The following is a 122,548-nucleotide window of genomic DNA, read 5'->3' on the forward strand; positions in this document are numbered from 1 at the left end:
CTACATTCTCCTTATCTTTTCTATATTATTATGGATGCATTGTCTAATATTTTGGAGGATGTTCTCAAAATAATGGTTTTGAGGTGATTAAAGTTGGTGATAATACTATTTCTCATCTTTTTTATGTAGATGATGTTCTCATTTTTGGGAAAGCTACTTTGGAGAATGCTAGAAAGCCTAATAATAACTTGAATTATTTTGTGGCTGCCTCTGGCTTATTGATTAATCATGGTAAAAGCTATGTTATTATTTCTAAAGATTGCCTTTAAAATATACTATTATTTTAATTCTTGGCATTAGAACTTCTCATTATACTGTTAAATATTTAGGGTTTCCCCTTTCTAGTATGAAGTTGAAAGTTGCTGATTTTCAACTTTTATTTAGTAGGATTTATATTTTATTGGCTAGTTGGAAAGCTAAATTACTCTCTTTTGTTGGGAGAGTATTATTTTTAAATTTCACTATTTCCAATGTTATTTTGTATTGGATTAAGGCATTGCATTGCCTAAATATTATTTTAAATTTATTAGAAAAGTATGCTCTAATTTCCTTTTTCATGGTGATCCTACTAGTAGAAAAACCCATATCATTGCTTGAAATAAAGTTTGTAAGCCCAGAGATGTTGGGGATCTGAGCATTTTTTATCCCGATGCTCTCAGTTTTGCTCATAACTATTCTCTTATATGGAGAATCATTAATGACATTGGTCCTTTGACTATTTGGGTTAAGTTTAAGTATTTCTCATTTTGGAAGCCATGGTAGAAGTTGGTTTCCATGTTCTTGAAGAATATCTTTTTGATTGCCAGAAATATTAAAGGAAAGATTCAATTTAATATTTTCCCTAGCAACTCTCTTTCTTTATATTAGGATTCGTGGTGTTTGGGAAAGTTTGTTCAGGAAATTATTTCTTCTAATAGGATTATTATGGGTTCTGATTCTCTTAATTTGAAAATAGGAAATTGGATTTCTAATAAAAGCTAAAATTTGGCTTCTTGTTTAAGCCCAACCCTTAGTTCTATTTTATCTCAAGTTGCTATCAAGGATCCTCAAATTTTGAATATTTTTTGGAATGGAGTTTTACTTCCTTCCTTTAATATGTTTTATAGTGCTTATTTTGAAGCTTATAATAAAGTGGAGTGGTATAAAGTTATTTGGCATAAGAGATATGCTTTGAGATATTCTTGCTATGCTTGGATGGCTTTATTAAGGGGGCTTAAAACATCTGATGTCCTGGTTCAAAGAAATATTAATGTCTCTACTTCTTGTATCATTTATTTGAAAGCTAATGAAAATCACAATCATCTTTTTTTGAATGTTACTATTCATTTGGTATTATTTCTAACTTTTTGCCTCATATTAATTTTTTCCTGTTTAGACCGAATTTAGTACAATTACTAGACTTTATTTCCTCCTTTAACTTTAATTCTCATGTTAAGAATTTCTTTTATATGTCTGTTAGTTGTTCTATTTATTTTATTTGGAAAGAAAGAAATAATAGAAAGTTTGAGAATAATTTTCCTAACACTAATACTTTGAGTAGACTTATTTATTCTAATCTTATTGCTAAGGCTTCTCATTGGGAATCTTTTTATTCTATTATGTGTTTTAATGTGGTAGAATTGGCAACCATGTTTTTCTCTAAAACCTCAGATGACCAATTTTAGCTTTTATAGGTTTGTCCTTTTCCTTGGGTGTTGGTGTTTTTTCTATTAATACTCACTTGTTTTTTGTGGTTTGATAGGCTTCTTTTGAGGGAGGTTTTTCTGGATTAGATTGGTTATTTTGCTTCTTTCCAGTTATTGAGAATTCTGAACCTGCTGTTGAGTGACTCTGGATTTTTTTAAGTGGATGTTTGTTGCTAGTTGTTTTTAGGATATAATATGTTAATCTCACTTGTTTTATTATGGTTTGATAGGAACTTTTTGGTTGGGCTGGACTGACTATTTTGCTTATTTCTCATTTCAAGGAGTTTTGAACCTAATGATAAGACTTTGGAGCTTTTTCAGTGATTGTATGGCTGCTACTTGTTTTAGGGGAGAAAGTTCATTCTTCCTTCTTCAATGGATATGCGTGTGTTTGGGTTCCTTCTTCGGTTATGGAAGCATTTCTTCTTTCTGGATAATTTTTTGTTCTGGGACTTATTGTCCCTGGAGCTTTATTTTTTGTTGTTGTTTGTGATTTACTGGTTGTTTGTGGTTATTGGATAAGTGATGGCATCTTGGTGGTGTTTGCTCTTAGCTGGTGGCTTGGATAGGAGGCTTTTTAGTTTCCTTTTATGTATTTTGTGGTTCCTTTTTTTATAAGGATTTTTCTATGCTTTCTCCTTTTCAGGAGTTTTTTTATTTTCTCCCTTATGTTCTAGTTTGATATTGTAATTTTTTTTCCTTTGTTTTTCTTACTTATCATTTGTTATCTTTTGTAATATTTCATCTTTTGGAATGAAATTGGGCATGATTGTCCCTATTTTTTCAAAAAAAAAAAAAAAGTTATGTCATATGGCACATGTAAAGTTAACCTTTTTATGTAGATTCATTTTCTAATTATCTTAGTTGGATTTAAAATTCATTTGGTTGTTCATATTAGAATGGAAGCTCGTAATGCTCAGCTTGCAACATCATGTCATAATGTGTGCAAAAAAAATGATATTTATTGGAATCATTTCAGTGAAGTCGGAGGGGTTGGTGGGAATAAACAGTTCAAATGCTTACATTGTGATACTACATTTAAGAGATGTGGCATAAACAAAAAGAAGCAGCATTTAGCAAGAGTTAAAGGGAATATTGCTTTATCTAAGAAGGTGTCACACGATATTCAATGTCAAATGCAGAAAATATTTAAAGGACATATCAAAAATAAAAAAAGGTAAGAATAGGAGCTAGTGAGTTGACTTATTCATTTAGATAACATTGTAGAGGAAGAATTGATTCTTCTTCTCTACCCAAATTATAAACATCTGAAGTACAAACAACAGGAGTTGATTAAGGGAAAAGAAAATTTGATGAGATAGAGAATTTCCTTGCTCTCATATCTAAGCCTAGATCTCAACCCGCGCTTAAAAGCGTCTTAGTATCGAAAGAAACAATACATCATACAAATATGGTTATAGATAGGTGGTTCTTTGATTGTTGTATCCCATTTAATGTCTTGAATTCGATCTATGCACAGAAACTATTGATGCCATCACAACCATATGTCTAGGTTACAAAATTTTATCATATTATAGAATGCGAGTTAATCTGCTTAGAAATTGTAAAGAGGCGTACAAATTACTTATTGATTCATATAGACAATCTTTAAAGGAGATGGGTTGTACAATCATGGCTAATGATTGAACTAATAATAGAAGAAGAATGCTCATAAAATTTTTTATTTACAGTCTATAGAGTATGTATTTTTTTAACTTCAGTTGATGCATCTGCTCTAACAAAATATGTTACAACCTTGTGTGATCTATTCACTGAGGTAGTCAATTGTATATACTCGAAGAATATAGTGCAACTAATAATTGATAATGCTGCGAACTATAAAAAGATTGGAGAGATGTTACATGAGAGATTCATCAATATTTATTTGTCATCTCGTGAAACACACTATCTAATTTTGATATTGAAGGATATATGTAGCATGTCTTGCATAGAAGAGCTTGCTAGACAAATATTATAGGTGACCATTTTTATTTATAATCATGTATTTATACTTGCATGGATTAAAATAAGATTAGGTTGGAAGGAGATTGCACATCTAGGAGTTATAAGATTTGTTACTACATTCCTTACTTTAAAAGGTGTCTATGATCACAAGTAATAAATTGCAAGCTTTAGCCAATAGTAAATTCTACACATATTTAAAGATATCAAAATCCACCAACGGAAAAGCAGTTGTCGCTATTATTTTGGATATGAATTTTAAATGAGTGTCTTGTTATCTCAAAAGTGTATGGTCCATTGATTAAATTGCTTTGTATAGTTGATTCATATGAGAACCCCTCACTAGGGTATTTAGATGATGGTATGTAAAAGGCATGAAATACAATATAAGATTATCTTTAGAAATGTGAATAGATTGTATAAGGTAACATACCAAAACCATTAAGAGAAGATGAGATTATCAACTTATACAAGGCATCCACTCAGATGTATATTTTTTAATCCTAGTATGATAAAGAGAATTACTGTGATAAGCCATAAATCTTATAATGTATTTTTGAGTTAATTGAGAATAAAGACATTTTTCCAAAGCCTAAATTTATAATGGATGAGGTTAGACTTTTTCGGGACGCTGCCCTCGGAAATTACCCCCCTAAAAATTGTTATAATGTTATTTAGGTAATTTGTTCATCTTTAATTTATTTTTTTAGTCTTTATTATAAGGATTTTTTGGTAATTACCCCCCTAAAAATGTTAAAATGCTATGATTTTTGTCTTTAGGTAATTGCCCTCAATATAATTAAATACATTGTGTAGATGTGTTATTGTTAGGGAATGATAAACCAAATATAAAGAGAAATAGTAAAAATCAAAATTTATTTTGGGACGCTGCCGTCGGAAACCCCTGCAAGGGTGCTGCCCCTTGATCCCGTGACCTGACCGGGCAAATCGAACCCCTCCAGGGGACGCTGCTCCCTTGAACCTCTACATATATACCAATAGTTACTTATAAGTTTACCCTTCCTAAAAATTATGATTGATTATGCCCCTGAATGGAGATAATATAATATATTTAAGCTTCATATTCTGATTCGATTAATTTTTTTATTATATTTAAGATATTTATTAGATCATTAATATTTATTATGTTATTCGGTGTAATCCCAATTTTGCCTGATGAAACACGTCCGATTCGTTCTCCGGTCAATTTTTAGTATCTAGATTTTAAAAAGAGTACAGATTTATATCCAATAATATTATATTTATTTTTCTCCGCGACAATGACAAGAGGCGCCGCTGCGACGAGACTGGCTGGAGCAGTAGCAAGTAGACGGGACCAGCCAGCGAAGAAAGCAAGCAAGTGAAGAAGGCAACAACGGGACCACCGACGAGTTCATGAGACTTTTCCAATTTAAGAGATCCGTCAAATGGCGTCAATATTTTTTTTTGTTCTTTGCTGGGGTCTGGGGGGATTTAAGGTAAAACGGGGGAGTAACTTCAATTTCACGTGAACAAAGAATAAACAATACATTAGTGGTGTCAAGATTGGTTCTGCCTTGTCATGGAGTCCCTCGGTGTTCTCCTGATGCTGCCGCTGAACCCTTACCTCGAATCTGAGCTCGACCGTCGATGCAAGCTTTTCCGGCTCTGGCAAATTCCGAAAGCGAGCCGTAAGGATTTCCTCTACGCCAACTCGCCTTCAATCCGCGCATTGGTCGGCAACTCGGCGGTGGGGGCCGACGCCGACATTATTGACGCGCTTCCGCAGCTTGAGATTGTCGTCCTATACAGCGTCGGTTTTGACAAGGTCGATCTCGCCAAATGCCGGTCAAGAGGCATTCGCGTCACCAACACTCCTGATGTACTAACAGACGACGTTGCAGACCTAGCAATCGCCCTCTCCATTGCAACAATGCGGAAGATCTGCAGCGCCGACCGGTACTTAAGGAGCGCGGCATGGAAAACCAAGGGCCAGTACGTGTTCACTTCCAAGGTAATTTTGCGATTTTTGAAATTGTGCTTTTTTTATTAGTACTTAGGTAGTTGAGACCCAGAAAATCAGGTAACACCTGGGATTGGTAGAGATGCTTTCTAGGCTAGGGATTATAAAGGAGGTGAAGAAACTAGGGAGAGACAAGAGTAGGGTAGTGGAGAAGAATCAATGGAATAATCACAAAGTGGGGAAGACTCGTGCTTTGGGTGGTTTCTCTCCAATCACTAATCTCAGAGGCTGTTTGGTAATGAGATTTTTGCAGGATTTGAGCAGGACTCAGCATAAATCCTGCCAAATAGGATTTGAGAATTCTGTAAATCTCACAGCAAGATAAACCCGCTGTTACCCTATTTTTTGACGTAAATTCCGGATTTTTTAAATCATGGGGTTCGATGGATTTACGGGACTTAGACGAAGAAGCATATGAAAGGGGATGATAATCCTCGGATCGAGCCACAAAAGGTGGCTTGGTTGGCTCGAGTGAGTATTGCTTGTTGATCACTCTCCCTCTAAGCTTGAGGTAAGTGATTCCTCTCAGATCATTTGGTGAGATTTCTAGGTGGGCCCTTCTTGCTGGCGAATTCCTCCTCCATGACTTGCCAGTTACCTGCTAAACACCTATGAAGGCATAGACGAGTATACGGTGCCCAATAATACAAAAATGCTTTCTTCTAAGGAGGCTTCATCTCTTATATTTATAATTAGAAATTTTCAAGCTACAATAAGGCTAAGGTAAAAAAATGAAATAAAAATAGTGAATAAGTGCATCTTACATAGCTTATATCTCGGTAAAACACAGAGGAAAATATATTTTAAGCATTGACACTTTTGAGCTCAATAAATCTTCATAGAATGAACACTTAAGGTTGAAAGAGTTTTAGTATTTAGGAGCAAAGAACTTATTTCAATAACTAGTTTATCATGAGTGTTTATAAGAGAGGTGAGGGGCACAAAAATGATAAAAAGTTATTTACCCCCATTCTTAAAAATCATGCAATATGCAAGTCCCCATTTAAGCTACTAGTCATTATAGTGCATGTTGTCAACTCCACGAGATTTTGTCTACATCCAAATGAAGACTTGCAAAAATTTAAAAAAATCAATACAAAAAACATAGTCCGAAAAAGGTCCCATCAAGTGGCTCGTGGGGCTCCTCAACTAGAAGATAACCACAATAAAAGAGGTGGCTCATGGGGGCTTATCAACTTTGGCATAATGATGGTAATGGAAGGAAATTAATAATTTAATTTGAATGAACTTTAACATAACTTGTAAGTATTTTAAAATTTTGCAAAATATATTTTGGACATATTTAGGCTTTGTAAAGTGCTTTAAACTATGTTTTAAATGTATATAACAAAAAGTTGTGATTAGTATTAGCAAGAGTATCATGCTCATGATCTTTAATCCATTTTTAGCAACTCTACCAATATGTCATCCATAATATAGTAAATTATGTTATAGATTTGAGTACCTTGAAGTGTTATTTTTGGCAAACAAACTTGGCCAAAATACATATTTCACCTCTTCGCATATCAAATTTTATGTAGTTCATTAAAGTGCATCACTTACAAACATCTTACTTTAATTTAAGAGAATACATCAAGAGAGAACTATGAGACCCAATAGCAATAGGACATATGTAGTAAAAAAAGTAAAGCAATCCAATTTAGAGTGAAGGCCACCAAAAAAATGGATACCAATTCACCATCGAAAAGTAATAAATGAAGAGTGAGTGTAATAAAAGGTAAACAACATAGACAATGAGTAAACCAGCAAGTTATCATCTAATGTGGGCTTGTGGGTCATCAATCTCTTCGTTTGTTTATGATGAAAAACTTATTTTGGACACAATTATGGGTTAATGTTCAATTGAACCCTCTTAAAACACAACATAGTGAAATGAATGGCTTCCCTACATTTGTAAATTGAAAGATAAATGATCATAAATATGTAAGGCCGGTTCTCACTGAATTGGCCTAGTCGGCCCAAGGAGGGTCGGCTCTAGTATAGAGAAGGTGGACAACCCCGCCCCCCCTTCGATGTTGCCCAAGCCTAGTGGACCCGACTAGGAAGCAAATTAAGGAGAGAGAGAGAGGGGCAGCTAGGGTTGGAGGGAATTTTTGAATTAGGAGTTTGAATTAAGGGATTAAATAGTAAGAGTTTTTTAGGGTTAGGGTTATGCATGTTTTGTGGATGTTTTGGAGAGTTCTTGTCTTGGAGTCTTGGGCCCTAGATTTCATCTAGGGATTGGAAGAGAAGATTCTCATCTTGAATTGAGGATCAAATGTATCTTGTGTTGGTTTCTTCATTTATTTGAGTTCCTTAATTCCAAGGTATTGTTTTACTGAAATTTTCCATCTAATTCTTGTTCGTGGCTGTTTTTCTCCTCTATTGTTAGGGATTACTTGGATTTCTCAAAGTATTTTCTAACAAATTGGTATCAGAGCCGATTTTGGGACCAAGTGTGGGCTGAATTCGGAAAAAAAAAACAGGGGTGATTCTTGGTCGAAAGGAAGAATTTTTCGCTGCTTTTGATCAAAATCCAGATTTTGTTGAACCTACAAAAATTTTGGATGGCGGCCAAGAAGGTAGATGCATTGGAGGAATGCCTTGAAGGAGAGATGAGCCAAATCAAAGCAACAATGGAACATTGAGTTTCATCCGTAGAAGACAAGGTTTCATCTGTGTAAGACAGTTTCCAATTTTCATGCGATGGTGAAAAAGTTATTGGAAAGTCAAATTCAAATGGCGTCATCAGAGGCAAAGGGGCCCATGGGAAGAACTATGAATTTTGATTTTCGTGGGAGGGATGATGAAGTGGAAATCATGGAGGAAAGAGATGGAAGGTGTGGAGGGAGGCATGGGTATGAGGGGCATGAATCAAAGGGTGTTGGTTGGGGAAGAAAAGAAGCGGAATATGGGAGAAAGGCTGCTGATTTTGAAGAAAATATGGGAGAAAGCGAAGAAGGGTTTGTATATGAACGTAGGAGGGAAGATTGGGAGACTTGGGGAGGGCCAAGCATTTGGGAAAGGGGAAACTATAGATGAATAAGAGGAAATAGGGGAGATAAAAAAATGAGGAGGGGGAGGATGTATATGGGTGGATCTACAAGGTAGAGAGGTATTTCTCCGTCAACGGACTAATGGAGGAGGAAAAATTGACAACAGTAGGGCTATGTTTGGAGGAGAAGGCGCTATCGTGGTATCAGTCGAGGGACCAAAGGAGGCCCATATGAGATTAGAGAGAGTTCAAGGAGTGCTTACTAGAATGTTTCAGAGCTGGCAGGAGAGGGGACTTCTATGAGCAGTTCTTTGTACTAGTATATGATGGCTCAATAACAGACTACCGCGAGAGATTTGAGCACTTGGCCAGCAGGGTGGAATGACTATCAAAGACGGTACTGGAAGGAAACTTCATAAAAAGACTCAAATCTCAGATTAGAGCTGCAGTGAGGGTCAAGAGACCTCGTGACTTGGGGGAGGCGATGGAGTTGACACAGTTGGTGGAAGATCAGAGATATCTAGAGGGGGGAGCTAGGAGTAGCAATTCAGGAGGCTTTTACAGGATGACAACCATTCTTTTAGCACCAAAGGGGACAGTAGGAGGATTTCGTGAGACCACCAGGGAGAAGCCAGTAGGAGACGAAGTGGGGGAAATTTCAGGAGATTGATAAAGATGGAGATCTAGGAGAAGAGAACAAATGGGTTATATTTTAGGTGTGATCAGAGGTATACTCCGGGCCATAGGTGTAGGGATTGAACTCTTCAGGTTCTCACCGCCTGTGATGACAAGGAAACTGAAGAGGGAGGTGAGGGTGAGGTAGAGGAGAAGATGGAGGAGAAGTTGCACTTAGATGGGGTGGAGGTTGTCACGACCTGACCCGATCCGGGACGGATCCCGCTCGCACCGGGTCGCGACACGGAATGAACAGACTGACTAGGATCTGGTTATGGAATTTGGTTCGGAACTGAATCTTCCAAATAATTCAACTCAAACAGACACACAGACACAGAGCTACTATGAATCATCAAACACAGCGGAACAAAACATCTATCTTTTCTTTTTCCTCAAAACAATCATTTACAAATACAGTACATGGCTCAGACAGAAAGAAAAGACAGAACAGAAAAGCCATGACTGTAAAAAAAACAAAAGGTATGAAGCAATACCTATACTGATCAGACTCTGAAATCTATTTCTGGACTTCATTCCCTTTCCCAGAACCTGAAAACCACCAGAAAACAAGAGTGAGCTCAACAACTCAGCAAAGCAACAAACCTCCAATCAAAATTCTCAGAATCCAAAACCAAACATATCAGATAGAAATCCGTACCGAAATCAGAACTGAATCGGACAAATATCAAATCGGACAGATCAGAACGAAACAGATCAAATCAGGACAAATACGAACAGATCAAATCAGACAGAACTGAATAAAATCAAATCAAACAGAACTGTACGGAAACAGAAGTCGTCTCAAATCAGAAACAGAACAGATCAGACATATCAAATCACAAACGGAATCATACAGAAATCAGAAGTTCAAATCATATCGGAACAGAACAGAATCGTATCAGAATCAGATAGAAATCATATCATACAGATCAGATTGAATTGTACAGAAATCAGAATCAGATAATTTAATTCATAGCTAAATGCCCTGACACTGACGGAATCTCTACGGATTCCGGCCCCTTATGCCTCCCTTCCCAGACACTGACTGAATCTCATAGGATCCAGGCCCCTTATGCCTCCCTTTGTGCTCACGGCACCAGAACAGATGTGCTTATAACACCAGAATAGAATTCATCGGATCCGGAACAGAACATATATCAGATTTTCAGATTGAACTCATTTCAGATTTCTCATCTCGTCCTGGACGGTTCCCAGGACTATTTTCCGGCCGATATTTTCTACAGTGCCAATCGGCCTGGCCGAAGTCCTCGATCGGCCTGGACGATGCTTACAGAAAATCACCTGGAGCAAATCTGGGCAAATTCTGGAGCAAATTCTCAACTGATCGTCCCAGGACGATCCCAGATCGTCCTGGACGATCCTGTAGCAGATTTTGATATTACAGAGGTATCCTTGAACTCAGTGGTAGGATTTATACCAAATCATACCATAAAAGTGAAGGGAGAAATAACAGATATGGAGGTGGTAGTGATGATCAAAAGTAGAGCTATCCACAACTTCATCTCTAACCGAGTTCTGAAACACTTAGGGGTGAGATTGGTGGATACAGGATGTTATGGGGTAATGATGGGTTTTTGATATTACAGAGGTATCCTTGAACTCAGTGGTAGGATTTATACCAAATCATACCATAAAAGTGAAGGGAGAAATAACAGATATGGAGGTGGTAGTGATGATCAAAAGTAGAGCTATCCACAACTTCATCTCTAACCGAGTTCTGAAACACTTAGGGGTGAGATTGGTGGATACAGGATGTTATGGGGTAATGATGGGTACAAGAAAGGTGGAGATGGTCTAGGGGATTTGTAGGGAAATAGTGTTGACTATACAGGGGGTTCAGGTGAGGGAGGGTTTCCTACCATTGGAGCTAGGGAGTACCGATATCATCCCGGGGATAAAATGACTGTAGACTTTGGGAGACACTAAGGTCAACTGGGGGGCATTGAAGATGGAGCTGGTGGTGGAGGGGGAAAAAGTAGTGATAAAGGGAGATGCAGGGCTATCCAAGGTCATGGTGTCACTTAAAACAATGGTGAGGAGTATACAGGAGATGGGGGAAGGTTACCTGGTGGAACTACACATGTTAGAAGGGATTAGGCTAGAGGAAGGAGGCGAGGTTCCTCTTTCAGTACAATCACTGATTCAACAATTCAATGAGGTTTTTCAGCCACCTTAAGGATTGCATCAATCAAGAGAGCAATAGTATGTTATTACATTGAAGGAAGGTGTGTCAACCACTAGCATCAGGCCCTATTGATACACCAAATTTCAGAAGGATGAGATTAAGAGGGTTGATGAGAGAGATACTGGAAACAATGATCATTAGGCCTAGTTTTAGCCCTTTTTTAGTCCAATGCTACTAGTTATAAAAAATGATGGGAGTTGGTGGTTTTGTGTTGACTACAGGGCATTGAATAATGAAACATTTCCTGATAAGTTTCCTATACCTATGATAGATGAGTTGTTGGATGAGTTAAGTGGGGCAGTTATCTTCTCCAAGATAGACCTGAACTCAGGATAACACCATACTAGGATGAAGATAGAGGATTTGCCAAAGACTGCTTTTAGGACTCATTAAGGGCATTATGAGTTCCTAATAATGTCATTTGGCCTCACTAACGCCCCAACCACTTTTTAGTCCCTCATGAACCAAATTTTCAGGCCTTACCTCCGACAGTTTGTGTTGGTATTTTTTGATGACATCCTGATTTACAGCAGGAAAGAGGAGGATCACTGGGAGCACTTGAGGAGGGTGCTAGAGAAGTTACAGAAGTATCAGTTGAGGGAAAATATGAAGAAATGTTGCTTTGCCCAGGCCAGTGTGGAAAACTTAGGGCACATTGTCTCTAAAGAGGGGGTAGCGGCGGATCATGCTAAAATTGAGACTATGTTAAAGTGGTTAGTGCCCAAAAACCTTAAGGAGTTGAGGGGATTTCGGGGATTAACTGGATACTACAGGAGGTTTGTGAAGGGGTACAATGCTATAGCATGACCACTAACAGAATAGTTGAAGACTGATGGGATCTTATTGGGTAAGACAGTCACAGTTGCTTTTGAGAGCTTGAAGAAGGCCAAAACTGTTGAGTTAGTTGCAACTAAGTTTTTTGATTGTTAATATTCTTGCAACATGTATGTTTTTGATGATTTTCAAATATTATTGTTTTGATTATAATTTCACCTAACATTTTTTGGAAGTATTATTTTGTTGTGTGTGTACTAATATTTCAGAAAAATCATACTTTAGATTGTTGAAGACTTCAAATCAGATTAGATTAGGATTTATTGTAAATGAAGTTTGTATTTTTAATTTTATTGAGTCTGAGAGAGTGATTGTAATTGAATAACTGTGCACACACACACTAGGGGAGTGTTTAAAATTGTAATTTTTTAAACTAATTGTACTGTACGAACTCATTTTGTACGGAACGATATGTTTAATTATTTTTCCCTTCGAGTAGACAAACAAATTACAGGTATAAATTTTTTCTAAGTGCAGATCGTACTATACGAATCTTTCTTTGTATGTATGCCGTCCAGAGTACGAATTGGATGAGTCCCTTTTCGTCCAGACAAACTTGAAAATTTTTTGAATGGATCGTACCGTACGATGTCGTCATCGTACGTACGCCATCCAGAGTACGAATTGGACGGGTCCTTTTTCATCCAGTCGAACTCTTAATTTTCTGAACTGATCGTATCGTATGATGTCATCATCGTACGTATGTTGTACAGAGTACGAAAATGTGGGGTCTCTCTGCGTCCTAACGAATATGAAAAATTTTATAACTCTTCGTATAGTACGAATTGGATTCGTACTGGACGATCATCATGTATGAAGTCATTTCGTACAGATTCACAAAAGGTTCGTACGCAATAATTTTTGAACTGTTCGTACGCACGAACATACGATCGTACTGTACGATCATACACGCTCAAAATTGAAAATTTCAAATTTCTAAACAATTTTTCATGTCTTTCATATAAAAGGTCCTTTAAAACTGGTGTAAAAGGAGTCCTTCGTGAATTTTCAAGTGAGCGTGGGAGAGTGTTTGAGAGAGATTTCTTGTAAGTAGAGTGTGAAGGGTTCACAAGGTTACTCAAAGGTAAGGATCTCTTTGTGTTTTTCGTGATTACTCTTCCTTTCTTCTGTCTAGCTGCTCGTGAGAAGATCTTTGAACAAAATTTGGTACTTTGCCGACACTTGGAGGGTGTGAAAAGACGACGGTTCTCTGCCGACACTTGGAGGGTGTGAACTGACGACGGTACTCTGCCAACGCTTGGAGAGTGTGAACAGATGATAATTCTCTGCCAACACTTGGAGAGTGTGAAAGGACAATGGTTCTCTGCCGCATTGGAGATTGGTGGAAGAGAGGATTTGTAAAGGCTTCTCCGCCTTGCTATGGGGGAAAAAGGAGAGTCACTTTATTAATAGTGCAATACCTGAAGAGAGAGTCTTCAGGGACTAGATGTAGGTCTTGTTTGATCGAACCACTATAAATCTTTGTGTCTTTTATTTTCCATAATTTATTTTTTGTAATTTTGTTGTTGTGGTTGAAAAGCTTTTTAAAAAAGATAATCATTTTTAGAAATTAATCAAAATGGTTTTCTAATAAAAATCTAAGAGAATTTTTTAAATTACCAAATTATCCCCCTTCTTGGTTAGTCTTGGGACAATAGCTTAGGTTTAACAACCTATACAGAATCAATAATAACCACTATATCGGTTTTGGCCCTACCAGATTTCATCCAAGTTTTCATAGTGGAGATGGATGCCTCTGGATATGGATTAGAGCAGTACTCATACAGGACCGGAGACCCATTACTTATTTTAGCTAGGTATTGCTAGCTAGGGAAAGATTGAAATCTGTATATGAGAGGGAGATGATGGCTATTATGTTAGACATTCAAAAGTGGCGACCCTACTTGTTAGGTAGGCACTTCATCGTCAGGACAAATTAGTGGGATCTGAAATACTTGCTGGAGCAGCGGATGGTGATTGAGTAGCATCAGAGATGGTTGTCCAAGCTGCTGGGGTATGACTTTGAAATACAGTATAGACCAGCATGGAGAACAAGGCAGCAGATGCATTGTCCAGGTGCATGGGAGAGTTGCAGTCGATATCAATCTCGATTTTGTTGATTCTAGATTGGGAGGTCATCAAGGATGGTAGTGCACAGGATGAGGAGTTAGGAAATATTAGGGCAAATTTGTTAAAGGAAGGGAATAGCCACCTAGGGTATTCTCAGATAGGGAGAGGTTGCTGTATTAGAGGAGGTTTGTGCTGCCTAAAACATTTGTCCGCATCCCGCACCTACTCCAAGAATTCCATGGGAGTTTTATTGGAGGTCATTCAGGAGTGCAAAAGATATACATTAGACTTGCCTCAGAACTGTATTGGAAGGGAATTCATAAGGATGTGGAGGATATGGTAGCCAGGTCTGAGATTTGTCAGAGGAGCAAGTACATGGTCATGCCTTCAAGAGGATAGCTACAGCCGTTAGCTTTACCATGATGAGTGTGGGAGGAGGTATCCATGAACTTTATAGATGGACTATCCATATCAGAGGGATTTACAATTATCTTGGTGGTAGTAGATTGAGCAAGTATGCTTATTTTATTCCCCTACGACATTCCAACACCGCCGTAATAGTCGCATCAGCTTTTATCAGGGCGGTGGTTCGCTTGTATTAGATACCAGAGTTCATAGTATCAGATCAAGACAAGGTGTTTCTCAGCCATTTTTGGAAGAAGTTATTCAGGTTACATGGGACAATACTGAAAAGGAGCACGGCTTATCACTCATAGATAGATGGTCAGACAGAAGTGATCAATAGAAACTTGGAGACATACCTATGATGCTTTGTGTCGGAGACATTCAAGTAGTGGGCTAAGTGGTTGGCATGGGCGGAGTATTGATACAACACTTCATATTATTTTGTTTTTCAGATGACACCATTCAAGGTGTTGTATGGAAGAGATCCTCCTCACTTGATGCACTTTGAGCATAAAAAGCACCCCGGTTTCATCTGTAGAGAAGTATTTGGAGGAAAGGGATCGGGTGTTGGAAGAATTAAAGAGACGTTTATTGAGGGCCCAACAAATCATGAAGAAACAGGTTGATGGGCACAGGAAGGATATCCAATTCGAGGTGGGGGAAAGGGTATTCTTAAAACTTCGACTTTACAGGCATAAGATTGTCGCCAATAGAAGAAACAAGAAGCTGGCACCAAAGTATTTTGGCCCTTTTGAGGTACAGAAGAGGATTGGGGAGGTTGCATACAAGCTGAAATTGCCTTCAACATCAAACATACACCCTGTTTTCCATGTCTCACAAATGAGAAGAGCAATTGGGGAGCATGCAGTCAGTTCTGAGCTACCAGTGATGTTAACAGAGGACTTGGATGTGATGTTGGAACCCCTTGGGTTACAAGGAGTGCGCCAAGGAGGGGAAAGGGAAAAAGAGGTGTTGATCAAGTGGAAAGATCCTCCAGATTATGTGGCGACATGAGAGCCTTATGAGAGGGTGAAGTATCAGTTTCCCTCCTTTCACCTTGAGGACAAGGTGGTTCTTTGGGAAAACAGAAATAGTAAGAGTTGTTTAAGGTTAGTGTTATGCATGTTTTGTGGCTGTTTTGGAGAGTTCTTGTCTTGGAGTTTTGGGCTCTACATTTCATCTAGGGATTGGGAGAGAAGATCCTCCTCTCAAATTGAGGATCAATTATATCTTGTGTTGGTTTCTTCATTTATTTGAGTTCCTTAAATCCAAGGTGTTGTTTTTGCTGAAATTTTCCATCCGATTCTCATTTGTTGTTGTTTTTCTCCTCTATTGTTAGGGATTACTTGGATTTCTCAAAGTATTTCCTAACAAAATCTAATATCAATTCAATTAATCATACAACTAAATCATATACTTAATCAACATACACTTACTCTCTTTTGATTTATCATTAAATTGATCACAACACAAATATACCAAATGTAAATTTGTTCAATAATATCAGCAATTTCCTATTTTTTTAGCGGTTTGAGTTACCATTGCTGTTGAGCATGCTAATTTTTCTTTCTTTGTTCAACTCTTGTCAGTTGTGGAGCAACTTCTACTTATTCTTTTTCATCCACGTCCTACATCTCCTCAACTACATCATGAACACCTAATTTAAAGCTCTTAAAGTTTTTTTGGTGATGGTGGGATAATTGTGGATGGAGATTTACATTTGTTGATTTTGGTATGGAGAGTATGTGACGAGCACTTAATGAGGAATTCAAATTGGCTACAATGAAATGTAAAGAGAATAATTGATGTGGCAGAGATGCTAACTATGCTAGGGAATTATTTGGTAGGCTTGGGGTGATGGTGGGGCTTGGGTAAGGCTTTTTGGAGAGGAGGTCGAAAGGTGGGGATGGGTTCTTAGGGTTGGTGATGATTGCTAACCGATGAGGAGGGTTGTGGAAGATTAGGGTTAGTGAGGAAGGGGAAAAGCAAGAATTAAAATTAACTAGGTTTTTCTTTGCATGGGAGTTGGAGGAGGGATTCTAGGATTACTAGGAGGAGAGATGATGAGGTCTTGGACATGGGAAAGTAGCAGAGGGTGTGGTATCAAGCTAAAAAATGAAAGCTTGATAATTTGAAATTTGGAGGGGAAGGAAAACTAAGGAGCAATAACTTAAGGTTTTGATGGAAAAATGATGAAGATGGGGAATGATTTCGGAAGCTTGTGAGATATAATAAAGATGAAAATACAAAGAATTTAAATATAAAATAACATAAAACTCAACCCTTACGAAATGATTGAGGTGATCTTTAGCCAGCAAGTATCCAAACAAAGAATACAAGCACGAGCAAAAAGAAACCTAGTTCAAATTTTTAATTCGACTTAAGATTGTTCTTATAACAATTTTACACCATGTAAGCATGGAGAGGGGTTGATAGTTCCATCTAGTGGAGGAGGTGGCGCCTTGATTTGAGGAGGTTAGGCTAGTGGTTATGAATCTTTCTTGCATGTGGACTATCCTCCTTTGGACGTGCTTTGCATGTGTAGATCAGACATGAATGTCTTTTGCATGAAGAAATCAATTATATGTCATGCACAAGGTTTTAAAGTCATATCCATGCACATAGCTTATTCTTGGCTTTGACAAGGCTGATCATTTTTTGATGATCATCAACTCACATATTAATCAACTCTAACTACTATTAAAGTCCCGATATTACAATAATAATAGAAGTTACAATAATCACTCAGAAAGAACAAAATATCCTCATATTCTTGCAATCATTCTTGTTGTGCTGCATAACTCTTCCCCACTTGAAATACCTTTACTTTGTAGAGTTGAATTAATGTAGCTGAGCAATGAACCCATATGAAGAAGCTTCAATTCTGCATGAGTCTGCCGGGCTGGATTGTTTATAAGTGTAGGGCAGTAGGAAAATCTATATCTACAAGCATTTGCAAAAGTTCTTCTTCATTTCCTACAAATTTGTTAGTTTGCCACGTCTAATGCTTCATAATTCGTTCAGATGATAACAAATTAATTGCAATGAAAAGAGGATTATAAAATATGACAAAAAGCAAACTCAGATAATAACCATATATAATTCTATACTCCTATGCAATGTATGATAATTTGTTGTTTTATGGTTACGGACATGAATGCAATATAAAATATAGTTGCTAGTTGCAACACAACTCAAATGATAGTTAATGCAGTGTATATGAACTAAAGCTCTGCAAGTGATTTGTTAATTATAATGCAATAATGTATAAGTATGATAATTCAAATTAACAATATTTTATGGTCTAAAACATAATCCATTTAGGTACCATGTAAGTCCTAATAGTTAGTATGGCACATGAGATCAACCAATGGTAACATAATGGTATGGTCTATAGTTAGTTGTGGGTCATAGAAAAGGTATGTCAAAAAAAAATTCCCTATGGTATGCATCGAGTATAATATATTGGAGGCTGATAGGAAATAGTCACCTCTACTAGAAAATCTGCTGTTTTTTGAAGGCAAACAGCAATAGGACTGCAACAACTTGAGAAAAACTGTAGAAATTTAAGAGAAAAACGATGGATTCCACTAGCAAACGAAGAAAAACAGCAAATGGTACGAGTTTTTCAATTTGAGAGGAAGAAACGACTCTCCAAATCCCTAGCCAAGCGACTCGAGTCCAAGCACAATGAAGATCTCAAATTTTAAGATTTAGATTCAAATTCAAGATGAAACTCTAATTCTAGCTTTAGCAACTAATTAAAGCCAAAGGAGAAATACAAAATCCTTTAACAACCCCTAATTCAAATATTTCCCTCCAAAGCAATTTTTGATTAAGGCATGGGCCCATAGGAGCAGTCGCCCCCTTCTCTCTCCCTTACTTGGGCCGGCGGCTGTAGTAGAAAACTGGTCCACTAGGGACCGGTTTAATAGGAACAGCCGACCCCAATTGGGCCGGCCTAACATTACTCCCCTCCCAAAGACTCACCTTGTCCTCAAGGTGAAAAGAAGGAAACTAGAGCCTCACTCTCTCATATGGCTCCCAAGTGGTCTCGAAATCGGGAAGGTCCCTCCATCTGATAAGCAATTCCTTGTTTTCCCTTTTATCTGATATGACCCCTCTTAACTCTAGTGGTTCTAAGATCACTTTCAACTCTTCTATCTGTGTAGTTGGCAACTCCGCACTAACTACATGCTCCCCTAGAGCTCTTCTCAACTACAATATATGGAAGACTTGGTGTATGGTGGCAGATAGGGGTAACTTCAATCGATATGCCACTACTCCGATCTTGTCCACAGTCTAGTAGGGATCAAAGTACATTGGGGCCAATTTCTCGTTCCTCCTGTTAGTAATTGATCTCTGCCTATAGGGCCTTAGCTTCAAGAACACTTTCTCCCCCACTTCATACTATATGTCTCTTGTATGTGTATCTGCCTTCTTCTTCATGATTTATTGTGCCCTCAACAGATGTTTCTTTAACTCATCCAACACTTTGTCCCTCTTCTCTAAGTACTGCTCAACTAAAGAGAATGGTGTGCTTCCTCTCCCAAAATACACTAAGTGTGGGGGTATCTTCCGTATAACACCTGAAAAGGAGTCATCTAAGAAGCAGAATGGTACGAAGTATTGTATTAATACTCGGCCTATGGTAGCTATTTTGCCCACATTCATGGTGTTTCAGAAGAAAAACACCTCAAATAAGTCTCCAAACTTCGGTTGATCACCTCCGTTTGCCCGTCTGTCTGTGGATGGTAGGTGGTGCTTCTCCAAAGAACAATGCCCTACAATCTGAACAACTCCCTCCAAAATTGGCTGAGGAACACTTTGTCTCGATCAGACACAATCGATTCAGGAATCCCATGTAGTCTAACCACCTCCCTGATAAATGTTGTCGCCACTGATACTGCGGTGTAGGAATGTCGTAAGAGGATAATATGGGCATACTTACTAAGTCTGTCAACCACCACCATGATGACTGTGAATCCCTCTGATCGTGATAGACCATCTATGAAATCCATGGACACTTTCTCCCATACTCAGTTTGGAACTGCTAAGGGTTGTAGTAGTCCTCATGGAGCCATGGTCATATATTTGTTTCTTTGACACACTTTATCCCTCGCCACCATCTCCTCAACATCTTTATACATCCCATTCCAGTAAAGCTCAGATGACAGTCTTCTATAGGTCTTTTGTACTCTTGAATGACCTCCAACTGCACTGCCATGGAACTCCTGTAACAAGTGAAGAATATGTATAGAATTTCGTGGCATCATAAATCTCCCTTGATGAAACAACCTTTCCCCCTCAATAGTAATCGGGATGGCTACTATTATCTTTCATTAAATCTTTCCTGATATTTCTCAACTCTTCATTCTGCATGCTTTCTTCCTTAATGGTCTCTCAGTCTACCATCAGTGGTACTGGAACCGCCAAATCCTAAAGTTCTCCAACACATCTAAATAAGGCATTGGCCGCTTTATTTTTCAAACCAGGCCTGTATTGGATCTCAAAGTTATAGCATAATAGTATGGACAACCATCTCTTATGCTCTTCGATCACTATGCTTTGCTTCAATAGGTATTTCAAGCTCCTCTGATCCATCTGAACAATGAAATGCTTACCCAAAAGGTAAGGGCACCACTTATGAATAGCAAAGACAACGGCCATCTGCTCTCTCTCATATACCGATCTCAATTTAGCCCTGGTTGATAGCACTCGACTAAGTATGTTATAGGTCTATGATTTTGCATTAGCATTGCTCCCAACCCATATCTGGCCGCATCGGTCTCTACTTCAAAGATCTGGCTGAAGTCTGGAAGAGCTAAAATTGGAATTGTAGTCATGGCTTTCTCCAATTTCTCAAAATCCTGAGTTGCTACCTCTCCCCATTAAAAGTTATCGATCATCAGTTGCTCGGTCAAGGGTCAAGCTATGGTATTGTACCCCCTCACAAATCTTTTGTAGTAACCGGTCAGTCCTAGGAAACACCTCAACTTCCTTATATTCCTAGGCATAGTCCATTTTTGCATTGCCTCAAATTATTTTTGATTGGCCGCCACTCCCTCCTGGGACACTACATGTCCCAAGTACTTCACACTAGACTGGGTGAAGTTGCACTTCTTTAGGTTGGCCCTCAGCTGATGCTCTTGTAAATCTCCCAAAACCATCTTCAAGTGCTCAAGATACTCCTCAGTCTTGATGTATGCTAGAATGTCGTAAAAAAATACTAGAACAAACTTCTTGAGGTACTACTAGAATACCCTATTCATCAAAGACTGGAAAGTAGTAGGGGCGTTAGTAAGCCCAAACGACATTACCAGAAACTCATAGTGCCTCTCATGTGTCCTGAAAGTTGTCTTTGAAATATCTCTCTCCCTTATTCTTATCTGATGGTACCCAATTTCAGATCCAACTTGAAAAGCATCAGTGCCTCATACAATTCATCCAAGAGCTCATGAATCATAGGAATAGGGAACTTATCTAGCACTGTCCCCTTGTTCAAAGCTCTATAGTCCACACAGAACTGTCAGCTCCCATCATTCTTCTTGACCAATTGGACTGGACTAGAGAAATGATTCACACTCGGCCTGATAATCCCAGCCTCCAGCATCTCTTGGATCAACTTCTCAATCTTATTTTTTTTTGGATCTGAGGATACTGGTAAGGACGAACACTGATCGGCATCACCCCTTCCTTCAAAGTAATGGCATGCTCTAACTCCCTCTATAGTGGTAGGCCCTGCGGAGGTTGAAAAACCTCGCTGAAATGTTGTATGAGTGGATGCACTGAAGAGGGGATGTCTCCCTCCTCGTCTAGTCTGACCCCCTCCAAGCGATGCAACTCAACCAAAAATTCTTCGCCCACTTCCTTTATTTTCCTGATCAAAGACTTGAGAGATATCTTAGTTTTAGATAGCCCTACATCACCCTGAATCACCATTCTCTTTCCCCCAACCACCAGTTCCATGCTCAGTGTTCCCCAATTGGTTTTAGTATCCCATAAGGTCTATAGCCACTTCGTCCTCAGGATGACAACATTGCTTTCCAACTCCAAGGAAAGAAAATCCTCCTCACTTAGATCCCCTGTATGGTCAACATCACTCCCCTGCAAACTACTCTACCAATCTCCACCTTTCCCGTGCTCATTATCACCCATAGCCCCTGTATCCACTAATTTTACCCCCAACAGATCAACAATCTGGGTGGAGATGAAATTGTGGGTTGCCCCACTGTCTATCAGCACCACCACCTCTCTATCTGCTATCCCTTTATTTTCATGGTATGATTTGGGTGAATCCCACCACTGAGTTTAAGGAGACTTCTGCTACATCCAAGTGCAACTTCTTCTCTTCCTCCACTTCTAACCCACTCTTACCCCCCTCTTCAGCTTCCTCGTTATCACAAATGATGAGAACCTGAAGAGTTCGGTCCTTATACCTACGCCCTGGCATATATTTCTCATCACATCTAAAACACAACCCCTTTTTTCCTCTTTTCCTGTATCTCCTTTCCCAGCAGCCTTTTGAAATTTCCCTCATTTCCCCTTCCTCCAGCTCTCTCTTTGGGCTTCCCTCAGCCTCCCTGGTGTAAGTCCCTTGGGAGCTGAGAAGGTAATGGTCATTATGTATGATCCTCCTGAGTTGATCCCCTTAGTCCCCCTCTCTATATTCTTATGGTCCTCCACCAATTGTGTTAGCTCAATAGCCTCTCCCAGATCTTGTGGCCTCATCACCAACTGCCCGGATCTCCGCTTTAAGCCCTTTCATAAAGTTTATCTCTAGTATTGTCCTGAGAGCCAGTCAAGTTTGTTGGCCAGATAATCGAACCTATCACGATAATCTGCCACGGTCCCTTCCTATGTCAGGGCAAATAATTGCTCATAGAAGTCTCCTCCCCTACCAATTCAGAAATGTTATAAAAAACAATCTTTGAACTCCCTCCAGCTTCGAATGGGTTGTCTCATGTCTCGCCATTGGTACTATGCCAGTGCCTTACCCTCCAAACACAGTCCTGCCATCATCAGCTTTTCTTCCTCTGTCAATTCGTTGACAACAAAGTAATGTTCCACTTTGTAGATCCAGCTATGGTCATCCTCGCCCTCAAAGATGAGCATCTTCAGCTTTCTCACATTCGGTTCACCTCCGTTTCCTCTGAATCATCCATAACCTCCCATTCCACGAAGAGGTGCTCCCCAGTTGTAATGATCATCCCTCCGATGATCATAACCAAACCCTTCATCATATTCCCCTCTTCTTCTTTCAAAATCAGCACCTTGGTGGTAGAAATCCTCAATTCTCTCCACAAAATTAGCACCCCTCCTTTCGTAGCCCATACTCATCTCCTCCCTATAAAGTGGTTCTAGATGAGTCATTCCATCATCTCCCTTAAGGATCTCCACTTCTGGATTCTCCCTCTCCCTAAACGAGTTCAGATTTTCTCCTCTCCCATCGCTGTCGGTGGTCTCCTTTGCTTTCGATGTTGCCGGATTTTGTTTGTCTTCAAGCATCTTCTTCATCATGTCTTCCAAGGTGGCAAACCTTCTATCCATCTTTTTATGGATATATGCAAACTATTTTTGAAAACAAGTCTTTAATTGTCTTAGTTCTCCCTCCAAGATTTTAACCTTTCTTCTGGCCATTGATAACCCTTGGATCGACGTGCTCTGATACCAATTTGATAGGAAGTGGATGCATTTTTCCTCAAAATTAGCGAACGACAATACAAAATTAGGAAGAAAAACACACCAAAACTATTTTTATTACAAGTTATATGAAAGAAAATAACAAAATACATTTGGATCTTCAATTCGACAGGAAAATCCGGTTCTCCCAAATCCCTAGCTTCCGTCTAGAGCCCAAATAATCTAGGAAATGCAGGTCTTCTAGTGTTATCTGCAAGTGTGACTTCCGTACTTGCTAAAAGTTCATACACTTCGTCATTGTACTACTACTTTAAGATGTGGGCGAGCTGTTGTGTGCACAACAAATCTCCTACAGTGGCTCATAGGCCCTTGCATTTGTTGTGTATTGATCGCCTCTGCTTGCATGGGATCAGTGCATTTGTTAGATGGTTGCTTATTATTTCTTGCAGGAATAATCTAGCATCTAGTACATGTTATTCGTCGTCGGCATTCGCCACTGATTTCTTTGTGCCTGTTGACAAACGAGTCACTAAATGAATCCCTTATTGACCTTCAGTGTTCGCGGGGAACGATACACCCGTTGAGCTACATTCATTACTGGTTTCCCTATCCACACTGATTAGTGAGTTGCATTCATCATTAATTTCTTTCTGTATATGTTGGCTGACAAGTTGTTTTTCAGTGCATGGTTTAAAATTGCGCAATATGAGGCTCGCCTTGAGGCCCGCCTTTGCACAATTCCAGTAAAAAACGCCTTGATGCTTATGCATCGAGTTTTTTTAATGAGGCTTGCGCTTCAACTTGGTTGAGGCCCGCCTCGCCTCACTAGCATGAGGCTTACGCCTCACGCTATATATATTAAAACTTACATAAATCTTGAAGTAAATGCCGGACATTGGACTCTATAGGAGAGGAGGAAGGGGAGAGAGCAGTTCATCATAATGATGATTCAAATGAAGAACCCCTTAGTGATAACAGTGCTGATGACTTATGAGTTCTTATGTGATATGTCATTGCTATTTATTTTTGGAAATTGAAATTATATTTTAATGAAAAGAATACTGAGATTTGGGAAAGATAGAATTTTGAGTTGAACTATATTTCATGTTGTCTTATTATTGGGATATTTTGATTTCACTTCATATCTTATGCTTTTTTATATTTTATATTATTCATTCATTAGTATATAAAATATTTATCATTTTATGTTTACGCAATCTTTTGATTTTGAGGCTTACGCCTCAAAACGCCTTGAGGCTTACGCCTCGCCTCACGAATGAAAAACACCTCAATACCCGAATACGCAATTTTAAACATTGGTTCAGTGCACACCTGTCCCTCTTGCTTGCAGGATACTATATGATGTGAATGTTGTGCATTGATTACTTGATCTTTGTTTGTATACAATCAATGCTCAAAATCTCATCTGTCATAAGTTCCCTACTTTTTTATTCATGTTTATTTGAGTGACTTGAACTGTTATTTAGTGTTTGCATTTTTCATTTGGTTGTGCATTTTAAAGTATAAGGATCAGTTCCTTATGGTCCAGTTCAAGTTCTGTTCCTTGCTATTGTTCAAATTTAGTCCCCTGGTATTGTTCAAATTTGCTCCCCTGTTATTCATGTGAACCCTGTGCATTTCAGTTTGAATTTCGGCAGCCTCCCAGCTTCTTCCCCCGTTTAAGAGAAGTTTTGGAAGCTGGGCCTTGAATAACTAATATTAAGATATCGAGAATCGGGCGTGAATGTCATCATGTAGCTAGAGGGGAGATGATAATGCGGTCAAGAGTCGAGCATCGATATTTTGCAATGGGCATCATGCATTGATATTGACACAGTGTTGGGCCTTGATGTCCAGACGATGCCAATTGTCGATGTTGAGATGCCGTTGAACAAAGATGAGATGTCGAGACGGCACAAGGGCGTGATTGTGGGTGTAAAAATTGTTGGCATTTGAGCGTCCATGTCAAAATAGCATTAGACTTCAATGTTGAGATGATTTTAAAATATTGATGTTGTGATGACATTGGAGAGATGGCATCGTGCATTGTTGTGAAACCCTTATCATTAACTGCTAAAGAGAAATGAAAATTAAAATATTCGGGGAATGAGATATTGAGTATGGGCAATTAATTTGGGGCTATGGAAAGCAATTAAGAAATTTTATTTTTATTTTTATAAAAAATAACAATTTAAAGTACAAAAAATTATATTTAAAAAAATCATAAAATATTAAGGCAAGTGTGTCGGACACGCATGTTCAATTAGTTTTTAATAATTTTTTAATTGGAAACGTCTTTAGCATGTCCAACACATGTGAGAGGCATGTCGGATGCCTGTCATGTCCCATACGTATCGGACATTGCATATCTATTTAAGGAGAAAGTGTAGGTGCGTCATAGGAGGATGGAGAGCCCTTTGCTTATCAAGCCTGTGCTCAAGGAGGGTGGTATTACTGAACTCCCATATAGTCTTTTGGAAGGGTATTCTTTATATTCGTTAGCATGCACTGTTCCATTCCTGTTCCTTATATCTGTTCAGAATATAGGGCGAGTGGAAGTAGATGAAGAGGAGTACTAGTCTTTTTGTGAACTCAACAGTTTCTAGAAGTTTGCCATTGTCTCATATAGATTTTTAATGATGATAAACATGAATATGCTATCCCTCATCACCTCGATTAGGGATACCTTTCAGATTTAGGTATCAAGGTCATAAAAATTTCAACATCTTTAGGATGAATCTAGGGCTTAAACTTTCGACAAGGTATTGAAAAAATATGTGAATATTTCCTGTTTGAACTGTTTGAAAGCGTGATTCTTCTATTGGGAGCTTGAAAAGCCAAAACAGTGACATCTTTCAAAGTGGTAAGAAGGATATGGCATTGAACGATATAAAAAAATGCATCATATGCTCAAATTAAATAACATGCTTCACCAAGCTGGTGATCCTTTAGTTTGTTCTAAGTTGAGAAAAAATAAGCTTCTATAAAAGGGGCTCCTTTAATGATATCCCCATAAAGATAGAGAAAGGTACTACAATCCTTGTTGTCTTTACTCTCTCGAACGAGTCTTCATTAGGGATCTCTGTTAGTCCCTTCTTTATCCCTAGTCCAGCTGCTTTTTCTAGCGTTCTCATCTCTCCCTTTGTGATAGAAGATTGATGAAGGGAAGGGAGGGGCTTCTTCAAAATTTCCCTTGCATGAGTAGAGCAATTAGGTTATAATATATGATTATTATACAACAATTAATCAAGTTGCCAATTTTTTTCAACATCACATAGATTGCATCTCCTATCATTTTTGGGACATGTAGAGATCCACAAATGAATTTGTTTCTTTGGGGTTCTTGGCATTATTTTTCCTTCCACAAGCCATATCATAATGAAAGCACAAAATGTTGATAAGATTAGCGCCTTAGATCTCTACACAAAACTTTTGACTAATAAAAAACTTAGGAGGCTAATTAGTAAAGTATGGACTAATTATAGATTTGGGTTTTGATGTGCAGTTTAGCGGTAAAACGGTAGGCATCATTGGTCTTGGCAGGATTGGATCAGCTATTGCGAAGAGAGCTGAAGCATTTGGATGTTTCATCTGCTATCATTCAAGAACAGAGAAAGCAAATACAACGTACAAATACTATCCTGACATAATTTCGCTGGCAAAGGAGTGCGATGTGCTGGTGGTGGCGTGCCCACTGATTGCAGAAACTCAACACATTGTTGACCGTAAGGTGATTGATGCTTTGGGTTCGAATGGTGTGCTCATAAACATTGGTAGGGGATCTCATGTGGATGAAGCTGAGCTCATTTCGGCATTGGTCGAGGGTAGGCTTGGCGGGGCCGGGCTAGATGTGTTTGAGTACGAGCCTCATGTGCCCGGGATTCTATTTTCGCTCGACAATGTCGTGCTAACACCTCACGTGGGGAGTGCAACTGTCGAGACACGGCGAGCCATGGCCGACTTGGTTCTTCGAAACCTCGAGGCACATGTCATGAACAACCCTTTGCTCACTCCAGTCTTATGATTCAATTCAATTGGAACTCTATATTCTCTTCATTCAAAGGGTCTTGACATTTTATTTATATATTTATTTTCTGCTTCTGCTGTAAGAAACATAATATGATCATTAAGCACTTCTTTGAGCTATGTTTCATAGCTGCCCTATAGGCCATAGGGAACGAGGAAATATCATTATGAAAATATGACTGCAATTACTATATAACCTTATTTTTTATATATTATTGCTATAATTTCTTGCACATCACATGGAAATAAAGAGCAAGAGACAGAGGCATAAAATATGCTTATAAGAAAAACAAAAAAGACCTTTTTAAGGAGTTGCAGAGATCCAGAGATCGGTAGACTGCTAAGTGCTGACATAGTCTGCATCTGCTCTCCAATGGATGTTTGTGTTCTCCCACCTTTGCTATCCCTTATCTCTCTCTCTCTCTCCATTCTCAGATATTTTCATATTTCTTTTTGTGAAGTGATGTGTGCCATTCACTACTTGTCTGTGCTCATCAGGATGATGATAGAGATATGAGAGTGGAGAAATATCAATCAAAATAAGAATTTTTTTTTTTGAATATTATATCTCTCACAGCTCCTTAAGAAAATAATTATGCTTTTGGTGTGTAAAATATCATTTTAATTTTTGACAACTCATATAAAATGGAGTATTCCATTTTTAAGGAGAGTGCATTCTCATTTAATTAACGTTAAAATATGTAAAGCTCAAAAGGTTTGAATTTTCCTGCAAAATTTCAATGGTAACCATCGATGCCACATCCACACTCAAAAATCACCAATCACCATAGGCTAGAGAATATTCAAACTCTTTCTATTAAGTGGAGATTGAGTTTGGTGTATCTCTTATGAATAAGAATTAAAAATACATTGATGTAGAGCTGAATTTGAACTAGGAATTTTCGGGTGTCAATTCAAATTAACAGATTAGATTTGCGCTGGCTCAAAGTTGACTTGACTCAAATATGCTTGAGCTAAACACAACTCATTTAACGGGCTAGTCAAAATTTTAAGACTCTTAAAACAGTTCCAATTAATTTAACAATCATAATTTCAACATGCTAACTTTGTTTCATGGCTTTAAAAAAATATAGTTTGTTTGTAAGGTAGAGAACAATCAATCTCTTTCCAATAAGTGGAGATTAAGAATATTCGGTGCATTGTTATTGATAAGAAATAAAAATACTTTAATTTAATGCTGAATATGAACTATAATCTAGGGGTGTCATTTGAATTAGAAAAATATTTTCAAAAATATTTTGATTCAAACCAAAATTAGATTTTACTATGGAAGCATTTTTATAAATGAAATCACAACTCACAATAACAACTCCAAACAAATACTAATCTTTTGTGTTTTTGATTTTGTAGAAAAAACAAATAACAAATTTTTTCTCTTTTTTATCTTTCTGATTTTTTGTTTCTTTTTAAAACAAATATCAATCTTAATCAAATATAGTAATTTTTGTATAACAATGATAATCAAACTCAACTCAGATTGTAGACAAATAAATATGCATGAAAGTAAAACTGCATAAAGTGAATACGAAAAGAAAAAGAACACAAATCAATTTTTATAGTGATTCGGTTAACTTGACATACGTCTACTCCCCGAAGTTCCATTCTTTTAATATTGCACTGATCAATAGTGACTCTCATTCAGCCTACGGTTAGACGGAGAAGCCTGTATAGACTCTTCTCTCAAAGAATATCTCCTTTCACCTCCTTGGTTTAGTGGATATGTTGAAATTTCTTTCAATTCCTCGGTGTGTCGAAGTAACGGAATCCCTTTCACCTCCTCAATGCAGTAGAGTAGCCAAAATTGCTTACTTCTTTAATGATGTAGAGTAGTCGAAATCCCTTTCACCTCCTTGGTGCAGCGTAGTAGTCGAAACCCCTTTCACCTCCTCAGTGCGGCGAAGTAGCCAATGACCTTTGACACCAAAGACTTTTTCATAAAGCTAATCTTAAGACAAATATTGACACACCTAGAGGAACTTAGGTGCAAGTTGGCAGGAGAAATCATATAAAAATCCCTCTTACACTCCCTTAAATCCACATAAGGTTCTTCCCTTTCACACAATCTCACCCTTTCTCTCATGTACTCAATGCTCTCTCTTCACTCTCATAGAAGAAATAGACCTTTGATTGCCAAAAGACCCTTGCTAAGGTTATAAGAAGACTATATGTCGACAACTTAAAAAAAACCAAACTATTTCAATTCCATTGATTCATATCGTACAATATGATTTTTAGATCGTACAATATGATTGGTTCATTTGGTACAACTTAAAACCTACACACATTTTACATCATGTGTAATATAGTAAACATATGATACCATACACAATGTTCATCTCATTGTATCATTTTAATTACAAATAAAATGTACATGTTCATAAGAAATAATGAAATTTATAAGATAATTCAATATGCTCATTTCCACGTATATAGCTACAACAATGAATTATAACATATATGAATGCCGTCTTGTATAAACTTGATGCAATAAATATTTATTAATTTTTTAATTTATTTATCTTACTCAATTTAGAAAATAAGACTCAAAATATAAAAATAATAATTGAAAATTTAATATGATGATGTCAGCATATGCAGAATGAGAATAATTATAACATATTAAGTTACATAGTGAAAGTTTTCTAAATATCAATATATCATAACTTTTATAAGGTCTGACTAAATTAAAATATAAAAAATACAAAATAAGTAAAATTATTAAAATTAGAGGTAGGATAACAATAGCCTATCTTGAGATAAACAACTTTCTCAATTGACCTAATGAAAGAAATTAACTCTAAGAGCTCTAAAACCTCTTTCCCACTTATCTTCCTTCTCTTCTCCAACCAAAGTAACGAGTAAAATGAGTATATATATAAATTCCTAGCACACAATGCTTGATATTCAATGTTGTAGTGCTCCCAATAGATGATGTTCTTAACCTAAAAAAGAAAAAACTTAGTGTTACGATACCATTTTGATAGCACTGCAAAGCCCACAAGGAATGCCAACTTACAACAAAGAGAAGAACATTATGGCAATGCCATAGCACCAGGAAATGGAGAGCTCAACATCGCATCACTGACAATGTCTATACACATACATGTCTCCTTGAAGCTTCTCACATGCACAACATTTGCATGCATCCATGCGAAGAATAGTCGTATATCTTTGCAAACACCATAAGTGACTCCACATAAGCTCCCAGACATGCCTCTCTAGCAATCCCCACGTTTGAATATCATTTGCATGCCTCTATGGATTGCATGCACATACATACACATGGCCTCTCTACAACTCTTCATATACATAATAGTTACACACATCCACAATAAGGCAGTCATTGTATATCATGGAAACCGTAATAGTACGCACCTTACACATGTCACAAGTGATCGCACATATGAGCCCACATCATCATCATCATCGCATGTCATTTGCACACATCTCTATGTGATGTTCACCATCATTGCACACATGCATGCCTCTATGTAGCCACTCTAGCGCACAACATTTGCATGCATCGACATTAAAGATCATCATTGGAGCACGCATACACAGCTGGGCACCATGAATATATGCATGCACGCATTCACACACGCACATAAATAAACATTTGTAAGCATACACTAGCATGTAAACAACTATCACATGCGCATACAACATAATGCCTTGCATAATGCCTAAGCCCCAACCCACGAGCCTCATGTTATAAAATTGGCCATCAACGCATACTCATTTGCATCAAAAGTATCAATAAGCCCACCTTGCATGCCAGAGATTACTGCTTATGGATAAGTTCCGACCAAAATAATACAACAACAACAGCAGAGAAGTGTTTTTAAATGACTACCACTGATCAAGAGCAGAAATACATTTAGATAAGCCAAACAACTTAAAGGTCCAAACGAAACTACAGCTACCCATCAAAACACTTACTATAAATAAGAACAAAAAATGAACATCTTACAAAATAAGCTGTGTCGTGGAAAAGCTCTTTCTCAGTTAATAACAGACTGATTGATTGACAATAGAACAAATCCTAGAAAATATAATATACAACAGCTAAGAATGGAAACATTGGAAAAGCCGGAGAACATCAGAATCGATTAGTTTCTCCATGGTGCTGGCCATCATGCTTCGTCAATTGCATCAAAAGTGTGAATGTGCAATTAACGAGAATCCCTTCATATAAATGCTTGCTCACTTTTAATCTGCGAAACCTGTAGTGTAGCATCTATGTTCCAGCTAGGTGCAGATTAGGAGGGAAACCAGACTGTCGCCTCACATGTTCCGGGATCAATTTGTTAATCAGCTCAGGTGATGCGCCGGCCAACTGTAAATCAATTTGTTTAATTTTCATTGACATAAATGGAATTTACATGCTTTTCAAAGAAAAAAGAATTTTGGCGTAGGATGCCTATTGACATGATATCCTGATTTCCAACAAAGAAACCCTTCCATGAGTTCAAAGCAAGGTTCAAAGTTTCAAACATTACCATGACTAGTTTTTACACATGGTTTAAAAAGGCATATGCCTCGAGGCACACCTTGATTCGAGGCGCATCTTAGGCACCTCGAGGCTTAAACTTAACTAGTTCGAATGAGGATTGCAATTTTTTCACTGAGGCACACGCCACGAGACAGTTTGAGGAGATGCCTCATTTTAATTTTTTTTTTTATAAAGTTCTGTTGAGTCGCGCGTATTAGATTTTGAGCTGCTTAGTCTTGCCAGTTTCGAAACAGTCATTCAAGATGTTCCATCGCCTCCTTCGGCAGCTCGCAGAGAAGTTGATAATCTCTCACTGCTTCGAGTAAATTTCTTCGGCTTCGCTTCTTAGAATTTTGAAAGTTTTGTTCTGACGGGAGCTTGCATGACAACTAATATTGAGTTCATATCTAATGAGTTTTGAGCAGTAAGAATTATTCTTGGCCCTAACGACATGTTACCAACAGGTCAAGTTTATATAAGGTTAAGAGGATAATTGTGCTTCATTTGGTAGTGAAAAGACATGAAGATTGGGCTCAAATAAAGAAAATTTACAACATTTAAAAAAGAAAGACATGTCTAGTTTTGCTTTTCTAGGTCCAAAAAATAAGCCTGACAATTTACATCACTTCACTATTTATTCTTGTTTAGAGTTTCTGGCTGAAAGTAATGAAGAAGTCAACATCTTTAGTCACGAATGGAGTCATTGCTAGTTACTAGCTCTTTTGATATTGCATTTTTAATTAAATGGCAAATGACAAATAATCTATTACCAAGTAAAGTTTCCAAGCTTATTATTGATTGTTTATTTATTTGATTTATTAGAATAACTGGTGGCGCAAGAGGAAAACTATTATACCCAAAAATGTTTAAAATATAAGTAAGTATAAGCTTCCTCTAAATGAATTCATTAATTCTCATTTTTTTTTCTTTCCATCATTTTGAATTATAGATGTATAATCGTATTAATTACAATTATTTAACTATTAGGTATTAGTTAAATTAATTTAATAGAAGTGTACTTAATCTGTAAAAGGTAATGATTTTTTTAATTATTGTAGCCGGCAGCAATTTCCACTTATCTATGCATGCAAGCCTTGATGGAAAATCATGTGGCTGTAGAGTTAGTGGAAAGGACAGTGGAATAAAGAGTGGGAATAAAATAATAGTTAATTAAGTAGATAAGAAGCTAGAGCACTACTCCACTTTATTTCCTCATTAGCTTGCTCTGGCATTCAAGGAGGCGGACTGTGCCGTGACTTGCAGGTGGAAGGAGGCGAGCTCAAACATGCAAATGCAGTCTTTACTTGTTGATTTCTGAATTTCAGGTTAGTAGATTTCTGAGGTTTAGGAAAGAAGTGTAGTAATGGTAGGAATGAATTGTAAAACAACATAATTTAGTGATTTTGCTTTGAAACGAGATGTGGTTTACTGGAATTAGGTAATAATGCTAATGTAGGATGCTGCAGTTGCTGAAAAACAGTTGAAAACTATTTGTAAGGCTGCCATATTTGCTGAAAATAGCAAGTTTGGAGCAGTAGACTGCTGTAGTTGTTGAACTGCTGAAAACAACAAGTTTGCAAGGGTGAAAATTGTATGCAAGACTACTGTAGTTGCTGAAAACAGCAAGTTGAAGCTGTATCTTATTGAATTTTATCAAGAGAATGTTGTAGATGGTGTTGTGAATCTCTACTCTCAGCTATTATTAACTATAAAACTGAAATTAGGTAGAACGGCTTAAGAAGGAAAAGGGATTTTGAATGGAATGAAGGATAGTACGATTGAGGTGGTGTATAAACGGAGAAGAAAACAGAACCTAGAAGAACAAATTCCAAGTGAGCTGAGATACCCAATGATGCATAAGAAATAATAACAATGTTATAAAATTGCAAATTGATATTTATCATATTTACGATAGCATTTTTTTTTTGTTCACATGATATCATGTATTTTAATTCATTACAATTGATTCATATGTGGATTACACATGTAGTTGATTAAATTGTTGCTATGAAATGAAAGAAAGTATAAAGTGATCTAAGCCATATGCTGGGGGATAAGCCCACACAAGTAAAGACAAAAGACTTGACGAGGTAAGCCTATACTCTCAAGTCTAGAAGTTGAGAATTTAGACCCAACCCTGAATTGAGAGAACAACTTCAATTTTAAAAGTTGGGAAGCTAGACCCAACTTTGAATTGAAAAGCTGAAAGGGTGCAAAAGCTTATAGCCATCATATGACTTGTTAAAAAGGGTGTTGAACGATTAGTAATATGGAAAGTACTGCTATGTTTTCTTGTGACCCATATGGAAAGTGCTCTAACCATGTTATTATTTAGTCACTAATGTTATGTATTTCTTAATGGTTAAAATATTATTATTAATTTTTATGCATTGCTTGTGTATTTCATTGAGCCATAGCTCATTTGCAGTGGTTATACTGCAGGTAAGGGAAAGGAGCCCGTAGGGCACTAGGCGAGAAAGAGGTGACCGTTCTTTTTTTGGAGTAAATATGTTTTGATGTACAAAGAGATCTTAGAGGAGATATGAAGGATAGCTGTATAAACCTTTTGGTATGTAAGTAAATTTCAAAAGATTATGTTCGATGTTCAGTAAAGTACAGAGTCGATAGGTTGACATGTTAAGAGAGCCTAAATAGATTTCTTTCCTTCTCTGTTATACTCCAGTTTGTATGTTAGAGGGTAAGTAAAACTGGGGTGTGACAAAAACATTCCGCTTGAAGTGCAATGTGAAGTGTGAAGAAGGGCTATGTTTACATGAAATATGATAGGTTTGTATTGAATATTAATGAAGAGCAGAATATGAACACTCAAATTATTCCTCCTTAAATTGCTACGAAGAAACTCAAGAATAAAGTTTATTTAGATATTACCATGTGCTTTTATGAAAATGGCATTCAGTTCAATATTGCTAGGGGTCTAACATTGATCAGAATGCTTAGATTTGTTGGGAGTTATGTTCAGGGCCTAGAGCTTCCTAGTATGTATGAGTTTAGAACCTACATGTTAGATGAAAAGATCAGGACAACAACAAAACTGGTAGATAAAGTTAAAAGACCTGGGTTGAGACAAGAGTGACCATAATGTTATATGGTTGGTCAGATATTCGACATAGGAGTATCATCAACTTCCTTAATTAGCAATCCATATGGACCTATACTTCTGAAATTTGTTGATGCTTCAATTTTTATAAAAGATGCACAACTGTTATTTCAAATGATGGATGATATAGTGTAGGAAGCAAGAGAGGCATTATTGGTTCAAGTTGTTATAGATAATTTAAGTTCAAGTTGTTACAGATAATTCAAGTGCATATAAAGCTGCGAGGGATTATTAATAAAAAAGATGAAGCATCTCTATTAGACTCCATGTGTTGCGCACTACATTGATTTAATGCTTGAGAGAATGGGACATAAACAGAAGATTGGTGACAATGAATTAAATTATTTATTTGTTAATAATTTACAATATGATGATAGATAAATTACTCCTAAAATTGTTGATGTTCTTAAAATTGAAGTTGAAGGAGAAACTTATGTCAATGAGAATGAAACAATCAATGTTGACATTGAAAGATATATATTAAATTAGGATCAACTTCTACTACACAAGTATATTTAAAAAAAAAAAAAGGGACTGGAGCTTTAAAAAATTCAAAGGTAATCTTAAATATAATGGATTATTTTTTATGTTATTAATTTATTATTTTATTTTATATTACAACAAATAAAATATTAACTATTATAAGGAATAAGGAAAAAAATATAATAGCTAAAGAAGATTTTGAAGATGACTTTGACATAAACAATGAGGATTCTTCTGAACACTATTGAAATGATAGAGACTGTCTTGGGTCTTGATTCTTAACGGTGTGTTTAAGTTTTAAGTGAGTATTTAATTAAAATCATGTGTTCCTTGCAGTAACATTTACTTTCAAACAAGTTATTATGTTCATAATTTACTTAATTATTTATAATTTTTTAATACTTTATTTTCCCATTTTGAGGCTTACATCTCAATCCACCTCAAGACTTATGCCTCGCTTAGACAAAATGCCTCAATTCTCAAGTCACCTTTTCAAACCTTGGTTGTTTGTATTGTGCTAGAAAAAATTGGCATGACAATAAGGTAAAAAGAAGCTACATAATTTTATTTTCAGGCACTTGGGAATGTACTTATGCTCGAACTTTTGACAGCTTTTAATGAACCAGGCAAAGTCAAATTAGCAGGCATTACTTAAATTTGCTTGAATAACCTTCCAATTCGACTTTAAATCAATAGATAAAAATGACGCTCAGCCAAATCATACTTCAGCAGCTTCTAGAGTTTTGTGCTTTGCAGGCATTCAAAATAAACAAGCTTACATGTAGTTTTGCCTGAATAGATGCCTTATAATTTAGACTACTCTTTAAAAGTATGAAAATTTAATGCTTTATACATGCAAAAAAGTATATTCAATGAAAAGATTATTGTTCAAATACAAATACCTCTTGCTTGAAATTAAAAAGAGGAGGGAAAGGGCGACCATTTGGCAGTCGGGCACTGGGTTCTCGTAGCTCATCGAAGAAGGGATGAGCGCAAGCTTCCAGCTGAATAAAGAAGAACAGAATAAGCAACCTCAAAGTGCAAATAATCAAATGTCTATTTAACCACGTTATTTACAACTAGGTCCAGGTAAGTAAAAGAACAAACATCATTTACTGGGATAAACAAGTCATTTGAAACTGAGACCACTGATTATTCCAGACCATAAAAAAAGATCATGATTTCAACAGCATTAAATACTAAACTATATTTAATAGGTCAGTAAACCTATGAAAAGATAATTACGTACCCAATTGAATAGGTTGATAACTCAAAATATTATGCACTGTATATTAAATGGCTAGAATATAACTATATCTATTGTAAGTTGATAACTTATATACAATATTATCTATTTTGAAAAAAACAAATATTCATAAGTAATTCCATTGAGTTAACTCTTTCAATGTCAAAACTCATCGCCAAGTTTACTGCAGGAAATATGAGCAACTTACTCGGTCCTTAATTATTTTTCTCATTAGTTTTGAAACATAATGAACATGCATCAAATGCACTGATGGAAACCTACAAACTGCATGTGGTCGAGTCAAGAAAATATATAATATAAAAAGTTAAAATGAACAACAAAGAAACCTGGGACCTCAGGAAAAGGATACTTTTATTTAGGTGTTAAACAATCTAGGAGTTTGGTCAGAATGCTAATTATTCGTTGCATAATAATTAAACTAGGTCTCTTAAAGCTTTTTGTTCGTTTTGCTTTTGAAATATCTAGCAGTTACAATTTTGAATTAGGTGTAAAATTTGCAATTGAAAAAATCCTACATTGAGCATCAAATTCCTCCATAGCTTCAGGATTATGGCAACGCGCTTAACAAGGCTCAGGATCACACACAAAACAGTCAAAATTTACACAGTTGTTAAGATAATAAGAGATAGCTACCACAGAATTCAATGCCTATGAGGAAAATTATTCAATAACAATGTTTGATTATTTTACCAATCGGTCCATTATTATCAAAAAGGACGCTATAATATCTTACAGCAGTGTAACGTAGAATTGGTGAGTATTGCAGAAGTCGAGAAGTAAGATCCATTGCTTCTGAGGGCATTCTCTTGTGAAACACCTGATTTCAAAAACATTTTTGGTTTAGCCAAAAACAAGAAAAGATGAGAAGTTTAATAAATTACAAACCATCAGCTCAGGCTTCGCTCATGTAACATCATCCTTAATTAATAAATAATAGTAAATTAGTTCAGTATTCATCTAAGTTAATATTTCTGCTCTAGCATATAAAGATTTCTTTTGAATATGCATAGCCGATCACAAGCATACAATTAGTGGATACAGCTGTTTATGAATAAGGAAGAAGATATAGTCAAGGTTTAAAACTAAAACTTTTGGCGGTTGATATGATCATGAGTCATTTTAATTAATCTTAACTGCATGAGCATGCACCATGCTCAGGTAAACTTTTAACAATTTAATATTTGTATATTCAACAATAGAATATATTTAAGAGCTAGATAGCTTTCCCTAATATTTTATAAATAAAAGCATAAAATTAAACACAATTTAGCAGAACAGCATTGCATAACAAGTTGTTTTGAGGATGAGAAATATGCATGTTTTTTTCAGATCCTAGTCATTATATGATTTTTACCGAGCTATTGAATGCAAAAAGAGTAACAAATCTAACAATTACATATATGCCTTATAAGTAAAGCCAATAAGCTCACTTATATTTGCATAGGTGGAAGGAGAAATGGAGCAGTTGAAACTCTCATGGCAATCTACCTTTTCCTCTGTTTTGAAGTAAAAAGAGGATGGCCGTCAAGTAAGAAATCAAACCCCTAATCACCGAGGGCAACAAGTAAAAAATCAAGCCCTAATCAACAATTTCCTTTTCCCAACTCTGCCCATCCACACAATTGTCATGTGGTTCATCAAAAAGAATTTTCCATGTCTACAAAAAAGTGGGTTTCACAAGATTGACGAAATCACAGCAGCAAAACAAACAAAACAGGCCAGTAATACGACAAAACTTAGAATTCCGACATGATTTCATTCTTGTGATTATCTAATCAATCCAAGGAAAAAATCTAAATGTGTACGGAGTCTGATACATTAAGCAGACATAAGTCATCTTTATGAGCTACTCTTGAGTTCATTAATAAAAATCTGATGCAGGACATATATGAAAATTTGATTTAAATAAAGGAATTTGCACGCTTAATGAGTAGGAGCGAATTAATTAAAGCTGTGTGATGACTCAAACAAAGAAATAAAACCAAAGAACGGTAAACACAAGATTAGGCCAAGTTATTTGCGAAAAAGTAAAAACCACGTAATAATCAATTGCTCTAGACGTTGCAAATGAAATGGGTTTCAACAAGAAATCCCTAATCTAACAATAAGAGTAGTGCTATGAAAGATCTCTCACACAACTCCTAATAAATGCTAGGTTTTAGCTGGAAGAATTAACACAACTTTCCATCAGTCAATTAGAACTACAATTGAGAATGACTAAAAGATAAAAGAGTAGGAAGAGAGATCACCCAAGTAAACAAGACAAACGAAGCTCCAGTGTGGGGTTTATGTGCTTGTGAGGAAGTAGACAGCAACTAGTGGCTTCTGGGGCGGGGCTGTTCAGCGACAAATTCCTGTTGGAGTCTTTGGACAGCAGGTTAGAAGCCGGAGATGGAATATGGACAACACCCTACTAGGTTCGGCAAGCCTTGGACTGCTCTTCAATGCTACCGGAGGCTTCGGACAGCAGATTATGGCCTTTTAGGCTGCTGGACAGCAGTTCTCCTGAGTCTGAAATTCAAGACAGCAACTAGATCTCGGCCAAAATCCTAAAATTATTCTGGACAGCGGCTGGTCTTCTCTTGGACAGCAGGAGAATCAAGTGTTGGGACTAGGGTTGAAGTGGGTGGCGGGTAGAGAGAGGGAGGAAGGAAGGAGGAATTAGGGAATTAATTCATTTGATTGGAGCTTAGTGTTTTGGAAAGAAATCAATTGGGAGAGGGACCATATGGCCGGCGGCATCAAGAGAGTGGAGGGGATTGGGGAGAGGGTTTAATGCTTGCCTCTTTGAGAATTCCAATTAAGGAGGGAAGAATTAACTCCAATCCAATTCAAAGTTGATTTGGATTTGATTGGGTAAGTTTCCTAAAATATAATCTTATTTTAGGAAACAATTTGAATTTGGGGAGAGGAGGTTTGAATTATTTCCAAGATGAGAGATTGGGTTTAGAAAATAAATCCAAGGACTTAAAGGTGGGGCCGGCGGCTTAATGGGGCTAGGGAGATTTGAGAAGAAATTTAACACCTTCCAAAAATAGGGAACTTCAAATAAGGGAAAGGGATCTAATCAAATTTAATTCAAATTTGATTTGGATTAGATTTGATGACTTTCAAAAATTCAAATTTGAGATTTTAGGAAAGGATTTGAATTCGAAATCTGCCCCAAATTTTGTTCAAACCCAAATTAGGAAATAAGGAAATGTAGGGGAAAGAGGCTAGGGAGGCCGGCGGCTTGGGTGGGGGAAAAACTTGGAGCCATGGTTTGGGGGAAACGGGATTGGGGTGATTTGTGGATTGGCGATTTGGAGGGGAAAGTGAGGGGGACGGTGAAGAGGATGGTGGGGCCGATGGCAAGAGGGGTAAGGGGTTTGAGTTGAATGGCTTGGTGGTGGGAGACGTTGGCCGGTGGCAAGGTGGGGGTGGCTAGGAAACTCGGCGGCTAGGAGGAAAAGAGATTGAAAGAAAAAGAACGATAAAACAAACCACAAACCCGGCCGTCTCCAAAGTTGGTGGGTGCTCCGTTTCTCCTCTTTAGGGATCTCTCCAAAGCTCTCTCCTAGAACTCTCACAACTCAAAGAACACACGTGCAGGAATTTTCTTATAATTCATTCATTAATCCTCAAAAAAGAAGAGGGAGGCTTTAAATAACCCATACAATGAGAAAATGCAAAGTACTAAAATGTCCCTTGGGCTTACACATACCTAAGCCCTTAAGGGCAAAAAATGGAAAAGCATAATAAAACTTCACAAAATAAAAATAATACACCAATGATAAATATGAAAATCAAAAGTAAGGCGATGCAATCGTGGCCGTAGATCGACGACCACGCCTCTAGTAAATTTTCCATGTCTTGTTGTCCTCATCAAAACCCTTTAATGAAGCTAAACTCTTTAAACAATAAGGTGTCTTTTGGTGTAATAAATGCAATATTTTTGCAAACACAACAGTTAAATGTGCTCCTATGTAGAATTTATGGGATGAGTGCCCACAAATAAAGTTATATAAAAAAGGATAAAACTGTGAGGTTCAATATGATATGGGAAGAGCCAGGTCAAAGTAAAAAAATACCTTAAATAGTGTACCAACGAGAACTTTATTTTAGGAACTCCGCCATTAAAAATTATCATAATGAAGAATTCCTAAGATATGTGACCTCCTGGAAAATTGTACCAAGAAGGATAAATAGTAGGGTTCAACTTGATATTGGATAGGCTAAGCCAAAGCATAAAATACTTCGCATAATGTGGGCTAGGTCATCACAATAATATTTTGATTGATAAGAATTCGATTTATTGCAAATATATCAAAGCAATATACTAATAAGAAAATGGGAACTAAAGAGTCATATAAGATAGATTTTTATATGGAAACAACAACCTCTTTAACCTCTAGAGGCACCTCTAAAATCTTATTTGCACGCTATCTAAGGATCTCATGATAATGTTATTTACTTAGAAGGGGGGTATACAATAGGTGATTTATTTTTTTATTTTTTGGAAACTCCATAATTAAGCGTACTCATAATGGAGCCTTCCTAGGAAGAATTGCCTCATAAGAAGTTACACAAATAAGGATAAAGTTGTGAGGTTCAGTCCATTATGGGATGAACTTAGGCCAATGAGGACAATATTATATATAATGTATGTGGATTATTAACAATTCATTGAAGAATATTTGGTAACATAAACTTCTCAAATCTTTTACGGTACTCTACAAGTAACAATTGTGAGCCATTTGAAGCATTAGATTGTATGTGGGCAAAACAAACATTTCACCATAAAATTGATGAACCTCCATAATTTTTTACTACTCGAAATTTAGATTGAAAACTTCCTCAAATTGTTGTGACACTTGCAAGTCTCCTCTAAAACCACTTAAGTTGAATGAAAATAATCTCTTTAATATTGAGGCGCTTTTGGTATAGCAAGTGGAATTTATTTAGGAACCCCACAATTGAGAGAGCCTATAATGGAGTATCCTAGGATGAGTAACCTTCTAATAAGAATACAACAACAAGAACAAAAACAAGCATTTATCCCATTACGTGGGGTCGACTACATGAATTATTTTTCTCCATTGTGTTATATTAAGAGACGCATTCTCAATTAAATCTAATAAAAAAAGGTCATTTCAAATACTTTCCAACCAAATCCTTTCAGGACTACCTCTACTTTTCTTAACATAGGTCAAATCTAATACATTTACTCTCCTAACCGAGTCATTGGAAGGCCTACATTTTATATGAACAAACCATCTAAGACGACTCTTATCTATCACTAGAGCTACTCCAACCTTTTCACACAACTCTTTTTGCATTGTCTCTATGAGTAAAGCCACTCATCCAGCGGAGCACCCTCATCTCTACAACACTTGACAATTTTATGCTTCACTTTTAATGGCCAACATTCTATACCATAAAGCATTGCAAGTCTCACTACCATCTTATAGAAATTTCCCCTTAAGTTTTAGGGGTAGTTTTCTATTACACAATAGGCCCAAAGCATTCCTCCACTTCAACTATCCAACTTGATTTATACTAATAACATCTCCATTTATTTCACCATTACTTTGAATAATAGACCTGAGATATTTAAAATGTGTACTCTTTTTAATGATTTGATCACCCAAAGTCATAATCTCCTCACTAGATCTATTACTACTAAAATTATACTTCATGTATTCGAAAAACATGAGATTTAATATGATAGGTTGGATCGAAGAAAATAATATATCGTATAAGCCTAGCTATCATTATAGTTTTTTTTTCTCTATCATTATAGTTGATATAAGGGCTAGGCCACCTTGAATACGATATGTGAGTCTAGCATGAACAAAATGGAAGTTAGTAATCATGTAACCATACTTGTCAATATTGAATGGTGCACCATGGTGCAAAGTTCCCCGTAGAGCCATAGTGCATTGTGCACAATGTGACCAGCATCATTTTAAACATGGCGCATAATATAAAATAATTAAAAATATATAATATATTAATATTAAATACCATTAAATAGCAAATAATAGATTGATTAATGCAAAATTTAAGCATAAATATCAATAAAATAGTAAAAATAATAATTTTAAATCTAAAAGAAGCTTACATCAATAGATTGAGCGGGAGCATAATTTAACCTAAATAACATCAAATAGCAAAAATGGTAGCTTTAAATGAAATAAAAAAGTTAAATCCTTTAATTTTTTTTTTATATTTAATTAATTTAATAATTAATTGTGATATTGAAATATAAACCTTAAAAAATGTAATTATAATTTATAATTTATAATTTATATAATGTTAATTAAATAGCGTGCGCCATGCATCATTGCCCATGCATGACGCAAAAAGTGTGCACTATTCTAATGCGTCACGCCGCGATGGGCTGCACTGTGCGCCATGGTGCGTGCCATTTTGCATCATGACATGTATGCTTGTAACATTCTCAACCCAAAGATGACAAGAATAATTGATGAGATTTAGGCCTAAATAAGGAGGGGCTTCTAGAAGTCTCTAGAATGATAGGCTTCTATGAAAACGGAGTGCAAAAATAAATTAAATCTCACTTAAGATGGGAAGAAAAGGTTACCAAGTTATATAAAAAAAGAGTTACACCAAATATATGAGATGCCATTTGGTGTAACATTTATTAACTTTTTTTATAATTTCATGATTAAACATGCTCATTTGCAAAAACTCTCAATATAGTGACTTGGAGACAAGCTACATTAAGAGATAAAATTATTAGGATCAACCTCATATAAGAGTTTCTAGGTCATAGAAGAAAATGCATTGTATAATACGGGCTGGATTGTTACATCATCATTCCTAAATCTATGATGAAATCTTACATTAATTTTTGGTCATTAGCAATCCCTTTCTTGGTTTTCGATATCAATCAGTTATAATACATGGAAGCATCTCAAATATATCAAGCTGATTGAATAATATATTTCAACTTAACCATATGCAACACCTTTATGCTCCAATCTTGGCACCTTATCAAGGAAAGCAATACAATCAGTTAGCCTTAAATAAACTGCCATTCATATCTTATTATAATGTGTTCACCCCATGAGCCAACTTGGTATTATAATTGATTTTCTTTAAGATAAATATTTATTGGTAAGTTCTACATTCATTAGGAGTTTCAGAGACCACAAATCAAGAATGAAACAATTACGAGTTTTAGATATTATGGATTAGCAACTCAAGTTAAAGTCACTCAAAGAAAAGGGGTTCTTAGACTCATCTGTTTTACATCATAATTATGTATAAAAGATCAATTCTAGCTCCTAAAACTAATGAAAAAAATATATAATATCAATACTTGTTCAAAACCTTCTAGGGTTCATATAGCATTTCAATGAGCCAAATTTCTAATCTCTTGATCTTCTAATCCTAGCGTACTCTAGTGTTAGCTTCCTACAATTTTGTATACGGAATGAGTAATCTTGTTTAAGCTTTCCACTAACATTACAACCATGTCTAGGTTTAGATAAGGAGAGATACCCTTGCCATGAACCAAAGTGAGCAACGGCTTCATATAAGGAAAGGAGGAAGATTTATAATGCTTTTCTTCACCCTGCAATATATGGAGTGTTTGGAAGAATTCTAAAAAAAAAAAAAAGAAAAACAAGCTCGGGGAGTGGACATAGACAATAATCCCTATTCTCCGAAAGACGAGCTTGAAATGATAATCTATCTAATATTGAGGCAAATTTTTGGTATGGCAGGTGATATTTCTTTGGGAACTCCAAAGTTAATCCAATGAACCCAATTTAAACTTATAATTGATTTTCTTGATGACAAACAATTATTACTGAATTCTTATCAATCATCAGGAGTTTCAAAGGCTACAAATCAGGTACGAATCATTTATGAGTTTTAGATCTTATGGATTAGTAACTTAAGCTAAAGTCACTTTATGGAAAGGAGTTTTTGGACTCATTGGCTTTCCCATCTTAGCTTCTTTAAGAGATCAATTTCAGCCACTAAAAACTAATGAAAAAAAAAACTTCATATCAATACTTGTTCAAAGCCTTCAAGTGTTCATATAGAGTTTCATTGAGCCAAATTTCAAATCTCCTGATCTTTTAATCCTAGCATATTTCCCTGTTAGCTTCCTATAATTTTGTGTACGGAACGAGTAATCTTGTTCAAGCTTTCCAATACATTTACAGCCAAATCTAGGTGAAGACAAGGGCTAACCTATAATTTTGTTCAAGCTTTCCACTACGTTTACAACCAAGTCTCGGTGTAGACAAGAAGAGATACCCATGCCATGAAACCAAAGTGAAGATGCTTGAAGGCAAACAAAATCCGGCGACATCAGAAGCAAGGGAGACCACCGACGACAATGGAAGATGCGAAAATCCGAACACATTTAGGGGGAAAGAGAATCCGGAAGTGGAGATCCTTGAGGGAAATGATGGAATGTCTCTTCTAGAACCACTTTCTAGGGAGTAGATGAGTATGGGCTATAATAGGAGTACTGATTTTGTGGGTATAAGGGATGATTTTTACTGCCGGGGTGTTGAATATGAAAGGAGAAGGGGGGAATATGAGGAAGGGCTCGGGTATGATCGTCGGAGGGAAGATAGTGACCACTGGGGAGCACTTCCTCTTCGAGGAATGGGAGGTTATGAAGGAGTTAGGGGAAATGGGGGTGACCCGAGGGTGAAGAAACTGAAGATGCCCATCTTTGAGGGCAAGGACGCACATGGCTGGATCTACAAGGCAGAGCGATACTTTACAATCAATGGGTTGACTGAGGAGGAGAAACTGACAGGGTACCAATGGCGGAGATAAGGCGACCCATTTGAAGCTGAAGGGAGTTCAAGAACTGTTTACTAGAACGTTTCCGAACCAATAAGGGAGGAGACTTCTACAAACAGTTCTTTGCCCTAACGCAGGGGGGACAGTGGCAGAGTACCGTGATCAGTTTGAGTACCTAGCTAGCAGTCTGGATCGTCTTTTTGAGATCGTGCTTGAGGGGAACTTCATGAAGGGGCTCAAACCAGAGATCAGAGCAGCTGTTAGAGTGATGAGACCGTGCGACTTGGGGGAGGAGTTGGCGCAGCTGGTCGAGGATCAGAGCATCTGGAGAGGGGGGCTCCAGGCAGTAGCTCCGGGGGATCCTATAAGATGACTACTACCTTTCTAGCTCCGAAAGGAGCTGCACCGGGAGGTTCGTATGAAGTACCAAAGGATAAGTCTTGAGGAGGGGGGCCTAGGAGAAATTTTAAGAAGCTTACTGAGAAGGAGATATAAGAGAAGAGGGCTAAGGGGTTGTGTTTCAGGTGTGATGAGAAATACATGTCAGAGTATAAAAGTAAGGACCGAACTCTTTAGGTTCTCACCATCTGTGATGACGAGGAAACTGAAGAGGGAGGTGAGAGCGGGATAGTGGAGGAGGAAGAGAAGTTACATCTGGATGTCGCAGAAGTCACTCTAAACTATGTGGTGGGATTCACCCCGTATCACACCATGAAAGTGAGGGAGAAATAGCGGATCGTGAGTTAGTGGTGTTGATCGATAGTGGGGCCACCCACAATTTCATCTCTAACAAGATTGTAAATCTATTGGGGGTGAAATTAGTGAACACGAGAGGATATGGAATGATGATGGACACTGGGAAGGTGGAGATGGGTATAGGAGTTTGCAGGGGAGTTAGAGTTGCGTTAACCATTCAAGGGATACAGGTGAGGGAAAATTTTCTTCCCTTGGAGTTGGGAAATACTGATGTCATCTTGGGGATGAAATGATTGTAGACCTTAGGGGAGACCAAGGTTAATTGGGGAGCTCTGAGGATGGAACTGATGGTGGGAGGAAAGAGGATGATGATCTATGGCGATAAAGGGTTATCTAGGGCCAGAGTATCTCTCAAATCCATGATCATATCCATACAGGAGGTGGGTATTTGGTGGAGTTGCAACGCTTGGAGAGGGTTAGTGTAGGAGAAGAGGGAGACATTCCCATGGTGGTACAACCACTCATATGACAGTTCAGTGAGGTTTTCAAGCCACCTCAGGGCTTACTTCCACCTAGAGAACAGGAGCATGCAATCCTTCTGAAGGATGGGGTGTCACCAATTAGTGTTCGGCCTTACTGCTACCTCCAAATTAAGAAAGATGAGATTGAGAAGCTGACTAGGGAGATGTTGGAGGCAGGATCGTCAGACCAAGTGTAGTCCTTTCTCTAGTCCAATCTTACTGGTAAAAAAGAAAAGATGAGAGTTGGAGGTTTTGCATGGATTACAGGGCGTTGAACAAGGAGACAGTACCAGATAAATTCCCCATTCCGGTGATCGAAGAGTTATTAGATGAACTGCATGGAGTAATAGTGTTTTCTAAGATGGACTTGAAGTTGGGCTACCATCAAATTAGGATGGAGGAGGATATTCAGAAGACGACCTTCAGGACGCACGAGGGGTACTACGAGTTCTTGTGATGTCATTTGGGCTCACTAATGCCCCTACCACTTTCCGGTCTTTGATAAATATGGTGATCCAGCAGTATCTCAGGAAGTTTGTGCTAGTATTTTTTTATGACATTCTGGTGTACAACAAAATGGAGGAGCATCTAAAGCATTTGAAGGAGGTTCTTAAAATTCTACGGTCAGATCAGTTGAGGGCCAACCTAAAGAAGTGCAACTTCGCCCAGTTTAGGGCAAAGCATTTGGGACATGTTGTCTCAGGAGGGAGTGGCGGCCGATCAGACAAAAATTGAGGTAATGCAGAAATGGCCAATGCCTAGAAACATAAGAGAGTTGAGGGGTTTCCTAGGATTGACTAGATACTACAGGAAATTTGTGAGGGGGTTACAGTACAATCGCTTGGCCATTGACCGAGCAACTGAAGAAGGACAATTTTCTTTGGGGAGATGAAGAAACTCAGGCTTTTGAGAGGTTGAAGAAAGCCATGACAACAATCCTAGTGTTAGCTCTTCTGGATCTTAGCAAGATCGTTGTGGTGGAGGCCGACGCGTCAGGAAATGGATTGGTGGCAGTGTTGATGCAAAATCACAGACCTATAGCATACTTCAGTCAGGTGGTGTCAACCAGGGCTCGATTGAAGTCAGTGTACAAGAGAGAGTTGATGGCCATTGTCTTCGCCATTCAGAAATGGCGCCCTTACCTTTTGGGAAGACATTTCATTGTCCGTACGGATCATAGGAGCTTTGAAGTACCTGTTGGAGCAAAAGATGGTGACCGAGGAGCATCAGAGGTGGTTGTCAAAACTTTTAGGCTATGATTTTGAGATCCAATAGCGGTCGGGAGTGGAAAATACGGCGACCGACGCCTTATCCAGATGTGTTGGGGAACTTCACGAGTTGGCAATTTCAGTACCACTGATGGTTGACTGGGGGGCCATCAAGGAAGAAAGCATGCAGAACGAAGAGTTGAGGAAGATATGATGAAAGATAATAGTAGCCATTCGGGATACTAACTTGAGGGGGAGAGGTTGACATTTTATCCTCCTACGACATCAATACACCGCAGTATCAGTGACAGCAGCATTTATCCGGGAAGTGGTTAGATTACATGGGATTCTTGAATCGATTGTGTATGATCGAGATAAAGTGTTCCTCAGCCAGTTTTGGAGGGAGCTTTTCAGGTTGCGGGGAACTGTTCTCAAGAGAAGCATTGCCTACCATCCATAGACAGACAAGCAAATAGAGGTGGTGAACCAGAGTTTGGAAACATATTTGAGGTGTTTTGCTTCTAAAACACTACGGATGTGGGCAAAATGATTATCATGGGCCGAGTATTGGTACAATACTTCGTACTATTTTGCATCCCAAATGACTCCTTTTAAGATGTTATATGGAAGAGACACCCCCGGCACTTAGTGCATTTTAGGAGAGGAAACACACCAATCTCTTCACTCGAATAGTACTTAGAGGAGAGGGACCAGGTGTTGGAGGAGTTAAAGAAACATCTGTGGAGGGCACAACAAATCATGAAGAAGTAGGCATATACACATAGGAGAGACATTCAACATGAAGTGGAGGAGAAAATGTTCTTGAAACTAAGGCCCTACAGGAAAAAATCAGTTGCTAACAGAAGGAAAGAAAAAGTGGCTCCAATGTACTTTGGTCCCTACAAGATGGTGGACAAGATCGGAGTAGTGGCATATCGATTGAAGTTACCACCAGCGGCCACCATACACTCAGTTTTTCAAGTGTCACAACTAAGGAGAGCTCTAGGGGAGCATGCTGTTAGTGCGAAGTTGCCAGATACACTAACAGAGGAGCTAGAAGTGATCTTAGAACCACTGGAGTTAGGAGGGGTCATAGTGGGTAAAAAGGGGAATAAGGAAGTGCTTATCATGTGGAAAGATATTCCCAAGTTCGAGGCCACTTGGGAACCATACGACAGAGTGAGACTCCAGTTTTCTTCTTTTCACCTTGAGGACAATGTGAGTTTTTGGGAGGGAAGTAATGTTATGTGGTCGGCCTCGGAGGTGCTGGCTGAACCGGTCCAAGAGGGATCGATTCAGGTTTATAGCCGGCAGCCCAAGTTTGGGCGGAAACTAGGGGGGCGAAAGCCCTAATGGGGCCCACTTGCTTAATTAAATAGTGTTTAGGAAAGAAAATTTGAATTAGGGGCTATTTAGGTATTTTGTAAGCTTCCTTTAGCTTTAATTAGTCTTAGGAAGGCTAGTCTTAGGAAGGCTAGGGTTTGATTATCTTGAGATTTGCTGAATTTTGAGATCTATGATTTGTTTTGTTTGGGTTCTAGGCTTTGTTAGAGATTTGGAGATTATTTCTTCCTCTCGAATTGAAGAAAATTGTATCTTGCTTTGTTTTTCTTGCTCATTGATTGAATAAAAGTATTTCCCTTGTGTTTCTTCTCCAATATACTAAATTTCCTCCATTTTTCTTGCTAATTTCTCCTTGAAATCAGTCCTATTTCTCGCTGTTTTTGCCAATTCTCGCTAGGTTTGCTTGCGAACTGAAGTATTACTCTTAGGGTTACTTGCGAACTCAAGTACTTCCTATCAAAGGCATTCCAGACCTTTACCTAATCTACCAAAGTTCATCTACAAGTATTTTTAGTGTAGTAGTACAGAGGTTATTCATTCATCGATCACTCAGATTTTTTCTCAATTATTTTAAATCACAAAATTATTCAGACAATCTAAAAGATGCAGACCTTGTGCCATGGATGAGCTTTGATCTGTGGAAACCTGAAATCTGTATAGTTAGGATTCATGCACCGAATTTCCTCCCTCGTTGGAGTGCCCAGAACCTGTAAGAAAGCACATCCAGGTATGATGAGAAAATCTTTACCTCCCATCAAATAAAATAGCAGTCACTCCAGGGACATAGCTAGGCTTCACCTTAATTATTTCAACAAGCTGATCAACGGCACTCTCTCCTGGAAAGAGAGGCTGCAAAGTAATAAAGAAACCTCTTAATAAATAGATAAAAAAATTTGATACAAGAGGACACAAGTAGCAATAGAAATAAAGATCATGACGATACACCAGGAAGAATGATTAACCTGTCCAAGTAACAATTCAGCAAGAACACAGCCTGCTGACCATACATCTATTGTAGTTGTATATTCAGTTGCACCAAATATGAGCTCTGGTGCACGATAGTAACGAGAACAAATGTATGATATGTTTGCTTCACCCTTAGTCTGGATATAAAATGCAAGTTGAAAGCACAAATTCCCGTTAGTGCGGTGAAAAGGACTACTCCATAATAGAAACAAAAGGAAAAGGTCTATAAATTTAAGCACGTCTTATATTGAAATTCCAAAGAAAAATAGCCATGATACTTATTTGCATAGATGGAAAAAAGATGCTTCTTAATTTAAAAGAGGGCACGATAAGAAGGGTTTAAAGCTAATTTTAAAAGATTCTAGTCCTTGCAATAGTTCTACAGTTAAACAATTCAGAATGAACTTCCAGCAAATTTGATTCCAACGACACTCTCCTAAGAATGTAATGCCCCACCAAAACTCTATGAGGTTAATCATGTTAAACTGGGCATGGCATGGCTAAAAGGAAGCAAGGAGATTAAGCAGAGCACTAAAGACATGGACACATCATGTTATGGAAGGCTTTGGAAGTTGCTACTCATGCCCAGAACTCTCCCAAAGATACTAAGAGCTTCTAGAAGACTCTGAGAATCTAAGGGGTTCTACATGCCTCTGGAATAGCCTAGATATATGTAGGGTCTTGGAGAGTATTCTGGGAAACTCTAGAACTCTCTAGAATTTCATAATATAAGAGTACTATAAGTAGGAATAGTGTGGAGTCTTCTAAAGAACTCCACATATGTGTCATGTGTAGTGTATTCTAGAATATTCCTAAATATGGGTGGAGGGCTATAAATTGAACCACATTTTCTTGGTAGCTTTTCTTAGGTTTGGCCTTCTTAGAATAGTCCACTAAACCTTTTGTTGTTGCTATGGAAGAAGCCAAGTCTTGTACTCTTCATCGCTTCAATTCCATTTTGCCCAAAATTGGAGTCCATCCATAAAGTTAAATAGAGCATCCATGTTAGACATGTCAGGGATTTCATGGACCAAGTCAGTGAATTCCTTGATATAATCATGTATTGCTGCATGCTTCAGCTTTCTGAGCTTGGCTCGATTTCATCCTCTACATTCTGGGGATAAAATTGTATTCTTAGTTCCCTCTTAAAGTCCGCAAAGGAAGACATGGAGCATAACCCCTTTTCCATGTCTCTGTTCCTCCTCCTCCACCAAAGTTTGGCGATATCCATAAGTAAAAAGCCATGAACTGTATCTTGGCCTTCTCATCTAACATACCCATCACCCCGAAGTATTGATCTAGTCTCCATAAGAAGTTCTCTAGCTCCTTGGCATTGCGTGAACCCCCGAAGCTTTGAGGCTTTGGCACCTCGACTCGTCTTGCCTTGCTAGTGCTGCATGTGAGCATTGTTGCCAATGCATGCTTACACAAGGCCACATCTCCACGCAACTCCTCAAAGTGAGAGAGCATCCTGTTTAGTTCCCCCATAAACTCCTAATGCATCTTGGCATCATAATGTCCTTCAAATGGTATATTATGCCCTTGAGGGTACCATGGAAGGTGGAGTCTTCTTCCTCAACTCCTAACTACACTTCCATCCCATCAACTTAAACTTCTATGCCACGTACAACATCTTCCATCTGAGTTAGTAGTGACTCTAAGCCGGAGATCATATCCTTGGACTTCCCCCTTAGCCTTGATGTAGCAGGATCACTTCGCTCCTCCCATTTCTGTATGTTGCACTACCTCCACATTGGTGGTCTCATACCCAACAACATGATCTCTGCTGCTCTTTAACATGCCTAGATCATACTTCTGACACCAACCTTACCCTTAGGATTCAACTTGGCTCTGATACCAACTGTCACAGAGAGATCTTCCTTAAGTCTTCCGTGTGGCCTTAGCACTTCAATCCAAATGCTAAGCAGCTTGACTTCTAGCAACGTTAAAAAAGAGTGCTTGAAGTCTGAGAGTGGAAATTTAAAAGGGAGAGAACACTCTTCACTAAGAAAGGCTCTTTACAAGGCTTGAAGCTTGAATGATTTGGAGTATATTACAAATGAGGGGAAGGGGTCCAATTTATAACCATCCACCCATACCTAAGAACATTCTAGAATACACTACACAAAACATATGTGTGGAGTTCTCTAGAAGACTTCACACTATTCATACTTATAATACTCTTACATTACAAAATTCTAGAGAATTCTGAAGTTTCCCAAAATACTTTCCAATACCCTAAACATATCTAAATTATTCAAGAGGCATGTGAAATATCTTACACTCACATGTCTTCTAGAAGCTCCTAGTGTCTTCTGGAGAGTTATGGGCATGAGTAGCGCCTCCCAGAACCTTACATAACATGATGTATTCATGTCTGGCTAATCTCCTTGCTTCCTTTAGTCGTGTCATGCCCAGCTTAGCATGGTTAACCTCATGGAGTTTTGGTGGGGCATGACATTATCCAAAGATTTCCAAGTTCTCTGCTAAATAAACATTAGGAATTAAAAATAACATATAATTAATTGCCCTAGTATATATAAATTAACAAATAAGAATATTAAATTATTTGAATAATTAGGCTGCTATATTATTAATTAATCATCAAGATAATAAATTAATCACAAACTCATTAATGAATCTAATCAAAAGTTAACAAATCAAACTAATTACCAATTATATATTAGTATATAATTATTTTATATAGTACATTAACTAAATTAATCTAATTAAGTATACATTATCTAATATTAAGCTACTAAAATATCTTATTAATTAGATTAATGTAGAATTACTTAATGTTTGAAATATTACTTGAGTACAACTAGCACAAAACTACTAGGCCCAAACAAACAAAAGAAGTGACTTTATTGTAAGTTCAAACAAACAAGAGAAGTGAGTTTAATATAAGTTCAAACAAAACAAATAAACAAACACCACTAAATGCCAATTTGTTTCACTGTAAATGCTTGAAAGTATTTAAATATTAGTTCTGAAAGTGAGTCATATTTAAGTGAGTTGCAATAACACCAATTTATTTTACAAGAACTCGCTTCTTGTGAACCTAGTTCTTATTGTTTTTAGAAGTGAATTTTATTTTTCTCTGCCAATTTTACATCATATTATTATTATTTTAAACAAAAGTAATATTCCAACCCATCATCCCACTAATTTAATATTATTCTATTATTACTAGAAGTAAAAAGGGAAATTTTAGAGGTGACTTACCAAACCTTAAGATTGACACATATCTCACCTTTCTAAATTGAGTTTCAAAATGAGAACTTAATTCCATCCACTTTTAGCCAAACAGTTGCTTGAACTCATTTCTCAAATTGAGATCCAGTCAGTTTGGGATACTTGCAATGAAACTAACAGGCAGTAAAACTTACTTCAATGAAGCTCACTTCTGGAAGACAATCTAACTACTTACAAACACTTATGTTGAAACAAACTAGCCTTTAATAATTTCATAAATGCAATAGCCTTTGTGAGGTTTGCACATACAAGGATATAATCAAGAGCATAATAGAAATAATTTTGAACATGAATAATTCTATTGGGTTGCCATATATGCTGCATTACTTATCCTATATTTCCGAAAGCTTGGTAAATCATACTCCAAAAACTAATGGTTTTAATTATCCAAAGAAAATATACTCCATGAAAATGTTTTAGAATAAATTAATAGAAATAATTTAAAACATTTAACTCATTCTATTGGGTTGTTGTAGATGCAGCATTAGTTCTCCCACGTTTCTTAAAGCTAAGCAAATCTTAACACTGTGAAAACATGGCTTTCATTATCCAAAGATAATATACTCTATGAAGATATTTTAAAATTAATTTTTATGAGTTATTGATATTTGGGTCCATTACTTGTAGTTTCATAGACTTTTATTTTCCTTCTATAGATCTCTAGCACACTATCAATGTTGCATATAGGTCCTTAGGATAATTTTCAGCTTCAGTTGGCTTCATAACATGTGTCATCAACATAATCATACAATGCCTCATATAAATACCAATTTAGCATTCAACAAACCTTCACAAAAATGCTTTTCTCCTAATATCCAATTCCCTCGTTAGAAAGGAGCATAGAAACAAATAATAGGGGAGGAAAACAAAGAAGAGAAGAAGAGAGAAAGAGGCCCTACACTAACCTAGCTCCAATGTCATATGAACAAGGTTGGGGTGAAGGGTTGGAGAAGGCTAGATAGGAGACGTAAAGAAAGCAAGCTTACATAATATAAGAGTTAAATTCAAAGAGGGGTGAGAATAGATGTGTGTGCGCCCGCTTGAGAGAGAGAGAGAGAGAGATGTGGAAATGATTTAAAATTCTGAAAAATAAGGGAGGAAGATCAAAGAAACCTCAACACAGATGCTCCAATAAGAGGTTATTTTTCTCTTAATTTGGAGGCACATCCATAGGACACTTCTATATACTAAATGTCATATGTATCATGTAGTCCCACGAACTAACTTCCAAGTTATTCAGTAGAAAGGAGAAAGATGCAACCATCACATAGAAGCTCATAATAACTCTCTTTTTTCTTTTTTTAACTAGCACCAAAAAATTGCACACCAATGACATAGATATGATGGCAGGCATTTCAAAAAATATGAGTGTTACAATGTTCTTGGGTAACATGCTTAACGTAACAAATTAAAAGTTGTGCATTATTTGAAAGCATTAGATAAAAAAGTTTCCATTTTTCAATATCTTGATCCCAATATAAATTCAAGGCATACTAGTATTTTAGCACTTCCAAAATCGCAAATCTTGACTTGGTGAGTAAGAGGATCAACCTGCATGTAACCAAATTTCATGTGAGAAAAATCATACCTAGAAAAGAATTAAAAGTTAATAAAAAAGTTGAGAAGGTTCAAAAGCATACTAGAACATTTTGCGGTTTGATGTCTCTATGGAAAACTCCTGGGACATTATGGATGTATGCGAGCCCTCTAAATAACTGAACACAATAGTTCTACTCAGACAAATTCCGAAAAAATTCACCCAATGGTTTTATAAGGGAAGCTAAAGAACTGACCTGATAGGCATAAAGCTTGACGTAGATGAGCGGCACTGGGATCCTATGGTTCACATTGCTATAGTGCTTTAAAACACTGTACAGGGTTTCAGGTACATACTCCATAACAAGATTTAAAAAGAGTTCATCTCTACTAGTGGTAGAGAAAAAGCAATGCTTCAAGGAAATCACATTGGGATGATCCATTGATCGCATCAGTTGTAACTCACGGTTCTTGTATCTTTTATCCTGCAACACCTTCTTTATAGCAACAGCCTCTCCTGTCTCCAAACATTTGGCCTGCACAAAAGGTAGCTTAATTTGGACAAAAACTGCAAAATTCCACAAATATTGAAACACGCAGACTAAGCGCTTTACCTGGAAGACAATACCAAAAGATCCCGTTCCCACAACACGCTCCGCCATGTAGCTAATTGTCTGCATGACAATAGCAAAATACGTTGCCAGCTACATGATTAGAATATTGTTGGAAGGAATCAACTACACAAAACAAAACATCCAACTTTAGCAACCCACCTGCTTAGGTTCACCGTTTTTACCACCAATTGTGGTCGAGATGATATGCCCTGTGACTGGATCATTCCCCTCAAGCAGAGATGCTTCCTGCAGCAAGCAGTTAGTGATATCATCCATACCTGCGGACATGATGCTCGAGAAGACAAACTAGGCACCATAAAGTTTAAAGAGCATGTAAAATCCTCAAGCAAGAGCTCCCCTCCACACCCAACATGAAACCCATTAGTAAATCGAAAATCGGCACAGATTCATACAAAAAAAATCTGACCACAGAGGAACTCACGGAAGCCGTGAAAGTAAAATTGAAAATATGAAGACTTGCATAGCAAGTATCAGATGCCTCCAAAAGTGTATATCGAGCAAGAAACCAGTCCGATAAACTAAAACGCTACCATGTTCCGCACGCAACGAGGAAAAGTCTGGGTCGCAAGCAACGATGATTCTACCTCCAAAAGAAGGGAATCAACTTGACTTTCCTAAAAAGACGTAATATCTATCAGAAGAAAACCAAGCAAACTTCCTCAATTTCCCCATTTGAAAGAAGCAACGTTGATTTGACCGGGAGAACCATTAACGAGCAAACGTAGCTCCGAACCACTCGGGAACCGCCGTCTCAGGTAGATCTTGTGGAAGAATAAAGGAATCGAGCAGATCGGCAGATAAGAGTCCGAATCTAGCGCCAAGTTCCTCGGAATCTGGCCTAGACAGAGAAAGAGAGGGAGGTAGATAGAGATAGAAAGGGACCTTGTCTTGAGCCATGACGCCGGGCCGCCGGTGATCGGATTTCACGCCGTCGAAAACAAGGGGACGATAACACTTTGGAGACGGCGAGGCCAAGCAGAACGACGCACCGTCCCCCGCTGTGCTTCTTCTCTCACTTCCATTACCAGCTGCTAATCAAACTTTTTTTTTTAATAAAAATATGTATTTTCAACTCCTCCGTAACGTCAATTTTTGTTTTTAATTATATTAATATACAACTAGTGGTAATAAAAAAAGGAAGTAAAAGTTAAGCAAAACTTTTTGAGAGGGGTGCTAACAAGTCGAGTTCGAGTCTGTGTGTGTTTGAGTTGAGCTCATCTATCAAATATCGAGCTCGAGCTCGAGCCCGACTCATCTCATGTCAAGCTCCGTCCCATTGTCTAGCTTCCCGAGCTCCATCGTCGCGTCCATTGTCCTCCCGAGCTCCGTCGTTGTCCTGAGCTCCATCGTCGCATCAACTATCATCCCGAGCTCTCTGTTCGAGCTCAAAATCGTATTCGAGCTTAACTCGCGAGCTCGATATGCTCGACTCATCAAGCATGTTAACCTGTCGAGTTTGAGTCAGCTTGAGTCGGTTCCACCCTTAGTTAGTGATATGATATTAGTGCTTATAGAAAACATATTTGCTTGTTTAGCTTTACGAAAATATCGCATACAATTAAATAAGTTAAATGAGTTATATGTGAGATTTAGAATTTTTAAGAAGGGAAGAAAATCATAGGGCCTAACGCGATTAAAATAGTAATAAATTGCCGGCCTTTCTTGAAATGGGAGAAGTCATGAATGTAATGCAATGAAATTTTGAATTGTGGAGCAACTTGTATTGTGGTAGTGAAAGGTGTATTTTGGTGTTGAAGTTGACTGCAGATGTCGAGCGATGGTGGACGTCATATGATAGTAAAGATTAGATGAATTTTGAAGTCAAATAATAATGAGTTGGCATTAAAAGGCAATGGGCATCAACAACGATAGGAATTGGGTAATGTTAAGTGTCAAAAATTGGATAATGGTAGGCAACGGGTGACAAAGGTTAAGTGATTGAGAGGGTGTATGGAGCTTTGTTGGCATGCAAAAATGTCAACACATGGATACTAGTTATTGTTGCCCCTCAAAATGATTGAGTTTTCCATTCATAGCTTCATTCATTCAAACTTAAAAAATTAAATTCCCTTGCTTGAACCTTTATCCCTTTCTTAGAGATATTTTATGCATTCCTCTTTAATCTTTATCAATATCAATTTTCATTCCAATTCTTAGGTCATTCTAATAAGTTCTTTTCTAGCTTAGCCTGGAAACCATACCTCAACCTTACCCTAGGTTGAATTGGACTGGACATTAGAACAACTACAGGATCTTGCTAGACTTAAAATATCATAGGACATGATCATTCAAATTTAAAATTAGTTTGAATTCAGTGCAAATTTTCTTCAAAAAGGTTTGATCTTAGCCAACCCTAGGATAGACCTTTTACTAGGATTAACCCTAAATGGTGCCATAGGATCTAGTTGGTGATATCTTTTTCATTGATTCAGTTACTTGTTTGTGTGATACAATTGACCATAAGATTTATTAAGCTAGACAAATGGGCCCTATTTTGATTAGTAATTAATAGGCCCAATATTGCCTAAATCCATGGACTCATTTGGTGATTTTGAACCAAATGGTCCAACAACTTGACCAAACCTCTTTTCTCCTATTTTAGATCACTAAATCATAGATGAGTTGGGTAAATTATTAGGTGTGGAGACCTGACGTAGCTCTACGTTCGGACGCCAATAAAAACTAGACACGTGGATCTTCCACATGAATTTTTTTTGTTTATTATTTCATGTTTTATATCTTGTCAGCCCGACCAACCCAACCGACTAACTCGCATTGTTTGAATTCATGAATACAAAAAGATGCAAAATGGGGTGTTTTTTACTTTTGACGCGACATTTATAACTTTTCACTCTCTGCCCTCGTGCGGTTCTCAAGAAGCTTTTCTTCCAATCCTTCGGCATTTCTATTCTCTAGGACCTTATCGGTGGTAAACGAAGTTAGTGTACTTAGGCAATATTTTAGAAAAGGTACTGATATGTTGTGCATTTATTGCACTTTATGTGTGATTTTACTTTTCAGGGTTTAATTGTTTCATTTCTTACATTGATTATATAACTAGTTTCTTCTACATTTTTTTAATATGTTTTTATTTGGTTTTTCAACCTTCTCATCTAGGAATATAAGTTATATTAAATGATTTTAAACTTGGGCTTTACATGCGCTTTTATTGCGCTTTACATGTACTTTATTGCGTTTTACGTGCACTTTTGTTACGCTTTTGTTGTGCTTTACTTGTGCTTTTGTTGCGCTTTATTAGCGCTTTTATTGCACTTTACTAGTGCTTTTATTGTGCTTCACTTATGCTTAACTTTCTTTTATATTGTATTTTTTTTCATATGGCTCCCTATCAAAGGCATGTTACTTCTTACTGCTATGTTACCACCTTCATAAATATTTGCGACACTATTGTGGAGATATTGGATGAAGAAGTTGAGGATACTTTGAGGAATTTGCACAATCATCAGTTTTTGAAGTTTTCGACATTCCAGCAGTGTGTATCACTTTTATATGAGATTTTTCTGATGAGGTGGCTCTACTCACAGGTTTGAATTTAAATAAAGAATTTTTGATACATTTTTAAATTTTTCAATGTATTATGTTTGGCCAATTAAATAAAAATATTCTCATAGATTTGCCTAATGGAGGTGTTGATATCGATTGGAAGAGTGATCCCCTTACAGGACCTCTATCAACAAATATAAAAATTGAAATGACAAAAAATAAATTGATTAATTGACAATACAACTAAGATAAGGTCATTTTTATAATGGTTTTTGTTTCAATTTTTTTTTTGCCTAAATAACCATAAAACCCCAAGAAGGTTCATATTTATAGCAAATAATATAAACGAGTTCTCTTCTATTAATTGGGCTGCAAGTATTTGAGATTTTATGATATAGAAATTAATAAAAATTACAAATAAGTTTGCAACAGAGAAATCACTAGGTTATATCAATGATTTTTTTCTCTATTACTAGTAAGTGCAAAGTTTATTTATATTTATATATTAGAAATTTCATGATCCATTAATTTTAATATTACTTAATATGATTTTGTGTGTGGTGTTATGTAGATTTAATTTTTGGAACACTTCTCCATAAATAAACTGACCAATCCAAAATTAAGACCACATTTTTTAAAATGGGAGTTGAAAACTAGTATTTTCTATACCCAAAACAGTGTTATCACTTCATTTAAAAATTTGAAAGAAAAGGAGGTACGTTTTAAAATTAAATTTCATCTAATACTTCTTTTGATACCAAACACAACAAAAGTATAACTAAAGCATAATAAATGTGCAAGTAAAGTGCAACTAAAACACAAGTAAAGTGCAACTAAAGCACAATAAAAATGCAAGTAAAGCACAAAAAGAGCAATAAAAGCGCAAGTAAAGCTCAATTGAAGCTCATATAAAGCACATTTTATTTTCTTTTAGAAAGCTCTGATATTTGTTAATATTAGTTTAAATTTTGTGCAGATTTATCTAGTTCCACAGGATATTACTAAGGAGGAAGAAAAATGTTGAGGGTTGATATAAATACTATTCAAAACCTCAAAATCCAAATTCATCAATATCCTCACAAAATCCACTCACCACAACCAAAAAAGTTGAAACCCCACACCTTACTCTCCATATTCTCCACATCAAGAACCCCCTCAAACTCCTGCTCAACCACCTCTTCCTAAAGGTGAACATTTGTCTACTATTCAGAATAAATTATTGGTTGCATTACAAAACATATGTAATAGAATTGAATATAATTTGGGCAGAAGAGTTGATCGAATTGAGGAAAATTTAGAAAAACTTAAAGCAACGGTAGAATCTATACAATACAAATTCATTCACCATCTAGCCTAATGTGAATATGATTTTAACAAACTTTTTATATCTTCATCTTTATGAAGTATCTAATATGTAAAGAAACCCAGAACTACATATGTTCCTCCATCACCATCCACGGCAGATGTTCCTCTACCTCTACCCACTATAGATGTTGTTCAACCACCACCCACAACAGATGTTCATCCAATACAAAGTAAACTTCTCGCCACTACTCCTGAGTAGATCATCCAATACCAGCTATATAAGCTAAAAAGAAAAATAGATGACAATAAACCATCTGAAAGATCGGAGAAACCAATGCATACCCATGATGTTATTTTTATTTCTAAATTAAAATTTGTACCTCGACTTGCATAGCTTACAATGTAATATCCTGGGAAAAATTTTCTAACTAAAGAGCAACAAACTTTTATGCATGATTATTTCAGAAAGTTTAATAAAAAGTAAGTTTAATCATATGCATTTGACATGCACTTTTAATGCTCTTTACATTCACTTTTATGTGCGCTTTTGATGCGTTTTGGAAGCACTTTACATGCATTTTACATACACTTTATATGTGCTTTACATGCACTTTACTTGCACTTTTGTTGCACTTTACTTGTGCTTTACTTGCTATTTACATGCACTATAATTTTTTTCCTTTATTTTTCTGTAGGGACGACCTTATTTTACATCTACAAATATAGCAATAACTATAGGTGATATTGGTGATCTGCTGACAGATGAATGTTTAGGGGACAATCATGTAGATGTATTTGCTATTTTGTTCTCTAAGAAGAGTATGATTATGACAGAGAAATTTCAACGCAACTTATACATCTATCTATTGTACATGGTTAGAAAAAATTTTATTTATAATTTATTAATCACATTAGTTTTTTTGGACAACTAACTTATTATAGGTATACAAGGATTATAAACAACCTTTTCATATGTTTATCCAACACTTCAATCTTGATTTGGTTAAGGAAAGCAATCTTATCGTTCAACCCATCATCTTCCATAAGCATTGGATCCTTATTATAGGCAGGTTGAAAGAGTTTGGAAATTATATGATTTCTTACCTAATTCAGAACATAAGAATATATGTTATAAAGTTGTAAGTTCAAGCCAAATTGTATGCAACTTATTTTCTCAATATAACCATAAAAGTAAAATACTAGTGTATTTTTTTAGATAAAATCTTTGCATTAAAACATAGAAGGAGCCTTTACAAATGATATAACAAAATGGAATTTACAAACTGTCCATGAAATTCCAACTCAGTAAAATGATATTGACTGTGGAATATTTGGGTGCAAATATATATAGAATGCCATTCTACGAAGGAAAGTAGACTAGGCCTCTTATAAAGACTAGCAAAAATATATGCCAAAATTTAGGATAGGATTTGGATATTAACTTTTTCTTACAAGGAATAAGTAAAATTGTAAATTCTATTCATTTTGTAATTCAATTTAATTTTAAATTCTATATATTTGAGTTGTTTAATGTTAACTATATATTTTGTGTTGTTTAATGTTAAGTATATGTTTTATGTTGTAAATCATATTTATTTGTAGCACAATAAAAGTTCAAATATAGTGCAACAAAAGCACATATATAACACAACTAAAGATCAGATATAGCCTAACCAAAGCACAAATATAGTATAACCAAAGTATAGATATATTGCACATATAACGTAATTAAAGCGCAGATATAAAGCACATATAACACAATTAAAGCGCAACCAAAGAGCATATATAGCGTAATTAAAGCGTAGATATAGTGCACATATAGCACGATTAAAGCATAGATATAGCGCAAAAAAAGTGCAGATATAACACAACCAAAGCATATATATATATATATATATAACACAATTAAAACGCATGTATAATAAAATTAAAGAGCATATATAGTTAACAATAAATACTTATTACAATGAAAATTCATAAGTTCACAATCAATACTTATTACAATAAAAATTCATAAGTTAACAATCAATACTTATCATAATAAAATTTCATAAGTTAACAATCGATACTTATTGTAATGAAAATTCATAAGTTAATAATCAATACTTATTACAATGAAAATTCATTAAATTCTAACTCCGAAGTAATGAAATCCATCATTAATATGGTGTACTTAGCACCCCGTTGGCTTGTTTCTTGGCAGTTATATATTCCTCACTAAAGCATTCAGGTATGCTTGAGAAATTCATCTGTGTTGAAGAAGGATAATCCATTATCATATGTACAGTATCAATATCATCCATCACTTTTATTTTTCCCCACTAAAGGTATCTCTATTTAAAACTATAGCTTTAGTTTCTTAAATTCATCTTACTCTTAGGCTGCTTATTCTTTTTTTTATTGGCTATTCAATATTGCATTAAATATGCTTTTAGGCCTATGCTTTATAGGATCTTTCAAATTTGAACTGCCACACTAGGATCTTGCAATATACTTCTAGTTTTTTTTAGGCCTATGCAATGTCTTTTATTTTGGCCAACATGTACTACTCAGCCTCCTCATTCCCTTGCTCTTGTGTGCTAATTTGAAATGCAAATATGCACACTTAATTTATGAATATGAATCCCCTACCACCTTAAAAGTTATTATTTTTGTACCACTACCCAAGTGACCTAAATAAATATATTTTCAAGTCCTTGCTGACCATCACAATAGTAGATACTTCTCAGAGATTTTAGCAATATCCAACTATCTCAAAACCCTCATATAATAAGAACACAATAATCCCATCGTATTATACTTCCTATAGTTGTATTGAATGTTCCTTCTATTGCATCAAAGTCAACAACCCAAGAATGATGTTGGTCCTTATTCTCTATGTAGTTAACTAGAAACTTTAAAGAATCAATAGAGATGGAGTTTATACTCATTCCTACTACACCCTATAAAAATTTTTCCTCAAAAAATAAATATTGTTTTCTTGTGTAAAGCCGAGTAGCTTGCTTTAATATTGAGCTGCTCTTTATCACATGAACAATTTTAGACTGACTGTATTATACTCCTCATCCTACTCATTTTGATGCCAAGTCATCAGTACCTTTTCTAACCCAAAAAAATAATCATTTAATGAACTTATTGGCTTTGAAATGCCATGACACATATTATTAATACCAAGGCTTTTAAAATCGGACTGGTCAATGAACCGGAAGAAGGAGGGGTTAAAGGTTTGATGGTTCGACCAGGGTCGAACCGAGGTCGAACCGGATGACGTAATAAATATTTATTATATTTAAATATTATAATAATGACATAACTATTTATAAATATATAACAAAAATTGAAAAAAATTATAATACTTTTACTTATATAATAGTGAAATGTTAGTCAAATAAATTCAAACATTTAAATCTAAAGGATATAAACTATATTACCATAGATAATACTAAACCCAATAGTTTCTAAAAGCAGAATCACATCTATTTTCGTTCCAAAAATATAACAGATCTTTAAGATCAAACAAGTTCCATATATGAATAAAATATAATAGCATCTGATAATAATTAAGCATGTAACAGCAAAAAACTTGAATTAACTAAAAGAATTTCAATAACAAGACATGCATATACCTGCTTAAAAAACCCAGCTCCAAAAGCTCTTGTCACCGTCAATGATCCCTTGACTCTATCATTTGCAATGGCTAAAGTATGTAAGAAAATATTAGATAAAGTAAATAAGAAAAGCATAACAATATTTTGAAGACACAACCAATCATAACAAGATTCCAAATTACTTTATATCAACTGATAACAAAAACAAAACATGTTTATAATTAAAATCAAAGTTTCACTTTCTCAGTTCAATAGTTTTAAGGATCTCCTAAATTAGCATCATCAAATCTATCCACATAAGTTGAGTCTCCAGGTCTTGCTTCACCAAAATCTTCAAACTCAAATGTATCTGATTGATCAAGCCCAATTATGTTTCCTACATCTCCTTCAGTCTCTAAGTCATCTTCACCAACAAATAAGAAGTATAAAATAATATATTAATTCTTTCATTTAAATGATATACTCAAATTTCATTATCAACTTATAATGTCCTATCTTATTAAATGATATATTTTGCTCTTCAAAAACTGGCATTGCATCCTCTTTGTATATCTCATTTTCCAAATCCTATAAGTCAAGTTCTGGAGTTGGTTCATCTTCAAGTATCCAAAAATCAACCATTTCAACACAAGTGTAATCCAGAGGGCAGTAATGTCTTTTTTTTAAGTTGAAACCTAAAAAATGAATAAATAACTTTATGTTGAGATTATACATACTATTTAAATTGACAATAGTATATAAATATTAATATAATGTAAGATCATACCTATTCTTTAAATTTAGATTATATCGAACATATACAAGATCGTTGAGTCGTTGATGCTCCAAATAATTTCGTCTCTTTGAATGAATTTGTTCAAAAACACTCCAATTTTGCTCACATCCTGATGAAGATGATGTTTGGCTGAGAATTCTTATAGCTATTTTTTGCAAGTTTGGAGCACTTGATCCAAACATCTTCCATCACTCTACATATTATTAAGTTTGAGGATTTAATGAATAAACATATTTGTATTAGTGAATAAGCATATTTGAATAAACATGTTGAAAGTAAAAAAAAGAGAATTACCATGTTGCATTTCTTTTGCTATTGTTAGTGCAATTGGTTTTCCAAAGCTCTCTAAGCCATCACGAAATAATCTGACTTCATTCATTGCAACTGCAGGCTTAGTACAAATATCTTTGTTTCCAATTAATTCAACTAGACCTTGTAAAATTACTGGCTTTTGATAATAATTCTCTCTATCATACTGGAAATGAGGATTGAGAAAATATGTTGCTCAATAGATGCCTTGCCTTAATTGAGTATCCCATCTTCTTTTAATTATAGTAGTAAAAGGCTTATATGATTTCTTTACATTCCTGAACATAGCTTTAATAGCCTTTCTCGCCCTGTACATGCCATCATACAGATATCCAAGGGATGATTTTTCAATGTTTCGCCCTCTTGATAAGTGATATTAGATCTAATGATTAAGCTAGAATCAAGAGTTATGTTCAATGTGGTTTATGACTCCATAGCACTTGACAACAACTATCATTGTTAATCAAGGTTCTAGAGCGAGTGGCTCCCACAAAGACTCCATGTGGTTGAGTGGGCTGTTTGAGCTTGATAGTCATGCAATTGAAAAGCTTCTATTTGAAGGGAGTGCTGGTTGATTTGAAGGACTATTATCTGAGCGGGAGATTGTTAAAATATGCATATGAGTGAAAAATAATCCACATAAAAAATGGCAATAAGAGTCAACAATACATAACAACCTAATCAAAGGGCCCGATATCTTTGAAATAATAAGACAATTATCCTAAAACATCAAGTCCATAAATATTGAAGCAAGTTCCTTTCCCTTAGAGGTTTTGGATATCTTTGAATCCGTAAAGAACTTGCTTGTGACCAGTGCTTGTAGGTCATGATGGTGCTCATGCACACTTTTCAAAGTTATGAAGGTTGTTGCAAAGCGGGTTGCTCCAGGATGCACGATCTCCTTCCAACCTGGCCTTCTCAAAGCCATGCTAGTATAAATATATGGTTATAACAGAAAATTGTCAACTTTGATGCTTTTTTTGCTAGCTCCTCTATGAGTGGCATGCTTCCAATATCTTTCAAAATCAAATTCATATAATGTGCAGCGCAAGGTGACCAGTAAATATTGTTGAATCTTTCATGTAACAGTTGACCTGCTTTCTTGTAATTAACAGCATTATCAGTAACTATTTGAACAACACTCTATGGACCAACCCACTCAACGACCTCAGTAAATAAAGAGCGCAAAGTGGAAGCATCCTTTGTGATGTCTGAAGCATCAACTGATTTTAAAAAAGAAACACCACGAGGACAATATATCAAAAAATTGATTAGAGTTATGTTCATACTATCAGTCCATCCATCTGCCATAAGTGTACAGCCTGTTTCCTTCCAAGTTTGTCTATAACTATTAATGAGTAGGCTGCATTCTTCCTTACAATCCCTAAGTAAGTTAACTCTCATGTTATGATAACTTTGGAGCTTGTAACCAGGACCTATTGCAGCAATTGCATCAACCGCTTTCTGTGCATATACTAAATGGCGTACTGTCCAACTCTTCCTGTGCTTGTTTTTTTCTTAAAATTTCCTTCAAGTTTTCATTCATTTGATATCTAACATCATGTGGGACCTTCTTGCAAGCAGCTATATTCCCCTTTAAACCTGCTAAATGTTGTTTCATTATGTTAATTCCTCCTCCCTTGTATGAAATACCACAATGTAAACATTTAAATTGTTTCTTCCCATCAGCTCCAAACAGTGAACTCAAATCATACTTTACTACATTATACCACCGGCTCCAAATAGTGAATCAAGAAAAAAAATTACTCCAAACAATGAATCAAGAAAAAAATTACTCCAAACAGTAAATCACTCCACCCAAATCTGATTTATTCAGGATTTAAAAAAATTTACAAGAAACAATGAAACCAAGGATTTCCAAACACTTAATCACAAAATAAACTCAAACGTAATCAATGATGAAAAATTGAAGATAAAGGAGGCCAACTACTGAATGCAAGGAGAAGTTCTTGAAGAACTCACAGTCGGTCGGAGAAGAGACCATGAGCAAGAGAAGGAAGCTTTGGTTCCACGTTGGCTTCATGAAGGAGGAACGACGACGAGTTGGCAGGGAGGAGTCGTGACTCGTAAAAGCATCGCAGACAGGGAAGAAGTGAAGAACCGAAGCCAAGCGTAAAATGAATAGGGTTTTCGGTCTCATTTTGGCTTTTGTATCAGCGGCCCAGTGCATCATCTACCCTTGATTAAATCCAACGACACAAAATGTGTTTCGCCGAACCATCCGGTTATGAGAAACCGGAGCCGATTTTCCTATTCAACAATCTAACCGGTGGTTCGAACGGTCCGAGACCGGTTTGACGTAAAATGGTTCTCAAGAGAACCGCCGGCCGGCCGGTTTGTGGTTCAACCGGTTGAACTGGCCGTTCAGGTCCTGTTTTAAAAGCCTTGATTAATACACTCGCTACACTACATGTATAAAATGCCCAAGCTAAAATAATCTTTATTAAAAGTTGTTGACCACTTACTCCTTATCTTATAAAGATCCTCTAACCATTCATAATTATAAAGGTTCCCTTCCTTGATCATTTCAACCCATGTCTCCTTAAACACTTTCTCAAAATCACACTTGCTCAAGCACTTATAGAAGAGTTATCTGATTCCATTATTGCTATTGAAGCTAGGTACTTTTGATGGAACCTTTTTAGAAATGTGCCATTGGCATAGTCTATGACGAGTGTGAGGTAATACAACTTTTATGGCCCTAGCCATAGCCTGGTCTTGATCAGTGAGTATTATAATTGGATATTTATCACCCATTATTCGTACAAATATTTTAAACAACTACATAAAACTTTTAATTATTTCATCTAACAAAAAAATAACCCCTAATAAAATGTTCTGCCAATGATTGTTAACACTAACAAATGGTGCACATATAAAATTATACTTGTTGAGCCTATAGCTAGCATAAAAAATCAACACATTTCCAAAATAATTATAATCTATCTTGTCTATCCCATCAACCTAGAAAAATTTAGCAATCTTACATACTCATCAATTTGAATATCCCATGTGAACATATGGTCATCTACATATCAATCTTTAAATAATTGAATCAAAGAATTATTGTTACCAAATTTAATCTTTGCTCTTTTCTCCTTGTGAATAAAATTATAGGCATCCCTCTTAGAGAATTCAACACTCTTGTATCCTCCAACTTCCTCTGCAAGGTAGGCATATGCATCAAATGTTATAATCCATGTATCTATTATTGATTTTAGAATGGAAGCTTTTTCATCAACAACATTCATATATGATCTCAGAAGGTGTCGGTCGGCTGGCTTAGCCAATTCATGGTTGTGGGATTCAATAAATCTTTTGACATGCTAGTAACTACCTTCATCAACTACAAACCTCACCATAGATGGACAACAGGTTCTAACTTCTGGTTTAGTAAATCTCTTTCTGGAATTCATATTAATTCTCTATTTGAAACCAACTTCTGAACATACAAAGTCCTTGGATTTTATCTTTATAGAATTTAGCCAAGAACTATGATGATCCTTCTGAACATTAAAGCCATTATTATGGGCATAAGTACAGTAATATTCATATGCTTCTCTCTTGTCTTTATACACAACTTGAAATAAGAAGCAAATATTATAAAATTACAAAAAACTAATTTGAAGGAAGCGCAAATAAAGCATAGTAAAAGCAGAGTTATAGCACATAAAATCATACTTGTAACACAATAAAAGCATAGTTATAGCGCAGAAAAAGCACAATAAAAGAGCACTTATACCATAATAAAAGCACAATTATAGTGCAATAAAATAATAATTATAACACAAAAAGTGCAGTTCTAGCGCAACTAAGGTGTATCAACTAAATCAACCCTAGAAATAATGATGATCGTTAAAAGATTAATGCCAGTGGAATAACATCCCAAAAGAGCAAAGCATGATACATGAAGAGCTTATTTACTTTTTTTATGCACTTGTAAGAGCCTCTATTGAGCATTGATGTCATTTTCCTACATAGCTTTATTTTATAACTTTCAAAAAGTATACTCTTTATATAACTTGGGATCATATTGAAACTTAACAATAAGTTGAAACCTGTGGAAGTTCTAGCTAAGTTAACTTCCAATTCATGAACGTTTGCATGCATCCCTTCCCCTTCTCTCTCCGTTGAGCATTCCATCTCTTTTTGGCAATATTCGTCCTCATTTTTTCTTTATGAGCAATATATATCAAAAGGCCTTTTCAAATATTTAGGTTTAGGAATTTTTTGCGAGTTTCTAAAAAATAGCGCCAACCCTACGTTTAAAATGAAAACAATAGTGGACCAAGTTGGGTCGGGTTGATATAAATTAATTAAATTATAAAATTTATCTTATATTCCACGTGGAAGATCCACGTGTCTAGTTTTTTTGGCATCCGTACGCAGAGCTACGTCCAGTTTCTGCACCTGATAATTTTTCGATGAGTTGACCATTGGAGTAGACTATTTTAAATCCTAGCTTGGCATAATCATATTCAATTAGGTAAATATGACCCAAGTCTCTATGATTGGACAAATTTGCTTTGGTCATCCCTTTATATTGGTCTTCAAAAGTTATTAATAATGTAATAGAGCTAGATATATCTTTTGTTAAGCTTGATGGAACTATTACCTATTTATCTTTATAAGGACCAAACTGACAAATTTCACCGAATTTATGAAATTTATTCCTTCTAATACCTTAGGCAAATTTCATTTGGTTAGTAATCGATTACTTACCCCTAATTTAACTTTGGATAGTCCCATTGGTCCATATATAAATTTTTTTACCCATTTCTCTCTTTAAAACCATTTTGACTTTCTTAACTAAATTTAGCTAAACTAACATCATCCATTAATTACTCATAAATTGTTTGAGCTCAATTGACATTTGACCAAGGAAATTTGTCAAATTGGTTCATTTAGCCCAAAATTAATTTTTTATACCAAATTGATTGTGCTTAACCATTGTAATTAATTTGAGTGAACTCCTTATTGATAATGGAATCAATTTCCTTTTTGTTAGGCTAATTGGCCCAACTTAGCTCAATTGATCTTATAAGGTTCATTTAACCTTTTTTTTTTAATAACCTTATTTAATCAACGATGCAAATAATTACTTTGGATCATCTGGTTCAACTTCCCTTGAGCATAAGGGACTATTGGTTCTATCATGCCTTAAGATTAAAATGTGAAATAATTGCCTATTTTATCTCTCAATTAATCCACCAAAGCTAATAAATTCAGCACAATGAACCATATTTATCAAAACATTATAATATAATCATTATTTGTTAAAATTCATTTAAATAATACCTAGATCCAAACAATACCCAAAAGTTTAATCAATTCATCAATCTATCTTTTAATACTCCATATTATAAAAAATAGAATAAAATGTACCTAGATATAAACTTAAAATTCTAAACTCATATTAGCCTCACTCTCCTAGATCTTGACCCATTTCTAAAAAATATTTAAAAATCAGAGAGTGAGCTAATAATTTAGTAGGTTCTCAAAACTTATAGCTTCAATCAATGCAACGTAATAGAAATAATATGCATGTAATCACTCAATCCAAATATGTATAAACATATAAAAGTAAGAATAGTTGATCGTTAATATGAATATTATTAATTCATATGAGCAAAGAGAAATAAAAGTTATGTAACATAAAAATTAGTAATCAATAGCTATATAAAAGATCAATATGTTATGTAATTCTTATACCCATATCAAATACAACACTATTGATAAAATAAATGTACCACTAATTTACTTTATGTTTCTTCTGTTAAATCCGTATAGCCAAAATTATACAATCTTGAGAGATAGACACATTATTGACTTAAAAAAGAGAAATAAAATTTAATTTCATAATCAAACTTAACATAGGCAATATTCAATTCATCTTGAAGAATAAAATAAATATTCACATATTATTTTGAAAATGAAACTAACCAAATATTAGCTTTAATCTATGTCCAATGATTTTTTTCCCCGTCTTAGCTAACCAAAAAAGGGTTTATTTTAATTTGGGTCCTTAGATCTCCATAGAGACAAGGCTCTATAATTAATTACTTCTCCGAAGAGAAAAGTGTTGATTAAAATGGAGACATGGCTTATTTTAGATTTTTTTTTTAAATTTAGATTTGATTTATAGATTTAGAGGTTCAAACAATCATTTTTTAAATACTTTAATATCTATAAAATTTATTTAAAATATGGGATAATCTTCTCGAAAGGAAGTTTGAGGGGAGAAAATGCATCTAGGCTTACGCTCAGTTAAAGTGCATTGCCATCTAACCACCTACGCATTCAATTTTAAAACCATAAATTTTAAGTTTGATGCATGCATATGCGAAAGCTATTTTTAATGTCAGAATCAAAGATTTTGGTTAAGATTTATACTAAGAGAGGTATGTGAAGCTTCTAAGAAAACGCATTCATCTTATAGAAAGCTTAAAACATTGCATGCTAGCATAAAACTTGAATTTTTGAATTTACAAAAAGAGCATGCAATTTTGATTAAAGATCATTCTACACTTGATAGCAACCACATGAAGCTATTTGATGAGTTTGATGAATTGATCAAGCATTATAAACTATTGAAATTATACCATACTGAACTTGAAAATGATTTAAAAATATTTATGGATGAATCTCATAGTAGAGAGCACTATTTGAAAGTCGACATTACTGTTTTAGGAAGTGCTAACTCATTTTTTAAAGCTGAAATGAAAGAACATGAGGAAAATAGGTTTCCACCCAGACTTGAACAATTTTTTATTTTTGATCAGAAGCTAAAAACATTAAAACCTAGGAAGATGCACCATAACTTGAGTAGATTAATAAACACTTTTTCTGGTGTTAATATTTTTTCATGTGGCATGCTATGATATATTTCCCACACATGCACCATTCACTATATAACATATTTGATGTGGAGACCCAAATTACATGATTCACAACATTACACACATTCATTGCATTCTTCTTTCCATAAGAAAGGATCCAAACTTATTTAGGTTCCTTAATCTAACATTTGATGATTTTATAGATGTGCTCTCACATAAGACGTCGTGAGAGCATGTAGTATTTACACAATAGATGCTCATGCCATATGACTGGAGATGCCAATCAATTCATTTTGTTGGAGGCCAGGGCTGGAGATAAGGTCACTCTTAGAGACCACCACCAGAAAAGTGGTGAGTGTAGGTATAATAAAAAACTTAAAGAACCTTTTAATTGAAAATATTTTACTTGTTGATGACTTAAAATATAACTTGCTTATCATTAGTCAACTCTGTAATAAAGAATTTATCATAATTTTTTTGTCAAATACATGCATTATAAGCTTAAATAACAATTTTATTTTACAGGAAAAAAGGTTTAACAACCTTTACATGCTTAATTTAAATAATATTGAATAGGCTACTTTTTTTGTTTAAAAATTATTGTTGATGAGTCTTGATTGTGTCATAGGAGGTTATGTCATGCTAGCATGTAAGCACATAGAAAAGTAATCCAAAAAGACTTGGAAAGAGGAATCCCCAAGCTAAAGTTCACTAAATACCACCTAAGTGATGCTTGTCAACTAGGGAAATAAGTCAAATCCTATTTCCATTCCATTAAGGACATTAGCATATCTAATCCTTTAGAAGTCAGCACTACAAGCTTAGGTGGAAGATTTTTAGATTTATAATAGTCGATGACTACTCGAGCTTTACTTGGATTAGATTTCTGTCACATAAAAGTGACTCATTTGATGAATTTAAATCATTCTACACTTGGATTTAAGATAAACTAGGTTGTGAGATCTTGATCATCCATAGTGACCATGGTGGAGAGTCTGATATGAGATTTGGTACTTTCTATGAGTAACAAGGAATTAATCATAACCTCTCAGCTCCTAGGACCTCTCATTAGAATGGGATAGCTAAAAGGAAGAATAGGACCTTACTAGAAGCTGTCAGAGCCATTCTTATTGAGTATTCACTTCCAAAATACTTTTGGGATGAAGCGATAAACACATCTTGTTATGTGTTAAATACGGTGTTTGTTAGATCCAAATTGAAGAAGACACCCTACAAAATCATTAAGGGTAGGACACCTAACCTTTCTCACCTCTATGTCTTTGGTTTTAAGGTTTTCATTCTAAAAAATGAGAAATCACTCTTAGGAAATTTGGCCCAAAATCTAATGGAGTGTTCTTGGGCTATTCAAGTGTAGGGAAATTTATTAGAGTGTTTAATAAGAGGACCTTTGGTGGTGGTGGAGATTACTCATGTAGAATTTGATGAATCTAATTCTAAGAAGTCTAGAGTTACGAAAGAAGATGAAATAGGTGAGATTACCTAATAAGTAGAAAATATAAATCTGGAGGAAAGAGTAGAACCTCAAAATACTAAAAATATAGGTGAGATTGCCCAAGGAGTAGAATATACAAATTCGGAGGAAATGGTAAAACATTAAAACACTTTGCCTAGAGATTGAAGATATTCTTCTAGTCATTCTAAAGAACTGATCTTAGGGGACTCTTCTAAAGGTGTTAAAACTAAGCATGAACATAGAAAAGAAGTTAACAACTCTACCTTCAACTCAATGACTGAACCCACTAACATCAATCAAGCCCTTTCTGATGAATTCTGGATCCTAGCCATGCAAGAGGAATTAAACTAATTCATTAGAAATGATAATTTGGAGCTTATAGAAAGACTTATGAGCTAAAGTGTAATAGGAAGCAAATGGGTCTTTAAGAATAAAATTAATAATTCTAGTGTGTTGGTTAGGAATAAGGCAAGATTGGTGGCTAAGTGGTATAATCAAATAGAAGTGTTTGATTTCAATGAGACTTTTTCCCCTATAGCTAGATTGGAAGTGATTATAGTGCAACTAGCATTTTCCAGTTATAAGGGAGATTTAAGTTTTTTTAAATGGATGTTAAGAATGCCTTTTTAAAGGAGGTAATAAAAGAAGATGTGTTTATAGAGTAACCCTCATATTTTGAGAATTCCCAATTTTTAAATCATGTTTATAAATTAAAATATGCTTTTTATGGATTAAAATAGGCACTTAGGGCATGATATAAGAGGCTTAGCACATTCCTACTAGAAAGGGAGTTTTTTAAGGGTAGCGTAGATACAACCCATTCTCTAAGGATAGTAAGAGATGAATTACTCATTGTTCAGATCTATATTGATGATATTCTTTTTGGATTTTAAGATAAAAATTTAAGTGATGATTTTTCTAAAATAATAAATAAGGAATTTGAGATGAGTATGATGGGAGAATTATCATACTTTTTGGGTTTAGCATAAGACAAATTGATGATGGAACCTTTCTTAATCAATCAAAGTATATTAAGGTCATCTTCAAGAAATATGAAATAGATAAAGATAAGACAATAAACACTCCCATGAGCTCCAGTGTTCAATTAGATAAAGACTTAAATGAAAATAAGTTGATCAAAAGTAATATGGAGGATTAATTTGATCTCTCCTTTACTTGACAGCTAGCAGACTTAATATAATATTTAGTATTTATTTTTATGTAAGATCAAGCTAATCCAAAGGAGTCCCACCTTACTGCAATTAAGAGAATCCTTAGATATTTCTTAGGAATCCAAAACTTAAGAATATAGTATTCAAGGCACAACACTTCTTTTGAGATTATAGGATATTCTGATTCAGACTTTATAGGGTGTAAGATTGATAGAAAGAGTATCGCTTGAATGTGTCAATTCATAGGACAATCCTTAGTCTCCTGGTCTAGTAAAAAATAAAGCTCAATTATACTTTCCACTGTTAAAGCTGAATATATAGTCTTAGGAAGTTATGTTGCCCAAGTCCATTGGTTAAAGCAACATATTCTTGATTTAGGATTACCTGTAGGCATAATGTCATTTCTTTGTGATAACAATAGTGCCATCTACATTTCTAAAAATCATATCCAACATTATAGAACCAAACACATTAACATAAGGCATCACTTTATAAGGGACCATATTACTTAAGGAGATATTGAGCTACACTATATAACAACTGAAAACCAACTGGTTCACATTTTTACTAAACTATTATCCTTTAAAACTTTTAATATCATAAAGACCAAATTAGGCATCATAGACATAAATGCATGAAGTTGATGATTTCTAAACTCTGAATTTCTACTTTCTGATCTTTCTTTAATTTTTTTGATTGCTTATTTATTTTGTATTTGTGTTGCTATTTTTTGTGTTTTATTGTTATGATCTTTCTCACTTAAATTTTGTTTTTTTAATCACTACTGGAATGACATGTTTTATGTTGCTTTTATTTTTGAAAACTTGTAATCAATGATTGACATCACTAAATCACTTAAAGGAAAAAATACCGTTAATTATTTCCCTTCCTCTAACTCCTTTTAGTGGTGTAATTTTATTTTATAAGCAAAAGTCTATTTCAAATTAATAATTGGAGGGTAAAATTAAGATCTTTTCTATATTCTTATAATAATCTATCTCATATAAATAATATTAAAAGTCATTAAATCACTTTTAAACTTTCTTGATCATGTTGTTGTATTTATTAAATGAATATGATTCTACTTTGTGGTTTACTCATCCTTATATTAGAGAGTGAGTTTTTTCTTCTCTATTATGTGGAAGATATTCTCATAACTGAGAGTCTTTAAAGATTTTGAAAGGGAGCTAGCTTATAAAAATGACAATAGGCATAAAATGAGCCAAAAAAAAAAAAAACTGAAAAGATGCTTAATGATCACCAAAAATTAAAAGGTATAAAAAGTGTATCAAAAATCAAAAGATTTGTAAAGTGCACCAAATAATTGATAAAAGGCACAAAATGAGCCCACAAGAAATCAAGCTTCCTTCAATTTCAAACCAATAAATCTTAGAAGAATTCATGTATTACATGATACTTTCAATGACTTGATTTTAAAAGTCATGATTGTGACTAATTACTTTGCTATATTATTCTATAAGGCATTTTTCTAAAATGAAGTTGTGAACATATCACTTTTCTTATTCGATTTCTTTTTATGAGTTAGATCTTTATTTTTAAAAGATTGTTTATCCTGTAAGAAGTCCGAGCTGGAGTTAACAGAATCGACTGTTCTACCATTTTTTAGATTTTGATGATGTTAATTCATTTTTTGCTTATTTTTAATCCAATCACGAAGAAAATTTATCATTGTCTAGCATTGATTAATTAAAAAAAACTTGTTTTTGAAATCTTTTTTTCTATTTTTATCATCTTTTCATTGTATTTTTACTCATTTTTATTTTATTTTATTTGCTTTGGGACCTTTTCTAATCATATTTATCCATTTATAGATTTTTTAATTTTTGTTCACATCATCCTAGATGATTTTCCTATCAACTTAGATGATATCATCACTTTATTATTCATCATCCATCTAACAGCTGATCTGAATCTATTATTTAAGATCGTCCTGGACAATCCACATCATCTTGGCTCGAATTCTGCCTCAATTATTAGTGATCATTATGGATGATCCACTTATTTGGCCTAGACGATCTATGTGGAAAAAATGGTTAGGAATTTTAAATTCATTTGATACGATCAATTATTAGTGATCATCCTGGACTATCTACCTATTCGTCTTGGATAATACTAAAAGTTAAAGATTATACTACTGACTTCTTGGTATGATTACTTGTTTGTAATCATCTTAGATGATGTTGTGGACCTCCAAAAGAACACTGTCAGCTGTAAAGTATAGAGGGTATTCGACTGCTCCATCCCGAGGGATAGAATGATTGCGATTCTCCGCGCTCCTCACAAATGAGCAAATGGGAGGGCAGATTGGATCGTACATAAGACTAACCATTAAGGATAGCGGCTCTCATCAGCGCATCCCGATGGGTAGAAATATATACGACCTGATCAGTGTCACAGGTTTCCCCTACTCGATACATCAGCTCAAGCAGGGTTTACTTGATGGTGGATTTCCATTTCTTATGGGTGCAAGCCTGGTAGTTAATTATATCTTAAACCTAGGGCCTAAGAAAACTCTCGATTAAAGATCTAACATTATTCCTCCTGATAAGGGGATTGGCAATAAAGGGAGACTAAGAAGTCCTACTAAATAGAAAGATAGGTTCAAATGGCTTAATCAACATGCAAGGCTCGCATTCACACTCAGAGGGATTGAAATAATTGAGAAGAAAAAGAAAATCATACATTCGAGACATATAGAGGGGAAGGATAGAAGCATCATCATCTATGTAATGTGGATAGTAGGATTTATAGTCCCTAGAGAGAAGGAACTTACCCACTATTTAGGTATACTACGAGACCCCCGATGTAGTAGCCTCGAATCTTAGATCTAATGTGATTTTAATGGACTATCCAAAACTAACATCTGTGTCCTAGCTAATGCACCTAGGCATATACCTTGCCTGAAAAGGGATGCTAGCTAACCACCTAGACGTATAAAATCCATGCACTTCAGTCTTTATGAAAGATAAGTAAGTAGGTTAAATGTTTTGGAAGTAGGGCTGACATCTAGAGAGTTCCTTAATTGGCCTTGGACTTATGTAGAGTGAATGCTCTTAGAGTTAACACAATTAAATTTTTAATTTAGTTAGTTTCTAATAAAATGCATGCTGGTTGAAAAGGATAAATCAGAAATACTTAATATTTTTAAAAAATAGGCTTATATAAATAATTTTTAGAAGGAGACTAGACTTTTCCAGGTCTGGCATCTCATCCTCATAAGCAAAATTATCTGGACTCCACCCGGAGTTGGGGAAGTGTCTCATGAAAAGAAGAAAGATGTATTAATATGCATGCGACCATGGATGATTCTTACTATTCTCTAATTCGTTAAGTTTCTAAGTTATTTAATTCTTAAAATTTTAAAATTTTATTATGAGTAGAATTTTTTTTTGTCCTTAAAGAGGCTAGGAAAAATAAGCCAAGCATATGTAAGAAATAATCCTAGAAAAAGAATGCAATTTCTTATGCGTAAACAATATAAACATATCAATAAAAATCCACCAAATATAGAAAAGTAAAGTCCAAAGTTTTGACAAGTGCCGTATAAGTACAACCCAGGGTCTGCAGAAAAGTAATGGTGGCCAGGCTCCACCGACTACAACCTAGATTTTAATTCTAATGAATGATACAAGTTCTAAAAGCTGGGCATTTCATTTTTAAGTCTCCATCTTCAAGTGGATCATACTTCTCCAGACCATCTCCCTTCAGATTATCTCCTTCGGGCTCCATTTGATTTGTCTTCTAGAAGGATACCCAAATAAATAAGAAATTTTTCGAAAGGGGGCCTTTCTTTTTCTTTTTGGGTACCTTATATTTGAAATGCTGGACTTTTAAAGACTTTCACAACTCGATAAATAATAAATTATATTACATTTGAAAAAGAAAATCTAGACCCAGACTCCAGCATGATTATCCTAATAAAAATTTTAAGAAGTTTCTATAACAACAAAGGTAATTAATCGGTACAGAAAACTAAACATGCTTGGCCACGCTCTTTTAATTTTAAAGGGGGCTGACCATATCTCTGGAACATCTATAGAAAATAATATTAGCATTTAAAGAATAATTATTAATGCCCCTTTATTAGCACTGCATGAGCCTGGCCACCTACATAAGACTGAGTTAAGTATAAAGCGGACTTAGACCATGGGCATTCTAATGAACAAATTTCATCACAAAGAGAAAAGTACAATAATAAGACATCACAATAATCATCAAAATATATCAGAATAATCAAACAGCACTCATGCCACACACAAAACATCACAATACAAAAAGCAGAAAGAGAAAGTAAAGCACAAGCCCTAATCCTAAAACTAGAATTAGCGCCCTAGCAAACAATTCTAAGTGTGTGTATTAAGCTTGTGTGGCTTTGGATAGGTCCTATGTAGGATAATTAATTCAAGTTGCTTAAGGTTAGAGTTTAAAAATAATTTTTAATTTAAAATAATTACATATTATTTAATTAAATAATAGTTAAATAATATAGAAATAATATCAGATAAAATATATTTTGATTTCTAAAGTATTTTTAAATTAAAATACATATTTGTTTTAAACGTTTAAGGTATTATACGTGAAACTCTGATTTAAAATAAAATAGTTATGAATTTTTTAAGTTTAAAATAATTAAAAAGAATTTTTTAAATATTTTAAAGTAATTAATAATTAAAAATAATCATAAAATCAAAATAAATTAATTATATAATAATAATAATAATAAGAATACTGAGAATAAATCTAGTATAAATAATATAAATAATAGCAAAAAATAATTAAAAACCACTATTTTTATAATAACATAAAATATAAATAATATTTTAAAATAATTTTAATTTTAAATTAAAGGAAATTAAATTTTGGAAATTTTGATATATTATATGTATTTTTTGGGTTTAAAAATAATTTTTAATAATTTCCTAAAGAAATATTTATTTAAAAGGATTTAAATTAATTATAAAAACTAATTTTAAATTAAAAAAATGGTGGTGGCGGCTCGGCGGCCCGTGGCGACACGGTAGAAGATCCATGGTCCAGTAATGATTGCACGGAGGTGCAATTATTGCGACGTTGACAATCATTGAGGCATAATGAGCCACGGTGATGGCTCCACTAATCCATGTAAGATGTGGATCACAGGCCGTTGGATCATCTGTGGATTTAACTTGGCAATCCAAATTGAGCTGGATGGTGGTTTGATCTAGCAGATGCTGGCCCATGGTCGAACTGACTCGTGGAACAACGGAATATGAGCTGTTAATCAAAATATCAACAGTTAATATTTTGTAAATTGGGGATTAGGGCAAACCGAGACACTAAAGAAATAAACATCTCATTCTCCTAAATGGTACGACCAAAGTAGATGAAATTTTAAACCAAGGTACTATCCATGAAGAGCATTCATGGGGGACCAAGGTTGTGTTCTAAAATGCTGTGTATAAAAAGATATTTAAATCTATGTGTTGTGACCTAGGTCTAGGGTTTTAAGAAGTTTTCACCGTTGGATCTTGATTTCTTGGCACGGTTGAGTTTGTAGACTGTCCTCATATGCTTTCTTAGTTGAACTCGAGCTTCGAAATGCCTTGGATCGAACGAGATTCGCCTAGGAAGCTCCTTGGTCTTGGTTCGCTGGAAAGCTCGCTGCCTGAGATGTCTTAAGGGTCGGTTTGGCTTTGGAAATATGGAAGGGGACGAGGGGAGCTCTCACATAAGATTATTGGTCTTGGGAGGGCTTAGGGAGAAAGTAATTGCAAGAGACCCTCTAAGAAACCCTAAAAGGCCCATTTAAAGCTCAAGGATTTTAAATCAACTACTAGGATCAAATTTAGAATGATTTAAGAGGGAAATAAAATATCTCTAGCCGTGCTTTTGTATTAGGGAGGATTATGAATGATTTAAAGGCATTAAATGGCATCAATTTGACTTAAAAAGGTCAAATTTTGATCAAGGTGGACTTTGTTTGACCAAGTCAATGGTTGACCAGGTCAAGTCAATGAAGTCCATGGAGTGAAGGGTTTGAGCCTAAGAAGCTATGAGAGGGGTTTAAATTTGATTTGGGCATAAATAGGCTAAGTTGGTCATCCTGGGTTGGTCTGGTCAACCAGGTTGACCTAGGGCAAAGGCCTAGGTTAAATGGGTTGGGTCTAACCCACTAAGTCCAGGTGAGGTGAGAATTGAGCTCGAGGGGCTCTGAATTGGATTTAAAATCAATAGAAAGAAAATTAGGTCAATCTAGGTCAACCTAGATTGACCTGGTCAACCATGTTGACCCAGGGCTTGGGTTTAGGCACAACAGATTTGGTTTGACCCAGGGAATTGAATGGAAGGGGTCTAAAGGCATGGCTTAGTCAATTTGACCAAGTCAACCCCTTTGATTAGGGGTTTGGAGAGAAACAAGGTCAATAAATGGATTCCCAATAAGAGCGACAAACAAACTAGTGAACCATTTGTGTTGGGGCTGAACAAATGTGATAGAAGAAATAGAACAAAGAACATGAGTAAAATAGTACTAAAAAGGTGGAAGAAAGTAGGGAGCTCTTCTCCTAGCCTTACCCTATAGCAAGGGCAGAGCCTAGGAGAGAGCGAGGAGCAGTAGTACAAATCACCAGAAGGTAAAAAAAGTTATGGGATCCTTTCTTGGCTTTACCCTATAGCAAGGGTAGAGCCGAGTAAGAAACCAAAGTAAAGGTGGTAGGTAAAAGATTACCAAATGATGAACAAGTAGTGGGATCTTCTCTTGGCCTTACCCTACATAAAAGGTAGAGCCGAGGAAACAACCCCAGTAAAGTATCACAATAAGGGTGAAAAAGTAAATGAATTCTCCCCTTGCCTTACCCCATGACGAGGGTAGAGTCGAGGGAAGAACCAAAGGGTAGTAGGTAAAAGATCACCGAATAATGAATAAGTAGTGGGATCTTCTCCTTTGCCTTACCCTACAACAAGGGCAGAGCTGAGGGGAGAACAAAAGTAAGGATCACCACAATGGTGAAAAAGTAAAGGAATTCTCCCCTAGCCTTACCCTATAACAAGGGCAGAGTCAAGAGGAGAACAAAAGTAAGCAGTAAAGAAAACTAACTATATGCTTGATTTTTATCGCAAAAGCAGGATAGAAGGCAAGAAAAGGGTGGTGAGGAATGCCTCTCAGGGATTCTATCAGGCCTCTCAACCAAGGAAGCTTTAACACCTGCCTAAACAGTTTGGTGCAGCAGATGAGGAAGGGCTCAATACCCACTTGATCCTTTCAAACTAGTGAATAAAAAGTCAGGGATCTGATGTCTGACTGATCACAATAGGACATCAAAAAAAGGGTTGTGAGGAATGTCTGTAAAGGGCTCTGTCGGGCTCTCTCAACCAAGGAAGCTTTAATACCAGCCTAACCAGTTCGACATAGCAGATTAGGAAGAGCATAATACCCACTTGATCCTTTTGAATCAGTGAGTAAAGAGTTAGGATCTGACACCTGCCTGATCACAAAAAGACATCAGAAAAAAAGGGTGGTGAGGAATGCCTTCTAGGGGCTCTATCGGGCTCTCTCAACCAAGGAAGCTTCAACACCTGCCTAACTAATTTGATGTAGAAGATGAAGAAGGGCTCAATACCCAATTAATCCTTTCAAACCAATGAGTAAAGAGTTAGGTTCTGACACTTACCTGATCATAATATGACTTCAGAAAAAAAAAGGGCGGTAAGGAATGCCTCTTAGGGACTCTGTCGGGCTCTCAACTAAGGAAGCTTCAACACCTGCCTAACTAGTTCAAAGAAGCAGATGGGGAAGGGTTCAAAACCCACTTGATCCTTTCAAACCAATGAGAAAACAATTAGGGTCTAATGCCTGCCTGATCACAAAAGAACATTAGAGAAGAAAAAGGTGGTGAGGAATGCCTCCCAGAGACTCTATCGGGCTCTCTCAACCAAGGAAGCTTCAACACCTTCCTAACCAGTTTAATGCAACAGATGAGGAAGGGCTTAATACTCACTTGATCCTCTCGAACTAGTGAGAAAGGAGTCAGGATCTGATGCCTACCTGATCATAATAGGACATCAGAAAAGAGAAGGGTGGCGAGGTATGCCTCCTAGGGACTCTGTCAGGCTATCTCAACTATAAAAGCTTCAATACCTACCTAACCAGTTTGATGCAAAAGATGAGGAATGGCTCAATAGCCACTTGATCCTTTCAAACCAGTAAGCCAAGAGTCAGAGCCTGATACCTGCCTGATCACAATAGGATATCAGAAAAGAAAAGGGTGGTGTGGAATGCCTCCTAGGGACTTTATCAGGCTCTCTTGACCAAGGAAGCTTCAACATCAGCCTAACCAGTTTGGTATAGTAGATGAGGAAGGGTTCAATACCTACTTAATCCTTTCAAATTAGTTAGTAAGGACTTAGGGTCTAACGCCTACCTGATTATGATAGGCATCAAAAAAGAAAATAGTGGTGAGAAATGCCTTTCAGGGACTCTATCAGGCTCTCTTAACTAAGGATGCTTCAATACCGCCTAACCAGTTTGGTACAACAAATGAGGAAGGGCTCAATATCCACTTGATTCTTTCAAACTAGTGAGCAAAGAGTCAGGGTCTGACACCTGCCTGATCATAATAGGGTATCAAAAAAGAAAAGGGTGGCAAGGAATACCTCCTAGGGACTCTATCAGGCTCTCTCAACTAAGGAAGTAAGCATTCAATCTACTTGCCTAACCATATCGAGGCAGTAGAGTAGAAGGTGAAAGTCATCCCAACACCAACCTTACATAGATCTGTGCAGGGGTATGGGGGAAAAAGTAAAAGTGATTATATAAATTTCAAGGAAAAAGTTACCTAAGACTTCCCAAACCAACTTTTAGATATCACGTGGTAGAAGATAAACTATCATGGCCACAAGTTTCCAAATGCCAGTGGAATTTCACAGGCAACTTTATCATCAAAATAACAGAAATAAGGGGGAATTTGAGCTCTTAAAGAGTAAAGCTGGGTTCCACCTGTGACAAGGGCCACTATGTTTTCTCCACCTAGAGCTTCCTCTATTCTTTATTATCAGATCAAAATATTAGAAGAGTAGAGAGAGGAAACAAATTGGGCTCTTAGAGAGTAAGGCCGGGTTCCATTTGTGACAAGGGAAACTGGTTTTGCTCAACCTAGAGCTTCCTCTCTTCTCTTTTTTTTTATCACATATATTTTTTTTATATGCTCATAATCAATGATTGCAACAAAAAGAGAGGGAAGTAGGATTGGCTTTGGTAACACAAGTCATATTGGCCACATGAACAAAACTAGAGAGAGAAATTAGATAGAATTTTGCAAAAAATGAAATATTAGCTTTGATAACCCATGCCACACTTATGGATACCAAGTAAAACTAGGGAGCATAATCATAGTGAAATCAATATATGGATAGAATTCACATATAGATAGTGAATCAACATTACCACTCCAAACTAATGTGGGTTGGTATGGACCCAGTATCCCATCTTAAAAAGAGGGTTGAATGAATGGTTTTGATATCCTAGAACACACTTAGGGGTGATAAGCGAAACTGGGTAGTATAGATATAAGCACTAATATCCCTAAGACATATTAGTGTATCACCTTCAAGGACAACCTTATACTTTTAGTAACAAACATTATATGGTAGAGGATAAATCATCGTGGCCACATAGACTGCCAAAAAGTAAGAGGGATCCTTTTAGGAGATACATATACAAAGGGATATTTACAGGCGGTAAGAGGATCCTCCTGCAACATGCAAAACTCGGTCATAATACTTTTTCAAGTATTGCCTATTAATGACATGCATGGGGTGAACCCTATTTGCATCAATCAGAAGGTTGGAACCACCTTCATGTACTTATTATATGACAAATGAGCCTTCCCAAATAGGCTCAAACTTACCACTTCGATGCCGGTGCTAAATGATAGGCCTACATAGAACAAAAACCAACTTGCCAACCCGGAAAGCATGGGGTCGAACAAGGTAATCATGTGCTCGAGCCATATGAGCCTGGTACAACTTAAGGTTCTGATAAACTTGCAAGAGCAGCTCTTCTAAGCCATCAAGCTCTTCCAATCGTAGTTGGGCATTATCTTCATGAGAAAGATTAAGATTAACTACCACAGGTAATAAGGGGAGCTCAACCTCAAGTGGGAGGACTGCCTCAACCCTAAAAGCCAAAGCATATGGGGTAGACTGAGTAGGGTTATGGTAGGCAATCCTATAGGCCCACAATGCTTCATGTAAGTTATTATGCCACTCTTATTTATTTGCAATAAGGATTTTTCTTATCAGTTGCACGAGAGTTTTGTTAAACACCTTCGCCTGACCATTGGCTTTTAGGTAGTAGATTGAAGAATATCGCCAATTAATGTTATGGTGATGGGCAAACCTAGTAATTATGGTGCTTCTAAATGAGGGGTGATTATCAGTGATACGGCACGGAACACCAAAGTGGTATGCGATATGATCTCGAAAGAAACACATCACATCTTCTAATTTTACTTCCTTAAGTGGGATAGCATCGATTCACTTAGAGAAGTAATCAATGGCAATTAGAATAAACCTATGACCCTTAGAGGAAGGAGGGTCAATAGAACCCACTACATTCATGCCCCAGCCTTCAAAAGGCCAATAAGAGACACTAAGATGTAACAGATTAGTAGGTTGGTGAATCACCGTGCTATGAATTTAGCACTTGGTGACATCTTCTAGTGTGCTCCACACAATCACAGATCTTAGTCAGCCAATAGTAATCAAGACGTTTGATTCTGACTTTCATTTTTGGTCCAGACTGATGGGAACCACAAAGTCCTTCGTGTATCTCTCCCATGACCTTACGAGCCTCTTCATTGTTAAGGCAACATAACCATATTTGATCAAAAGAGCGTCAAGACAAGGTATTGTTCATATAAGTGAATGATAAAGCTCTCTTTCTAATTTGAGCAGCGAGAAATCAATCATCTGGAAGCCTATAATGCTTCAAATATTCAATAAAAGGATCTCTCTAATCTGACTCTTCCTCAAATACAAACACTGTGAGGATCTAGTCAGGAGAAGACAAGTCTGTGGGGCATAGGGCCTGATGATACTGGACAATGATAGACAACAGGAAGGTAGTTAGGTCAACCAACTCCTTTGATAATTTGTCCAACATATTTACTTTACCATTTGCAGATCAAGGAATTTTAGCCTAAGTTACCTCAGAAATTAAACACAAGAGCTCCATTACTTTATTGTGATAAGGTAAGAGCTCAAGCTTAAGCACTTTGTAGACTCCTGCTACTTAATTTATAATCAGTTGGGAGTCCCCAAATATTTTCACCCGCATAATATTCATATTAAGGGATAGCTCTAATCCCAAAATTAGAGCTTTATACTCAACTTTGTTGTTAGTATGAGGTTTTGAAAGACTATAGGAGTAGGGAAGAGTGTGGCCTTCAGGGGAACAAAAATAAGGCCCAATCCTACCCTAACTATGGGAGTTTCATTTCGGTATAAGGCTTTAACGGATGATGCAACATCAAGGTAAATCTCCTAAGTAGGGGACTCCTGCTTATTAACACTCATGATTAATTCATCAGGTAAATTATCATTAAGTGGAGAATATACATGGATCGGGTGTGCGGCAAGAAAATCTGCTAGAGCCTGTCCTTTATTAGTCCGCTGAGGGATAAAAGTAATGTCAAACAGTAGTAGGATTATAGACTATCATGCTAGAAAACCTGAGAGGGTCGGACGGGTCATCAAATGCTGCAAAGGGTTGACTCGAGAGATTAGGTTAACATTATACGAAAGCATATAGTGCCTAAGCTTCTGTACTATGAAGATCAAAGCTAAACATTACTTTTCCATTGTGGGGTACTTGAGCTCTGTAGGAATCAATCTTCTGCTGAGGTAGTACAAGGTATTCTCCTTGCCTTCCTCATTCTCTTAAGCCAAGAGTGCACCCAAGTGAAAGTTTGAGGGGGGGGGGGGGGGAATTGGTATTTTAAAAAAATTCTTTCAATCAAAACACAAAACTCAAACCGAACCAAAATTAACCACAAAGAAATTGAAAGTGCAAAAAATTAAATGCGAAAAAGCAGTAATAAAGAACATAGAGATTTATAGTGGTTCGGTCAACTCGACCTACGTCCACTCCCTAGAGGCGCCCTTTGGGTATTGCACTAAACTCAGTGACTCTCCTTTTGCTCCGACAACAAGGCGGAGAAGCCTTTACAAAACCTACTTTCCACCAACACCGGTGAGGTAGAGAACCCGACATTTTTTGCTTCCTCCTGAAGCAGGCAGAGAACCTAGCTTCTTTTACTTTCTCTTGAAGTAGGCAGAGAACAATGATTGATTGCTGAAGTAGACCTCCCTCGAACCTCCAAGGACAAGGGATGAATATCATAGAAGATGACTTTGACTCTTGCTTGGAGCAACCTTTACCCCTCACAAACTCCCCCTCACAAGATCCTCTCTCTCTCTCCCTCTCTCTCCCTCTCCTCTAGGCTCTCTCAAGTCAAGATAGTAGCAAAAGAAACCCTCTTGGGTGAGCCAAGAGATCTTATAAAGAAGAGCTTTGGAATAGCTCTTAATTGCAATAAACCGACATTATCATCCAGGATGATATGGATAACATCCTGTATGATCAGTATAATTTTAGCTCAATTAGCCAGAATGATTCGGGATGTTTAGAAGGAAATTTGTTCATATCGTCCATGACGATAATATTTCTTCCTGTACGATTAGTTCAATTTATAAAATATCATCCAGACCATCACCCTGGTTGGGAGTCCAGATGATGCAAAATTAAATAGATTGTTCAGGATGATATATCGATTGGCAAGGACAATTAGTTCAAATCATCACAGATCATCCAGAACATCGCCCTGAATGGATGTTTGGACGATGCAATATTGAATTGATCGTCCTAGCCGATATTGAAAGTTTGTTAGGGATGTTAAGCCCTTATGAACTAGCCCAAGGCTAATCAAGAGAGGGGGGGGGGGGGGAAATGATAATTTAAAAAATCTTTAGATCAAAATCAAAGCATAAACCACAATTCACCACAAGAAGAAAATAAAAATACAAAAATTAAATGCAAAAATAATAAAGGAAAGAACACACCAGATTTATAGTGGTTCGATCAACTTGACCTACGTGGAGGCACCCTCCGAGTATTGCACTAAACTCAATGACTCTCCTTTAGCCCCCATAGCTAGGCGGAGAAGCCCTTATAAAATCACTTTGACCTTCTCCGGTGCGACGGAGTAATCAGGTCCTTTGACACCAAAGAGATATTCTTCTTTCCAAAACTTTCCTCAAGATGAGCCTTAAATTAGATGGTACTAAGGTACAAGCTTGCCGGAGCAACCATGTGAAATCCCCTCTACACTCCCTTGAAATCCCCTCCAAGGATCTTCTTCCTCTCTCAAACTCCACCCTTTCCTCTCTCCCTTTCAAGCTCTCTCTTCAAGTTTTCTCCAGAAGAAATGAAGACTTAATGGCTGCCAAAGACACATCTTAAGTGCCTTGACAAAGGTTAAATAGAGGGATTTGAAAAACCCTAAAAAATAATCTTGGTGGCAAAAATCATCCAGGACAATCGCAGGATCATCCTATATGATGTGCTTAAAAAGAGCTCTTTTGAAAACCCTAAAAGCTCAATTTCGGCACCAAATATCATCCAGGAAGATCACAAAATCATCCCGTACGATATGCTTTAAAAGAAGGCTTCATAAAACAATAAAAACTCAATTCTTGCGCCAAAAATCATCATGGACGATTGCAGGATCGTCCAGTACGATGTGAAAAATTTAACCTGATAGTCCTGGACGATATTAGGATAGTCCTTGACGATCAGTACAAATTTGTACGAATCATCTACGACGATATTGTGGATCTTCCTAGACGATTACAAGAGAAATTATGGTATTTATTCTTGAAATATTTTAGGAAAATCAAGTATGTTAGTAAACATTATCCTATATGATGTATAGATCGTCAAGGACGATCAGATTTAAAAAATTAACCTTATTTAATCCCCTAATCACATAATCAATTTAGGCATGATTGTCCGGGACGATCTGATCATTCGGGATGATTAGAACAAAATTTTAAAATTAAATCTTTGCCTAAATTATCATTGGCGGCTCTTTTCCTAGATCATAAAGGATTATCCTGGATGATCCAAAATCATCAAGTACGCTTAGTTCAAAACTTGATCTTCTGGATTTGACTAGATCTCACTCCCTTGAGTGTGTATGTGTGTGCATGGTCACCAAGAAAGAATACTCGCTTATAAAACTTGACTCAAGAAATAAAAAATTACATCAATAAAAAATACAGACCCTTTATAATATAACATTAGTCAACCAAATCTTGAGCTATGATTCTTTGTTTAATGTTGCATGGTATTTCTAAAATGTTAGTATACACACAAACAAATATATAATAAAAAATACTATGAGATATAAAAATGTTTGTTACCATCAAAAACATAAAACTCGTGAGCTCGAGTTGTAACAGATATAACTATCATCTGGGACGATTAGTTCAAAACATTGTAAATCGTCCAAAACATCGCCCTGAATAAAACCAGGCTGATGTTAGATCATCCAAGAAGAATTAAGGTTTCTTAACTAATCCTCCTAGATGATCCTACGATTGTCCAAGATGATGTGATCTCTCAATCAAGCCTTAATTGCTTTCCTTAATCACCAAATTAATTTAGGCATAACTATGCCACATCATCCAGGAAATCGTCGTGGATGATGTTTAAAAATAAAAGCTTCGTAAATAGATCTAGTGATTGATTCTTTCTGATTTGAGCCTATCATCCAGGACGATGAGAACATCGTCCGTGATGATGAGCTTAATGATGGCTGCCTTAACTAGGATGCCCTTATCAGGGTTTCTATTTTTAACTGATCTCTAGGTTGATTTTTTTTATTGTCCAGGATGAAGTGAGTAAAAAATAGAGAACTCTAAAATCTGTCAAAAATTTTTCCAAATGTGTGTGTGCAAGGTTACTTAGCATCAAGAACCACATTATTTATAATTGACTCAAGAAAAAGTAAAAGATTTTATAAACTGACTCAGACCTAATCTACCCAATCTTGAGCTGGTTCAAATTATAGTTTTGATATTGTGGACCTAAAATGTTAGTCGCCAAGGTGGTCGTAGTAAAATAGAAGTGTTTTCTATCATTAAAATTATATTTCTGAAAACAGATATACAACACCAAGGATTCATCCAGGGCCATGGTATAGAGAATCAATGGCCTACCTGGGATTGGAACAGCTAAAATAGAGGGGGTTCATGAGGTAGCACTTTATACTATCAAAGGCCTCCTGATAATGCTCATCTAAATGGAAACGAGCATCCTTATTAACTAAAGCAATGAAGGGATGACACCTACTATAAAGGTTGGAGATAAATCTCTGCAAAAAAGCAAGCTTACCCTGAAAGGATCTCAGCTGGGTAAGACTTTTAGGGGGCTTCAAATCCACTATGCTTTGATTATATAAGGGTCTATCTCAATGCCATGATAGTGGACTATTAACCCTAAGAACTTTCCTGTACTAACTCCAAATGCATATTTCAAAGGATTCATTTTCAGATCAAATTTGTGCAGGCATTAAAAAAATGATTCATAGATCTCATAGGCAATCTCCACGGACCATGCTTTTGACTACCAAATCATCCACATAGCATTCAACTTGCTTGCGTATCATCTCATCAAAGATAACAGTCATAGCATGTTGATAGGCGGCCCTAGCATTTTTAAGATCGAAGGGCATCACCTTATAACAAAAAACACTTATAGGTGTATGAAATATAATAACTTTTCATCCTCGGGATCTATCTTTATCTAATTATAACTAGATAAACCATCCATGAATGAAAAAAAATACTATGGGATGATGTTATATTTACCATAAGCTTGAGGATAGGAAGAGCAAAATCATCCTTAGCATATGTCGTATTTAAATCACGAAAGTCAATACAAACACATTTGTTTGCTCCTCTTTCGGACTGGAATAATGTTTGCAAGCCAAGTGGGATACTTCTCTTTCCTAATGAAACCAGCTTCTTTAAGCTTCTTAATTTTAACGATCACCTGTTGTTCAATCTCTAACCTTATCCTTCAAAGTGACTGCTTAACAGGGACTACATCAAGTTTAATAGCTAATTTATAGACTGCTACCTCTGGATTTAGACCAAGCATCTCGATGAAATTCCAGGCAAAGTAATCTTTAAACTTCGAGAGTAGTTTGATGGGGCACCTATTCTATAGGATAGAGAGGCACACTCCTTAGACCGTGCTGGCTTGAATGTCTTATACAGTGGAGGTATAGGGCATTCACTAGTTTGTAGTGAACTATCACCAATAGTAGAGGGAGCGTCAGAAGGTCTTTGATAGGAATCCTCAACTCTCATTCTGCTCATCTGATGGGGAATAGGTTGTTTACTAGTACTCTAATGTCGGAAGTCTTCTTCCTCATCTAATCTACTGTTAATAATTAATCCACCCCCAGGTATCTGATTCCTAAGAAATATAGGAAGTGAATTGTAACCAGTGGAATCCAAAGGTGATGAAGGGACTGAACAATGAAGGACATCGATCATTTCATCATCTGAAGAGTCAGAATCAACATTCAAAGAAGAAGTGTAAAGGAGAGGGGGATGAGGAGTCCGAGTGTCGTAGTTCTGCAGTCTGCGGGTCGACCCTCTACCCTTACCTCTACCTTGTCCTCCCAAAACTCTACTATGGGGGACATCTTGCCTCACTGTAAACTAAAAAGGAGCTCAATCAGAATATGTAGTGGAAACACTTGCCTCAATACTAACCTATGATGGACCTTGTACTAGCGATTGTACATGACCCTATGAAAATAACTGCGTAGGACCTTACACAACACTAGCGGGTATCACCAGTGATAGGGCAGGGGGAGGTCTATGAGTTGTTTGAGGTATATAATACTTGGCATCATCATAAATAAAGACCTCATACATAGAAAAGGGTTGGGTATCTTGAGGAATGGTATAATCGATATCATTCCTCATATACTTCATACATTTGTGTAAGGTAGAGGGCACCATTCCATATTCATGGATCCAAAGCCTTCCTAAGAGAGCCTCAATTACATGAAACTTTGCCTCAATTAGAAAAATTTTAAACTTCAAATATAGGATAATAGATCCTAGAGCGCTTAGCTTTGGTCATTAAAGCTTTTCAACACAATCTTATCAGAAATGAGCTTCAAGTGACCTAGGGAGAGGCCCTTTAAAGTTTAATATGTAAGGATGTTTACTGAAACCCCTTGGTCGATGAGAACTCTATTCAACTCATAACAATTAACTTCAATATTGACATATAAGGGATGGTTGTGCTCAGAAGTATCTAAAATAATATATCAATTTGAAAAGGTAATGCATGGCATCTCCCCCAAGTGGCATGCATCCCCAACATAATCAGAAGTAAAGAATGCTTGATAGGACTCTGGTTCTAGTAAAACTTTTACCAGTGTCTCTCTCAAGTCGGGGGACATCATCAAAGCATCATAGACACTAAAAAGAGAAGGGATTTTCCTTAGATGGGCTAGTACATTATAGTCGACCTCTAGCTGAGGGCTTTTCCCTTTATCCTTATAATGCTCTGGGGAGGAAGGGGCAGGATCGTCCTGCTAGGTGATAATGTTTTTATCTTTTTCTTTTGTATTTTTTGACATCCGAGGTGGAAGGACCTTCCCTGAATATATGTGAACTTCCTGTATCGAGTCATCCTCTATAAGAGATTCATTTGGCTCTAGAGTAGTGGCTTGTGCTGGCTCTAAGGAAAGTGCTTGGAGTGAGTTCTCAGATTCATCTTTTGAATCCATGTAACAACCACCCTCTAGAACGGTAAAGATTGGTTCATCTTTGTACTCAGACTCATCTTCACACACATGATTATTTATATTACAAGCAATATATAAAATATGAAAAGAGAGAGTACTAAAAAAAGTTGAAGTAAAAGTAGGCAAAGACAACAAAAAATAGTCAGAATCACTTTCTTCTATTATTTCATCATCAATCGAAAGGAGAACAAAATCCTTCAGGTTAAGTACGGGAAGGAACCCTATCTTCCTTTTTGAAGTTAAAACAAGCTTTTATTTTTCATACATCTTTTTATTATATAAAGCAGAATAAGAAGAAAAAGAAATGTGCTCAGTAGGTACTACAATAGGAGAAGAAGGAGAAAAAGGTGCTGATATAGTAATTGGAGTGAAAATTATTGAATCGGCCTAGGGAGGCCTCCTCTCAGTTGCCTCTGAACTCTAAATTGCCCGATCGATCATCTTCTTCATCTTCCGAGGGAGTGTTATCTTCCACTCGCCCTCGAAACCTCTGGGTGACCTGCTACTACTACCATGACTATCACTACGGCCGGCACTATGGCTAGAACTAGAGATCATCTAAACTGTCTGAGTGGTCTTGCCCTAAGGCTGCACTAGGTCACTGTCCTACAGATGTATTTTTCCACTAGCCATGAGCCTCTCAACCTTATCCTTGAAAATATAACAGTCCTCCAAAGCATGCCTAAGAGTGGGTGGTCTGTCTGCCCCTTCTCCACTCTATCAATCTTCGAGAATGTTAAGATATTCTTATTAGTAAGGAATTTAAAGATCTTTCTCACACTTTTTCTTTTAAATGGATATTCATTACTAAGTTTTTCCTGTAGGTACTGTTGACTCTTCGGAGTCCTACAGGAGGGCCTGGACTGTGCTGCTGACAGACCGGGTGAGTACGACTGCTGTGGTGGTACTAAACTGACTACGGGCCTCGTGCCCTTATCTGGTGGCCCTTAAGTATTGTGTACCTCCCCTTCCCTAGGAGGAGGTACCCTTAAAGACTCCTACCACCGAGGTCTATGTGATGGCTGATTCTCAACCCTAGGAGAGATTACATTGGGTATGCTATCCTGTAGGCTAATAACCTTCATGAACAGCTTCTTGAAGGTTCTAATACTAAAATCCTTAAGGTAGGGTGCTATGGAACCATCAATATTCTTTAATAATATCTCTACTACATGCTATTCTATAATTAAGGCTCACATTGTAGGCTAAGGTTCCTCCATCTTACTAAGTAATCTGGGAGACTCTCTGTAGGGTGCTATCTAGCCATAACTAACTCTCCAACTATGGCCTGGTGCTCTACGCTGATAAAACTCTGAACAAAAAGCTGCTTTAACTCTACAAAGTTCTGGACTGAGCCGTTGGGGAGGTCGGCGTACCAAGGAAAGGCCACCCTAATTAGGCTGCTAATAAAGATTCTCAATATCAATGCATCATTCCCCCTATGTTGCAACACACAGCTCGGTACTGAGCCACGTGCTATCTTGTGTTCCTAAACCCATTGAAAACTCTGAAATGCAAGGGAACAAATCTAGGAGGGTAGGGATCCCTCTCGTACTCAATCGAGTAGGGTCTCGCTCTACTAACCTCTCTAACCTTCTTGATGAAAATCGCCTACTCAACCTTTTAGGCTATCAAGTCCTGAATTTGTCCCATTAATAACTCGGTTGACTGACTCTGAACTGTGGTGCTAGTAACTGTAGGTGGGCCTGGCGCTAGTGGGGGTACTATGGGCTCATCCTTGGATGTAGTAGGAGTGGTTATGCCCATCATCTGAGGCATTGACCCCAGTGTTGTCAACTATGCAATCATCGCCGCCAATGGCTTTGGCCATCTAAGTCTGAAGGTGTAGAATAATAGCCTCTATATCAACTGAACTGGCACACCCACCCACCTTAAGTTCTCCCTGCTCATCCTCATCCTCGAGCTATCTCGACTCATTCGAGTGACCTCTACGGGTAACTACAAAAATATTTTGTACTGATAAATCCTCATCTGACTCATCCTCGAGTAAGTCATCTTTAGTGAAGGTTTGATGAAGTGCCTTTATGTGTGGACCCGGTGAACCATCAGGGAAAGAACCAACATCTGTGTCACAAACCATCAGAACCATCTCAAAACTAGATGGAACAACTGAATCCAACTGCTCAACTGGCTCTGTCTGCTGCACTATCTTGACATGGGTGTCTGCCTGTCGTAGTCTCTAAATCCACCTACTACGATGGGACCCAATAAGGGAAATTGCTCGCTCAGGGGCAACAATAATTGAATGGAATTGAGCTCTAGTAGACTCCAACCTCTATCTCAGTCTCTAATGATGTGGGGATCATCCAACTCTAGGAGTAACTAACTGTGGTCGACCTTCAAGAATTGAACTAATTGGCTGCCTAGGTGGCTGTCCTCTCTTTCAGCAGTACCTTTATCTCAAGGTCTATTTCTGTAACTGAAAGGAAGCCTGAGAGATCAGGCAGAGTAACCTCTCTCGATTGATAGGCCCTTGACATCGTACTAGGAAAATGATACTCTGAATCCTCTTAGAGAGGGTGTGGACAACATTATACTTAGGGGAACTAGCTCGAGGTAAAGTAGTGGAGATAGGAGGAGTCACCACTATACGAGTAACATCCTCCTCGTCACAACTATATGCTAGTGGAGATAAGAATCCTCCCTGGATTGCTTCTATCTCAAGCGCTACTATAACTGCTAGGGTTGGCAGTGCTGAAACTGGTTGTGGCTTCAGCTGGACGGGGATCACTCTTTTCTTAAAGGGCTTCGAGTGAGCCACTGCCTCTGCCATCCTCAGTATATCTACCTCAGATTCAGCCAATCTCAGTCTCCTATTTTTATTCCTTCAGGACCTTATCCCAAGGCCAGAGGTGGAGGAAGGAATGTCTGAACCCACTACTAGGGTGCCAGGGAATAAGAATTATAGGAAGTGTTGGGGTCTGCTCGATGGTCTCGGGGAGAGAGAGCCGAGCGAACATAGAAGCCCCATGGGTAGAGGGCGAATGATCCACGGTCTAGGAACCCCTATTCCTAGAGGAAAAAGGAATGGAAACCCGAACTCGAGCTACCTCTATCGGAGCAACATGAACGACAAGAGGAGTAACAACTGGCTGCCGTTACTGAGGGGCCAGAGCAGCTCGAACAACAGGTACAACAGGTATAGGTTTCCTAACAACTGGATGGGTAGGAGGAACTGGGAGTGGTATAGGCACTGGCCGCCTAACCACAGGGCACACAGGCTGCACAAGAAGGGGAGTGGGACGAGCAGGTGCCCAAGCTGTCCGCTGAGCCACTGGTCATCTAAAAGGGCACATGGCTGCGCATCCTCTCCTCTGAGGAGGAGAGAATACAACATCCTCAGTTGGGTTAGCCCATCGAGAGTGACAAAAGTTGAGTCAGTGAAGGAACCAAAAGTGATCCCTCTAACGGGTTGACTAGTTAGTAGGAACTCTGGGAGAGTCACCTATGCGTTTGAGCCAAAGCAGAAAGTCATAGAGGAAGTATGAGAAGCCATCACACTGCTGACAAAAGAATAAAGGGAATTGAAAAGATTAGTAAGAGTGGAAACCACGAGAGAAGAATAGAATTTGATAAGGTATGGAAGGGCCCAGAAGGCTGGAAGGAAAGGGACCATAGCTAGGGGAAACCCTAGCTATACATGGAACCTAACTAAGAAAAGGATCCTAACTAAGAGTGGAATGAACCTAATATAAAGAGTGCCAATCATAGAGTACACACAAGAAAGAATAATACATTATCCAAAGATAGAGAGAGAAATATATCCCACCATAGTTGTTATAAACCTATAGACCTCCAAAAGGACACCATCGGCTGCAAAGTGCAGAGGGTATTCAAATACTCTACCCTGAGGGATAGAGACAATCGTATGTCTCCTTGATCCATGCAAATAGGCCAACGGGAGGGCAGATTAGATCATACATACGACTAACCATTGAGGATAGCGGCTCTCACCAACACACCCCGATGGATAGTAATATATATGACCTCATCAGTGTCACAAGTTTCACCCACTCGATATATCAGCTCGAGTGGGGTTTATTTGATGGTGGAGTTTTATTTCTCATGGGTGTACACCCCCATGGTTAATTATATCTTAAACCTAGGGCTTGAGAAAACTCTTGATTAAGGATCTAATATTATTCTCCCCGACAGGGGGATTGGCACACAAAGGGAGACCAGGAAGTCCAACTCAAAGAAATTATAGATTCAAATGGCTTAATAAATATGCAAGGATTACATCCACACTTGGAGGGATTGGGGCAATTGAGGAGAAACAAAAAATCATATACTCAAGACATACAGGGGAATGATAGAAGCGACGTCATCTATATGACGTGGATAAGTAGGATTTATAGTCCCTAGATAGAATGAACTTACCCACTATTTAGGCATACTATAAGACACCCAAAGTAGTAGCCTCAAATCCTAGATCTAATGTGGGTTTAGTGTTCTACCCAACACTAACACCCATGTCCTAGCTAATGCATTTGGGCTTATACCCTCCCTGAAAAGGGATTCCAGCTAACCACCTAGGTGCATAAAATACATGCAGTCCAGTCTTTATGAAAGATAGGTAGGTAGATTAAATGTTTTGGAAGTAGGGACGACATTTAGAGAGTTCCCTAATTGTCCCTAAAAATATGTAGGTTGAATGATCCTAGAGTTAATGTAATTAAGATTTTAATTTAGTTAGTTTCTAATGCATTGTATGCTGGATGAAAAGACTAAATCAGAAATGCTTGAGATTAAAAAAATAAGCTTATATAAAATAATTTTTAAAAGGATTCTAGACTTTCCTAGGTCCAGCACGTCATCCTCATAGGTCAGATTATCCGAACTCTACCAGCAGATAGGAAAGTGTCTCATAACAAGGAGAAAGAAGGATGCATTAATATGCATGCAACCCCAGATGGCCCTGGCTATTCAATAAGTTATTAAGTTTCTAAGTTATTTTATTCTTAAAATTTTAATATTTTATTATGAGTAGAAAAAATTTTAGTCTTTAAAGAGCCTAGCAAAAATAAGTCAAGCACATGCAAGAAATAACGTAAAAAAAAGCATGCAATTTCTATTGAGTAAATAATATAAACATATTAATAGAAATCCACCAAACACAGAAAAGTTAAGTCTAAAGTTTTGGAAAGTGCCATATAAGTACAACCCAAGGTCTGCAAAAAAAGTAATGGTGGTCAGGCTCCACCGAAAACAACCTGGATTCTAATCCTAATGAACGAACAAGTCTTAAAAGGTGTGCATTTCATCTTCAAGTCTCCATCTTCAAGTGGATCATCCTTCTCCAGATCATCACCCTTCAAATCATCTCCTTCAAGCTCTGTTTGGTTCGTCCTCTAGAAGGATACCCAAATGAATAAGAAATTTCTCGAGAGGGGGCCTTTCTTTTTCTCTTTGGGTACCTTATATTTGAAATGCCAGACTTTTAGAGACCTTCACAAAACCATAAATAATAAATTACAATACTTTGAAAAATAAAATCTAGACCTAGACTCCTGCATTATTATCCTAATAAAAATCACAAGTAGTTTATATAAAAATACAGGTAGTTAATAGATGCAGAAAAGTAAACATACTTGGCCATGCTATTTTAAATTTTAAAGGGGGCTGAGCATATCGCTGGAGTATCTGTAGAAAATAATATTTATATTTAAAGCTTAATTATTAATGCCCCTTTTATTAGTGTTGTACGAACGTGGCCATATGCATAAGACTGAGTTAGTATAAAAGCAGCCCTAGCCCATGAGCATTCTAATGCACAAATCACATTATTGAGAGAAAAGTCCAGTAACAAGACATCACAATAATTATCAAAACACATCAGAATAATCAACCAGCACTCATGCCACCCACAAAATATCACAACATAGAAAGTAGAAAGAGAAAGTAAAGCATCGGCCCTATTTTTAAAATTAGAATTAGTGTCATAGCAAATAATTTGAAGTGTGTGTAGTAAGCTTGATCTCTTGTCTTCAGATCCTGATTTTAACTAGAGTCATGCCAATTAATTCTTAAGAAACACTAACACCACCTACCATGATGGTGTCTCAAGCTCCTTAGTAAAAGATGCTAGGACAATTCAACATGTCCTTCAATCCTTACGATCCCAAAAGTTGGTGACCATATTCATATCACTCCCCTACTCTCCATCACTACATATTAGATAATGGCACATAGGGATATTAATGTTATACATCTTTTTATTTTGGTATATTGAGCATTTGACTAGTATTAAGGATCTAGCACATAAAAGATAACCCAATCAAGCCATAGGACACATCATATCTTTTATGCTTAAAACAAAATACAACCTCCAATATCTTACTCCACCAAACTATTGAAAGTTCATTAGGGATGTTAAGCCCTATAGCATTGGCCCAAGGATAAATAAAGAGAGTGGTGAATTGGTAAAGAAGAAACTTTAAGCAAAGTACAAACCAAAATCACCACAAATAAAAACCACTGCGGAAATTAAATGCGGAAGCAATAATAAGAAAAGAACACACCGGATTTATAGTGGTTCGGTCAAATCTTGACCTACGTCCACTCCTTGGAGGCACCCTCCAAGTATTGCACTAAAAACAAGTGTCTCTCCTTTAGCCCCCACAGCTAGGCGGAGAAGCCCTTACAAAATCACTTCCACCTTCCCCGGTGCGGCGGAGTCACCGTGTCCTTTGACACCAAAGAGATCTTCTTCTTTGGTGAACTTCCCTCGAGACAAGCCTTGAATCCGACGGTATTCAGGTGCGAGCTTGCCGGAGCAACCGTGTGGAATCCCCTCCACACTCCCTTGAGCCCCCACTCATAGGATCTTCTCCCTCTCTCAAACTCCGCCCTTTCCTCACTCCCTTTCAAGCTTTGTCTTCAAGTCTCCCCCACAAGAACGAAGCTACAATGGCTGCCAAAGACACTTACAAAAAGTGCCAAAAGACACAGAAAAGTGATTGAACTTCTCAGTATTATAGACTATTCTCCTTTTTGAAAGGCAATATGACACACCATCCGAACAAAAAACTTTGTCATCCTTATAAGATTGTTATCTCTAAAACTCGATAAGGGTAAACTCCATTCAGTATTGGCTCCTCATTATTGGTATTCACCATTTCATTGGCGAATTTGGCCAAGCAATCTACCTTATTATTTTGATCTCAAGGAACTTATAATATCTTAACATTCGGTACCTATTTTAGAAGCTTGAGAGCTTGTCAATTGTAATGGACTAATTCAAGCTTATAAATTTTGTAGATGCCTAAGAATTGATTTATCACAATCTGAGAGTCATAAACAATTTAGAGGTTCTAAATTTTTATTGAAATGACAATCTCCAAACGTTCTATCAGGGCCTCATATTCAATCTCATTATTCGTTTGGGTTTTAATTAGACTGAATAAAAATCTCATTATACCCCATTTAGGTGCTATAAAAATAAGACCAATGCTAACTCATGTTTTTTGGTAGATGTTGATGTTATGTAGGTTTAATTAATAAAGATCCATCAAAATACATCTCCCAAACTTATAATCTCTCCTTTCCTTGACATATATAATTTGTTCATTAGGCAAATCATCATTGAGCAAAAAATTTGTAGGGATTAGAAGCACGATAAGAAATCTACCAAGGCTTGTCCATTCACCGCCTTTCATGGCATATACTTGATATCAAACTATATTAGTATCACTGATCACTCAGCCAAATAACATATTAATGTTGGTCTTTTCATCAAGAATTTTAGTGGATCAATCTTTGATATAAACATAATCTTCTGAGATAGTAGATAGTGACAGAGTTTTTAGACAGTAAAAATTAATGCCAGATAATGCTTCATAATTGGGGAATAATGAATTCCGCTCTGATCAGCCTCCGACTGATATAGTAAAGCATATTTTTATTTTCTTCTTCCTTGTGCTGGGCAGATAATGCTCCGAGTGACTCTTCTAGTATTATAGTGTACATAATAAATGGCTTCCCGAGAATTGGCATTATAAGAATAGGTGGCTTTAACAAGTATTTTTTTGATACTGTTAAAAGCTTCTCGAAACCATGTGTCCCATTTAAAATAGACTTCTTTCTTCATTAGCTTTGAAAATGGTTTGCACCTACTAAACAAATTATATATGAATCATTGAATGAAAAAAAGGTGCCTTTGTATTGAAAACATTTATCAAAGATTTCTTGGTGGCAACATCTCCATAATAGCCTTGATCTTATTTGGGTTAATCTCGATTCCTCGATGGCAAATAATGTATCCCATAAACTTCATTGAGGAGACCATGAATGTATATTTGAGAAAGTTCATCTTCAAATCATACTTCTTGGTCCATTCAAATACGATCCTTAAGTCATTTAATTGAACTTTTTGGTTCATGCTTTTGACGATGATGCCATTTACGTAATGCTTATCCTTCTAAAGAATCAACTCATCAAAGATGCATTTCATCTCTCACTGATATGTGGCACCTTTATTCTTCAAGCCAAACAACATCATCATTAGCAAAATATGCTGCTAAATGTTATGGATAACGTGTGTTTTTCATCTTCAAATACAATCTTGATCGGATTATAGCTCGATGATCATCCATAAATAATAACATATCATAGTTGGACATGTTATCCATTGAGAGTTCTAGGCCTAAGAGTGGAAAGTCATCTTTTAGACACACCTTATTGAGGTCCTTGAAGTTGATATAGATGTGGATCTGACCATTCTTCTTCTTAACATGGACGCTATTAGCAATCCAATCATCATATTTTTCTTCACAAATAAAACCTAATTATATGATTTTATTTATTTTTGCAATCATATGTTCTTCAACCTCCAATCTTATTCTTATTAGAGCTTATTTTTAGGCATTGCATTTAGTTTAATGGCTAATTTATGAACTGCTACATCAGGGGATAAGCCAAGAATGTCAGTATATGTCATGTTAAGTAATCCTCAAATTCACAAAGGAGCTCTTTCATTTCTTCTACTTGGTCTTCCAGTAGAAGAACACTAATGAAGGTTGGGTGAGAGTCCTCTTCAATCCCCAAGTTGACTTCTTTCAGCTCATCTATAGTAGTTTCCTGTCCACCACCTTCAATCTCTTTTAATGTAGGTTTGACTTTTATGGGCTACTCATCATAAGTATCAACTTCATAGATCTCTTCATCGCGCACTGTCATCAAATTAAACTTCATCGTATGTAATTTCCTAGCAAATCTCCTTTCAAGAGTATTTAAGTACAAAAAATCCGAGACTGCTTCTTTTAAGAACATTCTTCCTTTATAACGAATGAAGATTTCATCAATACTAGATGCTTAGGTGGAGATGAGTTTTTTATTTAGTGGTATTGATATTAACTCGCTTTGCAACATTCTTCAGATATTTTTTGGACAATACCTAGGCATCCTAATAGGCATTATCTCTCAAGAATCAACAAGCCTAATAAACCAATCATAATTTCCTTCTTCACATTCTCTAGATTTTATAGTAGGCTTCGGAGCCTAGCCCCTTTGCTAAATGGAGGCACATAAAGTGTTTTGAGATCTTCAACATCATAAGAGAAGGTTTATTTGAAGTGTAAAGGGGTAAGATGCATAAGTATGAATATATTCTCTAAAATTTACATGCTGTCTATTCTTCTTTAGAATACTCATACCTTACTCTTGTAGGTAGACTATAGTCACAATCAAAATTTGAATATTCTACCTTCTTTTTCCCTTTGACAATTGACTAGCATATCTTCTTAGATTTGGCAGGGATGATCACATCTTTATCTGTGTCACTCCCTAGTTAAGGAATAATGTTATATTATCTAAGATTTACTGCTGCTTTAGGAAGAGTCGGCGCTGGCTTCTTTCTCCCCGTCTACTTCTTCTCACCTTCTTGTTTGGGCCCTTTTGCACCCTTTGAATTTGATATTTTAGCCTTAAAGAGCTTGATGGATTTGACTCTTTTGGGATGAAGTTCTTTGCATCTTTATAGATTTTGACTTCATAGACTATAAAGGACTAGATATCACCTTAGATCCTAAACTCTTTTCCATCCTTGTTATACTTCATATATTGGTGGAGGGTTGACATGACGATATCGTACTCATGCAACTAGGGGCGACATAGAAGTATCTTAAAAGAGGAGTATGCATAAATCATATAGAATTTAGCTTCAGTGTGAATTTCATTAAATATAAAGGAGAGTACAAATGACACCATAGTTATCTGCCCTTTCTTATTGAAGCCAAGAACCATTAGCTTATCTTATCCAAGGTGAAACACATTGCTGCACAATGATCTTAGTTCTTTCAAGCTCATGAGAGTTATAAAAGATCCAAGATCAACTATGATATGAATGATTATGATGCCTTTGCTCTCTACAATAACATACAAAGTAGCAACATACAAAGAGTAGTTGTGGTATGCAATCCTAAAAATCAGATAATCCTTGGTCAAAATAATGATAAGCTCATTACAAGCTTATAGAACCTCTATCATGTTACACTCAATAAAATATGTCTCATATCTTTTCAGGTCTTTTAGATCCTCATTCAAAGTCTCCCTAAGGTGTTTAGATATCATAAGAGTGTCATATATACTGAGTTATGCAAGAATTTTCTTTATATTGGATAATATATTGTAATTTATCCCTTTAGCTGAAGTGTCCTTCCTCTTAAGGACCTTGATGAGAATGTCATCATTGAAAACTATCTCCTTCCCTTTATCTTTATTTGGTATCCCTTCTTTGATAGAGGTGATAGCACCTTTCCACTTCTAACCTGCACTTGGGCTACCTCATCTGGCTCATACTCATTTAGTGGAGCATCTTCCTCATATTTGACCATAATAGAATCTAGAGACACATTTTTTGGTTTAGAATCACCCTCCAATCTCACATATTCCATATGCAATGCTATATCATTCTCAAAATCATCTTCATTTAAGAAGTACAGATCTTCTTCCAAACTATAGTACATTAATGACACCATCAGGCAAGTTTCAAAATATATTTCTTTATCATATTTTTCTTTTGTCTGAGTCATTGGTGTAATAAAATGATCTAGAAAGTTTCCAAAAGAAGAGAGTCTTCATCCACCTCTTCTACTTCAACCACCTTAAGCTCTAACATAAAGTCAGCAAGCTTGATGGGACACCACACGGTTTGATAATATTCATCCAAACTATCAATGACACTTTGTATTGCTGTCTTTTTCTTAATGGACTTTTTCACTTTGGTCTTTTTTTTAGAAGACTTTGCCTTTCAAGACTTTGAGGAGCTAGCTTGGTTAGGGCACTATTTAGAAGTAGATTTAGCTATAATAGGTAACCTCTTTGAATCTAACATAGGTTTTGTAGGATATTTCCATTTCACACATAGGACTCCCTCAAGTCACTTTAATATTTTTATAATCTTCTTGGAGACTGCAATCTCCCATCACTCATCTAGAGCCGGTTCTTTTTTTTTTTTCATCATTCTTTAACAAGGGGTATGGAATAGTACATAACCACCTAAGTTGATTCTCTTCTAGGTTAGGCCAATACATTATATGATAATATGAGTTCTCCCTTTTGATACTTTCTTTATATCCAATTCTTGAAGATGTAGCAATCTTTCATATGATGGATAACTACCTAATGATATAGGTGATAATTTGGGTTACAAGTATGTTTTGACTCCTCATCTCTCTTTCCCTCTAGCATTTCTAGGCCTTATATTAATGTTTGTCAAAATAACTTGGTGATGGTCCCATTTTGGGAAATTTGGATTTTTAGCCCATATTAGTTTATCTACTACTCTAGTGCTTAAACGACTAGCCTAAGATGGAATAAGAAATCATTACGCATTGGAGCCGCCAGAAATTTGTGGGATACAAAAATTTTTACCCTTGTTTTCCCTTTACTTTTGAGGGAGCTTTAACGAATTAAGTTATGAGGTACATTTTTAGAAGGCATACTGGGTTCGCATATAATACACAAACTAGAGATTTCACCTTTATTTTTGAAGGAATTTATGATCTAAGTTTTAGTTTTCTATAAGTGAAAGAACCTATAGTTAGTTACCCCACCCAATAATGAGAGAGCATTTTTGATTAAGGCTAGTCATTAATCAAATATGTAGAAATATATATTTGGTATACATTAGCAGTATGAGTTTAGGCGCTTGGAAGTTTGATATTTAAAATTAGAAATTTCACCATCCTGTATTTAAAGTGGATAGTGTGGGAATAGTGATATACCCAATCAAGATACCATGGTTTTGTCATCTTGACCATCACAGTCTCGGGTCTAATTAGTCATAAGAGGTAGTCGACCAACCTTATAAACAAATCCTTGTTACCAGCCATGGGTTTCACCATTTAAGGGTACCTTGTAGACCTTGTTTGATATTTATCTAAAGGAACAAATTTAAATCAACCTTAGTTAACAAAGGGCTTTGTTCCCTATTGATCATATCTTATCAATTCATATTTTAAGGATTTAGTACTATTAGGGGTCATACGGGCTCTAGCCATTATTGTAATTTAGTGGCACCATTTGGTGGCAAACCAGCTAATTCAGAGGACCCCTATCATAATTATTTACTTGTAGTGCTATTTTATGACAAAATTATTGGTTAGAGGAAACATTCCATGTCCTTACTAGTAGGAGAAAGATAAAAAATGAATCCTAGTGATTTTTTTTCTAGACACTAGGTATTTATGAGTTGAAGTGTATTTTCAAATTGTCCACCAAAATAAATTATTATGAATATTGAGTGAGTTTTTCTTTAAGCATTTTGATGGTTAATTTTACTTTAATTATTTAGGATATTGATCTTTTTTGTAATTTTGAATTTTACGGGCATTTAGAGTTATTTGAAGGTGTAAAGTATTTAGAGTTAACCCCTTCGGCTGAGATCTAAGTTTAACATGAACAATATCGAGGATTTAATATATTTGCCTATTTTTTATTTTAACTTTGTCAATTTTGTTCACCCACTAATAGAAGATCAAGTTTAAGGTAGGTTTTAAGCCTTTAACAATGAATCTTTGATTTAATAGTCCTTGAAGGCCTAACATGAACTTTGAAACAAAGTATCCTAGATGATATCACAAATTATATATTTGTTTAACGATTCGAGGCGTGTCTACTTCTGTTTGCTTGCAAAGGACCTCTCAACCTTGCATTATATTTAATGTTGCTACTTTGAGGGATATTGGTGCGTTCATATGTATGCTTGATTGACACTAATTGTAAGGGCTCCTTTTTAATTATTATATGTCAAGTCCCTCTGCTAGTGGGGGACAAGTGTATTGGATTAACAATGAATGGTTGTCAATAATGGAGATGCTACTACATTCATCTATATATTTTCTCTGTACACATTAGCAAGAAGATTGTTGTGTTCATTTGCAAACTTGTGTTGACTACTGGGTGAGTTACAATCATCATTAATTTCCCTATGCATGTTGGTTAGCAAAGTACTATATTTCCTTGTATATTGATTTTCAAGGTTCATTGGAAGCTGTTATGTTTGCTTTGATTAGTGTCAATATTAGGGATGTTACTGTATTTGTAACACATTCTCCACACTTTATTCATGAACACATGATCATGCTTATTGACACTATCTCTCCTATCCTACAAGTATGTACTTTATGCATTAATTAACATCATTTATAGGTGATATTTAATGCTTAGTGAAGATCTTGTACACTCGCTTGCATGTTTTTATTAGGCATCAATTGAACTACATTCCTCACCAATCTTTTAACTTAATGCTAGCTGTCGTCATTTGCAGGGAAATATTATATTCTTCCATAAGTGGATATAGTCATAATGTGGTTGTATTCAATGCAAATATTCTAATGTCATTTTTGTGGATGTTGTATGGCTTGCAATTGTAGAAATTCTCGCTTTTATGATGTTCTGCATGCATTGCAACTTGTTACATTCATTACATGTTGACTTCCTTAATCTGTATAGGACTCATCTACTAGGTGTTCAATTGTCCCTGGGCTTGAAGGTATCATTGTAGTTATCAGATGATTACTGTCGTTACTTGTCTGTGGCTACTCATCCACTATTGTAAGTAAGCCGCCTCATTAGCCACAAGTCTCCTTGGTTCTAACCAGCTGACAGGCCATTATATGTATCACGAGCATGTGGATTGATATGTTCATCACAGGTATCATGTCCCTTTCAATAAGTGTATTATCACGTGCCTTCACTAAGTGGATTGTCACACTTATTGTAGATGTTTTAATTCTTGTCCTTTAATCATAAGTGAACTGTTGTTTACACCACATGTTCATTACAAGTCTTCCATATATGCTTGTAGGCTTATTATCGCGATCATTGCGTATCGCCTATTCATATTCATAGAAGACATATTTTGTTCATTACATATCATTTAAAATTTTCTAATATTATTTTATTTATAATTTAAAATTTTAATTTTAGGATGTTCAGTTTTTTATCGTATGCTCATGTTCAATTTATAATTCATTTAGATTTGTTGTTGTTCGTTTAGGTTCAAATCCATGTTCTCGTTAATCTTTCAAATCATGTTCCTTATGTTCATGTTTGTAGTCAAGTCCACTACACTGAGTTCAAACCAAATTCAAGTTCAAATTTTGTAATTTTTAATTGTCCAAATTCAAGTCTTTTATCATTCACTTAGGTCCCCTGTTAAGTTCAACTTTCGGCAGCCTCCCCATGTATCCCCTATTTACGGGTAATTCGAGGGTCATAGCCTTCGCCTCTATGTTATGTGAGCACTTCAAGTAGATTTTGGGAGACATAACGGCTGCATTTTTCAATCCCACCATGCTTCAATAGTGTATATGGGTTTTCGAGGCACCTATTTTAAAATGTGCAATTTTGTTTCCCCTTTCATTCTACGTGAGCGCTACAACCACTCTACAAGAGCATGTGCAGGGCCTACCCAAATCGGCATAAGCGTTGCATTGGGCTCTCTCCAACAGTGCTATGAGAGCGTGTATATGTGGTACTCTGGGTAGGCCTAAACACCAAGAGTAAGATTTTAGTACCCCCCCCTTCTTCTTTTCTTTACCTCGCTTTTTTTATAATAAATAATAATAATAATCCCCATTATTATTGTAATAAACAATAATTATTATAACAATAACTAATTAACAACAATAATAACAAGTAGTTAATAAAATACCATTAATATTATACATGTAAATTAGCAATAACAATTAATATTAAAAAACAATACAACAACAACAATAACAAGCAATTGTCCCACTACGTAGGGTTAACTAAATGAATCCTTTTTTGCCATTATGTCCTGTTAAAAGTTAAATTCTCATTTAAATCTAATTATGAAAGATTATTTTTAATATTATCTAAACAAGTCTTTTTAGGTCTACCTCTACCTTTCTTAACATAAGTCAAATCTAAAATCTCAACTTTCCTAACCGTGTCATCGAAAGGCCTCCATTTAATGTGACCAAACCATCTAAGGCAACTCTCTCTAATCTTATCTTGCACTGGATCTACTCTAGCCTTTTCACGTATATGTTCATTTTGTATCCTTTCTCTAAATGTAAAGCCAATCATCCACCTAAGCATCCTCATCTCTACAACACTTAACTAAGTATTTTGCTTCTATTTTAATGGACAACATTCAACACCATAAAGCATTGCAAGTCTACCACCATCTTATAGAATTTTCCTTTAAGTTTGAGGGGGACTTTTCTATCACACAACAAGATCGATGCGTTCCTCTACTTCAACCATCCAACTTTAATTCTGCTGATAATATCCCCATTAATTTTACCATCACTCTGAATAATAGATCCAAGATATCTAAAACATATACTCTTATAATGACTTGATCACCCAAAGTCACAATCCCCTAACTAGGTCTATTGCTACTAAAATTACACTCCATATACTCCATTTTAGATCTACACAAGCAAAAACATTTGGACTCTATCATCAACAAAAACAATACACCAAGGTACATTGTCTTGCAAATGTGTAGTGAGAATATCCATGACTAAAGCAAAAAATATATGGGCCTAAGGCTGATCCCTGATGTAATCCAACTGAAATTGGAAAATACTTTGTCAACCCACTTTGTGTTTGAACACAAGTAATAGCTCCTGCATACATATCTTTAATGATTTGAATATAAGCATTATTAACTACTTTCTTTTCGAGAACTCTCCATAGCACTTCTCTTGGAACTTTATCATATGCTTTGTCTAAAACAAAAAATATCATATGTAGATCCTCTTTATTCTCTCTATATTTTCCATCAAACCTCTCAGTAAATGTATGACTTCCATAGTAGACATTCCCGACATAAATCCCAATTGATTTTTAGAAACATTAGTATCATACCATTTTTAAAGTGTTACACATTAACTTAATTCCTCTATAATTTGCACAATCGTGTGCATCACTTTTATTCTTAAAAATAGAAATTAACACACTCATTCTTCACTCATATGACATCTTTTTAGTCTTCCCAACAGTAATAAAAAATTTAGTAAGCCAAGAAATTCCTTCATGTTATATGCATTTCCACATCTATATTAGAATATCATCAGGTCTAACAGCTTTTCCACACTTCATTTTCTTTAAGGCCTCTCTAACTTCGATTTTACTAATACATTGATAAGACAAAAATGTTTATTTTCATTTAGGGTGCTAAAGTAACTAAATCGCATTTCAAATTCTTCATTAAAAAGTTTAGTAAAATATCACATCCACCTTTGTTGAATATCATCTTCTAAGAAAATTACTTTTTGATCTTCATCTTTAATAATAAAATATAAAAAAGAGAATGCTCATTGTTTGAGAAGATGGGATGATAATGGAGGGCTTTATGGTTTTTTTAGGGCTTTGTGGTTTTTTTAGGGGACTAAGATGAGGTCAAATGGGCTGCTAGATGTTTTGAGTTTGGAGTTCGGGCTATTGTGGGCTGGTTGGGTAATAGTATGGTGGAGATTTGGTTTGGGTTAAGAGAGATGGGAGCTAAGGGTTGAGGAGCAGGTTTGGCTGGCTAAAAGATTCGACAAGAGGAATTAAGGTAGGCGATTGATTGGAATCAGACTCAGTTAAGGGGATTCGAAGTTTAAGGTCAATGCAGGTGGAAGGAAAGGAACAGGTCTGCGACTGTATCGATTGGAGGGCAAATTATTGCATCTGGTCACCGGACACGGAGATAGGTCCGGATATTAATAAAATATTATTTTAAATTTAGCGCATCAAAAGTGCAGGTAAAGCACAGGTCAAAGTGCAGTCAAAGCGCAACTAAAGCGTAGGTGACATCTCAAATTTTTATTGGACGTCCGAACCTATTCTCCGCGTCGGTGACCTGATGCAATAATTTGCCCGATTGGAGAGAGGGCTTGGGATCTGAAGGCAGAATTGGTGACATGAGGTTGTGCATGTGTGCAGATCGGATAAAATTAGATGATGTTGGAGGTTAGAAGTCGGATTAGATCAGGTTTGTCGAAGCTAGGCCGATTGGATTAGGGCCGACGGCTGTGGTCTTGGTCGTTCACTTAGGTAGATGTGGTAGGGAGTTCAGAGATCGAGCATAGTTTACGGGCTCATGGTAGGTGGTTTCATGCTGTAGAGGGCAGGTGACGGGATGTTTGGTTTCTAGTAGAGAGATCGATGGGCTTCAGCTATAAGTAAGGGTCGGGTGTTCGCGTACAGGAAGAAGGGAGGTATCGACTGAGGTGTTTTTACACGTGAGGAAGAAGAGCGAAAGAAGTTGGTTGTCCTCATTTTATTAACCTTAATGTGAGGGCTTACGGGAGGTGTGCCAAGTGGAGAGGAACAGTACCTATGCTGGGGCAGCTTCTTTGGTCCTTGGGGCTTGTAGTCGGCTATGGAGTGGGCCAACGAAGTCGGAATGGCCATTGGAGGAGAAATTATTCTGTGTGGAATCCGGTCACAGAGGTGTGTTCGGTCACTTACGTGGAAAGTAAAAAAGTCAATTGACTCGCTCAACCTGCTAAGGTCCGACCCGTCATGTCAAAGGCCCGACCCGGGAGATAACGTTAAATTTAGGTTGGCGCTTATTTTTTTTCAGAATTTAAGGCGTGAATCACCGCAATATATAATGATTTCAGCCAAAATTTTCGCAAAAAAATGCCGATGAAGATGGAGATTGATCTGGATCTAGAGGAGGATGTTGGTTTTTATGAGCAGATAATATTTTCGCAGGTCTTGGAGGAAGCCGATAACCTGGAGAATGCCGACGTCCAAGAAACAAGCGCACATGAAGCAGAAAACCTAAAACCAGTGCGACTGGATGAAAAGTTCAACTTATCAGTAAAGTTCGCCTTCTTCCAAGTTTTCTTTATAGCTATGTTGCAATTAAATTTCTTTACAGAGTAATTTTTTTATGTAATTATTTTAGGGTATAAAGATTTTTTATGTATTTATTGTAATTAATTTTAAAAGAAGACTCGATGTTCCCTTCTTTTAAAGTATTATTGAGTTAGGGTACAATAACGAATTTGTAGTTCAATTTTCTTATTGTCAAGTTTTGTTGCGTATTAGTTATGTATGTATTGCTTAGCTGTTTGATATACATTGAGTATTATCTGCGTATTGATTTGGTATACATTGCGTATTAATTGCGCATATGTTGGGTTTTCATTGCGTATTGATTGCGTATTGGTTGCGTATTGGATGTGTAATGTTTTGCTTACTTACTGCTTATAGGTTGCATATTGGTTGCGTATTGGATAATTCATTTATTACGTATTTATCAGGATGTTTATGTTAATGAGAAAGAGGCATACGAGGCTTATCATAATTATGGCCAAAATCTTGATTTTAGTGTTCGTAAAGATGATCACAGTTACTGGCCAAATTCAAGAAATTTAAAATCCAAGGACTTTGATTGTTCAAAAGCTGGTTTCAAGAAGTTGCCTGATCTTAATATCCAAAGGAAATATAAAAAATCAGATACCCGAACTGGTTGTCCAGCTATGATTAGGTTTACAGTGGATGAAGCTGGATATTGGAAGATGAAAAAATTTATTGAAAATCACAATCATGATTTGCCTAGGCTAGAAGACCAACATCTTCTTAGATCATGCAAGAATATGTGTGTTGAAAAAGCTTCTATTCTTAAAGCAATGATAGATGCTGGGATAAGAACCATTGATGCATTTTCCTTCCTTGCTGATGAAGTTGGAGGTGTCAAAAATATTGGATTCACAAGGAGGGATACGTAAAACTTTATTCAAAAAATAAAAAGAGCAAAGATTGAACTTGGGGACACTAATACTTTGATTGAGTTATTTAAAGAACGTCAACTTAATGATAACATGTTCTCTTGGGATGTCCAGAAGGATGAAATTGATAGGTTGTTAAATTTTTTTTGGGTTGATGGGATTGGTAAGATAGATTATGAATATTTTGGTGATGTGGTAATTTTTTATACAAGTTATAGGCTTAATAAGTATAATTTGGTATGCGCACCATTTGTCGGGGTTAACAATCATTGGCTAAACATTTTGCTTAGGGTGGCCTTCTTGTCCGAAGAGATAATTGAATCATTTACGTGGGTGTTTACAACTTTTGTTCGAATGATGGGTGATAAACAACCAAAAATAATATATACAGATCAAGACCAGGCAATGGCTAGGGCCATAGAAGTTGCACTACCTCACAGTCGTCATAGACTATGTCAATGTCATACCCGTAAAAAGGCTCCATCAAAAGTATCGTGCTATAATACCAACAACAAAGTCAAAGGCCTCTTCAATAAGTGTTTGAGCAGATATGACTCTGAGGAGGAGTTTGAGAATGCTTGGGCTGAATTGATCATATAAGGGAACCTCCAAGATCATGTTTAGTTGCAGGATCTTTATAGGATAAGGAATAAGTGGTCAACAGCCTTAAATAAGGATTGTTTTAGCATGGACATTCTATCCACACAGCGTAGCGAGTCTACTAATAATGTGTGTCATGGCATTTCTAAGCCCACAAGTTCTATAACTGATTGCTTTCTAGGTTTAGAGAAGGTGATGAGGAATTGGCGCTGGAATGAACAGGATAAGGATTATAGATGTAGCCAGTCTGAAATAGAACCTGTAATAAAAAACTGCTCAATATTAAAGGAAGCTGCTCAATTTTATTCAAAGAAAATATATTCATTTTTTGAACAAGAATTTTTACAAGGTGTTGGTGTAATGAGTGTAGAGTTTGAGTCTAGTGATTCTTCTAAATTTTTTGCCTATTACACAGAGAAAAAAGATCACTCTAAACCATGGGTTGTTGATTTTGATACACAAAATGGTAACATTCAATGCTCCTGCAGAAAGTTTGAAATGATGGGTTTATTGTGTTCTCATTACATAATAGTTTTGAGGCAAATGACTATTAGGAAAATCCCCGAGAAGTACCTACTATTGCGATGGTCAGCACGAGCTCGACAAGATATATATTCTTGTCTAAATTTGAAAGAAAATTCTCAGAATAGCTCTGAAGCTAGTAGCGGATTCATATTCAGAAATTATATCAGTAGGTTTGTATATGAAATGAGCACACGAGCGCAACTGAATGAGGAGGGTAAAGAATTCCTATTGGATTCGATGAGGGATACATCTGAAAAACTTGATTTGATTGTTTATGGGAAGAGAAAGACATACAAGTCTACACAGGGTGGCAATGTACAACTAAAAGATCCTCTAAAGCGTAGGCCTAAAGGCATATCCAATACTAGGCTGAAAAGCCACTGGGAGAAGAAGCCAAAGAGTATGATTTCATTTTCTGACTAATTTGATTTATTTTTTATTGTGGCATATTGTTATTAATTTTTTTAACAGGGAAACTACCAGTGAAGAAAAATATAACAAAAATTCCTACTCCTTCAAGCATGCTCGAATGCTTAACGGAGGATTTCATAAATTCTGTACACTCCAAGCAACCATCAATTCAACAGTGTAATTTCACAAGCATGCCCGAATGCTTCACTGAGGACTTCATAAATTCTGTACAGTCCAGTCTGCCATCTCCAGCTAAGTAGTACAATTTCACAAGCATGCCGGAATGGTTAACGGAGGACTTCATATCACAAGCATGCCCGTCTAGTCAGGCATCAGTACAGCAATTCACAAGCATGCTCGAGTGCATGACCGACGATTTCATAGCTGAGGAACCGCCAATCAGCCATCAGTAAAGCGAGCAAAGCATTCTAATTTCATAAGCATATCCAAATGCTTCACTCAGAAACACATAAAAGGTGTACGTTCAAAAAAGCCATCAGCAATGTACCTAAAGTTGATGATGGATATCATTAAATCAGAAAATTCTATGTAATAAGAATATTTGTATTATTATCTTTCGAGATATTTATTTTATAAGGAATATTTGTTTCTGGATATATGCGTATAGATTGCATATATACTGCGTACTAGATGCGTATACAGAGCGTATTTACTATGTTTCTGAAAATGCAATGTTTTTTCCATTATTATTAAATAAATTTAACCAATTATGAATTTATGATCTCCATTACTGCATTCCTAATGTTTACTTATTATTGGTTTGACTCATTTTCTCTTTATAAGAAGTTTACCTTTTCCATGAAATGTTGTGATTCTTTTACAAAAATTTCAACTCGGTTTTGCATTGCCGATGTACAGAAGTTTTAGCAGAAAATCTTCCTCAACCTTGAAGCATAGGGATTGCCATGAAGAATCGGCATTGCAAAAAACCACACAATAATTGTCATCTTCTCTATATAAGAAGTTTCCCTCTTATATTGTCAATAGATCCAAGCTGTGTGAGTTGCATATTCCGTGCGTACCTAATGCATATAATAAGCATATAGACTGCGTATTTTGCCAACCCATAAAAATCCCTATACTACAATGATTACTAAACCAGTGAAGCATAACACCCATACTCTAGAACCACCAATTGTGTAGCACAAGGGTGTACACAAATACTATGTACCATTGAGAAAATTTTTATAATCATTTTATAACGAGGGTAAAATGCGCATTTACATGATTCATACTGAAGGAAAGCATCGAATCAATTAAATTCGAATTTAATAAATTTTTTAAGAACAAAACAATTTATTTGATTTGCGTATAGATGGCGTATGCCGTGCTTACATAAGGCGTATAATAAGCGTACTTACGGCGTATTTTGCCAACCCATAGAAATCCCTATTTATCACAATGAATGAATGTTTAAAGGCAGAGAAACCTAATATTCAATGCTTCCTAACTCTTTTGTTCACGAGACGAAGAATTCCAATCACCTTTGATTCTCCCTATACTACAATGATTACTAAACCAGTGAAGCATAACACCCACACTCTAGAACCACCAATTATGTAGCATAAGGGTGCACACAAATACTATGTACCTTTGATAAATTTTTATAATCATTTTATAACGAGAGTAAAATGCGTATTTACATGATTCATACAGAAGGAAATCATCGAATCAATTAAATTCGAATTTAATAAATTTTTTTAAGAACAAAACAATTTATATGATTTGCGTATGGATGGCGTATGTCGTGCATTCATAAGGCGTATAATAAGCGTACTTACTGCGTATTTTTCCAACCCATAAAAATCCCTATTTATCACAATGAATGAATGTTCAAAGGCAGAGAAACCCAATATTCAATGTTTCCTGACTCTTTTGTTCACGAGCCGAAGAATTCCAATCACCTTTGATTCTCCCTATACTGCAATGATTACTAAACCAGTGAAGCATAACACCCACACTCTAGAACCACCAATTGTGTAGCACAAGGGTGTACACAAATACTATGTACCATTGAGAAATTTTTTATAATCATTTTATAACGAGGGTAAAATACGTATTTACATGATTAATACTGAAGAAAAGCATCGAATCAATTAAATTCGAATTTAATAAATTTTTTTAAGAACAAAACAATTTATGTGATTTGTGTATGGATGGCGTATGCCGTGCGTACATAAGGCGTATAATAAGCATATTTACTGCGTATTTTTCCAACCCATAGAAATCCCTATTTATCACAATGAATGAATGTTCAAAGGCAGAGAAATCCAATATTCAATGCTTCCTGACTCTTTTATTCATGAGACGAATAATTCCAATCACCTTTGATTCTCCCTATACTACAATGATTACTAAACCAGTGAAGCATAACACCCACACTCTAGAGCCACCAATTGTGTAGCACAAGGGTGTACACAAATACTATGTACCATTGAGAAATTTTTTATAATCATTTTATAACGAGGGTAAAATGCGTATTTATATGATTCATACTGAAGGAAAGCATCAAATCAATTAAATTTGAATTTAATAATTTTTTTTAAGAACAAAACAATTTATGTGATTTGTGTATGGATGGCGTATGCCGTGCGTACATAAGGCATATAATAAGCGTACTTACTGCGTATTTTACCAACCCATAGAAATCCCTATTTATCACAATGAATGAATGTTCAAACGCAGAGAAACCCAATATTCAACGCTTCCTGACTCTTTTGCTCATGAGACGAAGAATTCCAATCACCTTTGATTCTCCCTATACTACAATGATTACAAAACCAGTGAAGCATAACACCCACACTCTAGAACCACCAATTGTGTACCAGAAGGGTGTACACAAATATTATGTCTCAATATGAAAATTTTTATAATCATTTTATAACGAGGGTAAAATGAGTATTTACACGATTCATACTGAAGGATTGTATCGAATCAATTAAATTTGAATTAAATAAAATTTTTAAGAAAAAAACAATTTCTGTGTTCTGCGTATGGTATGCATATTCGAGGCGTACTTAATGCATCTCCAAGGCGTATAGTCTATGTACTTTGAAAACCCATAGAAATCCTTGTTAATCCTAATGAATGAAAGTTTAATGGTGAGAAACTCAATATTCAATGCTTCATGACTCTTTTATTCACGAGACTAAGCATTCCAAACCACTTTTATTCTCCATATACTCCAATGAATGCTAAGTAGTGAAGCATAACACCCACACTCAAGAACCATCACTTGTGTAGCACAAGGGTGTACACAAATACTATCTCATTATGAAAATTTTTATAATCATTTTATAACGAGGGTAAAATGAGTATTTACATGATTTATACCGAAGGATTGGATCGAATCAATTAAATTCAAATTAAATAAATTTTTTTAAGAAGAAAACAATTTCTCTGTTCTGCATATGGTATGCGTATTCGAGGCATACCTAATGCGTACACAAGGCGTATAGTCTGCGTACTTTGAAAACCCATAGAAATCCTTCTTAATGAGTTACGTATGGTATGCGTATGTAATGCGCCTGAAATGTGTTCACAAAGCGTATAGAGTGCTTATATTGTAAAACCAAAGAAAAACCACTTGTGTTGCACAAGGGTGTACACATATACTATGAATTCTTGTATAAATTTTTATAATCATTTTAAAATTATCCTAAAATGTGTATTTAGATGATTCATATTGAAGGAATGCATTGAAACAAATAAATTCTAAGTAAATAATTTTTTTAATAAAAATCAAAGAATTTTCGTTGCGTATGGTTTGCGTATGATATGCATCTGTAATGTGTACACAAAGCGTGTATAGTGCGTATTTACTAAATGTAAAGAAAAATATTTTATGAACAGATATTTACAAAAATAATTTACATATATCTGTTATTTACACAAAATACTATATGAAAAGTTCATTTCAAAGCTGCACAGAACAATGCATATGAGAATTCTGCCCTATATTTTGGCATTTTTTCCTGCCAATCTTTAATGTCTCTCCACTTGGAGTTGTTTAGTCGAAGAATATTTTCCATGTATTTGCAGACAAACATTTCGCAATATGTATTGTTGGACTGAGTTAGAGCCTTCTTGATTGTCTTGAAACTCCATTTGTTGATATTTTCATTAAAAGCTTTTTTGCAATCCCTATATAAGCTTGCAATCTAAACAATATATGGAATAGAATTTAGTTGACTGAAAAATAATTTCAAAAATTTTCAGCAATATAAGCTTACAATCAAACTCACAATCTTTATAGCAATACTTCTATGCATAGAGTTGGGAACAGAAATGTAAAATTCCCACTTTTTTTTTATTTCGGTAACCAACCAGAAGGGTCTAGTGCGACCCGTCAATAATTGGATTAAGTATAATGTTGCATGAATGAACAGAACTGTAGTTTACTTGTTCGATGAACAATTTTAAACTTTCATCCTTCAACTTGTAATGCTGTAAGAATTAAATATAAGAATAAAATAGTCGAAATATATAATTATATATAAAATAAGCTAGTATACTAACCCAATACATTGGTGAGATGTATCGAAATTTATGATACTTTTCTGGTGAAATTTTAGCCTTCTCATTTAATAAAATGACAAAGGAATCAACATGGTCATTGTCAAGATAACCGTCGGATAATATTTCGTCCATCCCACATCTTGAAATTATAACGTTCCCAGCTTGAAATATTGGCATGCTACTGAAATCATTAAACAAAAAATACGCATTAGGTACGCATATAAAACACATTTCCTACGCAATCAGTACGCACAAATGACGTAATCCATATGCACACATTACGCACACAATACGCAAATAAAATACATGTCAAGATATTTCTTTATGTTCTCCCTGATAAAAAGTTCCTTCTCTAGACTCAACATCTCCAAGCCATTGAAGTTCACTGTAGGACTAGCAGGAAAACCTTTTACTATAACATTATCAACATTGATTACTTCTTTTGGTTGTGGAACTTTTTGGGAAGGTTCTTTTTCCGGAGGTTCATTTGGGGATGGTTTTTGGGTAGGTTCTTCTGGTGATGGAACAATTAGGGATGTTTCTACTTGGGAAGGAACAATTTGGGTTAGTTCTTCTTGGGGAGGTTCTTCTTAGGGATGTTCTTTTTGGGATGGTACCACTTGAGAAGGTTCTTTTGGGGATGGTTCTACTGGAGGAGGTTCTTTGGCAGGTTCTTCTTTGGAAGGTGATGGTACTTGATGGGATGGTTCTACTAGGGGAGGTGCTTTGGGGAATTGAACTTTCTGTGATGGCTCTTCTTGGGCAGGTTCTTCTTGGGGGTGGTGTACCCTTTTCCGCTTCTTGTTTTTCTTTGGGATTGATTTTCTATCCAATTTCTGCTTTTTGTAAACCTTTTCAGCAGCCTGGGTCATCTCTTGGTCAGCATCCTTAGTCATCTCAATATCATTGATTTTCTCATCGGCGTCGGTCTTTGTGCGTTCAAATGATATCCGAATATTCTTCATTTTATGGGGAATGAATGATGATGAGGAGGGAGCAGCTTGCTAATCAGCATTAAGATTGCCTTGCACAATATAATTTTGGAGCTTGTTGTAAATAAGATCCACTCTTTCACAATTTGCTCAAAATTCTTGCTCAGTCTAGGTTCAAGTTCTTGAAAAAGATTTTTGCAGGTATCCTGGACAAGTTTCATTATTTTCTCTTCCAGAAGAGTTGATTGGGGTTGCTGGGGAGATTGGGGGGGGGGGGGGGGGGGGGGGGAAGGGGGGGGGGGGGGGGGGGGAGATCATGTTCAGGTGTGTTGAAACGAATGGGAGAATAAGGTCTTGATGGATATTTCTTGATTCCCAGAAGATTAGCTTCTTCAGGGGTAACTCCTTCGAGGTCAACGAAAATCTGTGAAAAATTAATTTGTAAGCAAATTTGTCATCAAATAATTTCATTATTGCGTATCTATACGTATTATGTACGCAAGACATTCGCGAAACATACGCAAGACATTCGCGAAACATACGCAAGACATACGCGAAACATACGCAAGATATACGCGAAACATACGCAATACATATGCGAAACATACACACCCATACACACTCCATACGCAATATGTAATCAATATTTTCATAATTTGTACCTATTTTCTCTTTAAATTAACAAATAATTTAGTTGTCTTCTCAGTATTATATACTATGTCATCAGCCTATCGAAGGAAACGTGGCCTTCTCTCAGGGTACTTCGGGTAATGAATTGAAGTGTGCTCTAGGAACCAAACCTGCATAAAATAAAAGTAAATTTTAGCAAATCAATCAATCAAATTAAATGTTAAATTAGAATTGTTTTAGCACTCACAATTAGCAGAGGCACAAAACCATTGATGTACCCTGCTGGCTTGTTGTTTGAGATCTTCATAGAAACATTATTAAATTCTTCTACCAGACATTCCCAAATCGACTATGCCCAGTTGATTGATGAAAAATCATCAATATTATTTGATATTGTTTTTAACAACCTTGGGACTTTGAAGTTGCTTTGTTGGAAAAATAAATTTGAACATAAATACATAATAAAAGTTTTCAACATTGTCTTTGGGGCGCTTTCTCAAGTCAACTCAAACATTTCAGCCTTTATATCCTTGGAAGTGATGGTTGAAGTGGGCAAGGTAAGCCATGTAATCACCTCACCTTTGTTAGGAAGACCAGTTAGGAGGACCACTTCTTCAATCGTGAAAGGTAAAACATGACCCTTTATAATAAAACTTTGCTTTCGAATATTCCATATTGTCATGAGCTGGTAAATCAATGGGGCGTTCTGCTCGAATCCAAGAAATTTAAGAAATTGGTAGATATTAAGGTTCTTCAAATTTTCTTCAATTTATGGAGGAATTATCTCGGAGAATGTATCACAGAATGTTCTAAACGTTGAAACATAGCAGTGATACGATATAGGACGGACGTAAATCTGTGTAAATTAAGAAAATAAAATTAATTACGCATATAAAACACAATATATATGCAAACCATACGCATATTATACGCATAGTATACACATTATATATGCATAATATACGCAAACCATACGCATAGTATACGCATACGGTACGCAAAGAGTATAAAAAATATCAGCATAAATCAATAATTATTTACGCTAATCATTTTTCTTTATTGGAAGTTTATTTTTATGATTTAAGATCCAAGGGATTTATTACAAAATGTTAGGGTTTGAGTCTTCAACATATACACGGAAAATAAGCAAAATATATGCAGAATAAACACATAATATACAAAGAATATATGCAGAAAGAACGTAAAAGGTGAGATAAATATAATCTTTTATCGTTCTCGTTCTCAGAATGATTTTATTTTTTTTTTTTGTTTTTTCGAAAAATACACATTGAATACCAAAGAAATACGGAGTACATTTTATGTCAATGTAAGAATTAACATACCTTTTTCTTTCCTGGTGAATCCTTTCCCTCCTCCATTTGAGCAGAAGAGATTGCTGTATGTTTTTGAGAAGAAATTTTTGCAGAAACAGAAACCTCGGGAGAACTGGAGCGAATGACCGAAACGTGAAAATGTAAAAATTTTTCGCCTTTTTCATCTTTTTACTGTTAAATTCGATGGGCAAGCGGGTGTCTCGAAGTTTGCAGTAAACGGGTCGGGTCTTAACTTTCCACGTAAGCAGAACACGCGTAATATTTTTATTGGCAACCGAACAAACCTCTGTGGCCGGATTCCACACAGAATAATTTCTCCCATTGTAGAGGAAGAAATGTGAAATGTCAAACAAAATGACAGTTTGTGGGATGGAATAGGAATATTTGTTTTTTTTTTTATTTTGATATGGACCGTTTGATTAAAATCCAACGGCTCTGATTTTCTTTTGCTTAAATCACGTGGTTTTGGAAAATCGGACTCGGTTCTTCGGTTCGATCACTAGTTTGAGCGGTTATCGGATGGTTCTATACAAATCCAATTTCATATTCAAACCAAACCAATAAGCTGATCAGTTTGCGATTCAACCAGTTTAATTGGCCTGTCCAGTCTGATTTTAATAACAATGATTTTTAGTAGTAATATATCTAGTGGGGAATTATGACTTCGATGATCGTCATTGATAAAAGTAAACATTTTAAATATCTTTGTTTATTGTTCAAAGTGATGATAAAATAGATGAGAATATTATTCGCAAAATTCAACTTGGATGTTTGAAGTGGAGGAATGCATCGAGCCTATTGTGTGATAGAAACATTATCCTCAAACTTATGGGAAAAATTTATAAGACGGTGGTACTACCTACTATACTTTATTGTGCAGAATATTGGCTATTAAATGAGAAACATAAAATTAAGTTAAGTGTTGCTGATATGAGGATATTCTCAGGCGGATGAGTGGCTTCACTCTAAAAAATAGAATGCCAGATAAGCATATACATGAAAAGATTGGAGTAGTGGAGTAGCTCCAGTGATACATAATATTAGAGAGTCCCCATAGATGGACTGGACACAAAACATTGGCATTTTGATGACCCATTAAGAGAGTATATGTATTAGGCTTGATCTATGCTAAAAAAGGAAAAGAAACCTATATAAACTTGATTAAAAAATATTAAAAATGAACTATTTTATTAGATTTAAATGAAAATTTAACTCTTAATATGACAATTGAAAAAAAAATTTCAAGCAACCAACCCATAATGATATAAAAGTTTGATGTTGTATATTCTCTACCATTCTCATGACTTTTGTACCTTCTATTTCTCAATCGCAACTAGGGGTGTCAATTGCGGGTCACCGGACGGGTTCGGGTCGAACTCGGAACTGAACCGAGTTCAAACAGGTTGACCTTAACCTGACCCGGGTAGGAAAACGGGTTGGAAATCCAAACCCGGACCCGACCTAGCCGGTTGCCGGGTTGACCCGACCCGACACGAGAAGGCGGGCTCGGACACGACGCGGACGCCGGCTCGGACTCGGACGAGAGCGGGCCGGTATCGGCAACCCGTCAAGTCAACCCTAACCCAACCCATTTTTCAAACTGGTCAAATCATGGAACTCGAAACTG

At 36.2% G+C, this 122,548-nt stretch overlaps 2 protein-coding genes and 1 long non-coding RNA gene across 3 annotated transcripts; 1 reads left to right on the forward strand and 2 right to left on the reverse strand.

The window, feature by feature from the left end:
- The first annotated feature begins 5,116 nt into the window (after positions 1–5,116).
- On the forward strand, positions 5,117–27,668 carry LOC110100246 (hydroxyphenylpyruvate reductase-like). The gene is made up of 2 exons (XM_020827672.2): positions 5,117–5,640; positions 26,983–27,668. The coding sequence occupies exons 1-2, from the start codon at positions 5,209–5,211 to the stop codon at positions 27,499–27,501; spliced, it is 951 nt and encodes a 316-aa protein (XP_020683331.1). The 5' UTR covers positions 5,117–5,208; the 3' UTR covers positions 27,502–27,668.
- Positions 17,394–28,004, reverse strand: LOC110100247. Its single transcript, XR_002303537.2, has 2 exons — positions 27,804–28,004; positions 17,394–17,810 (listed from the first exon to the last, which is right to left on the reverse strand). It is a non-coding gene; the product is annotated as an uncharacterized LOC110100247 (long non-coding RNA).
- A 3,415-nt stretch (positions 28,005–31,419) lies between these two features.
- On the reverse strand, positions 31,420–56,867 carry LOC110100243 (shaggy-related protein kinase GSK2). The gene is made up of 12 exons (XM_020827668.2): positions 56,706–56,867; positions 55,962–56,048; positions 55,803–55,862; positions 55,446–55,724; positions 55,293–55,367; positions 55,147–55,203; positions 50,391–50,531; positions 50,227–50,277; positions 50,040–50,135; positions 37,618–37,701; positions 36,520–36,621; positions 31,420–31,860 (listed from the first exon to the last, which is right to left on the reverse strand). The coding sequence occupies exons 1-12, from the start codon at positions 56,718–56,720 to the stop codon at positions 31,762–31,764; spliced, it is 1,146 nt and encodes a 381-aa protein (XP_020683327.1). The 5' UTR covers positions 56,721–56,867; the 3' UTR covers positions 31,420–31,761.
- Between the last annotated feature and the right edge of the window lie 65,681 nt (positions 56,868–122,548).

The sequence above is a fragment of the Dendrobium catenatum genome, unplaced genomic scaffold (genome assembly GCF_001605985.2).
Source record: "Dendrobium catenatum unplaced genomic scaffold, ASM160598v2 fragScaff_scaffold_1061, whole genome shotgun sequence".
Classification (NCBI taxonomy): Eukaryota; Viridiplantae; Streptophyta; class Magnoliopsida; order Asparagales; family Orchidaceae; genus Dendrobium; species Dendrobium catenatum.

What these genes read in the sequence shown, in the direction of transcription:
- LOC110100246 (XM_020827672.2), top strand. Translation starts at nt 5,209, where the DNA reads ATGGAGTCCCTCGGTGTTCTCCTGATGCTGCCGCTGAACCCTTACCTC. An exon ending in AGTACGTGTTCACTTCCAAG is followed by an intron (nt 5,641 to 26,982) that starts GTAATTTTGCGA and finishes TTTGATGTGCAG; the next exon opens with TTTAGCGGTAAAACGGTAGG.
- LOC110100243 (XM_020827668.2), bottom strand. An exon ending in CTTTTGGTATTGTCTTCCAG is followed by an intron (nt 55,725 to 55,802) that starts GTAAAGCGCTTA and finishes CCTTTTGTGCAG; the next exon opens with GCCAAATGTTTGGAGACAGG. An exon ending in AAGCTCATCCATGGCACAAG is followed by an intron (nt 37,702 to 50,039) that starts GTCTGCATCTTT and finishes TTTTGAAATCAG; the next exon opens with GTGTTTCACAAGAGAATGCC.